General features: G+C 38.4%; 2 protein-coding genes across 3 annotated transcripts; both read left to right on the top strand.

Annotated features, from left to right (window-relative positions):
• Window positions 1-21,388: 21,388 nt before the first annotated feature.
• LOC100541798 (hyaluronidase PH-20) lies at window positions 21,389-26,814 on the top strand. Its single transcript, XM_010706286.4, has 3 exons — window positions 21,389-22,456; window positions 24,868-24,957; window positions 26,025-26,814. Exons 1-3 carry the CDS (start codon window positions 21,488-21,490, stop codon window positions 26,682-26,684), a joined length of 1,719 nt encoding a protein of 572 aa, XP_010704588.3. The 5' UTR covers window positions 21,389-21,487; the 3' UTR covers window positions 26,685-26,814.
• A 9,211-nt stretch (window positions 26,815-36,025) lies between these two features.
• Window positions 36,026-63,299, top strand: LOC100541646 (ADP-ribosylation factor-like protein 8B). Of its 2 annotated transcripts, XM_085218414.1 has the most exons (7): window positions 36,029-36,468; window positions 40,708-40,788; window positions 54,503-54,576; window positions 55,382-55,475; window positions 57,915-57,982; window positions 59,865-59,935; window positions 62,864-63,299. In XM_085218414.1, the coding sequence occupies exons 1-7, from the start codon at window positions 36,280-36,282 to the stop codon at window positions 62,911-62,913; spliced, it is 627 nt and encodes a 208-aa protein (XP_085074540.1). In that variant the 5' UTR covers window positions 36,029-36,279; the 3' UTR covers window positions 62,914-63,299. The 2 variants fall into 2 exon arrangements, with proteins under 2 accessions (XP_085074549.1, XP_085074540.1); XM_085218423.1 differs by lacking the exon at window positions 59,865-59,935 and having other exon boundaries at window positions 36,026-36,468.
• The last annotated feature ends 72,716 nt before the right edge of the window (window positions 63,300-136,015 follow it).

Genomic DNA, 136,015 nt, shown 5'->3' with positions numbered 1-136,015 from the left:
ATTATTCTATGATTCTATGTATGTGTGAACTCCTGAAGCTAGAGGTGTCTGCATTGATTATCTGAGTCACTCCTTACTGAAATTGCTGTGGCTGCTGCTCAGATCCCACTGATGATGGCTATGCCTCACATGTGTTCTTTACTGAATTACCTCATGCAGTGTATTACTGCAGCAAGTTGATAATAATTGCTTATACAATAGGCATCCTTAGAACTAACCTGGTACAAGCAGTGCTTTGATTAAACTGTCTAATGCTGTCTGTATTTTGGAAAAGTAATTAGTATCCATGGTTATTTTCCTTCTTGTAGCTTTTCCCTTCCTAAGTGAGTAATTATTAGAATTTATACAATTTTAATGGAATTTAGGCTACACATCAAGTATTCAGTCATGCTGTATCTTAGAGAAAATGTTGGTGAGCTTTTAAAATTCACAGTTCTGCCACAGTGGGTCCCTAGAACACCTTCAGATCATGCACTAATTCTCAAATTGAGTAACTTTTTTATGATGATATTCACAGCGTCCTTTATTACATCCTGAGTACTGCAATGTAGTGCAGAAAGTGCTTCCATCTCCAAGGGAGAGAAATTACTTTTCATTTTCTCTATGAATAACTGCCTGTTTTGGTTTGAATTCATCTACATACTAAACCTCTCCTGCACTAATTAGAGGCCCATTGTCATTAGGCCTCATCTGCAGCCAATGGAGAGAGACAGGCACTTCTGCAGGGTGATTCCTCCCACATCACCCACTATCTGGGCCTGGAAAAGAAAGTGAGAGGTTCCTGCAGACAGCCTGGGATAGCTGCATTCTTCCAAAAACGCTAAATGCCCAAAGCTACCTGGGTAAACTGCGTAGTATTTAATTCCTGCAATTTTAACCATTTATTTTAACCATTTATGTTAAGTCTGTGGACTTTGCTATGTTTCCATTTTTTATTCAGTCATCAGAGGAAGAAGGGCAAAGATAAATCTACTAGATGATATCATACATAGACGGGATGAATCATGCTCTAGCAGTTTCTGTCCTTTTTTGTCAATGACAAAGAGTTTGGAGTGACCATCTTGAAGCAGTCACCTAACTTTTAGATGCTGACAGAAATCCTTTCATAAGTGATAAAGGAAAGTATCAGTTTGGCTGCTCAAAAGACTGTAGTAATCTTTTATTTTCCGTTAGGATGGAAAAAAACCAGCAGGATACTAACTCCCCTATAAGCTTCTGTGAGCACCATTCAGAGCTACTAGTCTCTGACTTGCCAGAAGATGGGAAAATAGCTCAGTCTTCATTGCCATTAACTTAATTACTTCCATATGTATGGTAAATTTTATGTCAGAGAGATCAATAGTCACTATACTAATTTTTTTTATCAGGTAGCTAAGATATTAACAGGACAGAGTGGAACTGAGCTTTCAACTTTGATGGGATGATGCAATAGAGGAAAAAATAGATTTCACTGTAGAATACTTTGAATCCTTAAAGAGGATTAAATATGAGATGAAGATTACAAGTTTCATGAAGATTTTAAATTTCTCAAGCCTTGATCACCTATTTTTTGTAATAATGCCAGCAATGGATTTTTACTGCTTTTTATGTCTTTGTTTACATGGCATTTAAAGTTCTTTAAAAATCTTTGTGATTTTGTTATCGTATTTCATGCAAGTTTGAGCAGCCGGCTGCTACACTGAGAAATTCCTCACAAGGCTGCACAAACCAGAGTTAGAGAAGTGGCTTAGTGCTGGCTGGTGCAGCCTGGGATGCATTCTGCACTGCAGAAGGAAGATCAAGAGTGAACTTCAAGTTTACTACATTCTGGTGTTACTGGCTGCAGTGTGCAGAAACTCAGTTTGGTTTTGCACAAGGAGGAAATAAATGACGTTAGAGGTGATGTTTTAATCCAGGCAATTGGAAAGAAGAAAAAAAAAAAGGGCCTATTTTTTTAAACATAGTTATTAATTCTGGTTGATGCAGGCAGGTATATACCTCAAGGCAGGTATATAATAACCTTCTTGAGGTTACTGTAAAATTTCTGAATGGCTGAGGCATTGTAAAGAGCTTTTAATGCTTCTAGAAAAAAATATGAGGCACCAGAAAGTGGTGGGCAGCTTTGTAAATGCGGACTTCAGTCCCCGAATGTCCATGCTGACTACCAATGGAAAAAGCATGCAGTCTTTAAAGGCTTTATCCAGCAGATACTCCTGCAGTTTGTCTCATCTCTTCAATTTTTATGTTGTCTGATGTATCTGTAGCCAAAAGGCATTTTGCATCAGTCCATCTACAAAGAAATAATTTTAAGTCAGAGATGTTTAAATACTGCAGAATTCAAAAAATACAGCCCTGAAAGGGCTCCTTGGAGATTGTCTGATTATCCCCTGCTTTACAAAGGTAGGATTAATTACACATTTCTTGAAGGATTTCCCAACTCTTTAAGGCAAGGCATTCTATGGTTTATCTACCCTTACTGTTAAGAAGATTTCTAATATTTAATTTAAGTCTTTGTTAATTTGATTGAAATTCATTAATCCTTGTCTAACTCCTAGTAGACATGGACAACAGGGGCTTTTAAGTACTTCCCCACTATCATGCCTATTGCAACCATTACCACGCTTTCCTAATATTCTCTTCTAAAGACTAAAGAAATGTTCTTCATTCCCTCAATGTGGGGGCTTTATTACATCTCTCTAGTGCCAGTCTGTTTTTCTGATCATTTTCTAGTGTGGAGTTGTGAGGGTTTTTTTGGCAACAAATTACTGCAGTACAATCTTTTTGCTCGTGTCTAATCAGCATGGAAATATTTACAAGCAATAAACAACTGCTCGAGGCCAAAGGAAAGCTGCAAATTAATAATTTCATACTCCAAGTGAGTGGTACATATTGGTTTCAGAACTGTTACTATAGCCCAAAGAGCCTGACATAGGCTCAATTGACAAAAATTGAGTTGGTAGCTCCAGACAGTTTCTTACCAAGTCACACTGAGTTTTGGCTCACCTACCTGTACCACCTGCTGCTGTGGATGAAGTGCTGCATGCTTTAGCATCCACCAAGGAAGCACCTCCTCCTGTGCAAAGCTTCAGTGGGCATTCAAGGCAGACGGAGCATCAAGAGTAAGGTATAAAATAATTAATTGTAAATCCATTCCTGAGGTATCCTGCATTGGGTTATAGATAATTATGAGTTACAAAACTGTTTGAAGTAGTGACTAAATGGTTGACTGCCAAAAATACAGTGAAATGGCTGTGTATATTCTATGGAAATAGAAAGTGATTGACATTTGTGGTACTTCTGATGGAGAAGGGTCTAGAGGAACAACTCAGAATGGGGAGGCAAATGTTTTGGTTACATAAAAACATACCTATAACAGTCTTCATTTTATTGGGCTCAGATGTCTGTGAAATAACTTGAAAATGAACGATTATTTCCCTAATCTTTCCTTGAAAAACTATTACAATAAAGTCCCACTGTAAAGAAACAGGAGCCTTTAATAATCTTTAACATCGAGGTGCTGGAGCAGGTCCAAAGAAGGGCAACAAGGCTTGTGAAGGTCCTGGAGAATATGCCCTATGAGGAGAGACTTGAAGGAACTGGGGTTGCTCAGGCTGGGGAAGAGGAGGCTGAGGGGAGAACTTATTGCACTTTTTAAATACCTGAAATGTGCTTACAGTGAGGGCAGGGTTGGTCTTTTTTCACTGGTGACAGGTGACAGAACGAGGTGAAATGGCCTTAAGTTGTGCCAGGGGAGGTTTAGGTTGGATATCAGGAAAAACTTCTTTACAGAAAGGACTGTTAAGCTCCCGTGAATAGAAGAATAAGATCCCGAGGTTGAGTAACTATCCCTGGATGTGTTTAAAGACCATTTGGAGATGATGCTCGGGGACACGATTTAGGGGAGGGTTGTTAGAGTTAGGGTAGTGTAGTTAGGTTGTGGTTGGACTTGATGATCTTTAAGGTCTTTTCCAACTTCTATGATTCTATGATTCTATAATCTTCTAGTCCATCATCAGGGTCTTCTTTTATCTGGCAACACATGAATTTGGCAATAATGTGACGAGAGAAAAAGATGTACCTCCAAAATACATGCACTGCTGATGTAACACTGCCTTAGTTTCTGCTGGGAGGGAATTGTTTTCTTCACAGTGCCTGGTATAATGCTGTGTTATTGGTTCTAGGAGAAAAAGACTGTTGATAACACACCAATGTTTATAGTTGCTGCTAAGCAGTGTTGTACAGAGCCAAGGCAAAGGGCCAAGGAGCTAGGAGGAAACAGAATTAGGACAGCTGACTGAAACTGGCCAAAGGATATTCCTTACCATATGACATCATGTGGAAGGAGTTTTGAAGGAGGTTGGAGGGCATCTCACTCTCTTCTGCTGCTTGGGGATCTAGCTGGGCATTGGTTGGGGAGTGGCAGGCAATTGCTTGTGCATCACTCATTATAAACATTTATATATAATTTGCCATAATAATTTCATTTTCCTTTATCTTAGTAAATAGTTTTATCTCGATCCACGAATTCTACTTTGTGGTTTTTTTTTTCGATTCTTTCCTCCATCCCACTGGGAAGGCAGGCAGCGAATGAACACAGTGTGGTGCTGAGCCACCTGCTGGGTTAAATCCCAGCAAACGCTGGTGGCGAAATTCCTGCAGTTTGCAAAATCTTCCCTTTTTCAGTAAATTGATCATTTCCTTTATATTCACAGAAACATCTGTCGAAGATTATTTACTCTGTGTTTCATTAACACAGAAAGAAGTAAACAGCAAGAAATCCACCATCTACACAACTCTGCAGATTATTAAGTTTGGAAGCTTTATCTTGCTTTCACATTCTGTTTGTTTCATAATGACTGAATTACAGATGGTTTTGTTAGCAAGTTCAGATCTCTGTAGTTGGGATCTGAAAGACTGAACTGGAATAATGGATTAACTCCATTTTATACAAGTGATTCAGAAGTTCATATATCATCTTTATATAGGTAACAGCAGAGCAAAGTAGAGCATAGAAAAAAAACTGTAATGGTGCTCAAATGACTTGAATAGCAAAAACACACTTCAGAAAATATGTTTTTATATTGCAAAGAATTAAACTATTGGAAAAAGGCATGCAGTCTGGATATGAAAGAGCCATTTCCTAAAGCTATTTCTTCAGGGCCTATAAACTGTGGGCAATGCCATGTCGAACTGTGATGTAATTTTTATATCCTACAACAGTATTTTAGGACTGTGTATGAAAAATAACCCCTGATTGCTGACACTGCTGCCCAAAACCACCATTTCACTTGCCGCGGGTCTTCCTGAATTTGCTTTGGCGCTGGTCTTTATGACACAAAGCAGTCTTTTTATGTCTTTAATATGTAGATAGGTAGCCTGAGAAGACACTTAGTGCTTCTATCCTGCTTTGCAATCCAAATGCACTGCTACCTTTGCATGTTTCAGAAGTCGTTTAAATTCGTTTCACAGGCAGGTGAAAGACTTCAGAGGCATTTTATAATGCAGATTCTCTTTAAGGCCACATTCCAGCTGTGTTTGAAGGTGTGGAAAGTCACTGCTGTTCCAACAGCTTCTGCTAGCTGGTAAGCAACCTCCTGTCCCAGCCGCTGTGAAAAGCCTCGCGGTTCCTTTCCTTCTTTAATTCAAATTCAGGTAGTCATCCAGACGCAGAACATTTATGACCTGCTTTAATTAGCACTTTTCTCAGCAGGCTCAGTAAATTGGACTTTTTTCTTTTTTGAAGGTAACAGACAGCTGGATCTGTTTTCAAGCCTCCTAGTAAATTGAGATTCCTAACAATTGAAATAATTCTTTTTTTTTTTTTTTCCCGAAGTTATTTTACAAGTGCATAAAGACCTAATCAGGCTGAATTTTTAATTTCTTGTGGTATTGTTCTTAATATAGAAATTACAAGGAAAAGATCCCTGGGTCTGATTCCTCTTTCCTGGCAGAAACAAATCAGGAATATCCCCTGGTGAACTTTCGCCAGATAGATCCATTCCATATTAATCCAGTCAGAAATGGATCTGATTTCTGCAGAAGTTAGGTATGAAATAAAACCATAAGAGAGAGAAGCCTGTGAAGCACCTGAACTTCTCTTAAAGCGGGGCAAATATTAATTAGGATCTCTTAGTATCTACGTCTCAGAACTCCTGCATGAATAGTTATGGCAAAGCTTTAATGAGTTTTTACTCTCCTTAACTTCACAGGCAGGGTGGAAAAAAAGCAGACTCAGCAGGGAAGTTCTGAATGCTCAGGAGAAAGAGCTAATTTAACTGCAGGAAACTCTCAGAAGAAAATCCTTGAGATCAAACTCCTAATCAAGTTCAATCCATACAAATGTGAAGAGAACAAAAACCTATCAGTCAAACACACTGTATAGCACTGCTGAATGGGAATTGTTTGATGATTTTTTTAAAGAATATTTCAGTCTGTTCAAAAAATAAACCGTAAGCATAGATTTCTCAAAGAAATTTATGCATGTGCACATTACCTAGGCAAATGTTCTCACAACTTGAAATATGCCATCGAAGCACTTACGTGCCTCTTTCTGGCTGCTGCAGCCCATGGGCCTGCCGTGTTATGGTGAGATGGTGCTGGCAGTGATTTTGGCTGAGGAATGCTACCCACATCTGCGTTGCCCATCTGCTGATTTCTTTGCCTGGGGCAGTGAAGTCACTGTGTTTGGGGTGGAGGTCAGTATTACTCAACAAAGATGGTTTGTTCCTGGCCAGGATCACGGGTGATACATTCTACTCAATGGTGTTCTCAGTAACTATTGCATGGTTACCAAGAACATTGATATTTTAGAAAGATGAGAATAGAGAATATTAATTTGGATTTTGCACGATTTCCACATAAATGATTTTCAGGTGGGTTGTATTTTTATAACAGGGGAAACGTTCTGGCCTGCAAGATGTGTGTTAGTACCAAAAAGTAAAGTCTGGCAAGTGATAGTGAAAAGTGGGATTTACTGGGATGCAGTGATGTGTGTATCCCAAATGGCAAGGATCTAGGAACATAGGGAAGACTATAAAATGCTCTTTTGTACTCTTCATTCTTTTCAATTGAAAGGATCCATAGGAGTTTATTTCATTTTCTCTGCAAGGGTAATGAGGATGTCTGCTTCTCTTTCTTTCCACATATGCTTTGAGCCAGTCTGTATGCAAAGGATCACTTCCTGCATGCTCATGCTAATGTGCAGGCCAGTGAGTTTATTCATGCTAAAGACACAATCCCAAGCACCCTTTATACTGATGAGTGTTGGCACACTGACATCAATTCTCATAGGTGCATGAGAGCTATGTGCACTGCAGTGAATTTCAACAGTGAGAATGTGGGACTGGATACACTTCAGAAGGATGTTGTGCTGATGCTGTTGGTGTAAGTTGCAGCTGAGTTTCCTAACCCTTTTTGCAGTTGGGATGGAAAGGGAAGGGTGTCAATGTCTACTATTCTTTATTAAAACTGCAGCCTTTAGTATGTACACAGGGTACATGGGAATATATATTTCTTGACATAAAACCATTTCATTTAGATTGCTTTTAGCTTCCACATCTGAAGATATAACTTGAAAGTTGCTTGGCATAGAATGACATAAAAGACAATGAGACATGAAAGGCAATCAGGTAAATAAGAAAATTCTTATTTACTAATTTTTATTGTCATGGCAGCTTTGCAAGGGTTTAGAAAGATGTAAATTAGAAATGTCATTCTGAAAGGAAAATTAGTTATAATGCAAGACTGAGAAAAAGAAGCAAAATAGCCTTCTCTACAGCTTTCAAAAGGCTGTACATCTGAGTCCAGGAAGACACTGAGGCAAACCACTGGCGGAGCGCTGTGTTGCCCATTCGGCCTGCACAGAGGAACACGAGGCAGACTGGCTGTGCAAACCTACCAGCCCCAGAACAGGAAAAACCCAAACTGTGGAAGTGTGGTGCTGTTCCCAAATAAAAGTTCTATGGAGGCAGCAACAGTATAGCTGCCCTGCAGCGCTGAGCGTGGGACAACGATCTGCCAGTTCAGTCATGGGGCCTTGTAGGATCAGGAGGTGCAGTGCTGAACTGTCGTATGTAGGGAGCTGCTCAGGCCCTAAACATACACCAGACAAATTAAAACATATCTGTACCAAATAGAACAGTGCTACACGTGAAAAGGTGAGATGTGTGGATCTGCTCTGCTGCTTTCAGGACCCTTGCTCATGTGTCTGCACTGGATTGTGCTGTGTAGGGAAGCTGTCTCATTTGGAGATAACAGAAGAAAATCTTCCCTGGGCTGCATTACATAATGCAGACAGACAAATGGTGGGAGTCTTCAAAATGACTATAACTGCTGTAATACAATAGAGGGCTCTGTGCTTAGACAACCTGACTTGCCAGCATTCAAGAGGCATTTCCACCTGGACATTTTATGCATGCATAGGAAGGAAAATATTGCCTCAGTTTAAATCACAGTAAGTTCTCAACATTCCTGCTTTTATTATATGTGTCACCTACAACCTGGGGCAGAGTATGGAAGTGCACTGCTTGCCATGGCTCTTCCCCAGTGCCCTGGTTTCTGTCACAGGGAAACCTGTGACAAAGGCTGGAAAGAGACCATATGAACTCGGGACAAATCTCTAACCTGGATGCTCAGAAAGTGAGATTTCAGGATGTTCATATTATACACTTGCTGATCAGATCTCATGCAGTTCACACCCCTAGGTCCTAGAAAATTTAAAAACTATAATTTCCCTAGAACTTGCAGTGGTTTTATTGAGCAGCAGAGAAGGCGGGTGGCAGTAGCTATGATGGATGGCCCAGCTCAGTGAGCAGCTACATACGTGCTGGGGGCCTGGGCAACAAGCACAGTTCTCCAAAAAGCAGTGGCCTTCCAAGCTGTAAGTGCACACTGCTGGCTATATACAGCTTTTTGTCCTGTGGTTTGTTCTTAAGGCAGCAGAGTTCAGTTTTGCTTACACTGTTTAAAAGCTTTGGGCCACTTTTGCCTTTGCACACTACATGTCTGGACTTCTGCAAGGCCTTTGACATGGACATCCTTTATTTCTAAGTTTGAGAGAAATTTTTACTGAGAGTGTGGTGAGGCTTTAGCACAGGTTGCCCAGAAAATCTGTGGATGCCCTATTCCTGTGTTCAAGGCCAGGCTGAATGGGGCCCTGGGCAGCCTGATGCAGCATGTGGCAACGCTGAGCACAGCAGGGGGTTGGAACTAGGTGGTCTTTAGGGTGCCTTCCAGCCCAAGTCATTCTATGCTTCTGTAATTCTATGATATCCCATTATTTTATTTGTAGCATTCAATGATACAGACTGTGTGGTAGATTTTTATATCTTTACCAGTTTTTCTTCCCATCTGCTTCAGACATCTCTACCCTTATTAGTTACCAGCTGTTGCTTTTCTGCTTTTTATTCTTTCTCCACTGTCCGTCAGCCAGCACATACACCTTCCAATCTGTGTCATATCCAAATGAAATCAAGAGCCACCTAACAGCCGCACTCTTATAATTTGGAGGGCACAGAGACATTTACCACCAGATTATTGGGTTGAATCCAACTCATTCAGTAGCAACTGGAAATTTTGAGTGTCTGCATACTGGCCGGCAGCTGTGGGGCGTGACACTGGTGGCTCTTCTCCAGTTGCTAATGGACAGATGTTCGCATTATATTACACAAACAGCATTAGCACTTCTTCTGGCAGCCTCAGCAGGGGGGCTGATACATTCAGCGGCCGTGGGGCTGTTTGTAACACCCAGAAGTGGCCACAGAGAAGCCTTGCAGTACTGCAGAAAATAATGTGCTGACCCCTGTAGGTGATGGGAACCTTCTATATTGGCAGCTGAGCCTCTTGCTTTGGAAGTGTTTGATGCTAAAAGCCAGAGAGGATGCAAGTGAATGTCTTAAAAACAAACTGGTAAGTTAATGAGGCGTGAAGAATGGTTTGGTCAAGGTTCCCTGCAGCTCTTCCTTAACTTTTGTTTCCCATAGTCCTGCAGAACCATTTCCATGTCTCTTCAGCTTCCTCAATTTTCATTCTATTCCATAAGACCACTTCCACCATGCATACCAATGCTTCCTTCCCATTTTAGGAACTGCCTGGTATTTCACTTCTTTATTTAAAACTTCCGCCAGCAAAAGCACTGTTCTGGGAGCAAATTCTTGTTTGGATCCTGTACCGAAAAAATGAAGTGTTAGAGGAGAGAAAAACACTGCTACAGGTGAAGTGGCAGAGCCTTGCAATCTATAGCTTGTGCTGAAATAGCAGCAGCTACCATGAGTTTCTCAATAGTAAATCGACCTACGAGGTCTCATTATTGGGTATCTCTATTTTCCTTGTTCATCTCACACATCAAGCTGGCTTGATATTTTCCATGAAGAAGGAAGTATTTGCTTTTACAGAATTCAACCCAGACAAGAACAATTTTTAGAATAACACTGAAAAATCTAAAACTCTTGATTTTTTTTCAAGGCTTTTACCAATTAATATTGTTTTAAAATTCTTATCTAATGTACAGAAGCATATTAGTAAGGAGAGGTAAAACGAATGTATACATATATATATATAAATTCTATTCCAACTTGTTCCTTCACCACAGAAAACTCTTTGCTTTAAAATATTTTTTAGCATAATTTTAGAATGATATTAAAAACTATCATTTTCTAAATCATAATTTCTAAATTATTCTTCTATACATTTATTTAAAATCAGTGTAAAAATATAAGTACTAAATAGTGGCTGATTCTAATGATTGTATAAAATAAGGACTATTTTGACTCTATCATTTTGGGATTTATCATTAGATCTATTTACTCATACATTTATGAAGGATGTGTCATGTAGTACAGAAAGCCGTAAAAGATAGTACACGAAGAAACCAGTATGTGTGATGTTTGAAAGGTTTTAATATTGTAACAAAAATCTTGACACTAAAATCAACTCCAAAGACAAAGCTGGTTTTCTGCTGGGGGAGAAATGTATCCATTAATGAACTTCCACATTACAAGGATAAGTGAAGGTCTGCAGCTCAAAATGGCTTTAACCCATGGCTACCTGCCACCCCACTGTTGTGAGAAGCCCTTAGTCTAAAGGGCTATGCAAGTGTCATCACAGTGAGGAGTTTAATGACATAGTGGGAGGTTGTTTCAGTACCTCCATATGGCTGGTAACATCCTTTGCATCAGCATCCACCAGAAATGCTCCAGTGCTCCTGCCTGAATCTCTGTGAGAACAATCAGAGGGCACTGTGCTGCTCAGTTGGGCAATCCCCAACCTAGCAACCTCGGTCTCTGCTCCCCAGTGGCTAATTCCCCCTGCTGCCTTGTTTGGCTCCTGTTGGCTCTTTATGCTTGAGCACCAGAGAAGGCAGTTCTCTTCCCCACCTCATTTCTGCATAGCAAACCCATGAAAAACATGTTGCCTCCACTGGTCAATCCAAAAAGTAAAAGTTGAAATATAAAGTACTTCTTACTTTAGGAAAAAAAAAAGTTTCAATTTGTTTTTGGAAATTTTATATCACAAAACTAGTTGTAAGACCTTTGACGGATAATGTTTTGTCACAGTAATTACTGTGATCAGCTAAGACAGAAGACACCTTTAATCAACTACCCTGTAATTATGCTAAGGTTTACACCAAATGACAAATCCCAATTGGCTGGGCCAGAGCCCTGCCTTTCCAGACACGGCTAATTATATTGTCATCTCACTTGTTCATTCATTCCAGCAAGTCCTGACCTGCGGTACCATGTAGGTGAGTATTTACTGTTTATTTCTATGTTGTTTGGTTTTTACTATTTTGAAATTTAAATCTCCATAAAGGAAAGGTAAATTTCAGCAGTAATTTCCAGCAGGATTGTGAATACTCATTGACACATAGCAACATATCTGCTGTGATGAACCATGTGTTGAACTTCTGCGGTGTGATACTATCAGTTTCTTCTCTCTCACCGTCTTCTGATTTTTTTTTTTCATTCCAAGTGATTCCTTGACTACTACATACACAAAAGATTACTTACAAGCAGTAAATATACAATTGTCACAGTTAAATCTATGTGTACATATCAACAAAACTGCTAAAACCATCTCACTTTAAATTTCAAACGCTTTAGGTTACTGCTAGTCTGGGTGATTTTTTGGGGTGGTGGTGGGAATAGATTTCCTTTACAGCTGGGGTATGCTAACAGGGAATGTTGAGTCAACTGGAATAAATTGACATTTGGGGAAGTTTAGTAAGGATCTATTTGTCCATAGTGAATGTTTCTACTTAGAGGTAAAAGAGATGAGACCTTAATGTGTTTAACCACTCAACTCAGGTAAATGATACACTGCAGTGTAATAGTTTATTTTTTATATGCAGCTACAGGAGGGTGAAGCAAACCACAAAATATCAGAGGCAACAGGTTTGAGTCAGAGCTGCTTAAGGACAATAGAGCCAGTGCTGGGCAGCTCCTGCACAAGTTGTCTTGAGTTTTCCTGAAGCCACCAGAGAGGAGAAAGCCCAGAGAGGGAGGTGTGGATGTGAGGGCATCTCCACACTGAGAGCAAAGCCTGCATGACCTGTGCCATCGAGGGCATAGCGCCTGTAGCAAGTGGTCCAAGTTGACTTTCTCAGCATGTGAGACGTTAGGTCTTTCATCATAAAAGCAGTGACATTGTCTCTCAAATTGTCCGCTTAGCCAGGATTTTAAGAGTTTGCAGGTTATTTCAGCTAGAAGAAAAGCTGATGCTGAGGTCAGGTACCCTAGCTGTTTGGTTCCAAGAATCACACAAGTTTTAACCTCCCTAGCACTGGCAGATCAACAAATTGCTGTCTATGGAGAGCTGCAAGCCTCTGCTTTCCAGCTCCCTTACTGTAAATCCCTCTTCTTAGGCTTTCTTTAAGGCTTATGCTAATGTGCTTGCTCAGGCAGGTCCGGCTGCCTTCTCTTTCTTTTCAGATAAAATTGTTAATTCTTTGCATAACCATTTCCCCAAACAGTGCTCGATAATGCTAATTTCTCCTTTATAAAATCACCGGTGTTCTGCATAGCTTTGTACTCACCTTTGTTTTGAGACTTTGACATCTGCTTACCATCTCTCTCACTTATCTCCAGGGATGGGTGGCAATTACGCTGGCTGTTTGGTATTAGGAGGTTTATCAAAATAACAAAAGACCAAGAGGACTGGAAAGAAACAAAGTCAATAGAGACACAGTACGAAACAGCAGGAAAGAAATTATTCTTGTGGGAAGGTTCATTTCTTTACTGCAGTTTCACCTTTTCCTTATATATAGTCATATGGAATAAAAGAATACAGAATGAATTACAGTCCCAGAAGAGGAAGTTTTAAAAGAGAGAACGTTTAGGTATAGCACAAAAGATCTTGAAATCACATACTGTGAAGACAGATACTAATATATAAACTGGTGCTGAAGTTTATATACATATTTATTTCCAAGGCTAATTCCCACTTGAGGACCCCCTTACCTCTCCCTCGTGGCTCTAGTTATAAAGCATTGTTACTAAAAGCTGGGAACAATTTCATCCATTCAGGTAGGGTTCACTCCAGTAGTAAATCTGCTCCCCTGCTTTCAAAAAAGAATGCCGCTATTGTCTCTCCTGTAGCATCCTCTCCTTTAGAAAGGAGGGCATGATTTTGTGACTGAAACTGCTTTGCATTCTGAATGTGTTAATTTTAATTCTTCTGCTGTGTTAATTTTAATACTGCATTACTTAACATGGACTAAATGAAAGCCTATTCTGTCTCTTCCTGAGATGTCTACAACAGTATATTTCACCTACAAACACCTATTTCAAAGGCACAGCTACTTTTGTACAGTGCAGATTTGACTATTTTGTATTAATTACTAGGACAGAGTAATGATTTGCTAGGGGGGGTGAAATGCCATCTGCTTTCACCAAAAGTGTACTGTAGTTATATTTCCATGCTGCATGGAACACTTAAGAGGAAAGAATATCATGTGTTTTTCTGCTCAGTTCAGATGTCTGGTTTTCAAAATAATACCTCTATGAGAGATGATAAACATACATGTTTATTAATGGCATATTATAATCTTCTAGATTGTTGTCTCCCTCTGAGACTAGCCATGAACTTGCAGACAAAATGTTGTCTTGTTTGGAAGAGCTCACCTGCAAGATCCAGTAAGCTGCCTTGAAAGCCTGTTTTTGAACTGCACTTCCAAGTACATGGACAGCTCTCTTGTAAAGACTGCTGTCCAAACGAATTTAAAATAATAGTGGAATACGAACAGGATTCAGCTGCAAAGCAAAAGATATTACACATCTTAGGTGGAATTGCAAAGCATTATTTTGATGAAAGTATTCAAAGATTATTTGATTTACTCAGTTGTGTCCCCATGGGATAGGAGGAAAATCGATGAAAATTACACATACAACCTTGTCATGTTCTTAGAGGGAAGAACAGGTTGGATATGTGAACTAAAGCAGAGAAAATGTGTTGACCTTTTATTCTGAAGGCTTCTAATTAGAGTTATTAGTAGGGTTCAGTGGGATGTGGGATGCAGCAAAGAATATTTAACTAAAAATAGGCCAAATATAACAACTTGTTGCATTTTGAAATGGAGCTGTGACTTGCCCAATATTCTATATATTTTTTTCATGCGATACTGACTAGTATTGCACATTTTTAATTATTTTAAAGTCTGCTACAGGGTTCTCCACAAAGTGACAAGTGACAGATTCTTATTTTGTCTTTGATTTCCCTGCAGTAGATACTGTCATTACAGAATCTGAGTTCTGCCAAATCTAATTATATACTGTACAGCAAACAAAATGTTCCAACTAGTCTTGAAAATGTGTTCAGGCAGCTTATTCGGCTACCTCACTAAACAAACTCAACAAATCAGAACATCAGTAAAAAAAAAGCTGCTAGGATATTACAGAACTTTACAGAGTTGGAAATTAGAACTTTCAAGAGAAAAAACTGAGAAATTAAGAGGATAAAAGAGTTTTCCTAACATTTCAAATTAGTTAGGGAACACAGGAGCAGTCATAATAAGACTCTGAAAACCAATTGGAAAGATTAGCAAAAACATATAGTGGAATCACAGATAAATAATCAAATATTAGTTTGACTAAGACTTTTGTATGCACATTTTTAAGGCAGACTATCTAGAGCTTGGATGCTCAGCTACTGACCTTTAACAATATCGACATATTTTGATTTCTTCCACGGGCAAACTAAATTCCTCTCAGTTGGGAATGTCTGTATAGAAATTTGTCTGGAGGTTTTCTCAGGCTACAGGTCCTCATGCAACCATTGCCCTGTACTCAGAAGAACTTAAGAATGAGAGTAAGCAATCACGTAAGAGCTGGTTTGTCAGTCATTGCTGATAAGGACAGCTCCAGCACTGGGGCGTAGTCTGACAAGAACTTCTTAAATCATTGGTGCTGGCTAAACTAGCCAGTTTTGCTGGTTTGTGTACTTAGGAAAAAAACAAACCTTCCTCTCTTCACTTTTGGCTGAGGCATTTTTAACCTCAACGACTCATTGCGTGGCCCCACACATAGTTGCAGTAGTTCAAATGAGAAGATTATATGGAAGCGAGGGTGGAGTTTTAGAAACTATTATGAAAATAAATGCTTACCAAATTCTGACTTTACAAACAAGTGTATCTTAATACCTTTCTAACAAGGCTAAATTCTACTATGCAAAGGCTTCATGCTTAATGTCTGATCTCGTTCAATTTCCCATCAGCTGTGCAGCATGTATAGTTCATGTTTGCACCTTCTTTCTGAGAGGCTACCTGATTCTCACAAGTGTTATTCTCACAGCTCCTACATGTATGTGTTAATTGAGTATCACTGTCTTGGATTTTAGAAATGCCAAAATGACTCACCTTGGGGTGCAGTGCAGCTGCAGGGTTATTCTTCCCTTTCTTCTGTGGCTGTTGTATGTCTCTATGTATGCCTGTGATACTATGGCCTAGTATTAGATATGGAGGTTGGTGGCCCTGCATGTGGCAAGGGGGGTTGGAACGTGATGATCTTTGAGGTCCCTTCAACCATTCTATGATAAGCAAACAGCCTCCTGCCCAGGTTCCTTCCCTTTAAAAGTGTTTAAATCATCTCTAGATCACAGTTCCAGCAGAGCAGGTGCTTTCATACACATCAGTAGCACTTTTCACTTCTTTCAGACTCCTCCAGACTAGAGAATAAGACAATGGGGCCATTTTTCACATCACTACCTGAGGCAGCCAAGAACAGAGCAGAAGGAATTTCAAATACACTCAGTATTTTCTGTTGATCCCTCAAAAATAGAGGTGTCCAACAGTGTGAACTGCTAACAGTATGAACTGCTTTGATCCTATTTGGGGAACCATGAGTCAATGGACTGCACTGGTATTGCTGATACTTTCTGGTTTGTCAAAAACAAAAAAACAAAAAAAAACCATAACAAAGTCCTTTGTACTCTACTTCAGGTTCTGAGTTTAAATACATTAACATACAATTAAACATATTCTTAGCACTTCTTAGTTCCTCTGCTACTCGGGAATCATGGAAATTTCCTTCTACTTAAGTGTTACTCAGTGGTGCTGTCTTTCCTGAAGATGAGTCTTTAGACAACTTCATATTTTCCCAGTGTTGAGATAAGGGAAGATGCAAAGCAAATTGTCCCAGGCACTTAGAAAGCTACGGTGTCAAGAACTCTATCTTCTCTATACTGTTGGGAGTCATCTTCACATTATTTTAAGTAGTTCTTATAATGCAAATGAAAGAATAGGAACTAAGTATACAATACTCCGGTCTCATTTGTGTATTTGACCACATTTTTTCCACCACAGCTTCACAGTGATTTAAAGACAAGCACTGCTCTATCAGGAGCAATCAGATCCATGTGCAGACTTCTATCTGTATTTTCCTCAGCACAGTGAAAATACTGATTTTCATTATCAATTTGTTATTATTTTATATCATTAAGAAGTATGAATAATATACATGTTTGCAAGGCAAGAAACAGATAATAAGCTCTTGAAAACTATTATAATTAAATTGATGATCTCAGGCTTACTCTTACACGCTGTTATTGAAGTGTGGATATTGTATTCCTCTTATTTTCTAACTGTCTTTGGCCAAGTGGGGCATTTTTAAAGAGGACCGTGTAGTTTGGCCCAAATCTATGACAGTGCAGCTACCAAAATGCGGGAGCACACTTGTATTTTCAACAATGTGTGTTTCTGCAGTCCAGTTTATGCTGTGGAAAAAAAATGATAATATAATTAAACCAAAAAAATTCCCGTGATATGTAACCTTTACAAATGCCAAATTCAGGAAAATCTAAAGCAGAAATTATTTCCCTAGACTACGGACATTTAGCTCCATCAGTATGTACTTCTAGTACATAGCTCTAGCCCCAGAGCAATTAGTGTTAATATATGGTAAAGATATTGACTTTTTGACAAAGACAAGAGCAGCTTTATTACTCAGCTCACTTAGACTGATATTCAAGGAGACTGAAAAGAGTAACATTTATTAGAGCTGTCATCGTTAGGCTGGACCAAAGACAATCCTTTTAACTGGAAGCCATCACATAAACTAATCTATCAGTTTATACTCAGCAGAGTACATTACACCAGGATTTGGAGAACTATTTCCCAACAATGTTAAATCAAACTTTGTAAGATGAGTCAGTAATAAATGATTTCCAGCTGAACCAGTAAATACAGTATTCAAAGTGATAATTTCCTCTTTATCCACTCATGAAAAAGCTTTCAGTCCTGTAGTTCTGACTTCTGTGGAGTCAAGAAAACTTTCATAAGCAAAATAGAGGCATACTGAAAACTTAAACTACACCCTACAACTCCTTTATTTAGATGACCCCATGTTGTTATGACAGCAACTGTTACATGAAGGATCCACTGTCTTGGCAAATGCCAATGTATATCAGCTTCTGTGTGTGATCATTCCATTAAGTTGTATTTGCATAAGTGGAAAATACTTTTTTTAAGTGTTTCTCCATGGAATTATTTTATTTTGTCCTGGAAGTCTCAGTTTGTACCATATCAGGAAACATAACATCATTTGGATAATGTAAGAATCAGCAATGAGAGACAATGTTGGATATAGTTACAAACAAGGAAGGTGAAGGCTGGGGGTTGCAGCCACTACAGAGGGACTGGCTGCAGTGACCATGAGATGATAGAATTTAGAATCCTGAAAAGCAGGAACAAAGCAAATGGCAGGACTGACTTCAGGATCACTAACTTCAGGACAGCAAACTTACACTTTATAAGAGACTGGCTTGGAAATTTTCATTTGAGACTACCTTAGATGGAAGACAGATCCAGGACAGCTATTTAATCTTTAAGAATCACCTTCTCATGAATGGTCCATCCCAACACACAGAAAAACAAGCTAAGAGACACCCTGTATGAATAAACAGGGAACTTCACAAAGCTAAATCCCCAAAGGAAGCACACCTGAGGGAAATGCAGAGATAGAATCATAGAATTTTAGAATCACAAGGTTGGAAAGGACCTACAAGATCAAGTAGTCCAACCATCCTCCCATCACCATTATTACCACAAGCTACTAAACCATATCTCGTAGCTTCTCATCCAGATGCTTCTTGAACACTGCCAGGGATGGTGACTTCATCACCTCCCTGGGCAGGCCATTCCAGTGCCTGACCATTCTCTGAGAGAAAAAGTTTTTCTTCATGTCTAACCTAAACCTCCTCTGGTACAATTTGTGGCTGTTTCCTTGGGTCCTGTTTGTTGCCTGGGAGAAGAGGCCAAACCCCTCCTCACCACAGCCTCCCTTCAGGAGGTTGTAGAGTGCAGCGAGGTCTCCCCTGAGGCTCCTCTTCTCCAGACTAAACAATCCCAGCTCCCCCACTCCTGTACTCCATAAGGTTTGTGCTCCAGACCCCTCACCAGTTTTGTCGCTCTTCTCTGGACACGCTCCAGGGCCTCAATGTCTTTTTTGTAGTGAGGGGCCCAAAACTGAACACAATACTCGAGGTGCGGCCTCACCAGTGCTGAGTACAGGGAGATGATCACCTCCCTGCTCCTGCTGGCCACACTATTTCTAATGCAGGCCAGGATGCTGCTGGCCCTCTTGGCCACCTGGGCACACTGTGGGCTCATGTTCTGCTGAGCATCAACCAACACCACCAGGTCTCTTTCTTCTTCACATCATCCAGCCACTCATCCCCAAGCCTGTAGTGCTGCATGGTGTAATTGTGGCCAAAGTGCAGAATACTGTCACTCAGATACTGTCTGAGTGTGTAAGGATGGCACTTTGAAAATGAAAAACCCACCCAGACTTGAATCTGGCAAGAGATGTGAAGAGCAACAGAAGAAAATACAAGAAAAACAATATAAAAACCAAGCAGTGAGGCAGGAGATCTGGCAGCAAAAGAAGTGGAAAAGGTCAAAATACTCAATGCCTTCTCCACTTCATTTTCTATTTCTAGGATCCCAGGCTCCTTACATTCATAGGAAAGACTGCATGGAAGGGTCATCCTTAGTGGAGGAAGATCAGGTTACGGAACATTTAAACAAACCAGACAAGTCTAAAAACAAACCCAAAACAAATCTAAGTCTATGGGTTACAGTAGCATGTGCCCAAGAGTGTTGAAGGATCTGGTTGATGTCATTGCAAGGCCACACTTGATAATCTTTAAAAGGTAATGACAACAGGGGGAGGGTTCAGAGAACTGGAAGAAAGTAAATGTCACTCATCATCAGGAAGGGCAAAAAACAGTGACCCAAGGAATGACACACTTGTCAGCGCAGTCTCACCTTGATCCCTAGGAATTAGGCAGAGCAAATATTTCTGGACAATGCTTTAAAACATTAAGGACAAGAAGGTGACTGAAAGGAGTCAGCACGAATTTACAAAGAGGAAATCACGCTTGGCCAACCCGATTGCCTTTTATAATAAGACGACTGGCTTAGTGGACAAATGGAGAGTAGTGGATATTGCTGATCTTGATTTTAGCAAGGCTTTCAACATTGTCTCCCATAGCTTTTTCATGAAATACAGGCAAGTTATATGGAAAATTAAGCTGAAAACTGCCTGAACTACTAAGCTCAAAGGGTTGTGATCAGTGCCAGAATGTCCAGCTGGAGACCTCACTCTGGCAATATACGCAGAAGTTTTAGTCAGCATCCAGTACTATTTAACATCTTCATTAATTATCTGGATGATGTGCCCACTTCATGGTGCCTCCTGTATTTTCCTCCATGCTCTCATATGCTTTAAATATTCTATGGCCTAATGATGAGGCTGCTGCCATAGCCAACTCTCCACCAGTTTTATAATTCCGTATGATGCCATATAGTATGGAAAATCCCTTTGGCTGGATCCCAGGTTGGGTCAGCTGTTTTGGTACTGTCCCCTCCCAGCTCCTTGCATACCTCCAGTCCCCTCACTTGCAGGACAGTGAAAAGCTAAAACATTCTTCTCTCTGTGCAGCGCCACTCAACAACAACTAAAACATTGGTGTGTTATTAACACTGTTTTTCTCCTAAAGCCAAAACATAGCATCATACCAGATACTATGAAGAAATCAAATCTATCCCAGCTGAAACCAAGACAACCACCACCGCTATCATTATGTTCTTGACTAAAAGTAAGTGTGACTGCTCACTGCGTATGCATGCGTGACCTCAGGTTTCCTAATGCATTGTGTTCCTGGGCACACTTGGCCTTTTGGACACTTAATCTGTAAATGTGAACCAGCCTCAGCAAAAATATAGATAGCCATATGCCAAGATGATACACAGCTTTTGAATCTGTTTAAGAACTTCTGGACAGAAGATAGAGTGCCTTTCATATTTCAGATACCTCACTGAATTAAATGAGTTTATATGGATTGTTTTCTTTGATGTGTGCCAACGTTCTGGTTCCAATTTTGTGTTATCTTGGATCTTCCTTTAAGAGTTCTGCAAAATTAATCAATTAGGACCTAAAACTTAATTTTGAGACAGGTGAGAAGTATTACTTATAAGTTATTGTTGATTAAAAGAAGACATTGTGAGAACACTCATGTTTACAGATATCAGTCACGGCCACAATCAGAACTACTATTGAGCATACTCATTCCAATCCATGACACATTGGATACCACTTCACAGACAATTTTGTATCTGTTCTTATGAAGTTTATTTCTTCTATGATTGTACATTGTGCTTTTCCTTCAAGAGAGTTTTACTCAAAGATAACAATAAATTCAAAACCAAAAATAGTGTTTGTTTCACAGTTAGAAAAGAAAGATTTATCACCTCTTATTTATCTACTTTTTTTTTTTTTCTCTTTTTTTTCTGCATTAGGTCTTAGAAATTGTTGAGAAGTTTCCTGCAGTCAGAAATGGTAGAAAGAGTCACATAAAGGACACGTCCATTCTGCACCTCAGGCATATTGCTTAATTGCTTTAACCTGAAAAACCTTATTGTATGGTACAGCTTCTAACAAGCTACCAAACTTCTCAGCAACCCAGAGAGCATTCAATTTTTGTCTGATCACAATCATCTAATGCCACTGCACATGCTACAATGGAAACTCTAAGACAAATACAAAATTTTGGTATCTGTGTTACTTGTACATATCCCATAGCCTCTGGCATGGTGTTCACCATTCTTCTAGTTTCTTGCTGCTCATCTCTGAACATACGAGCTCGTCCACTTCTTTCTAATTCACCTTTCCTTTCCATCTGGAATGCTCCTACAGAACTTTGTACTGAAAGGACTGGAGTGCAGCTGGACATGTCATTCTTTTCTTTCATTGGAAGCACACTGAAGACATCCATTGGGCAAAACATCACTCTATTCTATCCAGACAGGCTTGGTTACTATCCATACAAAAATGAAGTCACAGGAGAAGCATTCAATGGAGGACTCCCTCAACTCGCGCTGCTGGAAAATCATTTAAAAAAAGCCAGAGAGGATATCCAGTTCTATATTCCTTCAGATGAACAGTTTGGATTAGCTGTCATTGACTGGGAAAATTGGAGACCTGTGTGGATAAGGAATTGGGGATCAAAAGACATTTACAGGCAGGAATCTATTGAACTGGTTCAGCAGAGAGACATAAGTCTATCAGAAGCCGAAGCCAGGACTATAGCTAAAAAGGAATTTGAAGCTGCAGCAAGATCTCTTATGTTGGAATCTTTAAAACTGGGCATAGCAATGAAACCAAATCGTCTTTGGGGATACTACCTTTACCCAGACTGTTATAACTATGATTACAAACAAAATCCACGTAATTATACAGGAACCTGTTTAGATATTGAAATAGCAAGAAATAATGAGCTTAACTGGTTGTGGGAGAAGAGCACAGCACTTTATCCATCTGTCTATCTAGAAACAGCCTTAAGATCTTCCAGAAATGCCCAGCTCTTTGTTCGCAACAGAGTTCAAGAAGCCATCAGAGTTTCGTATGTCTCTAATTCTACTCATCCTCTTCCAGTTTTTGTATATACACGACCAGTATTCACAGATCTCTATGAGGAATACCTCTCTCAGGTGAGTGGAGCTACACCTTAAGTATTTCAAACTTATAATGGAAACAAATTATCACAGGATGCTTATTTAGAAAAGATATGAATTTGTATCAGAAGAATATATATATAAAAAAAAAGCTACCAAGTACATTTGAGCAAACTGAACAGAAAGAAGTCTATTTTCAATCCTACCTTATGATATTTATCAACTTATGTTTTACTCTCTGAGCAGTCCCTACCTGCAGCAAATTATTAGCATCTAGAGAGCATATTACAGTACATTAATTCAGAAGAAAGAATAACCTTTTCCAAAGAGAATTAATAAAACTGGGCTGGCCTAACATCTACTTCTTAAGAGGAAAAACAATAAAAGAAAGTTTTTCTTTTTGTCTTACAATAAGTGTTTCCTTCTCCTCGCTTTTCTCTTCAATAAATATGAGGTGTATCTCTCCTGATTTTGTTAGAGGAGGTGGAGGTACCTATGGGTGACTATGGTAAGATCTTATACTTTCCTACCTCTCCCATTCCTCAGCCTCCAGTTGAAAAATGAGAGGTTATTCAACCATCACTTCTTTGTCCAAAATGTTCACTTTTTTCTTCTTTTGGAATTCTGTAGTACATATTAAACTAAATAATTTCTGTTGCAGAAATTCTTAAATGGTAAATTACCATTTTTCCACTCCCAGGTATCTGATTTTTATGATGATATAATCTAATTAGTTTCCAGAATTGAAGAATTTTCTTGCCTGTTTAGGATTTGAAATCCTGATGCAAAAAAATCAGTTTGTAAAAACCAAAACAAGGACAAAAGACTGCTTTGAATTCTTTCTTTGGTTGATAGGTTTTAAGGATAGTGAAGAAATTCTGTCCTTAGGTACACTATGCTAGCTTCCTAAATGGCATTTCAGCAAATCACGGGTTTGCCAAGGTTAGGATCTAAGTTCTAATCATCTTATTACACTTCTGGCTACTTTTTTTCTGAACATTCTTCACTTACCTGTACTATCTTACATACCACCAAATTGATGAATCTCCTCCAGGCCACAGGGAGGGGGAGGTTAGAGACTGTGGTCTTGGTGACTGTCTTGTGTCTAGTACCCTCCCAAATCCTGGACAGAGCACTACTGAGCATTGCTCCCACCTCTGTGCATACCTGTGAGGAGCAGGAGATTCTGTCAGCAGTTCTGCTGGGTTCCTGGTTACTCTCTTTAAATCCTCCAACACTCACATACTGCCTTTTCATGTTGTGCCTCTCACAAAGATTTTTTTTCCCCTTGTTTTTTTTTCTGTCTATAGCCCTCTACCATTCCAGATGGGCTTAAATGCTTTATTAGGACTGGGCTAATAGCTGACCCTTAGAAAAAGAAGTGAACAGAAACAAATTTCCCAGATCAATCTCTGTAAAAGGTCAGAGGCATTCTCCTGAGAAAAGAGATTCCTGCTGGTGAAAGCTCTGCTCTTGCTACTTTTCTGCTCCAGCACTTTCTGAGAACTGAAATTAAATTAAATTTAAAAAGATCATACATCTGTGCTTTCTAGCTTGCGCTTCAGGCAGCATTACTGAAATTGGTTACCATCAGCTCTGAGCAGTCAGAAAACAATACATAGGAATAAAAAATAAAAATGGTTGGTGGAATACATGGGCTTTCTAACCATATATATAGGTTGCTCCAAAAGTAATGCCTCCTGTTTATTTCCATGGAAACTACAACAGCTGTAAAGAGTACAATAACACTATTTGGTAGAGCAAATTCTACAAAACATTATTTTTCAACATAATCACCACCAGTAGTTACGTATTTACTCCAGCAATGAATAAGAGCCTGCATGCTGAGCTCATAAATACATGCACCAGCAGAGGTGACCCACTGTCACTGTTGTCACTGCTGAAACACACCACCACTGCCTCACTGTGCTCACATCCACTATTCGGTCTCCATAAATGCTCAGCAAGCATCAGTGAACGTCAGTGGGTGCAATTTTTTCTGCATGGAGAAATTCAGTGACACACCTTTGCTTCACTTCTGCACTTCAACGTCAGAAAGCATTTTGTCAGACTGCCCGTCTGCTACCATCTGTCACACAGCAACAACATGTAATGGAATATTGCTGGGAAGGTTCAAGCTCTGCTGCCATCCTACCAACATCTGCCTCTGATATCATGGGCCAACATAATAAAATAAGAGGCATTACTTTCAGAGCAGTCCTTGTATAAACTGAAAACAGTTGTCAGTATTTTCCAGTATCACCTGCTCAACTCCATCTCAGAACAAAACAGTGTTATTTGTGAGCAGAATGTTTGCATAGCGTATAATCACTTGCTGTCTTCATAGTAGTTATTTTGGCTATGTAATTTACTACATGGATTTTATCTTCAGCCTGTATGTTATGGTTTACATACCCTGGTATGATTCTTTCCTCATTTATTCTCAGGATGACCTGGTAAATACCATTGGCGAGTCTGCTGCACTGGGTGCTTCTGGAATTGTGATTTGGGGTGATATGAATTTAACACAAAGTAAGGTATGCCAGGTTAATTATTATGTGATATTTTTAAAGAGCAATAAAGTGAAAAGGATAAAGAAAATGATTACAATTATTTACATCATATCTTCTACTTTAAAAGCGATGACTTCATATTGTCAGCAGATCTACTGTCTTCACTGACCAAAAACCAAGCCCATCTAAGGCTAATGAAAATTGCCACTGACTACTCAGAATAAGGCTTCAAATTTTTGAACTTTTGGTGTTGGCTGTGAACAACTGCACAAGCTACCATAGTAACTGTAAGCAACTGCACAAACTGCATCAAGCAAAATTTTCTAGGGAGGTTTTTCATCTAAAAGAAAAACAAACAACTGCATATACCTCAGATTCACTGAGATGATGTCCATCGGTGTAAATATTAGCTTTATCTGTCTACTGATGTGTGGTATATTAGGCAAATGCCCTAACAGCATACAGCTTCAGAAACAAAGAATGCTCCAAACCTCTGGTTTGACAAGCATATACAGCATACATGCCAGCTTCATGGTCAATTAGATGTTCTCTTAGCATACATTTAATTTGACCATACTCCCAAAATCCTTTCCATTCAAAAATGCTGTGAGAGCTCCCCATTCCTGCAGTCCAGCTATTCAGAAGAAAACTGAAGATTATCACAAGGTGAATTAACAGAAAAATTATTTGCTTAGGCTGAAGGACTGTTTTGTAAGGTGGTTTTATTGTTTATTTTTCCCCTCAAGATACCTTCAAAATATTCAAAACACATAAAAAGGAACATTAATCATTCATACAGCTTTTTAAAATGCATCTGATTCGAAAGGCTACAGGGAATCTCACACAGGTAAAATGAAAGCTTAAAGTCATCTACTATCTTCTAGAAGTGCTTTTAGTAAAATCTCCATTTACTGTGATCCTTGGATTATACAGCAACTTCTCTGATAAATCTGCTTCCAAAAACCAGTTACAACTGTTGTTAAAACCTCAGGAAAAACATTTATAGATATCCACTACAGTACTCTTTCTATAAAGACAGCATTCTAATAGTTCCTGTACTAAACTTTTCAGATATGATACTCTTTTTACAGAACACCTGTAGGACTCTGGACAACTACCTTAGGAAGACTTTGACTCCTTACCTCATCAACGTCACAATGGCAGCCAAAATCTGCAGCCAGGTAGTATGCCAAGACTCTGGTGCCTGTGCACGGAAAAAATGGAATTCCAATGACTATCTTCACTTGAACCCGGAGAATATTGTCATTCAAATGACAAAGGATGGAAAATACACTCTGCAAGGGCAACCAGCATTTCAGGATCTGCAGACATTCATAGAAAAATTTGACTGCCACTGTTATGCAGGGCACAGGTGTGAACCCAGGGTTGATATCAATGACATCCATTACCTTCGTGCTTGTATCTCAGAAGAAATTTGCATTCAGATATCCTCAAATTCATTTTCTAATATAGACGCTTCTAAAGAAAAGAACCTGTCTAACAGAACCGTATTTCCACTTGCCTCTCAGACTAAGGTGACATTATCTACACATCCTGAAATAGGTGATTTCCAACCTGCCACTGGAAGTAGTATACTGCATTTAACAACTGCAGAATATAACACTGTCACAGCAGCCACTAGATATGATGTAGAAGCAAATGAGACTTGTAGTTTTGGTAGTTCTACATCCTATAAGATAAATATATTTAATCTTTTTTTTTTAATACTAATTCTGAGAACCTTAATATAAATGACTCAAAGAAATGTGAATATTTTTTTCTTGGCTGTGTTTAATTTGCACAGAAAAATAATTCCTAGAAGGTGTAAAATAGCTGCAGCTCTGCAGTCTTATCTGTATCAGGTAACTCTTCTACTCCTTGTGTAACACTTCAGTTTGAATGTAATTCTTCAGTTTAGTTCTATAAACTGCTATTTGTGCCAAAAATATACTGGTCTGTATACACTGATTATACCTGCTGAAATGATAACTCAGCATGAGGAACACTTTTTTTGGTTTTTTAATAGTTGACATTTTTAACAGTTGCATTTGAAGAACACATTTGTGAATAGTACCACTTTGTATACTTCAAATTAAGTCGTCTAAATCCATCTTAATCTGGATTTCATTCTCAAGAGTTAATGCTCTGTGTTCATTCCATCTGAACACTAGCTATTAAAAATATTTGGCTTAACTTTATATTGTGGATCTTTGCAACATAATGTTTCTATGATGAAGGTATCCCTCCCACCCCCCTTTAAAAAAAAAAAAAAAACTTTTTTACAATATCTACACTGTGGTTCTTCTTTTAATTGAATATACTCCTAACTCTTCAAAAGTTAATGTAAATATTGACTTCTAACTAATACAACTTCATTATGTAAAATTGGAGCTGTAGCAGTTAATCTTTCCTTCTTTCTTCTCCTCTTCTTCTCTCAAGCTCTCTGCTTTTTTTTCTTATTGGCTCTCAGTTGTTTTGTCTGGCCAATACTCAAAACTCATCAGATCTACTTCCTCAGTCCCTAATGGCACAGGTTATTAGACCTGGTTTCTTTGGTCAGCAAGCCTTGGAAAGTGCATGTGACTGCCTCTGTGCCATGTGGACAGCAGCCTGAGCGCATAGGACATTTTCTACACTGATTTATTTCCTATTCAGTCTATTTCATGGAAAATAGTTTGCTTCTTATGAAAACTGAATAGTGGCAGATGTGATGCTGGGGATCAGGGACTCTCATTATTCACGTCCAGTGTCTACGATCAATCATGTCAGATTTTTTATCCATTCTGTTCGCAAAACCCCAAACTACCTCCCCTGGCACATAGAAAGTTTTGTGCCCCAAATGCTCTCTTGGCGAGAGCAGTCAATGTGTGCCATCACCTGGGAAGAAAAGCAGACTGCAGTTGACAGGAAAGATAGTAATAGAGGAAATACACCTATCTGGAGAAGAGGCCAGAAAGCACATCATCCAGGACACTATAGTGAAGACCACGGTGTGAAACCACTTTCAATTCTGAGCAGAAATAGCAAACACATGAGAACTATGGGTTGCAATTTATGATTTCACTGCAGATGTTCAACTGTCATGCAGAGGCTAGGCAGCTTATATTTTCCTCAAGAGACAGGAAGGAACTTGGTATATTCACAAGGAATTCAGAGAAAATCAGCTATTCAAGCCTATGATCTGCCAAAAGCCACTCCGTGTAGCTACGATAGCATCTGTGTAGCTACAATAAGATTATTTACTTAATATTATTTTATTGAAATCACATATAAACCTCAGAAGAAAATCACTCTCAGTTTCACATCAAGAGTCCAGTTATGATTTCCGTATAGCCAGTTGAAGCATTCAGAAGCAACTAACTGCAGTTAATTTGATAAAATAATATTTCCAAATTATTAAGTCAGATGCTTAATAGAAGGCTTGACTTCTAATGGGTAAAGAGTGGCTGCTGGCACTGATAGATTAAAGATGTCTCCATAGAGCTAGGCATGATCTGCATAAATAAATCATCATCTCACATAGATACAACATAACAGAATGATCTGTCATTTCAATATAGCAGCCCTTTACTTGGAAAAACCTAATGCCTAAATCTAGCAGAAAATATATATTAGATCTAATGCCTTCAAATGTTCGTGTTGTCAGTCATAATGTGCAGAAAAATAGATGAAGACTTTAGATTTAAGAAGAAATAATGTTTAATGGCTTTTGGACAGCAAGTTATCAGGAGGAAGTAATGATTTTCTCACTGCACTTACACTGTTGAGCCCACGAGTCAAAGTTACTCCTGCCATCAATCTCACAAGTAGACTAAGAAGTAAAAAATGTATTTGTAGCAAACTGTCCAGAACAAAAGAAGCCAGCAGGTTTTTAATCACTTCTGTAAAAATGTAGTTTTGTCACTCCAGCTTTTAATGGATGTTTGACCTTGGGTAAACAAAAGCCATGGTGCTCGTCTGCATTATTGCCACATCTGAAGTCCCTCTGCTTCATGCTGAGCTTGAGATAATTATCAAAGAATTTCTAAAACCTGGAAACTTCACTGATAATGTCTTAGCATGTATGACTTATACAAAATATTTTTTTGGTTTGTTTTAGCAGAATCCTTTAACATGGCTAACACTTTCCGCTAGCATATAGAGTTTTAGTTCAAAGGCTGCACTGCATTGTTGAATCATGTACTGAAAAGTTTCTTGAGGTCAGGCTTCTTTGTAAATATCTAGCTCACTTCAGGACACTGAATTTGTATTACTTTGTGATAAGTAAGCTTGCAGCATCACAAAATCTACAAGTCTTGCCAAAAATATTACCTACTATCAGCCAAGTAATAGCAAGCAGAGCATTTGTTATGAAATCCCAAGGGAAGAAGTAGGAAAGAGAAGATAAATAAGAGTTAGGACAAAGCACCTAAACTTCCCAGTGGGTGAAGAGGAAGTGAACTGCAGAAATGAAAGAGTACATCAGAAGGGAATATGGACAGCCTTTCTGAAAAGATAAAAGAACACAGTAACTGATATGTTAGATTAGATACATCTATCTGATCTCACCTAATTTTTTTTTGAGAGCAGCTGGAATAACAAAAGTATAAGACAAGTGAGAGGAAAGCAAACCATCGCAAAAACTCTCCGAAGAAATGTATCTTCCTAGGCTCCATCATAAGCAATTATCTTGTGCTCCGAAGGATAATGCTTTACCAAGCATTTTGAATCTATGTGTTACTCAAACGTACCTGAAATTCATGCTTACATCCTACAAACTTCTTACAATAGAGAGATTTGTGTAAACTGACATGTATAATTAGAGTATTTTCGAAGCACATTATTGAGTTCTGCATTATGTTTGTCTTTCCTCTTTCTATGTCAAAGAGTCACCACGGAGTCAGCAAGAGTTTTCATGGAATAAGGACAGAGAAAAGAAACAAAAAGGAGAGCTACTCCTTCTATTGCTGGGGATTACTTTACGTTCAAAGCCAAACTTGTGTTCTCCTACAGCAAACAAACAAAAAAACCGATCACTTTCCATTAATTGCATTTCCTGTAATCACCGTTGTCTCTGTAGCCTTATAGTTTCAGTTTCTTATGTTCTTGTGTTTTTAAAAAGATTAAATACTAGATGAGCATTTGTTCACTTTGATTACCATTCATCATTTTGTTCCTCTTCCTTCCAGGCATAACTCAGGCTGGTAATACTCAAGGAATTGGGAATAGGGAATTCTAAACTGGGTTTGATGAAAAATTCTAAAAATGAAAGATGTTCAACCACCTTCAGTGCCCTTCTTCAATGTGTACAAATTTTGCTAGTATTTTCATTAAAATTATGTTTCTCTGGATCTGGCTTATTGTATTGCTCTTTGTGGGACAGTCAAAGATACTGGCACTTTCACAGGAGACGACTGTTGGGTTTCACAGAATCTGAACACAAGTGAGACCACAGACTAGTCCCTGCCTTACAGTTCCTTGCTTCTCTGTTTGAAAACTAAGAATGTGCAGAGATTCTGAGAGACAGGCCAGTAGGACCACTCTGCAAGCAGCCTAGGATGTGATAGTATCCCAAGCATCCAGGAAATTTTGTTAATCCTTGAAACATACTGGAATGTACTGCTGTATATATATAAGAAAGGAATTGTGTCAGAGATTTCAAGCCAGTACAATGCACACTATACAACTCCTAGACACTCCTAGACTCCTACTACGTGTGTACCAGTATCTTTATCCATCACAGTATTAATACAAGCAACAAGACAGCAGACAGTCACATAATTTTGAAATATATTCAGTTACAAAGCACCAATGAGCAACTAAATTCTTTCCTTCAGGCATACAGAATACAAATATTTGACCTGAGATTTCAGGGCAGAATCATGAGTTTGTTTAATTCCAAAATAGTATTGTATACATTTAAAAATGTGCAACTTTATTAAACTATGGCTTCATTTTTCTTAAAGAAAAAATAATCTCATTATTACTATCCTTTTGTTGTAGGTGTGTTTTTTTTGTTTTTTTTTTTTTGTAAATCTTACTCAAAAGCAGTGTACAGGTGGCTAGAATTCAAAAGGTTAACTGATCTAACTTCATGCCTTACCACATCTAAGTATTTTCTGCCATGTGGCTATAGCAAGTCCTTCTATTTTGCTGGAAATACTTCACTGAAATGATATTTTTCTTTAGGAAAAATTATGTAAACATGAAGAATTCAAGACAATCCTCAGCTTTTGTGTCTGTCAGTCAAGGATCTAGGTCTTTAGAGAACAGTTATTTTCTGTAGGTGTTTTGAGCAGCTACTTTTCTTCTTCATTGTCAGTAGTACTCAGAACTGCAAAAACTTCCTGCATCTGTTTTCCTCTCATCACATATGAGAAAGAAAAGGGCAGGGAAGTAAAGGGCACCCATCAATATTAGCATGCTTAAGGGATTAACTTTGGATATCATTATGTTCACTAATGTGTTTCTACTATCACTATTTATTGATTATAGTTCTTCTTTGCCAGTAGTAATTAGATAACATTTTTCAGTGTATGCTTGTATATCCCTTAATTTATAACTGATAAGGTATTTATTGATTAGTAATCAGACACAAACAGACAGTATGAAGATTAATGTGAACCACTGCTTTGAATACTGAGTATTTTGTTTCTGCTCCACAGTTGGACATCAAACAATACGTAGTCACCTTTCTCTGACTTTGTTTCTATCTCAGAAAATATATTTATGCAACAGAACTTCAAGACCTGCAGAAGAAATATGCCATATGTTGGCAATCTCCTTCTGGAGCAAGCTGCTCCCCCAGGCTACTAACAGGTTGAGACAAGATGACAGCTTGCCAGTATATAGTGATGATTTCCTGAGGCAGGCACCTTACAACCACCCATTTAAAGGGAGGCTAAGGGCTGTCTGCATTCACATAACAACAATATTAATGCCACAACAAAATACGAAGCACCTTAGTGGGTTCAACAAGTTCTTAAAGGCACTGGACTAATAATGTACAGACTTAGGGTGCCTGTCTGTAAATCCATTGCACTGTTTCAGTTATCATGCTAAATATACCAAAGATAGGTATCCAAAACATAGAGTTCTTCAGTTAAAAATCTCAATCCGCCCTACTCTGCTAGTGTAACAACCCATACCTAAATCCTTTTTTACGTTTCTCTTCCCTGGAGTGAGAAAAACTATAAAGAGGCACACTAATCTCTGAGGCTGCAGCCAGCAGAGGGCACAACTAATGCCCATGGACACCAACGGGCGCTACAATGCTTTTACAGAGACCTTCAATACAGCCTCTCTCTCATCAGCAAAGCAACTGCTTGACTCTGGCTTACAAAGGGAAGACCAGCATCTTGTCAATGCAGTGCCTCGGTAGCGGAAAAGATAGTTTATTCTACTTCCCCCCCTCACCCCCCCAAAGAGCTGGTTTATCAGGACAAACTTGAAAAAACGAGAGTGAGACACCACTTCATTCTCTCCTCCCTAAACATTTCATTCAGCTGAAGGCTTCTTTTCATTAAGATCTACAGCTGTCACTAAAAACCAGGCTTAAGCTACAGACAATCTGATCTCTTTGGTAATATTCAGAACTAGACATGTGGGTCCCCATCATCTTGTACTGATCGAATGTTTGTATCTGATGTATTCATTCAGGTCAAATTTTTCTGTATCATCACCACCATCCAAAACGTAGTATCACTTATTATCATTTTTATAACACAAGCAAGTCTCCACAATAAAATAAGCTGCTTTATTATCACTACACAGAGAACTTGAAAAACTCAATATAGCACATGCTATGTATTGCCATAACATAGCTAAACCGGTCCCAAAGTGTGTAAATCTCAATAGGGAAGACAGAAAAATGAAATATTTTATCAGCAGTTAAATGTTTCCTGGAGAGATTAAGTGGCCTGCCTACAGTCACAGGGGATAATGAATGGTGGCCTTCTGTGTCTTGGGTCAGGCTTTCAACAGCAAGAGCAAATATGCTTGGAGATGCTAACTGTAACAAGGTAGTAATACTTTCACATACAATATTCTCATGCAATATTCTATCATCAAGCAGCCTGTAAACTAAAGAACTGCTTCTCATAGTCCCATAGTTTGTCACAAAAATAGGGGCGTTAAAGAAGATTTCAGAACTTTGAAGTTGGGCAAACACACCAAGAATTTTTAATATATTATATTTTGATGCCCTAAACACCGTGAAAGACTTCAGTTAGTGTGTAACCGAATTAGTCTGAAAATTTATCTGCTTCTCCTCTGCTCTTTTATGAGGATACTTTTTTCCAGAATACGCTACTGTATCTGTAACATATTGCTTATATAAGCTTAACTGTGAGATTTAAGCACTATTCCAGAATTTAGAGTTCCTGAAAAATATTGACTGATTTATTTTATGTGCATTTTTCCCCTGATGCAGTAATCAGAACCACGTCACTCTCAGAAAGTACTTGTACAAATGGCCTGTCTTTATTCCACACATTGTCAGCTGAGTGATACGTAGATATGGGAGAAATCCTTACGTTTTCAGTTTTGATGCTGCCAGAAACATTTAATCAAGTCATTCAAAAAATCAATAATTGCTTTGGCTGAAACAAGTTTTTAAAATAACAAAATACGTGGCAGAAAAGCAAAGAAGAGTTGTTTGCCTATGAAATATTTCCTGAAATACTTTTACCCATCCAACCAGAATAAGAATAATCTATTTCCTACTCCAGCTTTTTCACTCATGCCTCCAGTGATCCCCACTGAATGGCCAATTGGCTGCTACCAAGAAGCAAGCAAAATAGCTGACTTCTGCTAACCTCTTCTCTAATGCAAGACTTGATCAAACGCCTCCCTTTCTATCATGCCACCAATTTTCAGGATCTGTACCATGCCCAGAAATTGCCTGAAGACACAATCACCGTTTCAGTTTTAAGCTGCAATTCTACCTTTAATCAAAAACACCAAAGCTTTTCATCTTTTTCAGTTCACCACTTTATAACTTACTTCTTTACCTAAGAAAAAAAGAGTCATGAAATTTTTTTTGTCTTCTGATTTTGTCTTGCCATCCACTTTCACAGTGTTTTTAAAACCTTAGGGGAATTTCAATTAGCACAGGCTGAAGCTTTCACCTATTCAGTTTCTACAGACTTAAGAGGAGGTAGTGGCTCAAGAAGAGGGAGGAACATGAATTAGATCCCCACTGAGGGAACAACAAGCCACTATATTGAGCCAACTACTTGGGCATCATGCATTCAACTTGCTGAAGGCGGTTTGCCTCGGGTGCATGTATAGCTCTGGATCAGGAAGTTAACACAGGGACATAAAGAGGAAAATAGGGGTTACTGCAGAAGAGAAGCAAAATTTAGGGTTCTTAGCTAGTTATGAAACTAAATTCACTAGTTGTTTTGCTTAGAACATAACTCCATTTAAGAAAAATAATTAAAGTTATATATTTGTTGGTTGTTGCAGTTCAACTTTGCTTCTATTCTGTAAACTTCTTTTATGACTTCCATATTGTTCATTTGAATTTATGAATCTTTAAGGCTAACGCTCTACCATTTTACCTTGATCTTTTATCTAGCATAAAAGATTTAGACCATAAGAAAAAGAAATAGAAATAATTAGCGCAACTGCCAAATCTCTAATAAAAACTCCACAATTCAGGAAAACACTAAATTACACAACCCTTAGCTAGATTCAGTCTTAAGTATGAGCAAACAATTGCTCCAGTTGCTGAAACAAATCTCCTGTTTGATAATTTAGTTCATAAATATGCAAAGCAATGAAAATATCATTAAAATAAGCATTAGAAATAGCAAGATTGTAGCAGATTCAATGATCACTCTTCCTAGCCCAGCACCTTGCCCCCAAAATGGCTGTTCAACAGAAACTGGGGGATAGCTTTGAAACAAAGAGATTACCTGTATCAAGGGCAGCAACTTAGGTTAGTTGGAGGAAAAAAAAAAAAAAAAAAAGCCACTAGTTCTTTGTTTGGGACTCGTCACTTAATAAATGTCTGCACTCCTCCAGACTTTTAATAAAAAGAAGCAATGAAAAACAACTCCCTAGCATCAGCGCTGGGAGGCAAGGCCAGTTCTCCATTACATTTTCTTTTTCAGATGTTTAATTAAATTTACAAGGGTAAATAAGTATCTCCAAAAAAAAAAGAAAAAAAAAAAGAAAAAAAAACAAAACAAAACAACACAGAAATACATTATGAGTCATTTTGGCTGTATATACAACCAGGGCATGAAAAAGCATAAAAATCTGTCACCTTTATAGATAGCCCAGACCAGTTGCTCTTGACAGTAATGCCACAAGAGCTTCAAATTTTTGTGGTTGGGCAGATGTAACCAGTGAGCTTCGTCACACATTGCATTTTCTAAAATGATGAAATCTGCCTCTACAAGGAGCATGGAAAAAAAAAATCTGAACTGTTTGATGAAAACACTAGGTTTCAAAATAGAAATATCCATATTAAATTTGTAAGTGCATAGTTTATATATGCATGAACCCGGAACTGGAACCTCCTCAAGCGTCATGCAGAATTTAAATGACAACTTCTGAACTTGGCAGAGGGATGCAGGCTAAGTGTTAGCTCTGTATTTTTGGGGAAAACAAACCTGTGTGTGTTAGATATCACTTATTCAGCACAGGCAAAAGACAATTCCCTGCAATGCTGCACATCCTGGCATTGACAACTACACAGAGCAACCAACCAAACATCTCCTGTTGAAGCAAGGAAGCGCGCGAGGGAGCTGACAGAGAAGAACCCCAACAAAGACGCGGTAAGCCTTGGAACTTAAAAGTCTGTCCCAATACAAAGGACAAGGATCAGACTTTCACAGGAAGAGTGGAAGTACTGAGGCTGCGAGAACTGTCATCCTAAGAGGCGGACCTACAACATAGAACCTGTGAGGAGATGAGCCCACCAGCTCTCATGACGTGCCCTCAGATGGTCCCGGGCAGACAACCCGCAGCCTGCGGTAGCCCATCGGCCCGCCCCTCCGTTGAACCCATCGCCCGACACCCTCGCAGCCAACCCCGCACCTTCACCCTCCCAGGGCCCGGCCCGGCCCCGCCGCCATCTCGCGGCACAGCCCCGCCCCCGCCGCGGGCGGGATCCGTCACACCACGCCGCAGACGCTTCCCCGGCCGCCGGCCCGACCGCCGCTGCCGCCTCCTCCCCGCCGACCCCCCTGGGTCCAAACCCCTCCCACGTCTGCAGAGAGTGGCAGCGGCAGAAGGGCGGTGGCTCCGCCATCACGTGAGACCCCTCCGAGCGTTCCGTGCCCGCGCCGCTTCGTCCGCCGCCGGCCCCGGCCCCTCCCGTCCCGCCGCCAGCCCGCGGCCTCGCCCCGCGCCGCCATGCCCAGCAGCGAGGCGGTGCCGCTGGGGCTGGGCGCCTGCCGCAGGTCGGGGGCGCTGGCCGGGATGCTGGCGCTCGTGGCGCGGGTGCTGGAGTGGCTGCGCTCGCTTTTCTGGAAGGAGGAGATGGAGCTCACGCTGGTTGGGCTGCAGTACTCGGGGAAGACCACGCTGCTCACCGTGCTGGCGGTACGCTCCACGCCGCCGCCGGGCAGGGACTGGGGCGGCGGCAGGGGCAGGGGCAGGGGCAGGGGCAGGGGCTGGGGCGGGCGGGCGCTGCGGGCAGCGGCCGGGGGCGGTGGGCTGCGGCGGCGCCCTGAGGGCCGCAGCGGGCGGAGGTCTGACCGCACGGCCGGACTCGGTCGGCCCCTTCGCTCCGTTTTCTCCAGCAACAAGTGCGGGCTGCGCCTCCGCGGCGGAGCCGTCTGCTGTCGTGAGATCCCCGCAGCCGTGCGCGGCACAGCGGGACGGGTGGGGCCGTCAGGGATCGCGCGCCTTCTGCAGCCTCGAGCGTCTCCGCCGGGCTCGGATGGGGGTGGCATTTTACACAGGAGAGGAAGAAGATGCCTCGTGTGTCGCGACCACACAACGTGACCGTCGCAAATCAGATTCCCAAATTCTCACCCGTCAGAGCTGACCGTTCACGTCAGTGTATTCCAAATTAATTAGTAATACATTGTGCATTCTCCAGGGCCTTAACTTTCCCTTTACTGGTTTCTCCTGCCAGCTGCATCACATCCCACAGTTCCTTGATGGCCAGCCCTTCCCTCGCATTCAAGTTCAGCACACCATTCCCTTCCCACTGTAACAATGGATGGCCTTGCTGCCTTGTTCAGTGTCTGCACTGACATCTACCATGACATTTTCCATTCTGTCTCCATGCTGAAATACTCTCTCATCCTTGGTTGATGTGCTGCCCACCCTTCTGGTGCACCTTTCTATCTGCCCCAAAGCTTTCCATCAGAAGGTTGCAAACAAATGCATGTTACGTAGGGTTCGTGCTGATCATGAAGCTTGTCAATGGTGCCGTTTTCTCCGAGGTCATCAGCTCTTCACTGTATTGCAGCTTCACCTGTCACAAGATGGGAGCATCCAGATGTTGGACAAAAGCAGGAGTAGGGCCTGTAGTCATGGATAGGGAGACAGTGATCAACACGAGCATAGGGCATTTGTTGTTTCCTTCATTTGCATGTAGGGAATAAAAGAAGATGGTGAATTAGTGCGAGTGAAGAAGTTGAGAGAAAGGATAAAAAGGAATGGAGTGGGGAAAGTGCAGCTAGCAATGATAGTGTGCTTTGAGGCACATCTGTCAGTAAACAGAAAATAGATTAAATTCACATTTTTGTTAGTTTCAGGTGGTCATAATAACATAGGCCTCTGTACTCTTGTAATTCATTGGAAGCGTGCATCCTGCAGCAGGCTTCGCTGAAAGAGGAGACATAATAGATTGTATTGTTTCTTGAATTGATTTAATAAAGGGGAGAACAGAGCATTTCAGAGACCTCAGTGCTCTAACATTAGTGTGCATTGTCAGACTTTATGCTTGTGAATGCCCACTCGTTCAGACTACACCTGTAGAATGACATATATATTTGTCTTTCTCATGCTAACCCAAATGTGATAACACTCCCTTTTTCTGCAGGTCTAATTTTGTCAGCATCTCTTTAAAGAGTATTCTACAAGGCATCCGTGTTTCCTGATCTGAGAAATGTCACAGATTACAGTTTTTGTAGCTTTTGAATTTTTTAATCTGGAGATCACGTGCCCTGATAAACACCAAAGAAGTGTGGCTGAAGAATTCTGGAGTAAATGATTTAGGATAAGGCAGTAGGTGTCAATTGATAAGAGGATGGCAAACAGACTGATGATGGGCGTTTGTTTGTTAAGTGTGGTTAGCATGCAACAGGGGGAAACTAACCATTACAAAATAGCGAATACTTGAACTCATTGCATACTTCAGTGGATCATAAAAACAAATGATAGGAAATAATTATTTTTCTCACTATGCAGTAGTATTCTGAGTTCCTATTACTTCCAATAAACATGCTTTAGAACAGTCTCTTCCCTGATAGAGCCTTATTGAGTTCTTGGTTACCAGTGGAAACCTTGGGTAAGTTCACCGCCTCTTACTGTGGATGCACACTGATGGATTGAAGTGAATCTGCCCCATTGTTTTTGATTGTGTAAGGTGTAATGACTGTATTCATTGTCAGTTCGATATTCATCAGCATTTAGAAAGGACATTACAATCTTCTTGGCATTCATTATTTTCATTTCTGTTAAGATACAATCTCTTTTACTGAAGTTTAACAATGAAATTGTACATCTTGAATGTTCAGGAAAATAGTTCATTTTTCATGTAAGACTTTGCTAGGAAGTAAAACTGAATTTTTTACTTTATGGTGCTAACAGTAATTGAAACAACACACTAATCAGAGTTTTTGTGCTAATATGGGTGAAAGATTAAAAATACACATTTCCTTTTTTCATTTTGTGGGAAAATAAAAAACTGTAAACATAATACATAGTTTTTAGCTGGATCCACTCAGTGAGAACTGAAAATTTTAGAAGATTAAAACTGTTGAAAGAGAAGACATTAATATGTTGCATTCTGTCCTCCAAACTGGATTGTTTTCTGTTTTTATCTTCCAGTTTAGTGCATTGAATGTGGTGTATGTTTTGTGATCAAAATGGAATCCGGACTTTGCCTAAACAGTAACTTTCTGAGTTGGGTATCTGTTTTGTCCAGGCTTTTCTATTCCTAAATAATGATGTTACATATTACATAAACAATGGTTTATGTGCTAGGAAGTGTGTATATGTCCACAGAAATTTTGTCCTCCACAAGTACGTATGCTATATATTGTAGCAAAATAGGCCAGAATCCATTGCAGCAGGTTGGTAGTGATTGGCTTTGTCTTACTGCATCCTATTAAAAACTTCTGTCACTGCTGGGTGCATGGATCTGTAGGAGACTGCTGGAGCATTTGTCTTCACTGCTGCTGCTGACAAGTCACTGAAGCAAGGAAGGAGAAGCAAAAGAGACTTCCAGCAACAGAAGATGGGGATGATGTGTAGTACAGAATTTCTCTGTGCTAAGATCAAACAAGTAATTGATGGAATTTGGTTCTTGCCTAAGAGATCAAATTCCAAACCCCCGCATCATTGAGAAGAGCACATAGCTGACAAAGGCTGTGTAGGTTTTTAATCCCAAATTAAAAGTACTAGTTTAATGGACACAAACCAGAGGTGTGGTGTGTTCTCAATCTGCCATGAGTGAGGAAAGCAGTTGCAGAAAGCATGTAATGATCAGCAGTAGCACTAAGGATAGCTGGTGGCACTATGGGGCTGTGAGCTGCTGCTGTGCTGCACCTTGCAGCTCTGATCTTCTGCTTCACGAATGGGAGGGCCCTGCTGGAGGGGTGTTTGCTTCCCTCATTTGTATACCCGTATGCTGAAAAAATAAAGGTTACAAAGGATGATGAGGTGAATGAAGGGAGTGTGGGAAGATAGAAACAAAAGGGCAGTGGCAATTCCAGGAAGCACCATGGTCCTCGTCTCTGGGTGACTGGAAAACCAGGACTACTGTGTGTGTTGCAGACAGCAGGGCCTGGACCTCTGTGTAGAAAGAGTTATTAAGTAACCTTAGTTATATGTTAATACACCACTGGTGTTGAGGTTCAGTCCCTTATAAGTCATGCATTTTGAATGAGTTTCACCTTTCTCATCAAAAGTTATCTTCTGCACTGAGTAAATTTTTGTAAGGCTTCATTGTTGTACTGATGAGTATCTATCTTGTAAAAGTACTAGTCTTTGCTGTGGGTTGGAGGTAGGCATTCAGCATTTTGTTGTGGTTTATGATATACTGAGTTAGTTCATTGAATTTTTCTGTCTCAGTGACATTCTTTCAGGTTCCACAGCAGGACTTCCCTGCTTCACCTATTCAGAAGCTCAGAGCGCTCTTTAAATGAGTACTTCTTCACCATTTGTTACATCTGATGTTAAACCTTTGGCAATAGTGGTGAAAATCACAGAATCACAGAATTGTAGGGGTTGGAAGGGATCTTCAGAGATCATCGAGTCCAACCCCCAAAATGATGGAGAAAAATTCTAGTATAATCAGTTTTGACAATCCTGCTTTCTGGTTTGCTCAAGAATCAGATGAGGAATTATCTGAAGTCTCGTGGTTTCTGGGGTGATCTTTGTCACTGAGGAGAATAAAAGATCATTTAAAGGGACTGAAATGAACAGTCTTCCTTGGCGTGACAATGCATTAATTGAAGTGCTGGCCAATGCTTTCTTTTGGAAAATTAATATGGTGTTTTATTTTTACTGTGTTTTAAAATAAAAAATTTATTTTGAAAATGAGAAATTCATCTGCTTTTATCAATTATTTTATAATATGTATAATTTTTTTTTGCATTCCAGTCAGGGCAGTTCACAGAAGATATGATTCCTACAGTAGGCTTCAATATGAGAAAAATAACAAAAGGAAACGTTACCATAAAGGTAGGTGTGCATGATTGCATTAATATAGAATGTATAATTAAAAGAGAGAGTGATAAAAATTTGTAATGAAACTGTATGCAAAGTTGTTTTTTTCAGATGATAAAGGACCACCTATCTGTTTTTGTAATTCAGAAATTCTTTTAAAAGCATATAGTTATACATTTCTGTGTTACATTAATATATATTATTTCATGATATCCATGCCAGGTGGAACCTGGCACTCCTTTGGATTAGAAAGGTCATAAAACTCAGAGATACTTGGGGAGCAGCGAACAACCTGGAGGTGCCTCTCTCTTGTACTCCCTCCTCCTTTCTCACAAATCTGGAGCAACTTTTGCAACTTGGTGGAGAGTGCATTTTAGCTCACATTGTGTTAGCTATCAAGAAATAGCACATCTAATCTAAGTCAGTTATCTCTGCACCATCTCTTAGTGCCCCTTTTCTCTCTAGATATGGAGAGATACAGATGCTGCCAGTTTGGTTGTAATTCGTAATGTAGGCATCAAAATACAGAAATCATTAGCATTTAGGCTCTCTCTGATAATAAAGGGAGTCAGATTGATTAGTCTAGCTCAAATTCATAATTTTTGTCTGAAATTAGGTGTAGATTTTTGCTTTTACCTTGACTTTCCCCTTCTTTTCCTTCATTTTCTCTCCTTTCTTGCTCAGTTCTGAAGGTGTTCTTATTCCTTTGGGTTGGCATGACTCTAGTACCTAGAAATGATTTTCTAAAAGCACCTGTAATGTGAAAATAAGCAGTTGTAAGTTATCTATCCGCTCATTTTAAACAGTGAGCAAGTACAGGCTGACAAAAGGGATAACTGACTTCTGTTGCTTGGGAGATGTTAAAGCTGAAGTATAATCATCATCCAAAACCTAAAATGACTGTAGGGATATAGATACTGTGACTGCCTGTCTGTTTCTGGTGTTACTCTCTTGGTATGCTTTTTCAAAATCTCTCATGACTGTAGGGAGTTTCAGCTGAACATTTAAATTGAGTATCTGCTTCTATGTTAAACGGATGTAAGATAATCACTAGATGCACTACAACCACCTGTATATTATAGTGCCTAATAAAGCCAGACTTTTGAAATATATTGAAAAAGATCTAATGTTAGATCCGGTTATTTTCTTGCAGCACTCCAACCCTCTTTCCAGTATGCCCTCTTTGAGATTCACATCAGGGTTGGATGAAGTAACAACTCAATACTATTCATGATTTAACTTGATTTTAATTTCACAGGAAATTTTGGCGGAATATAAAAAATAAATGATGGTGAATATCTAAAAACTGGGTCCACAGTAAAGGCTGTTATGGCTTAAAAATGATGTGGAGTTAAATGTAAAATAAAATAAAATGTGAAATGGAGGAGAATCATTATTGCTGTGATGACCTAAGTTCTATGTCTTCGTAAACAATCAGTATGGTACATGAATACAGCCTGCTTTGAGGGAGAATCTGACCATACTCTTATTACAGAGTAGGTAGAACAGGAAGACAAAGTAGAATTATAGAAGTATTTTTAAGTCTGACATTTCCTGAAGGGTAGATGATTGATAGAAGCCTGACTTTTTTTTTTTTTTTTTTCCAGTAAAGTTGGTTTTTGTGTATTTGTGGGCTTAAAAAAACAAATCTATTGTGTGATGAGCACTGCAAAAGTCAGTATTGGCTGGTCAAACCTTTTGAAGAATGTCATCACAGGACACAAAAATATATGATGGCAGTGTCCAATTTAATAAAGTAAATACAAATTATCATACCTTTATCATGTTTTTATTAAAATATATTGTAGCACAAAAAGTAGGAATTACATGAGTAATTTTCTGAAATGTTGATAGAAAACCTTCAAAAGAATTTTTGACTCAAAGAATTTACATAAGTAAGAAATCAGATGTGAGTTGAGAGGTCTAGAAATTGAAGTGTGCAGTGGCTCTCAGTTTTATGGTTTATTCCTAAGGATAAAATTTCTCATTGTTTTTCATGTAGTTCAGTATTAGTCATGTGTGTAGCAAACTCTAATATTTATGTATCTGTGTGTATCCAGGGTTGCCTTTCCCACATGCAGAATCTGGCACTTGCTCTTGTTAAACTTAATGCTGTTGGTGATTATCCAGCTCTCTTAGTTTGTCAAGATCTCTCTTCAAGGCCTCTCTAGCCTCAAGGGAGCCAACAGCTCCTCCCAATTTACTGCTGTCTGCAAACTTACTTAGTATGTATACATTTGAGTCCTACATCCAGATAATTTATGAAAATATTAAAAGAGAACTGGCCCTGAAGTTGAGCCTGCTGAACTCTCTTAGTGATTGGCTTTAAGCTTGATGTAACACCATTTACTGATACCCTTTGGACGTGACCCATCAGCCATTGCGTTATGTTTTTGTCTTGCTGTGTGCTGAATTTTTCTTTTCTGGAAGGATGCTGTGAAAATGAATATCAAAAGTTTTGCTGAAACTCAGAAAGATTACATCAGCTGGTTTCACTTGGTCCACTAGGCTGGTAACCTCATAAAAGGAGATTAAGTTTATTGAACAGGACTTTCCCCTTGTGTTGGCTGTGACCAGTGACTGTGGTGTCTTTCAGGCATTTTTCAGTAACTCCCAGAACAATTTTCCTTCCAAATCTTATCACAATCATTATCTTAGTCAGACATGCTCCCTTTTTTCACTGCCTTGTTTCTTTATGACTTATCCCATTGTGCATACACATGGAAGGTCAGTCTATAAACTCATTCCTCAAAGCAACTGCTCCTGTGAATTCAAGAGAAAGTCGCAGATGTCCAGGAGTGGATGTCAGTGAATGATAGGGAGAAAAAAGAAATACTAGTCTTGAGTGCCTCTGTTAATTAAATGTCTCCCAATAGCCATCTGCTATTGCTGATCAGAGATTTGAACTCTGATGTAGAAAGAACATGCTTAAATGTAATAGCAGCTCGATGCATTCCTGTTTGTCTTCTCTCTAAGGAAAAAGAACACCTTTTAAATCAAAATCAGAGCTTCTAAATAGTTTTTGTTTAGGCTCCAAGTTCTTTCCAAACTGTATTTCTTGTAGAGGGAGGTGAAGTCAGTCCCTTTTCAAAAAATCAAAAAATAACCTTTTATCACACCTACTCTTCTGCCTACTTCTGAACCTGAGAATGATGTTCCTTACAGTGAGGACAAACCAGACTTACTTCTGGGAAAACTAAGAGGGAGTCAGATGAGGGTGGTGGAGGTTAAAGGTCACCTTTTACAATCAGCTTAAGTAGATAATAGTGTGAGGCTTTACATTCTACTTTAAACCTATTCATACGCCCTAGTACTCCTTTCTATCTGCACTAGTGATCTCATGGCAAAGCGATACCAGTGTAACTGAGGTAGTTGGAAGCAACCTCTTCAAAAGAAAAGCTGGGCAACCTTACTAGTTTGCCCCTGGTCAAGTTATTGAAGTAGTATAGACCCAGCTACTTGATTGCCACTGTGATGTGGGAAAGCAGGGTACAGATGTGCATTTTGGGGGCAATCTGGGTAGACTGTATTAGTTGCAGGGCTCCATATTTAGAGACAGAATGTGGAGAGGAATAAAGCAGTTTTTCAGTTGCTGGGAAAAGTTACATTTTCCTTCATCCTTCCACCCTGACAGCTATAAACTCTTAAGTACAGTTAGCACAGACTATGGCTAGAGAGCTGCCAGAATTATGTGTTCAGTTTGCACACGTAGACTGATTGTGAATTTGTATGATTGTCACAATATTTTTTAAAAATAAATGTTGAATGCTATATTGTTAGAATTTATGAACTTTGAATGATTTTAAACTTTTCTAATCCTTGGAATTAATTCGTAATTCATATTAGCTATAAAAGAGAATTTATGAAAAAGTCAATGGCCATCAATACCGAAAGTCTGATTGATGTGCTAATTGTATAGATTTTCTCCTTCATTATTTACTTCTTATACACAAATGAACTTGTGCTAACTATGACAGCAAATAAAGATAATGTATTTGCAACAGCAACATCAGAGGTACTTGCCTGACAAGTGCAGATGCATCCTAAGGCATTCTTAGTCTCTTAACCATCAATGGCCAATGTCTATGAGAACTAGACCAATGACAGAACTATGATTAATACTGTGATTTGAAGCCACAAATGCAGACTCACAAGAGAAAGCTATTCGTTCTAGTTTAGGAAGTCAAACTGTCTTTAAGTTTTCATTTATTCAGACAGGTAATTTTTTCTTACTGTTCTTTCAGGGATGCAGGAATTTTGTCTTCCTACACGAACTTTCCCTTTGTTTCAGAAGACTAAGTACATTTATAGTGAATCGTAGCATTATAGAATTGCTCAGGTTGGAAAAGACCTTAAAGATCATCAAGTCCAACCACAACCTAACCATACTACCCTAACTCTAACAACCCTCCACTAAATCGTGTTCCTGAACACCACATCCAAACAGTTTTTAAACACAGTCAGGGATGGTGACTCAATCACCTCCCTGGGGAGCCTATTGCAGTGCTTAACAGCCCTTTCTGTAGAGAAGATTTTCCTGATATCCAACCTAAACTTACCCTGACACAACTTAAGGCCATTTCACCTTGTTCTGTCACCAGTGAGAAGAGACCAATCCTGCTCTCGCTGTAAGCACCTTTCAGATATTGAAAGAGAGCAGTAAGGTCTCCCCTCAGCCTCCTTTTCCCCGGACTAAACAGCCCAGTTCTTTCAGTCTCTCCTTCTAGGGCATATTCTCCAAGCCTTGTTTCCCCTCTTTGGACCTGCTCCAGCACCTCCATGTCCTTTCTGTACTGAGGTGCCCAAAACTGAACGCAGCACTCGAGGTGAGGCCTCACCAATACTGAGTACAGGGACAGGATTACTTCCCTAGTCCTGCTCACCACACCATTCCTGATACAGCCAGGATGCCATTGGCCTTCTTGGCCACCTGATCACAGTGCTGGCTCTTATTCAGCTAACTGTCCATGAGTACACGAAGGTCCCTTTCTGTCAGGCAGCTTTCAGCCACTCCTCCCCAACCCTGTGAAAAAAAAAAGACTAACGATTTGTGCCAGAATTGATATTCCAAGATGAACATCATGCAAGCATGTGATGTTTGTGAGTTTCTGTGCAACTGTGTCCAATTCCAAAAGTCATACAATAGGTTTTACAGTACAGTTGGTAAGAATAAAAGGATAATGCTAATGTTATTAAAAATTAACTAGATTTGAAAACAGTATTTAGTTTGGAAACCAGTATGCACAGGAAAATAATTTATCCCAACAAGTTCTAATTGTCTCTCAGCAACAGTAGTATATAGTAAAAAGAGGAGGATAGGGCTGTTCCGTATAAAAGCTTACTTCCTTAAAAGTCTGTCAAGAAGTACTTACAAGTCACTATTCCTGTATTTAGATAAATTGTTAAATCTTACTAATTTCTAGATACAATTTCTAAAAAATTATTTTACTGTGAGAAGAATGACATAATTTGTTGATATGTTGATGACTGGAGAATACTGAGGGGGATGCGTCAGCAACAAAGGATGACTTTTTCTCAAGCACCAAAAGGCTATGATAATACAGCCATCAGCTACTATGAAAGTTCTTGGATAAAGCATCATTTTACTAAACTTGTGAAGTTCTTGAAATGTGGCAGGAGCAATGTTCACGGTATGAAGATAGGTTATTGCACTTCACCTTTTTTGAAGGTCTTGGTATGCTGCATAGAAGAAGAAATTAAAGCTAGTATAAGAGTGAGACTGAGAAGCTATCTGTGTCAAAAAGTCATCAAGGGGAAAAAAAAAGGCATTGCGGAAGACTAGGACTGATCGCTTTAGGAAGAGAAAGTTACGCCACCAAAAAGTGGGTGGTAATAATCCTTCATGTGTTTTTTTGCCATATTTTCATTTAGGCCACTAAGAGGGAAGTACTGTGCGAGTGCAGCATCGTTGTCTGTTTTTTTGACTGCAGTTCTGTCTCGAGATTCTGTACTATTCCAGAAGACAAAAAAAAAAAAAAAGCAGTCTGTTTTCTTACTGTTTTGACAGTCTTTTCCAGAAGCCAGTGGATTTACTCTCGTATTTAGTCTGTCATCCTAGAGTGTAAAAGTATGGTGACTGGCATACTTATATATAAGCATTTATCTGAACCACGTGGAAAGAAAAATACTGATTTATGTTGGCCTAAAGAATAGAGATTGCCAATTTTATGTGGTCTGTAATGTGGCTCGTGTGGTTGAGTGATAAAAATCATAAAGCTCTCAGCTCTAACCATGTACTGCCAAACTTTAGTGTGGCCAAATATTTCATAAAACCTCTCACCTTTTATTTCCAAAACAAAACGGGAGGAAAACAGGAAGTGTTTGAGCAGACACCATTTCGAGTGAAGCTTAGTGGATTTTGGTGAAGCTGTATGATTGAAATAATTTGAGGTTTTAATTCCAAAAAATGTTTATCGTTTGCTGAGTGATTTGATTTTGTGGTATTGCTATGTTTTTGGATCAGCACTTTATTGATACTTCTACTCTAGTGTGGTTTACTGTTCAGTAAGCTAGAGAATAGATAGGACGTTTAACATTTTGAGAGACTCAGAAGACACACATTGCTAACTGTTCTCTGAAATGTTTGTGAAACTCAAACTAACCAACCTTTGATTCTAATGAATCTCAGAATGAGTTCTAGAATAAGAAATAAAAAAAGAAATATTATAACAGAAGAAATGTATACAGAAAAAAGCAACTTCAGTTTTCTTGGTGTTTCAGCATGCTTTAAACTTACTGTCTTAAAGTCGTACCACCAGCTGGTTTCTGCATTCCACTGGGTAGTGCAGCCTGGTGAGAATTCGAGCTGAGGAGGTCGGACTGCAGTTACCCCAGCTGCCACCGCTAGAGGCCAGCCTCTTTCCATGGCAGCCTCTTTCCATGGCAGCTGCAGCCTGGGCAAGTGCCTGAGGGCCAAGCCAGGCATCTTGCTGCTTGCTCTTTGCTCTGATGTGATGGAGAAGGATCCCAGCTCAGCGTGTTCCTCTCTTGCTTCCTTCACTGCTGCATTCCTTCCTTCTCTAAATAGTTGTTTTCAAGTTCTGGCAGATATGCATAATCCTCCTGCTTTTTAATGTTTCATCCTACAATTAAAAAACAGCTGCTCCTAGATCATCTCATGTGTTGTGCTGTAATACAACCCTGTGACTGTACTGCTGATACAGCTCCAGCAGATTCTCTGCAAGTACTGGAGTATTCCAGTTTGGGTCCATTTGAAAAGGCCATGCTCTCTCTGGTCCAATGTCAAATCAATCAGGATCACATCACATTAGAAAGTCCAGTCACTAGTCAGTGACTAGAGGGGGTGTTTAACATCTTCATTGATGTCTCACAGGACAGATTGCAGCCTGTGCAAGTTTGCCAGTGCCGCCAAACTGAGCAGAGCAATAGATACACCATGTGGCTGTTCCATCGTGTAAAAGGATCTCAGCAGGGTGGAGAAATGGGTTGACAGGAGCCTGAAGCACTTCAACGAAGGGAAGTCCCGAGTCTGCATCTGGGGAGAAACAACCCCAGGCACCAGGACATGCTGGGGATCAGCCAACTGGAAAGCAGCTTTGTGGAAAAGGACATGGGGGTCCTGTAGTCATCATCTTGACCGTGAATCAGCAGTGTGTCTTCACCACAAAGAAGGCCAGTGGTTCATGAACTACATGAGGAGAAATATTGCCAAGAGGGCGAGGAAGGGGAAACCTTCATCTCCTCTGCATTGGTGAAGCCATGCCTGGACTACAGTGTGTAGTTCTCAGTCAACCAGTACTAGTGGGATGTGAAACTGCTGGAGTCCAGTGAAGAGCAGGGAAAATATTAAATCACCATCCTATCAGAGAATTCTTGGAGGCTGTGTGTGCTCGGTTGTGTACAGAAAGTAATGTGAGTTAGGGTCATGTATTTGGCAGAAAGGTCTTCAGTGGCTGGGTGAATGCATGGGACCAGAAGCCAGAGTCCTCAAATATCTCACTAGCCATTCAAAGTAACTGTTAGGACTCCTAAAAATGAGAACAGTTGATCTCAAGGAGCTGACTCAATTGTCTAAACCAGTCTGGTGCTCTGAGATGAACCAGGCATTTACCCAAATATCTCTAAATAATTGTTTCTTAAAATTTGGTGTTCCACGAAGAGTGTTCTTCAGTATACCTTGTTTTATGCTATGCACTTTCACTCTCAGAGTTAAAAAAAGCTTCTAGAATGATTTGTCATCATCATAGATTGAGCTGCTTTGTTCTTCTGTGTCTGACAGCCATAAAGAACAATACTCATTTTTCTGTTCTTGGGAAACGTTATAATAATCTACGGGATTATCTCCTATTTTGTGTTGGTGTATTTGGTTCCTTCTGCCTGAATATGGCTGTTGAACTTGTGCGTGTTAAATCTCAGCTGCTGTATTTCAGACCATCTCTCAAGCTGGTCCATGTAATTTAGGATTCTGATCTTCTTTTATCCATTCCCAGCTTGAAGTTTTCTGTAACTTATATAAACATATATTCTATTCCAACATACTGTTGGGATGCCTGTGGACCACAAATGCTGCCTCTGATTAGTTCTCTCCTCAGCAGCTTTGCCTCATTGATGCATGCTGAGATTCTGTCATAATTGCTCATTCCAGAGGTAAAAGAGCAAGGGGGAAAGACAGTGGGAGTTCAGTGGAGTTAAAGCTGGCATCGGAGAATGTCCTATTGTTGTCTGGTCTACCAGTGTTAGAGTAAGTTTTCCCAGCATATGCTCTGTTGCACATCCCACTAGTTTTTGCTACTGAGCACGTACTCATTTTGCTTTCATGGTTGTATGTTCCTCAAGAACAAGTAAAATTAATAATTACTGCAGTAGTTATCGATCGGCTGTTAGGGGCTAGCAATGACCTTGTCTCTGATCTCCTTGCTATCGGTCTTCCAAATGCAGGTTCTGCTCATACCTTATGATTTCTGTATGCTGACCTTCACCCGAATCTCTTGGATTTTGATGTCTGGAGTCTGGTTTGTGATCCTGTGAGGATTGTTCATGACCACACACCTTTAATAAAAGCTTTCTGCCTGGCAGAGGACACAATTTTTAGGCCAGGATGGTTTGGCTTCTTGTGTTTAGAAATGTGTTACATCTTCATTAAGGGGGCTGCTGTCTTATTTCTAAACCTAAGCTCCCCGGTGCATTCCTGCCTTAGAACACATGTAAGCAGCACTAAATTCAGTAAATAGTTGCTAAGTACAGACTTTGCTTTCGTGTCCTATTTAAAGTCCATCAGATGTCCTATTTAAAGTCCGTCAGACGTCGTGCCTTGTGTCTCTTCAGCCATTTTGTGCTGCAGGTCTGCTTCTAGTTCTCCGCTGACAATGCAGTGCCATGATTAAAATAATTATGAATGGTGTGAACTGTGCATACAGTACATTTTTTTTCTGCCTGGCATGACTAAAATAAATTACCTAATTGCAAAAATGTTAAAAAGTGGGCATTATCACCAGGGAGGGGTGACCTCAGGGTTCTTTGAAGGACCAAGGCTGTTTTCAGAGAACAGGGTGTTCTGGGAAGTATTGCCTGCAGAAACTGTAGCCGTGTGCCTTTTTTTTTCAGCTGTAAGGCAACTGTTAAGATGTTTGCAAAATACGAAGTAGTAGACAGATGCTAACTACAATTAATGGAACTGTGAGTGTGTTCTCACTTCCATAATGAGCTACATGGTTAGTATTCTACAAGGAAGGCTCTATTCTTTTGTAACCACAAGGCAATTTATTAAAAAGTGTACTTGATTTAGCTCTTTTTATTCTTCCCATTTATTAGACAAAAAAAGGAGAATGTTACTGAGTGAACATTCTGCTCTAGAATAGGTGACTGTTCAGGATTTGTCTCCCCTAACCTTGGCCAGGTGAAAAGGAAGAAGCCAACTGGAGCCATTTGCCTAAACTCAGTAGAAGGCAGTGGGTGCTTTGCAACAATGGTTCACCTGATAGGTGAGGTGGGTAAGACAGATGACATCTTTTTCTGCCTTAGGTGCCCTCAGGGAGCTTCAGATTGTTAGTAACTTGGATGAGATGCCTACATTTTAGGTGGCTGAAATTGCAGAAAATGAATTCCCTGCTTTCCAGTTACTCTTCGCCCTTTCACAGTGAGTTAGCTATGAATGCTGTCACTGTGCTTGCTTTATATGTGTGAGCTCTTTAAGTCACGTGTCAGTATACCTGGATTTGTCTATGTACAACATGTTGCTGAATGTTCATGCTACCTTATTCTGCCCAAATATTTTTCTGTATTTAGATCTTTCTCATCTATATGTTTAGATTAGGTTTTATGGCTGATAGTTTCTGACTACATCCAATCAGAAAAATATATTTCTATGTTCAGGTACTTATAGTGTCAGATTCAGCTTGCAAATTAGGATGGTTCAATGCCATCAACTTCATATCTGCATGAAGATTAAGCTCTTTTAATATTGAAAGAAACTCTAGTCACTACTGGCAAGCCTAGAGTGAAATACTGTCATCCCAAAGAAAACATTGTTTCTGGTCAGTTGAATAGCTGAACAGCTGTCAGCCTACAGTGAGGTCTTAAGTACTGTGCCCATGCATTAACATAAAGACAGAAATGTGTCACTGTACTCATCTCTGTCTGCAAGAGAAATCCCACCCAGCATGTTGGGGAAAAAAAAAAAAACTGTGAAAAACTGGCATTTAGAAAATACTACTTATCCTTTCCTGCAACTTTGTCAATAACTGTCAAATTTTCCCACAATATAAGCTAATTATAAGAAACACAGCTGGAGTGTTAATGAGTCTCCCCATAACAGAAAAACTTTTGAAAACCTTTGAATGTAATCCGTAACTGCATTTTTTCTCAACTGTCGTGATACACCTCTCTGCAAAAGGAAAATATTTGTTCTTAAACATAGCGGATATCTGCAGTCTTAGTGAGGAGCCTTAAAGCTGTATGAACAAGAGAGATACCCAGAGAGTCTCCTGTTCTAAAATAGGCTGACTGAACACGTAATTGTAAGGATTGTGGTAAAAGGCCATTCTGAAGTACAGTGATTAATCTTGTTTACAAATTAAAACGTTTCTTTATGAGAGTATAGACTTGCAAGCATGGTAGGAATTACTGTTCTACAGATGTAGATGGGAACAAAAGAAGTGGTGATTTACAAAATGTTACAGGAATAGGAATACAGAAATACATAGAAATGAGATTTAGCCTAAAGAACAATTTAAGACGTTAATCTGACAATGGCACTGGATATCAGAGAAACTTCTTATCTGTTTTAGACATTCTGTAGGCATTTTGTGCTTAACATCAGCTGATCTGTGCATAAAACTACCTATTATATGTTGTGAAAATTTTATTCCTGAGGGATCAACAAAAACTATGGGAGAATTTGAAGTCCAGTCTCACTGTGTCATCAAGACACAGTGAACTTTTCTTTTTACAGCTAACTTGATATTCTGTTGGTAGGGTGTAGTCTCCTTCCTCTCCCAGAATGTTTTACATGCAAAAATAAGTAACATACAAAGCATACAGAGCTCATGCATGAAAACATCTGTAATGCCAGCACATCTCTTTTTCCTTAATGTAAGAATGCCTCTTATAGTTCTGTCTGTTTGATTTACAGTGAAAATGGTTTAGGGCAGAGATTCAATATAGTAAAGAGTATGAGAAAGTTACTCCTAGCAACATTTTAATTTCATAAATAAGGAGATAATTACTTCATCAGTTTATTTCCATTTTCTGATTAAGGTGATTATAACGTAATGCAATGATAGAAGCTTGGTTTGCACATGCCGTTAAGAGCACCTCATGTCCTTCGTGTTGTACTTTTAATGAATAACTGTAAGGCTTGTGAGGGAAACTAACTGGAAATGACTTATCTTTCTGTTGTTTCAAGGTGACTCTTTCTCCTAATGAGAGTAACACTTGTTCAGCGGTGTGATTTAATACATTATACATACAGTATATCATCAAACAAGGACAGAACCAGTATTTCATTATCTTGTATTTGTTTTGTGATTAGTCCAGGCCGCATCTTCTTCTGGATTTTTCTGGCTACCAGGAATAATGGCAATCAGTCTCCAGAAATCTAATCTTATTACTGGCCTTCCCTATCCTTTTGCCCCCCCTTCTTTTCTCCTCTGATATACCAAGAAAGTAATTTGTTTTTTTTCTCCAGACACACAGATGTCACCAGATGGCTACAGTTAGTTTCAAGGTCCTGAAGAGTTATTGGAGTAATTAGTGTTAATGAGAGGTTTGTCATCTAACTATAATATTGAACAGGGTACTCATCTCTTTCAAGCTTTAAAAATAAAAGGTTTATTTTATTAAGACTTCTGAAACAGCATCTCAGATGTCAGTGCAGATCATAATTGATATCCAGTTCATATTCAGAAGTTCACCCAACTCTCTTTAATGTGTAAAATTCTTAATCTTATAAGAGGGATCAAAGACAATATACATTTATGTGATATACTAATGTTATGCCAAGAGGAGTGGTTAGATTGTCAGTCATGGAATGTGATCTATGGACTGTGGAAGGAAAAATACAGTCCACATTAATTGAAAAAGTCCTTAATCCAAGGGTATATTGTCTTTTTTATATTGTCACAGCAGCTTTAATGTGTTTTGATTTAGAAAGCATAAATGTGAAAGCGACTCCTAAGGAAATTTGGAAGGCATAAACTTTTGCTTCTATGCATATTACTTGCAAATTCAGTATAGGCTGTAATGGAACATATAACTTTGATAGCTAAATCATTTGAAATAAGGGGTAAGTCCTTCGTATAGGAACAAATCCACTCCTTTTATTTTTCAGTATTCATCAATATTTTAATAGGGATGTTGCATGGAATACAACTTAGATGTTGCAGCCGTTAGATGTAGCTGCAGCAGCTGCATCAACATGTAGTCCTTGCATCCACAATTGTTCCTTTCCCTGCAATTTTGATCTTGGATCTCTGAAGCTGTTTATTTGAATCCACCAAAAATACTGATTTTTTTGCAAGCAAAGGAGAAGTAATTCCTGTATAGAAGAATAATGTGCTAGCCCTTTGATGACAAAGAATTCACTGTGATTGTCCAATATTAACAGTAGGCATAAGCATTTGCAGGATTGGAGCTTTATAAAATCCCAAGCAGGATTTAGGTTTCCTTTTCTTAAGATTCATGTATTAATCACTTCAGGCCTACCTTACCGTGCTGTTTGTTTTCTGGTCCTAATCAGCTAATTCCTGTGCCTTTTATGAACACCTAATGAACAAATGGGAGAGCTGAGGTCCTGGAGTTCCCTGTGGTATGCAGTCCTTTACGTGGACTGGCTCTACTCTCTGACCAAGTCTTTATTAGTATCCTTCTTTATCCCACTGAAGGCTTGATGTATTCTTATCTCAGGTCTCCCAAGCCCCATAAAAAATGCACCTCCATAAATGTTTTCATTCAAGTAAACCATTTTTTGTGGATTGTGGACCATGTATTTAAACAATTCAGACATTTTTATTTTTTATTTTTTTTGCTATTAATGGAAAAGTGCAGAAGTGTCCTGGTATACATTGGGAACTGTTTTAGTCACAGGACCGATTTACTCGTTGACTGGAAGGAGCTGAGAATATTATTTTCTTGAGGCAGTGTAAACACAATATGCATGTTGCATGGAAGAGTTCTTTTGTTACACTCTTTTCTGTTAGTGCTGTATAGTTCAAAAAGAGTTTTGGGCTTGGTTTGTTTTTATCTTTTCCAGGTATGGGACATTGGAGGGCAGCCAAGATTTCGAAGCATGTGGGAGCGTTACTGCAGGGGAGTCAATGCAGTTGTGTAAGTTTTTTTTTTTAATATTAAAATACATAATATTTTTAACATTAAAATACAGATATGCTTGCACTCCTGTCCATCTCCATCATTTACCATTTCTTAATTGTGCTGCTGTTCTCTTATGGTCAGATGTTTAACTGAGCTTGGTGATAACACAAAAACAAGAAGGAAGCATAAGATATGCAGCAGCCTTCTTTTTGGAAACTGGCTACTACGTTAGCATAAAGCAGAATTTAAGAAAAAAATACTTGGATTTTACTAGTGAGTTACTTGACTTACTGCATTAGAGTGTCTTGTCTTGACTTCTCTGACATCTGGATGAAAGATACACGTTATGCAGCTGACAGAAAATTATTTCCTATGCTTGTAATATTCTTGTTGATTCCTAGCACTTGATATAGGTACTGATAGAAGTGTATTTAATAGAGTCAGTTCTCTCCATCCATTTATCCATTACTCTTCACTACTTTGCTGATGTTAGATTTTTGAATTGAAAAAAATATTGCTGCTAGAAACAGATGCTTCTAGAAAAGTCTGTAATAGGATGCTTAAGTCTGTCAGACCATTCAGTGAGAGGACCCAACACAATACAAGTAATGTGTTTTATACATCCTGTGTTCCAGATATATAAGAAATTGTATGTTTCAGTTTTGTGTCTTCCAGTATTAAAAAATGCAGGGTTTATACAAATGAGGAGTGGTTTAATGCTGTTGGCATTGTGAACACATTTGTCACATTATACAGAAGTTTTAATGCAGCTTTCTGCAAGTGAAGGACAATACCATAAGTATCTATTTTCCCATTGCAGTTACATGGTGGATGCAGCAGACTTGGAAAAAGTAGAAGCATCAAAGAATGAGCTGCACAGTTTGATAGATAAACCGCAATTGCATGGAATTCCAGTACGTATTTTGATTTTTATTGTCCCTATCGGACCGTAGATGATGTAGTCTTAAATCCTTGTGAATGTGTTCTCTTGAACTCTAGAAAATACTAGCTTAAATGTGATGCAGCCTTGATACAACTTTGTAATATTTTTTCACAGCACTTAGCATCTTATCAGAGCTGCAGTGTGTACATTTCTAGTCTAAAGGTCAGAAGAGATTTGGAACAAATTCATTTTCACATTATCAGAAAATAATTATTTCCAGACAGTCCCCTTGTCAATTGGGTTTAAACCTCTGACCTAAATATGTTTGTGGCAGTATCTTAAGACATGTGAGATTTGTCTTTTGTCAGATGCTAACATAGTCACCTCTGCTTCCAGAGATTGTGAAGAACTTGACTTTTTCTATCTTGACTTCTATTTCCTGACTGTATGGGGCTGCTGAATCACGGCCTGAACCTTTGATTGATCACCTGAGGCGAGCAATGAGTCAGCCATGGGAGCACATGTGAAGGCAATTCACCTGTGCTGCAGGAAGGGGTGGAGCCTGGCTCCACCTCTCCTAGACCCATTTAAGAGCTGACTGCCGGTGGGGAAGGATCTCTCTCTGGAGATCCGCTCCATCAGGAGTTCATCTTGCGAGCCCAGGACAGGGTGAGTGATTTTCTCTTATTTCTCCAATATAAATTCTATTAGCCAAGCTCCTGGATATATATCTATACCATCTGTATATCCATTGATTAAACACCTGACTGTTTGGATTTTCAAAATAAAAATGTTTGAAAAAATGCAAAATTATATTGGTTCTCAAGTATGAGGTGTCAAATCATAATCCTGATGAAATTCTGCTGAGGAATTATGGAGTTAGAGACTAATGTTGTTCAAAAATGAGGTTGAACCCCGTGACAAGGCTTGGAACTACGTAGTCTATAAAGTCCCTTCCAACCCAAGACATTCTGTGATTCTTTTTATTCAGTGATTCATTGAAATGTAATCTGTCATTTGAGACATGATATAAATCAATCTAGCATTGACCTTAGTGCTGACATCACCAAATGAGTTATTACGTTTGATCATAAGAAAGAAACTAATAATACTTAAACATTAGGGAGGACTTACTGACAGCTTAATGGCTTTTGCTTCAACCCTCTTTGCGTGCGTGTGGATGCTCAGCCCAGTAATAACGCTTGAAGTCATCTGAGGAGGAGTGGACAGAAAGTTCACATGAAGTCATTGAGAGAATAAAGTTAGGCAAATGCATTTATATGAGAGTTTTTCAAGTGATTCTTAATCTTTATTATAAAGTTTGCTATTATTCTGTTTTTATGTGTTAGTTAAATATTGAACAAATACTACAGAAATCTACAGTCATGGTGGGTGATATCGTTCTTCTGTACTGTCTGTATGGACTGTTCTAATTTTCACTATCCCTTCCTCGACAGAATAGGTCACTATCAAAACTACCTAATTAAATTCCTTTGCTTTTATATCTTATGATACCACATTTCATTTGCCCAGTTTGGCCAGCATGGTTCAGTAATGTACTTTTTACTTATTTTTATTTCATAGATAGTCACTAGTATTGAACGTTTTCCAGTTTATTTTAACTAGGCTTTGGCATTATAAATTTTAAGATAACTTTATTAATCTGAGAGTGTAAATAATAGGTTTCTTTGTGTTCCAGTTGCATGGGAATTAATGAGACAATCATTTATTTGTCTGGGAATTGAAACACATCTGTAAAACAGTGATGCAACTATAATTAAAAAAACCTTTGTTGCTTACTTTATCTTAGAATGTACTCAAACCATTCATCTGACTTTAACTTGTACTTGAGGCTTTAAGTCTGAGCATCTGTTTAGTAAATTTTCTGCATTTCTCAGACTTCATTTTTTTTAATTATTGCTGTTTGCATTTTTTTATAATGGGTGTTCAAAGGGGAGGGAAAGGAATCAGTCATTTAGCTGGGGTAAGGGTGAGCTGTGGTTTGGTTACCTGATTAGTATACCTACGTTATACCTACATTAAGAACTAGGGAAGCTGAACTGTAGAGAGAATTAAGTGGTTTTGAGGATTCAACATTTACTGCTGGGGTCATACATTTGATCTGGTCCTGTAGATTGTCTACTGGTGGCTTGAGTGCAGTGATACATGCTGTCTTCCAAGTTTGTTTCATGCTAAAGGAGTCCATGTAGGGAACTTCTGATACTGATGCATTCATAAATGATTGAACATATTCAGTTTTCAGAGGATACGTACCTGGCTGAGAAGGATGTTTCCAGGCTGCTCACACAGACATTGGTCAATCTGAATATGTCAGCTATTGCACTGTATGTATATATATATATATATATATTTTGGTTACAAGATCCTAAATATTGGCAATAGGTGACAAAATACAGAAATAAACTGTTATTGCCCATGGATTAATATAAATATGAATTATTTCTTTCAGGTATTAGTCCTTGGAAATAAAAGAGACCTCCCAGGTGCACTGGATGAAAAGCAGTTAATTGAGAAATTGTAAGTAGCTGGTCAGTGTAAAAAGCTAAAACACTATGAAATAAGATATATAAGAGAAAGTCCTTGGTAGTCTGTGGCAATAGTGAGCTGTAAGAGATTCCATTTTGCATTCTCAGATACTCCATTTCAGGTGCTCCTGGCAGTTGAAATAGCAATCTAGGCTGATAGCTGACTGCAGGAGATTTGAACCTCTCTTGGTTATTATTTCAGTTGTGCAGAGTTGTTTCAGATAATCTTGTTCTCCCATCGCTGAAGGTAGAACTGCTAGAGATAGTAATAGGATCACTTCCCAAAGTACTTTGTAGTGGCAGTTTAGTGCTCAAATGGCACTACAACAGAATCTTTTCAAACTATTGTCTATAATGTGAGCAATTTGGATATTTTTGACATGTATCCTAAGCATATATTCATGTATAACTGAAATTGACTTAAACTGTTGCATTGCAAAGGTAATTTTAAATGAACTACACAATTTTGTAAAAATGGATGGTATAGCAATAATTTTGTAGAATACATTTTTGTATCTCAGATCACCTAATTTTAATCAGTAGGAAGTGAAGCAAAGCTTTCTGTTTAGAAGGAGTCCAAAGGCTGAGCAATGGAGAATTAGGGAACAGGATCACAAAATATTTGAAAGAAATCACTGGAGATCATCTAGTTGAGGTCCTCTACTCAAATTGGGCCTCTAAGAGCTCATTATGAGGACCATTTCCACGTAATGCTTTGAATATCTCCAAGAAGGAGGAGTACACAACCTTTCTGAGCAACCTGTTCCAGTGCTCAGTTACCCTTAGAATAAAATGGTTTCCAGATGTTCAGATGGAATGTCTTGTGCTTCTATTTGTGCCTGTTGCCTCTTGTCCCGTCACTCAATCCCACTGAAAAGAACCTGGCTTCATATTGTTTACAACCTCCTTTCAGTTATTTGTACACATTGATAAGATTCCCTGCCCTCCCTAAGCCTTATGTTCCTCAGGCTGAACAGCCTTGACTTTCTCAGCTTTTCCTCATAGGAGAGATGCTCCAGTTAATAATTTTGTAGTCTGTTTTTTGGAGTCTCTCCAGTGGCTCTATGTCTTTCTCCTACTTGCAGCACCAGAGCCAAACACAGGGCTCCAGATTTGACCTCATCAGTGTATAATAGAGGGAAACGGTCACCTCCCTTGACCTATTCGCAACACTACACCTAACATAGTCCAGGGTATCGTTGGCTTTCTTTGTGTAAGGGTGCATTGCTGATTCCTGTTCAGCTTGAACTTCCCAGTGCTTTTCTGCAAAACTTTAGACTCTTCTCAGTGCTTCTACTTGCCATCTGTTCCATGAGCATCATCTGTTTCCTGCATGTTCCTCTCACTTGTGTGAGGATAAACAAATGAAAAAATAGAGAGGTGTTTGGAAATGCTGAGGAGGAATAGGGAGATTCCCATAATGAAACTGAAGTAAATTAAGAAACAGTATCTTCCTAACTGTAGAGGCGACCTTTTGGTAGGAATCAGATCTATTACCTTTGTGTATGATGTAATAAGCTTTCTGAAGAATAATGCTGAATACTGTTGCTTGATTGTGAGTGTTAATAGAGCTAAAAGTTTTGAACAAGGTGAACACTAAAACAAGTACTGTTATTCAGCGCAGACTGTTACTGTCAGCTCATTGAATTCTGCTTTTTTATTATTCATTATTACATTAACTTAATGAGAAACTTAAATGTTTGAAATCACTTTATAACCTTAATGTCTTTATAATTAAAAAAATAATAATTTAATGTGCTATGGCATATTTTAAAAATTTAATGTATGAGGGTAGAATTAAACCCAGTGAATAAAATGCAGGAAAATTCTGTTGCCCTTTTTTGTGATGTTAAAATGTTTTTTTTGTTCTGTAGAAACCTTTCAGCTATTCAAGACAGAGAAATCTGTTGCTATTCTATTTCCTGTAAAGAGAAGGATAACATCGGTAAGCTTCTTCTTCTTTTAGCCTCATCTTGTATACTTTGGATCAGATGTTGAGAAACATTAATGAGATTTGAATATTTAGCACCCACATGTGCTTGAAAATATCAAATTACTTTGAAAGACTTTGTTGGAAAACCACCTTCAGTGGTGTATCTTTTAATATATAATGATATGTAATTTAAAAATCACTTGTAGGGTGATTCACTTCCTAAGAAGTTGAGAAATAAATTTGGCAAGGGTCTTGGAAAAGTGGGTTTAAAAATGAAATGGACTCAACCCCTCAGAAAGACTGTGCTACTTTTGAAAGAAATAGTAACTGTGTATGAAGGCCTTCCAATTATTAGGTGGTACTTAATAAATTTTAATAAGTGTTTCTCTCCATATGTGATCTTTCTTTTAAAGCAGACCTTATATGCACATGACTATAGGCTGTTCCTCAAATAGAGTGACGACTGCTTTTGTCCTACTGAAGACATGCTAAAATTTACTCCTAAGTCTGTTGGGAACCTGTAAAAGCCACATGAAATTGTCTCATATTTAGCCTTTGCTTTTTGCCCTTCTCAGTCTTTCTTCTTTTCTTCACTTACCTCTTCCTGTCTTCTGTCATGTTCTCCCCTTTCCTCTCTGTCCTGTGGAGACAGTTGAGCTCACTTGGCCACTGCAGTGAGCAGGAGGGAAGGTACGGTAGGCCAGCCCTGGCTGCCATCTTCCTTGTGCAGTGCTGAGATATGTGGTGCTCACTGGGACACGTACAACCTGGTAGATACTTCTAGCTGCTTCTTGAGGAAAGCAGGCTCGTTGGAAGAGCTGGTCAGCTCTGTAGGACTCAGCTGAGTGAGACAGTGGGAGTGAAAATTGGAGAATTTTCAGGAGGGAAAATTTTCTCTTTGGGCAGGGAGAACCAGGTAGTGGAGGTAGTGAGGTGACTATGCTATCATACCTGATCTTCAGAGAGTAAGGGAGATTTCAGCCAACTGCAGGAATGTATTAGGCAATGTCAGGCAGACCACTCATCTGTTCCCTTGGATGTGGTGTGTTGGCTTTGGGTGCACTGGTTTGAAGGGGACCAGACCTGGTTTTGCTCCAGCTTGGGTTGTAACCATTATTTCTTAGTAAGGGGAATGCACAGAATGTATTGTTAAACTTGGGAAGAGTTGGCTTAGGGAATCTGCAGAAGTGAAGGACAGACTGAGTTGGAGGCAGGCCTAAATTAGCAACAAAGTGAAGAAAGTAAAATACAGCATAGGCAAGAAAAAACTGAGAGTGGAGGACACCAGAAACTGGATGGCTCCAGAAATTACATGGCTCCCAGTTAAGTAAGCACGGGTTTGTTCAAAACTCGCAATATATTCCCCGGTTCACCTCAATACCATCTTCGCCTTCAAGTTTTATAAATGTGGTGTCTAATCCTCATCAAATCATTAAGGCTTCAGTGGGGGATCTCAAAGTGATAATGTATCTGGAAACTGTATCAGGCAGCATTATTTCTGGAAGCATTCTGGAGAAAATAGGTTTTAATCTTAGTTCATTTATGTGAATGGCTGTGAGGAAATAAGCATGCGAAAAAAATTATGCTCAAATTTGCAAATGGGAAACTAATGAAAAGAATGATCGCTTACTTGTGAGAGTCCTGAAAGTAGAGATAGGAAAAAAAAAAAAAAAAAAGCAAAAAAATCCAAGTCCTGGGTTGAGAATCAGTCAAGTATCTTCCAGTGTAACATTGTGCCTAGGAAAGCTGATTTGGTTTCTGAATATTTGCAGAGGAAAATTTAAAAAAAAAAAAAAGTGGATGGTGTATATCATGTGCATTTGGAATTGCATGAGCATTACTGGAACACAGTGTTCATTCTGTGCCATTTTTTGAGGAAGACCTGGGAAACTGAAAAGAGGTTGAGCAATAACCTGGAGAGATCAAAGAACTAGCAGATATCATTTATGATGAAAAACTGTAATGAAAACGTATTTAGCTTATTAAAATGATGAAAATACAATTCTGTTAAGAAGAAGAGTGGGAGCTGTCCTTTTGCTCCACATTTATGATTGATGTCAATGCAGTTGAATGAGAGTCATTTTTCAGTGCAAACTGTAACCTAACTAACGAGCCTCATCAAGGGGTGTCTGTTTGAGGCTGTCAATTTCTGTGTCCTCAGAGATTGGTGAAGATTAGTACATAGTTATTAGCTTTGGATGCTCTGGGATGCTTTTGTCTGCCTCAGTGCCTAAGCTGATCTTCCTGGAGTGCCATTTAGAATTTAGCACAAATAGGGCGAAAAATTTAAAATTGAGGGCTATGGTTGTTCCCGCCTCCTGGCATCCTTCCTACCACCCTAATAGATGTTACTGCCTTGAGGCAAAAACAACTGATCTGCTCATGAATCAGTTTGTAAACTGCTGCGGTCTTCAGCCCAGTGCATAAGTTAGTATCAGGAGGGGGATCAATTTCAGCTGTCAAATTTTGCTCCAGTGTTCCATGTCTTTCAGAGACCTTGGGCTCCTAGAGTCTACTTAAATGGCTTCTTAATGCCTTGTCAGATGCCTGCCCTTCTCTTTTCTTTTGGTCATGTTTTTCTGCCTTTGTTCTCATACTGCATTTCATTCCAGTCTGGATTTTAGAGTACCTTCTATGGTCATTTTAGATCTTTGCTTTTCCAACAGTTCTTTATCTGTAATACAGAAAATTTGATGCCAATCATCGTATTTTTAGAAATATAAAAATGCACATAATTTAGAAACAAAAGCAACAGAAGAACTCTGCAGTCTTGAGTGCTCAGTGTTTAATTAGGTACGAATGAAGGCCTGTGATTACTGAGTTTTCTTTATTTGCTGTTTTTTTTTTTTAATTTGTATTAACCTGCTTGTGCTGTGCTGTCCCTCTAAGCTCTGCAGACAGACTGTTGAGTTTTTCATTTTGTTTTGTCTATCCTGGCAGACATAACGTTGCAATGGCTTATTCAGCACTCCAAATCAAGACACTGTTGAAGAAAACTTGCTGAAGATAACTCTTCTTTCCCAATCACTCTGACTCCTATCAGCTATATACAACTGAAAAGATAAAAGAATACAGCTGCATACTACCAGGACTCACTTTGATCATATTTGTTAATAGAAATAAAACTAAACTATAGCTTGTCTCTCCATTCCGTTTCTGTTTTTTTTTGTTTGTTTTTGTTATTTGTTTTTTTTAATAAATACAGATATTTGTTTGCCTAGATGAAATTCCTGAACGCCTTAATACAGGATGGAAAGAAATGGTGCTTTTGGGGGCTGAGATGTTTGAGTTTATGCATGTGAATTGTCAAACAGTGTTTTTTGTTCGGTTATTTTTTTCTAATTTTAAAATGAATAAACTGCACAGTGGAAACAGATATGACTTTTTTGTTTTGTTTTTTTTTTGAAGGTGTCATTTAATTATTCAAACAGAATGTTTCTCCTATTAACACCTGTAGTTAAATAATCAATTAGAACCGTATTTAAAAGCTGCTTAGTTGTCAAAATGCTGTTAATCAGAGCACTTTCAAATACTGTGATGGGTGAGAAGTTATTTCCAAAGTTATGTATCTGTAGTTATCTAGTATTTCCAGTCACAAAAATGATCCATCTGAATATTCCTTGGGAAGTGAAAAACAAAATAAATTCCAGGCAATCTTATATTCTCTTGGGAAGAGAAAGATTCAAGGGGTTCAGTGGAAGTTTTTGCTTCTCAGAGAGGGAAGAGTGCATACAGCAGGTGAGAGTATGCAGTGTTTTTCTTTATGGACCAACTGATGTTATTGCTCCCAAACTTATTTTATTTCCAAGCATTTGTACTGTGCTTGAATTGATTACTGCTTCCATTCCCGAATCTAGCAGAATTTACCAGTGTATCTGGATGCTGAAGTAGGATTAGTTCTCTTAAACAGATTAAAGGAGCAATTCACTTTTTAAATTTTGCATTGCTCACATCTTACAAATACCTTCACTTACAAGCACTGTTGAGAATTCTGCGAGTCTGAAAACTCTGTTAAATATGGAACGTTCATGTCAACAAATAACAGATAGACTTAAAGTCACACAGGATGGGTGCTCATTACCAGATGTTTCAAGGACATTTGAAGATGTGGGAGGGCAAAGTTCGGAGATACTGATCTGAAGATCTGATAGATGAATGAACTGCTATAAGCATTAAAAGTTAGAGGTAGCTTATGCTGTTTTTTGTAGTTAAAAACATGAAATACAAACCTTGTAACATGTTTTGTCGAGTCTGAAGATGCTTTTTGTATAGGTGACTCTGATAAGCTGCTTAAAAACAGAACAGCTTTGATAAAATCCTTCTTGAGTGTTGACAGGGTTGTGGTACTGAAAGCATAATAGGCAGGGCATAGCAGTTATTTGTAAATGTTTGCCTTACTGCAGAAGTGTGGACAGAAGGCCTATTTTTTCTCTATCACTGGTCTCAGTGTCCTGAGTTGTGATTTTTGACAATAGTTTAATCCATTCACCTTACTAACATGACATACAAGGTCCTTTCTGGCATAGAGAAGCTTGGTCTTTGCTGGTTGGTTGGAACGAGCACTGGTGATAAAAGCAGTGGTGGCTCCTGTGCTTCCCTTGCTTTGCTTCAAGTAGTGTTTCTGTGTGAGAGGACCAAAGAAGTTAACTTCCTATGTGTGGTATACACGTTACCTGAACCAGTGGAAACTCAAGGTAGCCCATGGAGATCGGAGGTTACCTTTAGGCTGATTGAATGTATCTCTGAATATGAAGTGAGAATGAATTATTTTGTTATTAAAATCATCCCATTATGCAGCATATGCGGATTCTTCTTTTGTTTTCTCCTACTGTGTGACCTTGTATCTGAACCTAAGGCAAATGAGCACAGTCGCTGGCCTCGCTGTTTGCATTTGAAACAGCCTGTGTGTTTTTCAGTGACTTGCCTTCAAATCATCTTTCAAATTGGGCTTAACTCAAGATGAGTTTACTGTCACAGTCAATAGCTGTGCAGGAAGGATGAACTGTCAACTCTGACATCCTATTTCTGAAATTGCATATGGTCATAAAATGTTACAGCACTCTAGATTACTGGAGGCAGTATTGCAGAAAATCTGCACAGAAGGTCACAAGTCTCAGAGGGGTCTCAGTGCCCGCTTGCAAGTCCACTTGCTCTGAATGCAGTGTATGACATAGTGCTTTCTATAGGTCCCATATGAGGTGTATTTCAGAAGGGAAGATGTGGCATGACCACACTGGGATTACTTTCTTCTTAGTACTCCTGAGAAGCTGCCTGCAAGATGAAGCAGTAGAGGCTGCTGCTGTGTTCTGGCTTTGCTGCGGGGTGGTGAGCAGCATGGTGTGCTGTACTCAGCTGTCCTGACCCCAGGCACATGAGATGGCTGTAATCTGACCTACACAGACAGCGTCCTCCAGGCCATGGGAGCAGTGCTGGGGTGCGTAGGCAACATTGAAATGAGAACTTACGTTTGGTTTAGACATATCTAATAGCTCCAGACCCCACAATGTCAGGAGCCCTAAATTTGTATGTGCAACACTGACACAGATGTGTTTTCCTTCCTTCCTGTATAGGAATAATGTAACTGTCACCCAGGGCTATGCAGAGCCAGGTGCCATCCATCTGTTCTACATTCAGCTCTTTATTTATTAATTATTTTTCTTGCTAGAGATCTAATTTTTCCCATGTTTCTTTTACATTTGCATTTATTGTAGAGAGCAATTGTGAACATAACATTTTAGCTAAGTGATATTAAAAGAAAAATAAAAATCAAGTTGGTGGGTTTTTTTTTTTTTTTGTCTGTTTTATGAAATACACTATGAAAATATCTACATTTATTGCAGAGGTCAGTGACACTCATATAATTTGTTCCTCAATAAGCCATTTTGTGAAACATTGGTACTGCACTCACCTGAGTAACACACTAAACTGAGTACCTTTTTTCTGTGTGTTGGGACAGAGAGGCTGTCAAACAAGTTTTGTGCAGGCCCATGGAACAAATACTAGAACTGAGTATAATGACCTAAAGCATTTTGAAGCTTATGATATAGAACAAGTTGTACCCTTGGTGGCATCTCCATCCAGGCTCTCCCGCCTCCTGCTATGATGCAGACCAGTCAGTAGCACACACAGATCCTGCAAGGCCCTACAGAACAAACTTTGCCTCTCTCAGGCCATAACCTCACAGCTTAAAAGCACACATGGGAGGTGATATATAGGTGAGGGGCGTATTCTGGTGATTAGTTTTCTACTCCATAGTGTCAAGGCCAGTCCATGCCTTGAGTCTATATACGGCAGTCCATACAGCATGCAGATCTTTCTATAGGCTTGTCATACTCAAATGTCTTCAGAGAGCAGGACACATTTGTATTTTTCCCTTCCAGACTTCTAGGGTACGTTGGTGGGAGGCTAGAGGCTCTGGTAGCTGCTGAGTAAATTTCTGTTTGCAGGCACACGTTGCTGGCATAGTAGCATGCTCCAGCTGCTGAAGGAGGGATCTGGGATCACTGTTGTTGAGATTTACAGGACGGCTTTTAAGAGGGTGGACATCCAACCCTGTGCTATTCCATGAGCAGAAGAATAGCATCAAGAATGATTAGTCACATCTGTCCAGATTTTCCTAATGGCTCTCCAAGGCCATGACAGTGAAGACAAGGTATGGCACTTGGTAGTCATTCAAATATTCCTTTGTGCACCTAGTCCCTCAGTTAAGGAAGATTCTGCTTCTTATGGGATGTGTTATAGTGTCCAGCATGTGCTATGGTGGAGCTGGAGGCCTACCTTCATCAGCTGAAGAAAGGGGTAGGTGATTTTTTTGTCATCTCTGAATACATAATCTGCCAGAGACAACTCAATCCTGGGGCTCACAGATTTACCTTTAGAAAATACTTTTTTTTTTTTTTACAATGAGTGAACTAGATTGTACCCAGAGCACAAAATTTTACAAAATGGTCCCTAGGGAGGGTAGCTCATCTGCCTTCCAGTTTCAAAAATTGAAGCATTATGATACATCTATGTAGGTAGTACACTTCTTCAAGAATAGGGTATTTACAGTTAAGTGCACTTTAAGTAAGTGGATTTGTTAAGCAGCATTGCCTGACTCTTTGCTCATTGTTACCTGTAAATTGTGCGGTAAGTGTTTTCAGTGAAGTGGAAAACAAGTCAATACATTTCCCTAATATATCCTTCAATGTAAAAGCAGCCACGTGCACTGCTGGTATTTAAAGATGTTTATCAATTAAAGAACAAAGAATGCAAGTTTGTGGCTTGTCACCTGTTTTGGCGACTGCACAGTACAGCCATATTGGACCAAGAACAGAGCCCTAGTATAAAAGCACTTCCATGTTTTGAATCAGTGTCCCTTCTAGCACGAATAGCATTGCAAAGAACTCCTAATGAAAGCTCTCCTCTCCCTGCATATTATGGAGAAGCTGTCCTGCAATTTGAAAAAGACAGAGTAGATACAGTGCCTGGCAACTCTGCCCATGGCAGCAGATTGAAACCAGATGATCTTTAAGGTCCTGTTCAACGTAAGCCATGCTACGATTCTATGACCACAAAGCAGTCATGATATGTAAGCATCACCTTGCACATTACTTTAGCTGGTTTTGTTTTTCTTTATGGCACTCAAACTTAAATGCAGTGTTTTAAAGAGTTCATACAAATACTGTTGAGCTGTATTTTGGTTTTGACCGGTGATTAAGCCTACTGAGGGGATATAATGTCTCTGTTTTTCTTCCCCTTTCTACTCACATAGGGACACAGAAATCCTAGTGTTAAGTAGATTTCACATAGGATAAAGAGCTGCTTCTGCACCCAGAAACTCAACTTTTTGGATAATTGAAAGATGATCTTATGCCTTTTCAGCTCAAAAACCAGCATAGGAAGTTATATACAAGCGTATGATATGGCACAAAAAAGATTCTTTGATATCTGTTGGTCAATATGTGAGTGTATTCTTCAAAACATAGCTTAAATGAGATTCACTTTCAGTCTCCAGAGAGGAGTGAACTGATTTTGAATATTTTATTTTTAAATCCTTAACTTAAATCCACCCACTAAGTTTCAGTCCATGTACAACTCCAAATGCGCATGCATCACATGCATCTAGTTTGGATGCACAACAGTACATCCATGTACATTGTGTTCAGTTGTACATGCAGATGTCTAGCTGGCTATCTCCTTATTTGAATAAGGTCAAAATTAATCTGACTTGTAAAAGAACAGGTCATCAGCCACAAGCAAAAAAGAACACATCTCTTCTGTGGAGATTAATGCAGATTACCTGTATTTTTGCTGTACTCATGCCATATGGAGGTCTGTTAGTGCTCCATATCAAATGATCAAGATGGCGCAGGAACATTTCAATATTTATTATATACTGTGCCAAAAAATTAAGCTTCCATGTCAGATTAGTTAAGAACCTGTGATACCACTCCACATCGAACAGCTTTCAGTATGTGCCAACTCTGATCAATGTCCCATTCCTGGACGTGCCAAAGGTCAGCTCCCAAACCATCACCCTACGCATTCCTTGGTACACAGAAAATTGAGGATGCATTGGTCATCTAGAGGCTAAGCATTAATCTGAAGGGTGGATGAAGTGCAACATTAAGATATTTGCATGTTTCTACAACCTCACCTTCTGTACAGAGAGAAAGGAAATGGTGTTATCGTGCACCTGCTTATCAGGCAATTTACTCCTTTGTATCAGACAGAAAACTCTACCAGTTTGCTGGTTGACATCCTAAGCAGTGGAGTCTTGGTCAGCAGGTACGATTTCCTAGCTGTACAAAATTGGTTCATCTTTGAAAGCAGTGAATTACTGGCACAGTAAAGCAAGTCTGCTCTAAAATGAAATGAAGAAAGTACATTTTGGTTCCTTAGATGTGAAATATTCAGGAATTTGGTCTTCTAACTCCAGGGTCTGAGAGTTTGATTCTGTTAATTTTGCTTGTAAGGAAGTCTGGTATTTCAGACAATGAACTTTTCATTTAACCTTTTTATTACCTTAAGTCTCACTTCTGACTCTAGCAGGCTACCCTGCTCTCATATTTTCTTAGTGCTTACAGCCTAATCTGTATTGAATATCTGAGACCTTAAAATCTGTGAGTTTCAGCCTTAGTGTCTGGTGGCTGTCTGCCTCTCATGTAAATACAATAAATGAAAAAGAAATGGATATAACATCACATCTCTGTGTTTGGGGATACTTTTCTGTTAAAACAGCTATTTTTAAATGTGTGCCTAACACTCAGAAGTGCTTTGTGTTTTGTCCACAACCATTAACAAATTAACAAATGCATACGGCCTGTTCAGATATCATCCATGTAGATGCTATTATCTCAGGTCTTCCAAAAAAGGTATCTTATCTACCAGAAGGTGAGCTTAGCATATCCATTCAGGCTTGGAAGTAGACAAGACAAACATTTTGTGCATTGGAAGAATGAAATCCACTGACACGATTCTCAAATTCTCTTCATTCTCATCTCTCCTATAACTAGAATGTCCTAAAGCAATTTTTCATGCAGTTGACAAAGTACTATTACATGCTTCATTTGCATCAATTACACAAAAATCAGATCTGAATGGCCTATAAGTGCAGGTAGAATTGTATTTTCAGTGCTTCAGGAAAGCAGTATTTAACAAAGTATCCACAGAAAGATCTATATTGCAAGAACCAACTAAGAACATGAAATACATTTATAGCTTACATTTTGAAGAAACTGCTAAATAGATCTAGCAATTAATTGTATACATATCTGCAATTTCTTTGCTTAAAATGTGTCTTTTGTTTGATGTCAAATTATAGTAAAATCATTAAAGCCCTTTTGCCCTTATATGATCATTACAGAATACAAGTGGATTATATATCTCTATGAAAAAGAAGAACTAAAGGATTTGTGGAATGAGGAAGGTTTTATTGAAGGGAGGTATTATCATCCAGAAGAACCTTATTTTTCTAAGATTTTTCTTACTGATGTATATTAATTGGTTTTCATTGACAATAAAGTCAAAGCTGTCACACAGTCTTACATGTGCCAAAACAAAGTTCAAAGATGTAGCTCAGCCTATGCTGAACTTAGCATAAAACAGAGAAATGCTAACAAAATAATAATGCAGTATTTGAAATCTTGGAAAACTTATTTCTAATTAAATATATCGACTGTCAAAATAGCTCTGTGGTACATTTGAGAAATGAGGCTCAAAGTCAGATGTAAGATGGTAGTAATTGACAGCTTGCTCTCTCAAAAATAACAACCCTGAAAATTCTTATGATGCACAAAGGGGTGAAGATTAATGTGGCTGTTGCCCCCATCCCTTTCATCTGGCTTCCTTTTTTTCTTTTCTTGTGCTGTTCGCTAATGATGCTCATTTGTCTGCTTCAATTCCTGCTATCTGCCCTTCTCCTGTGCTCTCATGTGTGCAGAGATCCACTCATGGCTCATGGGGTTGCCCTTTCCCAGCCTCTCACTCCTGGTCAGTGCTGATGGGTTTTTGGTTGCTGCTGCCTCTGAAGAAACATTTTGCTCCTCGCTCCACCTCTCTGCCAGAATCTATCTCCTCAGAGGTGGGGGAGATGTGGTACCCTGTATCGCGGCCTGGTGTCGTGTTTGACAGGGATGGGTGGCAACCAAAGTTCGTGCACCAGGGATCTAAAATGAGATTCAAACTTCTCAGAACAGTCCCTGCCATTTCATTTAGAGCACAAGATATTAGCCTTTTTGAATACTGCACGATGATAGATTTGTCACAGCAAATGTGTTTTCCACACTTAACTGGAGAGTAATTAATCTTGGAGATTTTTGCTTCCTTCTGGGAATGGTGCTATCAGCTGCTTCCCAAGAATGGCAGGCAATTGGCAACAGGCAGCCTACTTGAAGTGAGGTGGGTGTCTCTGAACGTATTGATACTGAATAGGGTCTGTTTGAGAAAAAGAACTACTCAGAAGGGGAGAAAGGGAGAAGAACTAGGGAAAGCCAGGCCTTCATCTCCTCTGCTTTCAAAGACAAGGTTTACGGACAGCTCACCCCAAACATTATTGTTACAAAATGATTGGTTACTGTCCTATATGCTGTCTGTCTAAAGCAGCAGACTTGGGTCTATATATACATATATAAAAATGCATGCAAACACATATCAAATATGGTAGTGGATGTATCTTTTATTTATATGTAAGATACAATGTATTAATTAGATTCAACATGAATTTTGAGCATTTCACAGCAGGATCTGAAGGGCTGTTGTGGGGAAAAACAGATAATTCGCTAAATTGCTTACTCAAGGGTAACTTACACATTCATGCTCATTTCATTTCTGCATGTTCATGGATTTGTATTTTGCAAACAACATTGTCTGTTTTGCATATAGCAAGTAAACAGTTTCTATTTGTTCTCATCTTAGCCAGTCCTGTGATAAAGCTTCCTTAAGGTCACTTTCAAATGTCAAGTCATTCCTTCCCTGCATATATTACCACCTTCTGAAGTGGGAGGTTGGGAAACTTAACAAGTTCTTGACCCCCTGTGCATTGCTCCAGGGTGGGAGTGCTGACATGATGCACTTGTTTTCATATAGGCTGGCTTGAAAATCACTGGTGTGGGAGTGAGAAATAGACGTGTCTTCCTGTGACCACCAGCATGCCAGGAACTTGCTTACTCACATTAGGGTGTGAGGTATGCATGTAATGTGTGAGAATTTTCAAGGTGAGATGTTCTGGCAGTCACACTATTGCATTTTCAAGAAGATTTGTGAAATCCATTGCTGAATAAGCTTCATATTTTGTTTACAATAGATTCAGGAATGTGAAAAATAATGTAAGCATATATTGCCGTAGTCTACACTAAGACCTCCAGACTCTTCCATGGAACTGCATATGATCTCTTTGTAAAGACTTCTGTTAAAATGGAACAGATGAGAAAAAAATCAACCTACCAATCCACAGGAAAAAATCTTCAATATGAATCTCTCATGAACAATGGGCATTTATACTAAATATGGAAATTCCAAAAATCTATGTCCAGAATAGCATTACGTGGGTCCTTGCCAGGCCTACCTTGAAGAAAAAGGCTGCAGAATCTGCAGAGTACAAAACCAAAATGTGCATAACTTGCTCATTTTTTTTTGTAATCAGATAAACATTTTGTTTTGAAAGTTTCAACAACCCAGCATAAGCTCTTATTTATACCCTTGGTATTGTTATCTGACATCCTGTGGATATTATCCACTTGATTCAGTCTCTTTTTCAACAAGTGATGGTCCTTTTAATGTACATATAGTGCAGAGCTGATATAGCCAGGCAGTACTCTTTTCTATCTGTTGGAAAAACTTATTTTCATTGGTACCTGGAGACATTCATCCTGCTGTGTTTATTAAACTGCTGGCCTGGATATTACTGAAATAGATAGTTTTGGGGTAGCTAGGGGGATATGTACCAAAGACATCTTTTACCATTAATTTGCTCTAGCTGGGGTTGCACTTAGAGACAGAGGATCAAAGAAAACTCAGCAGATGTGGTTTCGCAATCACAGTGAAATGAAATTTGCTTTGTGAATCAATGAACTGCCAGTTTTATTGCTTGTTAAAATCATTTTCTTTTCAACTGTCTATTAGAGGCTGAATGTTTCAAAACATATGCAGCAAAACTTAATCTGAAGAAATTCTCCAGATAAAAGCACCGTACCAAACCCAGTAAGCACTGTTATTTGTGTGTTGTTCTCCTTTCAGGAAGAGAAAAATAAACCAAGATATTTAGATATATTCGTACCTGCCCAGATCCAGTAGTTGTGTAAAACAGACTTCATCCTGCTCTTGATAATGCAATCAGCTTTGGGGTTAGATCCTACAGCTATATATTTGCAAGCTAGAAGGGTGGAGTGACAGAAAGATGAATTGGTTTTCCAGAATCATTCACTTGTTCTGTTTGCCACCAGCTGATGTACCTTCATCACTCTCCTCTGAAATTAATAGTGAGATTTGCCACTGCCTTTGTGCTTGTGAAAGAAGCTGAGCTGAATTTCAGGTATAGCAACGAGATAAATTTATTTGAAATAGCAAAATCTCTGTTAAGATGTGGGGGTACTTTTTTTTTTTTTCTCCTTTTTTTCTTCTTTTTTTTTTTTTTTTTTTTTTTCCTGCAGGCTTTACTGGGCTCTGCTTGACAGTGTGTTGGAGTACACACCACGTCCTCTGTCATCCTGTGACTATTGGATAGAGCAGAAGTTTGCAGACTTGCTGCCTCTTCCATGAAAAGAACAGGAATCAATACTCCATGGCCTTATATATAACATTTGGGAGAAACACAGAAGCAGTTGAATTCCTCATACTCTACTATGTAAAGTCTGTTCCTACCTGAGTTGGATAATAACAATGAAAATGGGACTTCTAGTTCTTCACAGTTCTTTGAAAATGTAAGATTATTTTACACATAAAATCATATTTACAGTCTGACTTGATGATCTTGGAGATCTTTTCCAACATAAATAATTCTATGATAATTGTAGAATGGTTTCTTCAAACAAATATACTTTAAAACGCAAGCTTTTTCTTCTTGCAGTATTGTGCAATACCAAAGAAAGGGAAAAGGAGCAGCTTTCAATAGAACTGGCTTTTTTTGCAGTGTGTTAGTTGTACTCCAAGTTTGGCATAGGATTTAATTGATGGTCAGAGACTCTGCACAACAGATAGCAGACAGAACCTGCTGGTGCTTTAGGCATAGTGGAATGAAAGCCCACAGGTTTAGGATGGATCAGCACTATCTTTGCATGTACTGTTTCAGACAAAACACTTCATCACTTATTTAGTGATGTGCAGCACATTTTTGATAAACACAAATATGAAATGTAGGGCATCTGCTTTACTGCCATTCTGAGACTATGATCATTGATGTATTCAAGCTAACACTTCTTCCTTCCACTATATCATGCTGAACTTGATATCTTTTAATTGGAAAAAATTTTAACAATGATTCATTTTTCTGTTAAATTCCATTATCTTTCTTTTTTCTTGAGTTTCAACATTTTACTTCAGAATCTCACTTTTTTTTTTTCTTTTTTTTTTTTTTCCTTGACTATTCAAAGACAGCTATAAATTACCTGTCAGAACTACAGTCAGGACTTTGCAGGCCTCAGGGACAATACATTTGGAGGAGTCTCCATCATGGCAGACAGGTACCAAGATGTGCACAGGTACTGCATGCACACTGAAGTTCAGTCAGAATCTCTGAATGTATGGTGTAGCAACAAGTGCCCTGCTGTACAGATGGGCCAAATGGGTGATGTGCAGTAGTCTTTACTGAGCATGGGCACAGAAATACATGTGAGGTTTTAGCTGGGATGAGTAGTCACTCTGGTGCTGAGTAATGTGTGCTGGTGACCATTCCACACAGCCATTCAGCTTTATACTGTAAGATCACCTTAGCACTCTGTTTTCTGCATGTATAGTATCTCACATAATAGGACCCTGAGTCAGGTTCGCAGATGTTAACATGAAGGAGATAACTACTAACTTGTACTCAGGCAGTCTTGTAGTCATGAGGGCCTGCCCTCTGTGTCCCTATCTATGAGTCATCTCCTTGGGAAAACTGCTGTGTTAAGAAGCTGAGGAAGGAGGGAACTCAGCTATCTTAGCAGAACTTTCGTTTTGACCAAGTGTTTTCCACTTGCCTCTGCTTGGCAGTCTCTCCTACAGGCCAAGAGTTTTTGTATTCCCTTAGGTTTTTTGTCTGTTTGCTTTTAATCAGAACAGAAATAAAAATATATATTATCAGGAATAATAATGACAACTATGTCATTATTACAATTTGGGAGACCAGTACATATGTATTTCCAATGTATTACAAGAAATCAATGGCAAATAATAAGCCTCAGAGTGTTAAGAAAGAACAGTGGGGATATAGGTTAAAAAAATAATAATTGTAGATTTGAGTTCCAGTATGTTTCCAATTGCTTATATTCTTCCCCAGTGCTCACATGCAATGAAACCCAGCAGAACCCAGCGTTGTACTGTAATTGATTGACTGTGTAACTGTCAGTGACTTCCATAAGTTCCACGAAAACTGGTAATGTAAACTCCACAAATGGTGTGTTGTGGAAGGGCCCTTAAAAGCCTGAATCTCTCTCTCTTTCTGCTACAGGGAACTTTAATTCAAAAGCTAAGCTTCTGCATGGTCCAAAAACTAGGCTATTGAATAGTGAGCAGATTTATCTCTGATAGGAGAAATGAATGTGTTTAATTTTACTCTAAAGCTCTGGGCGTTACAGGCAGCCAGGTAATATCCTGACATTGCTCAAATCAATGGCAAAATGCCTGCTGACTTCAATACAGCCAGGATTTCTTCCAAAATTCCTCCAAATAATCTCTGTCAAAATGAGATCAATTCTTTGCTGTGGGTGGGAAGATGTGGAATTGTTCGAAAATGGAAAATGGAGAAGTTGCCAATAACTAAGAGGCATCACAGAATTTGGGAAGTTTCCATCTGGGAAACATCTTCAGTTTTTCTTTCATATATATTAGAAAATATCTTTCCTATTTTCTGAAGCTAATTAACTGGGGAAAAAAATTCTTCATGGGGGTAAAACAAGTGAACAGGCTACGAGATAAAATCAGTACCAGAAATATTACTAGAAGTATCCTCTTGTCCCCTTTTTTTGTGAATCTGTGTACCAGACTGTGCACTTGGAAATGGAACGTCTTGTTTAAATGTTACTTAGAATTAATTCACAAAATCTAACAATAAGGAAGGATATTTCAGAGAATTTTAGAAAAAAGGGCTTGTTTCTTCCTGTTTTTCCAGTTACTTAAAATCCAATCCAGTAAATAGAGTACACACAACTTTTTTTCTTGTTCTGTTTCTTTTTTTTTTTTTCCCGAATCTAGGTCATTTCCGTTACCCTTCACTTTGAAACCAAGAAAGGAAGACATAAATACAAAATACAAAGCAACCCTTTCTGAACTCCAAAATATCAACTTGCCATTTATTAAATTTTTAAATAATAAATGGTTATAAAACACAGTCTTTATTTTATTGTTTCCAATCAGCCCAGGGCCAATGGTGACTGAGGATAGTAACTGATCAGCTCAGGCCCACGAATTTGTGTCTGCTGATGGCTGGGACCATGCATCCTTCCTTAACAGGGAAGCAAGCAGGGACACCACTTAGCCACAAACTGAGACAAAGATTACAACAAAAAACACTGGTCCAAGTGAGCAGGTAGCAAAGTACCAGCAAACATAATAGAATATCTTTAAGTCTCGTGAGTGAGAAATTAACTTTCCTCTCTTCTCTGAGACGTCTGTGACACTAAGTTAATGCTTCAAAACTGAACAAATCTCATTTCAGGGAATGACTAAGTCACAGCCTGAACCAATGACTGAGCACCTGGTGAAGGGAAACAGCCAACCCTGGGAGCACAGATGAAAGCAATTCACCTGTGCAACCAGAACCAGGCTGCACTCCTCCCTAAGCCTCATTTAAAGGCTGGCAGTCACAAGGGAAGAGTCTCTACCTAGAGATCCTGGAGTGTTTGGTGAGCTCTTACCCTTGGGACAGGTGAGCAAATCTTTATTTAGCTGGTTTGTGGCTATCACACTTTTTTGCGTAATTTGGAATTGGTTATCTGCTATTGCCTTTGCCTACAGAAAAAAAGAAAAATCAGTTTTGCCATTAATTGAACTATGAGACCAATTGAAATTCTCCAGTCTTATCACTTAAATCAAATAGCTAGTAAGTTGTTATGTATGTTTTTTTTGTTTGTTTTTATCTCAACAGAGAAATCAGGTAGGCTCTCTGTAGGCTTTTATATATACATAGGTTGCTCTGTAAGTAATGCCTCCTATTTATTTTTGTGGAAACTACAACTGATACAACTAGTGTAATAATGCTATTTGATAGAACTAGTTCTCAGCTGCTATGTGTCACAAATGTAGTGCAAGAATTAAATATAATGGAGTGTTATTGGAAAGATTCAACCTGAATGTCAACGTTCAGTATTGTGCTCTGGGCCAACATTATGAAACAGGAGGCAGTACCTTCAGAGAAGCCTTTGTATATTAACAACGAAGATAAAAACATACCAACTTTGTTATGCAAAGTAACCAAACTCCATTTCAGACGGAGTTCAGGCTTTGCCCAGGAAGTTATACTTCATAGCTTTACATTTGATAGTGACTGAGCATCCATCTGTTCTCTTTGGCAGTTGTCAGAACTGGTTGGGTTTTTTTTTTCTGTTTAATGTTAGTGTTCATAAGGCAGTAACTGTTTACTTTATCAAAGTGGCTTTCTTCTCAACTCTCTCTGCAGTGCAGTTTGTAACAAGCCAGGTCAGATATTGTTGCATGAAAGGCATGTTTCTTGAGAGATATTACATCTGTAGGTTAAAAGGAGTGCATCCTTTGCTAATAGCAAACTGCATTCCTTCTGCTGCAATACAGAATATGAAAAAGAAAATAAAACCAATATAAGCTCTGAAAGAGCTTTGTTCCTCTCTTCTCTGAAGAGAAGGGAAGAAGGCAATGCTATGGAAGTCTGCAAAGAAAGAATGGAAGCTATTTATGAGTAACACCTTTAGTAGGAAAACTAAACCTAGCAGGAAAAGCAGAGTTTTTATCCATTGGTTTTAGAAGCGCTGCCAATATAGTAAAACTTGCATCATGCAAGCTAAGGCTTTTACCTGATCATTGATGGACTGTTTCTTATTTCTTACAGAGCCAAAGCTTCTCTGCCATCCGATCATTGTGTTGTTGCTGGTTGTGCTGCACTACAACAGAGACCTATTATCATTCACTGACTGGATTCAGTTTTCTGGAAATTGCATCTTTCCTGTTGGTTCTAGGTCAAACTTTGCAGTCAGCAGAGCAGACTGGGATGGAAAAATGCCCCTGAGGTCTATGGAATTTTGTATATAGAAGACTGTAGGGGAGCTTTTATTTTTAAAAGCTGAAAAGAATAAGGGAAAGAAGCAATTACACTCTTAGGTTCATGTTGCAAGGACTTCAATATTATGCATGCAGTTGAGATTAAATTGATCTGAGAAACACCATTATTCTAGTAGTGAAAAGAATTAAACAATTGCTCAAGTTAAACTTCTAAATAACCTAATTAACTTTTTGAAGTGGGTTCTTTTAGTCTCTTCAAAATTAGCACTTCAACATCTATGAAACTGTCTTAAAAAGATTTTGACTACTTACAGGATATGAGACATCCTATTTCAGATATGAATTAGTTCTAAGTAGTTAATTTTACTACATCTTACTTTTGCATTGTCAATGTTAATTTTTATAATTTGATATATCTTAGTCTCTGAAGGAACTTATTAAAGATGTTAGAGATCTTATTTACAGTCTCAAACCCTGCTACTTCAAGTATGCAACCACTGAAATATTGTAATGTGTCAAGGAAAGTCATTTTTCAAATGATCAGGCAGAACTAACCAGATGTATGAGGTAGCCTCACACTTATGTTTGCAGGTCTGAGTCATAACTACACGAATGTTTATGAATGTTAAATTGGTAGGACAAAAGCAGAAATAACTCAAGGAGTACAAGATATTGCATGACTTTGCCATCACCTAGCGAGAAAGTAACCCTCTAGATAAAAGCCAGACTATCGAGCTGCCATTCTCCCCACACAAACCTGATGCTCACCATTTTTCTGATGGTCCAAACCAAGCAAGGAGGTGTGGAAGTGTTCACACCAGGAATGCCTTGTCTTGTGATAGATGGGTAGAAACCCCAGGTTGGGGGACTCAGGAAGGTACTTGTCTTGGCTACAGGCAGCATGGATTCAGGCTGCTTTTGCTCAGCAAGGGTTCCTTGATGGGAGGCAGCCATACAGGATGATGGGCCACAGCCCTGCTATGGTTTGTGGCCAGCGAATGGCTGCAGGATGCTTGGTGCCTGCAGCTGACTGCCTCTGTCATTGCCTGCTTAGCCTTGTGGGGACAAGTAGTACTACTTTTCTTTGTACACGGCGAGAAGTTGGGAGACATAGGCTTCTAGCTTATGCTCTCTAAATTGCTCTTGGTAAGTGTTCAGAGCAGTCCTCTTCTCTGCACTGTACATTTGAGGGAGGTGGGCATGTTTTCTGCATAGCTTGAGCTACAGTTAAAAGGACAGTTGTTTGACTGTAGGGAGGATTTAGTTTGGACATAAACTCAGGGTGGGGTATAATCCAATTATGACTGCTGTGCTTATGTTCTCCACATGTGAAATGGAAGTGGCAGTGCCTTGCACAGAACTTGTGTAGTTTTCTAAACATTAAGGAACCAAGATCACTCCTATATCATATTCGTGTCTCCATCCAAGACCGAACCTCCTCAGATTCCTAGCTCAGTGAGGCTTTCTATTTCTCTACTCATCCCAGGGCCTGGAGCACTTTTGTCCAACTTCCTTATGCCTGTACCTTAATGAAACAGGAGTATGATTTCAAATCTATGGTTACTGGTGAAATGTAAAATTTGTGGAAAATAACTTCTCTATTGAAACTCTATTTGCTGTAATACTTTGCTGTAATACTCATGAAAAATATTACACATGCCATTTATCAGTCCTTAATGGGAACCAGGAACCTAATTGGCAGCTCACCAGATGAATAAAGAATACAGAAAGATACCAGCTTCCCAGGGATGTGCCTAGATAACTGGATATAGAATACACATTCTGTGGCTCAGTTCTCATAAATACTGCCTTTGTAGTTGAATTCAGTAGTTTTATGTGGTCAGGAACTCTGTAATGCAGGGTCCAAGTAGTAATGTCTCTCAAAGTTACAGCACATACTCCTGCATTTTACTCTAGCATTAAGTTACACTGCGAGGATGGACACAGCATAACTACGCATAGCAACCTTGAGTAGCATTACATGAGCATGGGTATATTTTTGCTTTTTTCTACTTCTTAAAGAATATGCTCTTTCTGAGCCACAGAAATCAGTTGAAAGTACTTCAGATTCAAGGTAATGTTATGGGTACTTTGCTACACTTCTGATGGATAATAAAAGCCTACTAAAGGGCTAAGAGTCAATCATTATAACTGTTAAGAAATGATCTTAATGAAAAGAGATTAAAATCTGTGGGATTACTTTATTTTTCTCCTGACACTGATGACAGAATGAGATCTTCCATCCCTGCTTCTCTGGCATTTATAATCTGTACATGCTTCTGAAAACATACAGCAGTCTTTTCAAGGCTTGGATGTATGGCATATATGGCAAATGTTTCCTTTGTTTCTGTTTTTGTTTTGTTAGGAAAGACAGTCAAAGAATTTGGGAACATGAGGAAAGTCCCAAAGTATTTAAGAGAGAGTGATTATTAAGAAGTGAAAGCACTGATAAATAAACTCACTGTCTTCACCCAGGGAGAATGGAACTGATGAAAGGTTCAGAAAGAACCTTGCTTGTCTTAATGAGAAGAGGAATACAGTGGTGAATCTGGGCAACTCCCCCTTAGAATTTGTGTAATGTGTAACAGCTGGTGTACCTAATAAATAGCTCTCTTCTGGAAAACGCATAACTCCTGCCTGTGTCACTTAGAATTAATTAAATACACCCACCAAATGGTGCAGTTTTATTGTTGAAGTAATCTTGAAAACCCTTGTATCACTGTTTATTGCTCACTGCTTTATGAACAAAACTGCCAGATCCCTGCTTGGCCCACATTTATTTATTTATTTTTTTCCCCTCTCTTATATCCATGCAGATATGGTGAGTGCTACTGCTTCAGTACAGCTCGGCTCAGAGGTCTTGGTCTGCAAGACCTGCTGGTGTAATATGCACTGTAGATCAAACCAGGTACTGAGGGGAACAGCTACAGCTTTGTGCTTAACAATGAATGACCTGCAGTGTTTGATATTAGATGTTTGAGAGAATTCCAAGCAGTCAGACAAAAAAAATATTATTGCATGGAAGAATGATAAAAAAAAAAAAAACACAACATAAAAAATAGGTTGTTTTTGGCACAACTTAAAACACCCCCATCATGCATGGCAGGTGGCTGTGTGTGCACAGTGTGGCAGTCAGTGCTGGTACTGGAACACAGCCACTGGAACACAGTGTGCCATCTCTTCATGTGTTCACATTTATTATTCAGAATGATCCTGTTCTTTAACAGGTGTCCATGATATGAAAATGCAAGCAGAACCACACCAGATGGACACCTTATTTTACTGTTGATATCTATCTGCCTCTTCTTTAATTAACCATGTCTAGCACATGATGAATGGAAGATAGGCTCCTGCCTCAGCTTGTAGATGCTGATGGATGAATTCTCTGATATCCTGTGTTTATACCTACCTGAGATTTGTTACCAGAATGCTGTGCAGTCAGCCTGACTGTATGATTAGAGATTCTGTTCTTCTGTGCAACCTGGGGAAATATGGGACCGTACAGATCCCTTCAGTTAGCGAGGTAATGTTCTTCTTGTCTTCACGTGGGAATGAGCTGAAGCTTCCTTGAGCTGCTTTAGCTGACAAGGCACCATCTCTTCCAGATGCTGTTTGCTGACAGATTGTATTTGCAACAAGATGTGTCATCTCAGTATTCTATTTATGAATACATTTAATTAAAATCCATTCATGCAGATGTAAAAGCATTTACCATTTAAGTATGCTATGACAAGGACAGAGAGAGGACTTCTATTTCTGTAGCTTCTTTGCCCTTTACTTTGGTCTTTTCAGTCCCTATTTGAGTTTTCCAGCATATTCTTGGATTACCTGTTTAACTAAAGTGGCTTCCAAATATAGATGCTTCCAGTGAAGATACAACAGATGAACCATTGAATAATCAAAGTCCTTCATTTCCAAGCTCTCAGCTATCTGCTTTTTGAAATGCTGCCTGACAAGTTCTTTATGCTTAAATGCTAAGATTAAAATTAATGCTAAAAAGCTAAAATACTGACCTCACTAAAGATACAAAAAAAATCTGAGAGGCCTCATCTAAATTAGATCTAAGTATATGAAATCCTGTAGTAGTATTAAACTACAAACTAAGTACTCTGAAGTGGACAGTGTCAAAAATACCTCTGCACTCACAGGTTTTTTTTTTTTTTTTTTAGGTATATTCAGTCTTTACTTACACAAGCACATATTATATTTAGGGGAGCTGGGAATGGCCTGGGATGGCTTGGACTCCCATTGTCCTCATGCCAGGCAATGGCTCTGATATCATTAAGAGTACAGTGTCAGGAGGATGGAAAGGAATATCTTCACAGTGTTTGTGGAGAGCTACAAGTCATCCTCCAGTGCTGCCAAAGCTGTCTCAGTGTCTTGCCCTGCCTGCGTTGCGGACCAGGACAAACATAGACATGGGTTACTAGATTTCAATAGGGAGGTATTGGTACCTTTAAGTAATTATTTAGAAGTGGAACGAGTGATACAAAGGATATAGATGATAATTAGCATCAGGGTAAATAGAGGACTTTCTTGAGGCTTGTGGCCTCAGGAATATATGGATCATTTCAGGGAGAAGGGAAAGCTTCCTGTCTTGTGCTTGGCAGATTAAATGGTGTTTTTTTTTTTTTTTTTGCTTGGTTTTCTACCTTGGGATAGTTCAATACAATTCTTTTTATCAAAATAAGAGTATAAAAGAATCTTTTGAATATTTTGATAAAATTTTTTTGAAATTGTGAACTGGTTCATCCTTCAGAGGTCTGTCTCACACTGTAGCACAGCTTTGATGCAAGTTACTCTCTTGCTGAGACTCATGCACCTTAATGAGTAGTGCTTGGAATTTATATACCGGAGACATGCAGGTGGGCTACTTGATGGGCTGCAAAGGAGTGCTATATCTTCAGTAAATTAGGAGAATTCTGGAACTGCAAGACATTTTAGTGACTCAGAATTAATGTAAAAGTTTTCCATGCCAACTAGCTTTTCTTTTTGGTGTAGAATGGCTTCAATGGGTGGTGACAAAGAGATATTTTTAATACATATAATACAATTTAAGACTTTAGTAGTTATCTTGAAGGAAACATAGATTAAAAAACAAAGAAACACAACTGTCTGACCCTATGAAAATGCCCGAATGTGCAGAGTAGGTATGTTCAATTTATTTATTTTTACTTATTTCAGAATGCCTACAAAGTGAGAGGAAAAAGCTGATGTATTTTAAAGTGAAAGAAAGAGACTGCATCTGGGTATTCTGCTGCCACAGTTGCAAAAACACAGAAATGTCAAAGAAGGTCAAAGAAATCCTTGGAACCAAGATGAACAGCACTTAGTATTCTGGTAGCAAAACAGATAATGGCATTAAAGAATTGTAAAACCATCCAGAATAAAAGCAATTTGCTGCCATTGCTGTTGAGTAAACACAACAGATTCTTCTGCTTCTGACAGTTCTACCATTAGCACAAGAGAATCATTCATACCACAGCACTGAAGAAAACACAGATTTGTACTTAATTTGCAGCAAAACCCTGATACAGCAGCCTCAAGAAGATTAGGACAAAGAGCCTTGACAATACCCTGCACAGGCTGCACCTACTTTATGAGAAGAATGCATGTGTGATCAGAAAATCAATGAAACAGTGTGCATCTGCAGGAAATATCTAGGCTGGAAGCAAACTGTTAAACTGACCATCAGGAGAAGTGGAAAAGCTTGTTGGCTGCTAAGTGAGCCCTTGGTACATTTAGAGCAGAGGGGTAAAGCACTCTTAGGACTGAGGGTAAACAGCAGAAATCACAAACTGGCCTGGGTTGCGAATGACTGTAACAATCATCTGCTTTCAACCCCCCTGCTATGTTGCCAACAGCCAGAATAGGCTGCCCTGAGCCACATCCAGCCTGGCCTTGAGTGCCTTCAGGAATGGGGCATTCACAACCTCCTTGGGCAAGAAATAGGACTTGTTACACAGTATGGAGGTAGAATAATCTGAAGAATTATCAGAGGAAATCAGATTGAAGGGGACCTAGAGGGGTCACAAAATCCACATATGCACCAATCAAGGTATCTTCCCACTGTCTTCCAGGCAGGCAAATCCAACACTGTGGTCTGTGTAAGGATTCTGAAATTCAGATGAAATACAGGCTCTTTCATTCATCTGACTATAATTGTTTAGCATTACTGTGGAGCTACTGTGGGGCTACTTGGTATTTCAAAATGCTACTGCTGCAATTTCTCTTTTTATTGAGATCTTTCACTTTGTAAATTATCAGTTCAACTCCAGCCCCATGTCAGACAAAATAACTGCTCATCAGATATCCTTTTCTAGTTTGGGCATGTCCCTGAGCGCAGCCACCACATGACTGGCATAAGCTCGCCTCTTCTATCAGAGGACCTTGCAAATGGTCAGAGGACAAATCCTGCATCTAGGTTAAGCTCTCCTCTGGTCTGCAAAGTAGGCTGAGAAGTGCAGGGAAAACAGCCTGTGTCCTGTTGCTTTCTGGTCAAATAGGATTTTAGGCACCAAAGCTGTCAAGTTGGCACTTCTGACAACCACTGGAATTCATCTGTGAAGATGTAAGGTATCAGTGACACAACTGATGTCAGTGCTGTTGGGGCTGTCTTTCCTAATGGATTAACTAGTTGCTAATGAACACTGCATATTTTGCATCTTGTCTGGGATTAACTGCTAAATCTACAGCTGCCCTGGCAGTCCTGTCAATAACAAAAACCTGTCAAAAACAGTGAATACAAAGGCTGCCTGCTGGAAATGGCTACAAAGTGCTGAGGGAAGCTGGGCTTCGAGATGGAAGATGATGAAAGCTCAATAAATGGCTCTTCCACCTTTCAAAAAACAAAGTTCTTTTGTTACCAGAAATGAGTAATGGCAGTGATTTTTACCTGAATAAATCTAGGTAGTGAATCATTTTATTTTTAAAAAAGTGTTTCTAATCACATTGCTGCTGACTAGAAGTGTCTAATAAAGAGCAATAAATTAACCATTTCACTCCAAACAAAATGCGGGAGTTACAATGAAAATTCAATTTCTTGAAAAATCCTTTGACAGTAAATAAGATTTTATAGTACATGTTAAATAACAGTTCAAGTGACTCAATTTAGCAGAGACAAAAGCTGTCTTCAATGCAGAGTAATTGTTGAAATTGCCCCTTTCACAAAAAATAGCAGTTTAAATGAGCCAATTTATGTAGCATTGACAAGAATTGTTTTCAACTGTAAGCGCTCTGTTAAAGCTGTTTAAGTATTAGAGAGTTGCCAAATTAACGCATTTACTTATTCATCATTAAATGAGTTTTAAAACTATAAACGCATCTGCTAACAATATTAAATTGAGGCAATTAGCCAACAGGAATTTTAACCTCCATGTAGCCACCAGGAATCTATTTGGACACGAGAACTACTTTCTACGTGTCTTATGCTTCACAATGGTAATTAAGGAGAGGAATTACTTGGAGACAGATCACCAACAGGAGCTTTCCAGGGTGTGCCTTTCTGTAGCTGACATGAAGCCATGTACTGGGGATGCTGCATTCTCGTCATGTGTGAACTACGCTGATATTATTCACCAATATGTTTCGTGTCTATATGTTTGCTTGTTGGTCAGTACGCCATATAAAGAAGCCAACCAGAAAGCAATTGTACATGGTGAAGCCTGTGAGATTCTCCTTCCTCCTTTGCTGGAGGAAACCTTGGTGCCACATGGACTAGGACCTTCCATGCCATAGGCAGCCCCTTACATCTGCACTCTGATTTGGAGGACCTATCACCTGTTTGTGATAGCTCTTACAGTGTCCCTAAAAGAACAATCTGATATTAACAAAGTCAGTTAGGATGGGGCACTGCTGCTAATCTTATAACACGCACCTCAAATTCTTCAGGTAGTGCTGTGTGGTCTCAGGCTAGTCACACAGGCCTGGAAAATGTCAAATTACGTAAGTGCTATTGGCACTAAAATAAAGTTCTTTAAGACTCAATGTTAATCTAAGAGTGTGAGCTGTGAAACATTTAGGTTTTCACATCTTGGAAATGTGGGTTTTAATTATGAAGTTTCCCAGTCCCACACAGTCCTGGGGATCTGTATGGCACCTGGTCATCTCAAACGATGTTGGTTAAGGGGAGCATCAAATCTGCATCTCCCTCTTAGCTATAGGATGGGATGATCTCTTGGTGAGAGAGCTTTGGATATGAACTTCTGTTCTGGCATAGATATTTTGTCTTGAAGAGATTTGAGTTCTTGCCCTGAGACTGGAATTGGATATTGTATGGGGCTGCTGAATCACGGCCTGAACCTCTGATTAATCACCTGAGGTGAGCAATGAGTCAGCCACAGGAGCACAGGTGAAGACAATTCACCTGTACTGCAGGAAGGGGTGGAGCCTGGCTCCACCTCTCCTAGACCCATTTAAGAGCTGACTGCCAGTGGGGAGGGATTTCTCTCTGGAGATTTGCTCCACTGGAGTCTATTTCGCGAGCCCAGGATAGGGTGAGTGTCCTTCTTTTCTTACTCCAATATAACAGTTACATCAGCTAAGCTTCTGGATATATTATACTATTTGTATATCCATTGATTATACAGATATCTAGACTCTAGAAAGAGTTTATGCAAACCTTTCTCTTTTGCATTTCCTAACAGCTATCTTAGGCAGCTCTCTTATTCATTATAATAGTTCCTGTCAATCCTCTTTGGAGATGCTTGATATTCCCTGTACACTGTTTAGGCACTTGCAGCTTTCAGCATTGTAACACCTAAGCCCATTTGCAGATAGGCATTTCAGTTCCCATCTGTTACTGGGAACAGCAGTACTGTCTTAGAAAAGTAGAGTCAGATGGATAGAAAAGGAATTCTTGCTGTCAGATTGTGTAGCAAAAGAAGCCATATGAAGGAGATGGAAGAACATGTGAGTAGGACTCATTAGTCTGAATCCTGTTCTGTCTGGTTCAGACATGCTCTCCCACAGGGGGATCAAAAGCCTCACACAGGAAAATATGCTCAAAAAAAGTTATCTGAGTTGCATTCTTCTGTGTGCCTTTCCCATGTGCCATGATAAAATTTTGAATTTCAAAATTCTGCCATTTTGAGTGGACTGTGAGATTTGCTAGCACAAGGGTGCACAGTAGTGTTGAACTTTAGGATTTATGATAAGTATTTCCTTCTGGGACCGTGTTACTTCCAGTCAGGCCTTTTGTGTCAGTCCACCACCCTCCAGTTTGCCGAACTGGACAGAGGGACTTCCTTACGAGTTCAGGAGTCAGGTAAGGGTAGTGGCTAAGCTGATATCATTCTCTCCCAAAAAGCAGTTCCTAGTGCATGGATTTATTACCACCCTCTATGTTACCTGCGAGAATTGTACCCCATGGTGCAGGGGGGAGGTCTGTTAGAACAATAACAGCAGAGCCAGTGGATAAAAACTCTTAAAAACTCATTCCCAGCCAAGCTGTGCCCACTAGAGAGAATAATTAATCAAATAAATGTGGCTATCATATATATAGGGTGAAAATGCATAAAAGAATACACTGATTCAGTGGCATTTTATTTTTAACTGTAATGCAAGTAAGACACCCTAGAGATGTAAAACAAGAATTACAGAAGATCAATATGAATAACAACAGGTGTTCCTTTGTAGAACTTTCTTTACATCTACATAAATACTAGGCTATTATCCTTCTCACACTATCTGTTCAATAATTCTTCCTTTCGTGGTTATTCTCTGATAACTTATCTAAAATAAGATGATTTAGGCCATCAGGGAGCATTTATCAATAGTTATCTGTCAGACTGAGTAGAGTCCCATAAAGATCTGTCTTGAGTTCACCCAATATTTTCATTTTGGAAGTAGGAACTGAGAATTTTCTAATGAAATCTGCAGACAACTTGAGGCTGGGAGAGGCTGAAGGCACTCTGTCTGAGAAGTCTAGAATTGAAATGATCTCATCAAATTGGAAAAATGTTCTTAAAGAGGAGGAGTCTATTCAGTAAGGAAAAGTGGAAAATATTAGATGAGTGAGAAATAATAGCACAAAATGAAAATAGGGAAAGGTTCGTAGTCCTACTGGAAACAAAAAGATTTTAGTAGGCTATATAAATATGAAGTATACTGTAGAACACCATATTGCTTTTATTCCAAGCAGTAAATAACAGCTCAACTCAAGTATTGCGTCCATTTGGTGCACTGCATGCCAAGGGAACATGGAGGTTTTGGATTAAATTTCAGAGAAAATCCTAAGAAAAATACAGAAAAACACAATTTGTAGATAAGGAACGAAGGAGATAAGTCTGTTTGATAAATAGAAGAGACCAGCTTGAGAGATACAACTACAGTATGACAATATTTAAAGTTTTTTTTTGTAAAGCAGGAGAAAGTAAGATCTTCACATATACGCTGGAGATAGGGCAAGACTTGAGAAGTTTAAAGTGGAGGAAATAAAATTTAACATACATATTAATATTTTCTATCAGGCAAAAGAGTTAAGAATTCAATAGGCTGCCTGTATCAGAAGGGCATGAAATCAACGTTTGTTGAGGGTTTTAAGAACAGATTAAGCCAATCTCTCTGAGGACTATATGTTGTGAACCATGCTTGGGGCTATGACAAGGAAAATGAAATGGCTGCCTAAGGTCCCTTACAGCATCGTTTTCTGCAATTCTTCACTGAAGCATCCTCAGCATAAACTTTGTGTGAGAAGTCTTTCAGTCTCACTACATAGGCTGTTCAGATTGAACCTCCTCCTCCACTTTCAAAATAAACTTGACTTTGCTAAATATCTATTTTATTTGCTACGATCTTATTATTGATCAGTTATTCTTGTCTTTATATTTTAATTGCTCTTGTAATTTGATTATTGTATAGGATGAGGAGTACCAATTCAGCAAAAGACACAAAAATCTACAGGGAAAAATACATCTGTGGTTCATAAACATTCAGTTCACAGGGACACGTTCTCACCAGTGGGCAGTTTGCAAGAAAGACTCTTCTCTGTCAACTTTTGCTTCTTAATATTTTCCAAGTTTCAGTTCTTGCAGTATCACAGTTCAATGCATTTTTGATGAAGGTTTATTCTGGCTTCTTATCTCCAGACACTTTTCCTGCGTTCTTCAGGCAGGCAAGCTAAGCCTCTAGGATTTCACAACATAATGTTCTGCCTATTCCTTCTCCTCTTCAGAGAAAAAAGCTTGTGTTTCATTTTCTGTGTATTTATTTTGTTGTTGTACTTGATCAGTTTGAGGAGGTCATTACGTGAGACAACAGTGTGTTAACCTGTATGTAATTCATCAGTGTCAGTGTCTATTTAAACAATCTGTTTTTTGCCAAAAGTGTTTGACAGATATTTATTTGACTGCTCTTCAGTGGACTCTTTATAAGTGGTCTGTGGCTTTCTTGTCCCCAGAAATACTGCACTCCTCACTGGATAGAGTGCTCCAGCTTCGGTGACTTATCTTTTTTTAAAGGATCACATTATGTAGTATGGTATGGTTTGTTACTTTTTTTTTTTTTTCAAATGTAGTTCATAAACTTTCAATTTTTAGAGCTCTTAATGAGGCCACTTCTAACCATTGACATTTTTTTCTGACTCTGGAAATCAAAATCAAAACTTCTGCTGCTCACTGGGTCACAGAAGAATTCAGAAGTTGAATTTCCTTTAAGTTCATGCTGCCTAAATTCCTAAAATTCTTTGTTAATTCATTTTGCCAGGCTGATTGAATTGCACTTCAGAAAAATTTTTTTCTTTTTTTTTTTTCCCCTTTTCTCCCCTTTCCCCTAGTTCCCCCCTTTTCCCCTTTCTCCTTTTTTTTCTCCTTTCTTTTTAGAATTATCTCTTTATACTGTAAACTCTGAAGTAAAATGATTGTCTTCTCTGTCGGTGCTATTCCTAGCACAGTGGGATTAAGCTCTATTTCAAGCCCTGAAAACTTATTGTACTACAGATAATAAAAGAGAACAGATCACGCAAGTTCCATGACCCAGATGCGACATAAAAAATAGCCATTAGAAATGACAACAGCTCTTTCTTGAGGTCTCAATTTTCTGCTACTGTGCAAGAAAACCTCTTATTCATGAGGATTTTGAAGGAACAATGAGATTCTACTACTGTTGTTTTCAGTCATAGAATGGATTGATCTGAAAAGACCCCAAAGGTGGGTGAAGTGGTCAGAGTAACACTTCCTGGAAATGTCAGGAAACACAGTTTTTCTGAAAAGCAGTGGAGACTGCAGCTTACTTGTATTACCTGGGGCTACCCTAAATTGGTGGTGTTGAGTGGGGTTACGTGGTCCGTTGTGCACAAATGTCACTGTGACTACAGTCTATTGTATGCAAATGTCTGTGAATCTCTAGAATGTTTCAGTGTTATTTTTCTGCTAGTGATTAAAATTTTGGACTGGTGCCTGTCATTCACTATTCATTATTCATCATGGTCACAGGCAGAAAGCAAGAACAATACCAAGAGGCTTCATAGCATAATGTATAATTAAAATGATTAATTTCAGTCAACAAATTAAAAATCTAGTCCCTTAGTAATGCTTCCAAATACGCCATAGGTGCTGAGAAGAGGTGGCATTGTGAATTTTTAGCAGTTGAAAACAGATGAAATAAAACTTGACATTATTTACGAACTAGGTAACTTAACCATCTGGTTCTCCATTGGCCTTAACTCTTAACCATACATTACCAAAGCCAGTGCAGGTTTTTTAACAACTGGAAACATTGTATTTGCTTTTCCAGTGCCTATATTTGACCATATAAATTAATATTAACTCACTAATTACACAACAGTCTGACAATTTTTGCAGAGGTAGTTAAACTTGTCATTTGAAACCTCTTTGATGAAGAGGTAGTATCGTTCAAGAACTTGCCTTAAGAGGAAAAAAGATATAAAACAGATGTGATCCTTCCAACTCCAAACTTTTAGAAAACATATTAGCTAAAACTGGAGTTTCTGTTGGGAAACTTGAATGAAGAACGAGCTTACTGGTACCAAATCCCATGAGATCAAATATTAATTTCCTATCTTTTCTTGATAAAGTCAATACTAGAATTCCAAAAATGTAGCCTGGGATGTGCTACTTCTTTAAGTCATAAAACTGTCACTTAGAGGATGTCTTTCTATATTGACCTACTTTTACACTCTTTTACCCAGAAGCGTCCCTTACTTTAAGCATACTAATGTCTTAAGCAGAATGCAGCAGATGACATGATCTGAGTAAGTTTGATAAAAACAAACTGACATTTGTCGTCTTTGAATCTTTCCTGAACGCAAACTAAACAAAGCAAAAATCAACTTGTCTGAACTGCTTCAAACAAATTTTGGAGTTTTTATGGTCCCAGTTATGTGCAGAAGTTCACAAATTAGAAATTCAGAGTACATACATCATATAAAACAAAGGTAGATGGAGTGAAGACCAAAGATTTTGTCATTAACTGGAAAAGATCTACAATGAATCTGAGCAATAATTGTATGAACAAGGCAATGCTGTCTATTTGTCATACTGAACGAACAAAAATAAAATCTGTGTTATAAGCTTTCTAACTCACAACACAAGCAGAGTGTTGTAGAAACCTCTTTCCTGTCTTTATTTCTGTTCAAATATTTTTTTAGACCTCTGAAAACAGCATTTTAGTCCCCCAAGCCTCCCAGACAAGAACTAACTTTTTACTTATGTCTTACTATGGCTAGCAAGAATGGGATATGTAATTGTTAGAGGACTTCAATTAGGGCAGATGAATCCCATCCAAAGTTTTCTGTTTAACTGTAGAACAAATCAGAGACTTCAGCTCTGCAGGAGAACTGTCAACAGCAGTTTTCCTTGCTAACTGTTCGTGTGTATACACAGTAGTCCACTAGGTTTTGCCTTGCGTCATATTGCTGAGGTCTTTCCTCCGAGTAATGTTCCTCTGAAGAGAATGACTCCTGGAGTAAAATGCCACATAATTTGTGTAAGGGGAGAAAACTATGAAATGACAGTAGCATTTTTAGGCAGAATTCATGAAGTAAACATCTTGATTTTCCTCCATCTAGAAACATCATATTTTTTAGGCAACCGGTTCCTTTCCACTTTTATTTATAAATGTGTATGTAAAAGTCCAAATGTATCATATGACTTCCTCTAGCTCTGCCTCCTTTCCCTAAATAGCTTAAAGTATTTGTAGAATTCACAAGTTTCATATTTTATACTTCACAGAAAGAAAATCTGCATTTTTAACTGTGTGGAATTTCCAATTACTGGTGAAATCTTGAGGGATATGCTGGGGAGTAGGAAAGGCAGAAGCACAAAAAGTTGTGTGGTTACAGCTCTGGACTGCACTTTGACTTGATGGTCAAAACAAAAATCCAGAAAAGTGACTGGAATCCAAGACTTAACTTCAGTTTTAGATGCTCTGTTTTTTTTTTTTTTTTTTTTTTTTTTAAGAAATTAAATGGCAGCAGATGCCAATCTCAGTGTTTTGAAGTCGAATTTTCTCCCTGATTTTCATGAGAAATATTTTCTGATTCAATCCTAGTCCATTAGTGACTTCAATTTCTGGTTTGTTTTGTTTTTAATCTTTTTAAACACATTATCACTTGAAGAATTATGGCCCAGACTTCTTTCAGAAGACACAAATAAAGTTATTTACCATTTCAGCCTTTAAAATCAGGTAAATTGTATAAGCTTAGGACCTGAACTTGGATCTTTCTTTGCCTAGTCTGAATGTCATTTAAATGATATCCGTGTGACTTCTCAAAGCTGGAATCAAAGCATCCATGTAGTAAGAATTGCAGGGCTATGTATGGCCTTATCGGTTTGATACATCCTAGAGATCTTTCCTTGTGACTGCGTTACTCAGCAGTTGCATTCAGGTTCCTGAATACATAAGGAATACAATTGTGTGAACACTTACATTAAATCTCATGTGACTTTGTTCTTCTTTGGACATTGATAGCTGTATGAGGTATATGGAGCAAGCACTAGCTTGTTGGTATTTTGCACTAATTTACATCAATGTATTTGTTTGCAGGGATTCAAGATAACAGGAAATCCAAATAGGAATAGAAGCACTGAATAAGAAGAGCAGAACACTGGACACTTCACATTGACCTTAAAGTGGAGAACAGACACTTTAAAAAGTGCTGAAGTATTATATTTTATATTTTTATGTTATTTATATTATTTTTTATATTATTATTAATATGTAAAAATATAGAACACTCCACAAGGATAGTGTTTAAGCATCTGAGCTGATACTTTTTTCGTGTTAGTTAACCTTTCCCAACTAGAAATTACTGCAGAAAGGAATCGTCTGATCTCATGCACAATGATTCAAACATTTTTTTTTTTTTTTTTAATTGAGAAAATTTAGAAAGTGTTAGATGAATATTGCTAACCCATCAGAAAATTTGACTTTGCTCAGAGAGGCTCTTTTAGCTCAAGTGCTCTATTCATAATATTCAAATCTTGTTCTGAATTCAGTCTTTGGTTAGCAATTATGTTTCACTTCATATTTAGGTTAGGATGACTATCTTATGATGTCTCAAATTTGAAGCCAATATATGGCTTAACACATTCAGTGTCCTCTTTGACTTCACTAGAATAAGAGACTTGCAAAGGATGTCCTTTAAATTTGGCTTGCCAAGGTTATTCTGCTGAAGGCATTACTTGTCAGCACATCCTTACTTATCTTCAGTCATGAACACATTCTACTTCAGGAAAACTCCTCGTATCAGTAGTGCTGCCTTTAGCTGATGATTGAAAATCAGGACCAATATTAATACACAACTGCGGTGCACAAATTCCCGACAGAATTTAATGAATATATTGTCTCTGAATCTTTTACCTTGACTTTGTATTGCTTCCCACAACTTCTTGAAATAGCTCAGGAAAGACAGTGAAGAATAATATCTTTCTTTTAATTTTTTTCTTCTGTGACGCTTGAGGCATTATTTATTTTAATGTTATTTCACTGTAGAGAGAAATTTGGCATTCACATTAAGTGTATGAATGAAGGCAAGCTAATTGCTCCAGGAAGTACGTTCAGTTGCTCCCTTTTAACGCTAGAGGGAAGTGTATGTAAAGACACTAAAGACTGTATAGTCTGCGCTTTGGAAATTTGGTGCACGCATAGCATTTCATTTTAAATGGATGAGCTGCTGGTAGCACTGATAACAGAAGGCAGGATAGTATAATGGATCGGGCAGTGGTGTAGGGTTGGGGCAACCTGAGTCCTGTCATCAGCCTTCTGGGTGATTTCTGGCCAGGCGCTTATTTTGTATTTATTGTTCAGACAGCCCATTGTTTCAGGGCAGTAATTCTGACCAGTTTCAAATTTGATAGAGAGAAACGTCCGCTTGCAGATGCAAAAGCCTGCCACATTCATGTGAGTAAGGAACAATTTGAAAACATGAAAGAACAGAAACACTTGTGGCTTATTACATGTAGTTTCCATAGCTGTCAGCCTGTGGCAGGATGGCTGGCTTATATACTTGTGCTGCGACCAGCCCATCAGTCAGCTCTAGAGCCTTTTCAGCAGCACTGACCACTTGTCTAATTTTCCAACTCTACTTTGGTGTAGGGACACAGAAGAAACTTTGGAATACATGGGAAAGATTGTCAGCGAAGGGGGTTGTAAGAATGTGTGCTCCATAGTGTTCTTGATGAATTAGCTGCATCCTCACTACCAATAATAAATGCAAGTGAGTCTATAACCTCCTTTGCAGGGTGCTATGCTTTACTTTTTTTACTTCCAATTACTCAGTTCTGTTTGCAGATCATAAGGTAGGAGTCTGAATTTAAGTAAAGGTGTTTTTATTTTGACCCATGTTACTCCTGATCTGATGGTCACTTCAGATAAAGTGGGGGTGCCATGACTTCACTGAGTTTTAAATGTGTAGTGATATACATAATTATGCTGATCAATTGTCAGATAAAGCTAAAGAATGAAAGGCAATCGGAAAAAGAAAGAAGAATTGTAATCAGAGAGAGAAGATGAGATGAGAATGATTTTTCTAGCATCTGTCATCAGTGTGATCATCTGTCTCATATCAATATTTCAGTAGAAGCATTCTCTCTAAAAATTTCACATGGCAGTAACATGAGAGTCAATAGATAGGTATGGCTTGTGTGGTACCTGATTAAACAGTGCTGCTTCAGAATAAGTTCATATAATTTGTTATGGCTGATAAAATAAATGTACTTATAAGGCATGTTTTAAAGAAATAACTTGTCTTTTATGTTAAAGAAGTAATCAGTAATATATAGCATGAGGAAAGTAGTCATTTGTTATAGCTAAAGTGTTTATTAAGATATGTCTCCACACATTTTAAAAATATTAAAATGAATGACCAGGCTATTCTAACACAACACATGAAAATCTATAACAAGTTACTTCAAACCACTTAGAAGTTGTTGGTCCTAGTTCTTCCTCACCTGTGCACTGCTTTGGGTGACTGCTCTTTTTTCAGATCCCATGTTGTTTTTGGCCTTGCTCAAACCATGAGGAATTTGTACAGCCCTACAATACCTCAGTCCTATGCCACCCGCATTCAGCTTCTTCAGGTCCTCACTGACTGTATTCCTCTAAATGCTCTTATATTGTAATCCACTGATTCTATACCTCACTGGTGATTCTAAGCCCTCTGTAATATTTTTTTAATTCAATTATATTAAATCCATAGTACCATCCGGTAAGATTTATCTAATTAATCTTTTGATTTGAAATGGAGAAAAGAAAGCAAAAACTTCAGTTCTAATTGAAATGAGATTCTTCTTTTTGTCTTTGCAAAAGACACAGAAATATAGTAGTTCCCTATTTCATATTGGATGATGTGCTCTATTCAGTCCAAAAAATCCTTATTTCTGAGCATTTCTCACATAAGCAACGCAGTCTAAACTGGATTTATCAATACTGAGGAAATGTGGCTACAAAGCTCCTTAATATGTTAAATATCTCTCTTGCTTAAACTTATTATTCAGGGTAGAATAGTAACCCAGAAATATAAAATGAGTGTATAAACATAAGCTGAGTGATGTGATTAAAAAAGTTATGAGTCTAATAAGACATTTGTTGATGGGAATATCATGGAGAAAGAAGTATGGCAGGTATCAGTTCACTTTTAAGAGTAAAAAATGACATGATCACAGGATGTGGACAATTCCAGGGCTACAAATATTGCAGTAAAACTGTTCCTGAATGAACTTGTGCTTAACAAAATGTTTTAACCGCACTGCCATAAGTGTTGCAGCCTCATCTTCTTGCATGACAGCAGAACCATGGTCTGCAGCTCAGGGGCAGCTGGTATTTAAATACAGTTCTCTGTTGTCCTCTCATGACAACCATGAAGCTCAAAAGCCTCTTGTATGAGAAGTACTTTTTAGTTCTTCTGAAGAACGTTTGGCCTATTTATTTATTTATTTATTTATTTATTCACTATAAAAATAGTTTTTCTCTAGTTGTTGTCTGCCTGCGGGTCTCCTTAACACCGAAGTGATAAATACCTGTACTAGGATACCAGGAAACCTGAGTGGGTGATAATTTCAGCTACACAAATGGGAAAGAAAAGTTAATACCATTGTAATGAAACTAGTTTTCAGCTCTTTATTGTGGGCACTAAATACTTTTACAAATTTAAAGGGTTATTACATTAAGTGTTCATGACTTGTAGTTTAGCCAAAAAATGTGAAGTGCAATAATTTCCCACTCTCTAAGTTGTAAAGTTGTAAAAGACTAGATATCAGAGCAAATTTTGTTACCAGGAGATACAGTAACCATAAAAATATTCATCTCAAGGAATTAGGGTGGAAAATACAAAACAATCAAAACATGGGCCTGAATTTAGAAATGAAATGTATGCAACTGCCTGTGTGCCTGGTTAAAGAGATGAGGACCTTACTAAAAGAAATAAGGGTCTTCCCCTTATCTTTTTTTCTAGAGATACCAGAACTATTGTGGAGGAAACCATTAACAACTCCTTGCCTCTGAGATAGACTTGATATACCATGGGCACTCTTAGATCTTCTTGCAATTTCTCTGAGAGCTGTCCTTTCTGGGAAGGTTTTATGTGCTCAAGTTTCTCTTTCCTATCCCTAATGTGGTTTTATCACTGTGTGCCCAAGATCATATCAGTGCCAGAACACAGGGAGATCAGATGATAGGTATGTCAGTGTTAGTTTGGTACCCAATCAGGAAGAGTAATGTGAATTTTCCTCCCTTTTCCCAAGTGTACTCCTCCTTCTGTTTTTATTTATAACCATTACCGACAACATCAACAAATCACAATTATATAGGGTCTCACAATCGTATAGATTTCTCCAAGGAAGATATCTGGCTCCATCTTTCCTTCCAACTCTGTTTCCATGATGTGTGATCCTCCCTGCCTGATGGCACTGATGATGCAGACAAAATTTCTCTCACATGGTGTATTCCAAACCTTGGAGGTAAAGATACTCACATAAAACTGGAGTTACGTGGACGCTGTTCTCTAAAAAGCTTCTTTTTCTTGTCGGCTTTCCAGCAGCATGAATTTCATGCCCTACCATCTTCTGTTTTAGTCTTTTAGTGAAAAAGAGCCTTCTGAACAGGGTGCTGGGTAGGTAAGAGTTCCTACATTTCTATCTGTCACCCACAATTCCAATGGGGGGTAGTAATTGGCAAACCTATAAAAGGACTTGTCTCCTTCAGTCATGCTACTTGTTGGAGAATAGGTACCCCTTTCAAGGCAAATTGGATCTTCTGCAGCTCCATTATTCTTCCATCAACTGATCAAGAATTTAGAATGTTATTTAAGGGGTGTTGGATACTAGCTTCTCTGCTTCCCCTCATCCAGACCAACAGGCTGAAAGTAGAGGCATGAAATGTTCAAATGAAATCCTAACCCTATTATTTTTTTCCTGAGTAAAATCTAAGCCAGAAGAGACATCGTAGGCAAAAGAGTCAACTTCTACTTTTTCTACCTGGTCATAACATACTACTTGAGACTATGTCCCAGTGGTAAGGATTTGCTGCACCACCTCACCTATAGAAGAACAGATAAGGTGGATGTGTTGCATGAACTGTGTCATGATTTCACAGATTAAAAAAAAAAGTTTTTCCAGGAACACTAGAAAAATATTACTGTATGGATTGGTCCAGATATCTGTTGGTATAGTGTTAGGGAAAGTTCTTTAATCCAAGGAGATCCAAGAAACTTCTTTTAACTGGGCTTGATAAAGCAAAAAACTAAAACAAGCAAAAAATTAAAAATCACTTCCTACCTTCTTCTACTAGTAGTATGCAGTTACAACCTTATTCAGCACAGATGGTAGTATTTTTTCCAGCCAGAATAATGCAACTATCTGAGCGCTGAGCACTCAGATTTCAATACATAGCTTTCATTGCAGCGCTGTTCAAGCAGTGAGATAGCTCCTGGGAAACACATGCAATTTTACATCAGAAAGAACATCTGTAGATGATCCTTTCCAGTAAAAACTTGGTTTTCAGCTACATTAATAATCAAATATATACATGAAATATATCTATATATGTATATGAATTTTACATTACATAAAACCTATATAAGCTGTTTAACTGTCTGCTAGATGTGTTGTCGTGATGAATTGGTGCCACAGCTGATACGGCTATGTAAGCTTAGCGGTTGCTAGATTTAAGATTTGTCATGAAGAAAATACCTCGGAGACAAAGCAAAAATTGTATGAAGCCCGGAGCAGTGAAGAGAGTCTGTCAACATTTCTTTCCTTCCTTTGTGTTCTATATTTTTTACCCTAGTACCTTATAAATAATGTAGTGACTGGAAGTAATATTGAATTCTGAAGAATCTTTCTAAGTATTGATTTATTTTAGGATATGAGTTCCTGCCCTGCCAATTATTGATACAAACAGATAAAGTTTAGTCATCCAAACTTTTATCTTTGCTGTAACATGCTTGATCAGAATTTACATTAGGGTACAACAGCTGATGAACTTAAAGAGTGAGGAAGAACAGGCAAATAGATGAGTTTCATGCTTTGAATATTGATTAAAATTAGGATAATGAACCATAGTAAATTGAAAAAGTCAATCCTTAAGATGGCATTTCTCCACTCTATTTGGAATGCAGTAATCATCTATGATTCCTCAGTGTCCAAGCTGTGATATATCATTCTGATATAAATGTTTAAACCAACCAAAATTTAAAAAGCTGATTTAGGAAAAATTTATTTGGACAAGCTTTCTGTTTTCTTGCATTATTCTCAGAGCAAGCCTGAATTTTGATTTTGTTTTTCAGAACCTTTACTGGGGTTGTATCTGTAGACGAGGTCTGCAAATCACCTACATACAACATTTTTTTTTTTTTTTTAATCTCTATCTTCCCCATTTACCAAAGAAGAAATAGAGTAATTAGATAAAAATTGGGAAAACTGAATTTTAAAAAAATATGATCTTTTCTAATTTTTTTTTATCTAAAAACAATAAGAAAAGTTGCAGGATTGGTTTTCTGCAAAGATGGGGTCTGGAAAGGGTAGTGTGTAAGGGGGGAACTGATCACCAAGCTGAACAGAGCTTTTGGTGATGCGAAGTGGCTACCCATGTCATCTTTTTCTTACAAGTTAACGTTGGTGAAGAACAAAATCACTAAGATGAAAATGGAAATGTAGAGAGTATGAGTGAAAAAGAGCAAGGCAAAACTTCAGAAGGATGAGGCAAAAGGGTGAAAGACCTAAAGGTAAAGTCAAGAGAAGTGATACTGCTGATTCCAAGACCACAGGCAAGAGGACTCTTGATGAGTACAAGATGAGAGAAAGCTCAAAAATATTAATCATTGTGACAGTTTGAATTATGTTTTCAGATCATGTTTCTGCACTTTCTTGCAGGCTGATTTCTTTTTCAGCTGTCTTTCCTCTTCTCTCTTTCTCTCAAATAAACTCAGTTGGAACAACTGAGAATAAAGAGTCACCGAGATGAAACAGAAAGAACTGTGAAGTTATAGATGGTAAAAATACAAATAAAAAACGATATGCCAGCATAGTATATATAATTTCCTCACAGAAATTGTCCATTAATACAGAAACATCAGCATCTGCAGAACAGTTTTCTGCACATCTATCTCAATTCTTTATTACTGTTTTTTATTCTGCTGCTAAGGAGAAATGAATCTGAGTAATGGCAACTTTTGCTGTGGAAGGGATTTTGAATAGTCAGTCCTTGAAAAGGGAAAATAGTACTGACAAGGAGTGGGCCTTAGTTATTGTGATTCATGCCAGGACTGACTTCCTTAATACTTCAGAGTATTAAGCAGTTCAGCAAAACTTTTAACAGGTCTTTGCACCATCTTGTTTGTCATAGTATTCTCTTCTGCAAGAAGCCTTACATTGAGGCCCTGGAGGGTGTCCAGAGAAGGACAGTGAAGTTGGTGAGGGGACTGGAGCACAAGTGTAATGAGGAGCGGATGAGGGAGCTGGGATTGTTCAGTCTGGAGAAGAGGTGGCTCAGGGGAGACCTCATTGCTCTCTACAACTTCCTGAAGGGAGGTTGTGGTGAAGTGGGAGTCAACTTCTTCTCCCAGGTAACTAGTGATGGGACTAGAGGGAATGGCCTCAAGTTGCACCAGGGGATATTCAGGTTGGATGTTAGGAAATGCTTCAAGAGAGGGATCAGGCACTGGAATGGGTTGCCAGGGAGCAGGCGGAGTCACCGTCCCTGATGCTGTTCAAGAAACATTTAGATGTACTGAGGCACATGGTTTAGTGGGAAAATATTGCTGGTAGGTGGATGATTGGACTGGATGATCTTAGAGGTCTTTTCCAACCTTAATAATTCTATGATTCTAAGAAGATAAGAAGCTGATTATATGTCACTGAAACTTCTAATCCAAAATGGCCTTTAATCTGTTTTTATCTTTTGACAGATTTTATTTACTTACTTTATAAGGTGTTGACTTAATTACACAACATAGAATTGACAATAAAGATTTTTCTAGTGTAGAAGAATTAAACATTCTGGAGTTCATTCTATAGCATATAGCATAGAGTAATCCACTGGATAAAAAGAGAATGTTGTGATACTTGAAATTATTTGAAATATTATTTTCCATATAATCAAAAGTTTTCCATATGATATCATGAATTTAAAATACAGTCATGTCTAGTACTAGTTAAATATTTTCATGATCATACAGAAAATATAAAAATAGTCAGATCACGAAGCATGAAAGATAGTAGTGACTTCCAAACCTTAATACTTATTAGAGATAGTGTTTGAATGAATTCAGCCTATGTGTAATTCAGCTCGAGTAGAATCAGTTATTTAAGGTTTAAGCAAATCACCTAGATCTTCTTTAAAATTATTGTCAAGACTAAGTGCCCAAGTGAAAAGACTTTCTTTTTAACTGTGATTCTCCCTCACAGATTCTCTCTCACAGCATTGGGAACAGTAAAACTAGCTGGGATTAAATTAATTCACAGTAGGTCCAAATACTATATGATCTTAAGAAAAATGAACATATCAAATACTTACTAGAAATCAGCTTAAGATACATTTGGATATATTATTCCCAGACACTGAGAGTATATTGGAAATAGAGATGTATGATTTGTAATGACTTTTTAAGGATTGTAAAAGTTTGGAATTTAAGCAAAACTGGTCATTCTGAATTCAGTACAATTCACATAGAGAAGGTGCTGGATTAACTTGAGATGTTTTCAGCCTAATTTAGAGCAGAATGACATGAAATAAGACTCAAAGAAAAATTGGGTACTGTTTTTACCTTGCAGTACATAGCTGCTTTAGAATTAGCAGATATCACTTTTCTTTGTAGGTTTAGGAGTACCTTCAGCCTTCCCATATTCTGTTGACTTGTGACAAAATGGCAAGAGGCACAAACTCTCTAGAATCTAACTTTGGAAAACATTTTCTCTCTCTGTCTCCTGGCCCTCAAAATAGGTGACACTGGGTAACTTCTTTTTATAGATTACACTATCTTGTTCCAAAAATCAACTATTCAACAAACCACTCAGCCAGCAAACTTGCTTTTACAAAATAAAGCTTTCAACAAGCAAATTCTGAGATACTGTCAAATGTTCCCTCTACTGATATTGGGAAATGTAGTGCTCTTACATATTCTTCTTGCATCTGAAGGCAACTAGAATTAAGCTCTAAAATGAAATATATGTTTTGAGTATCATTTTATACCAGTAGGAAAAAACTCCAGTCAATTTTCCTTTACCCTAAAAAAGAAAATGAGGAAAATAGGCACTAAATAGAACTTTGCAGAGTAATAGCTGTAGGGAACAGAGATTGATTGCCCTCACAGTAATTAAAATCACATAATAAGCTTTCAGTCACCACCAATGCAGTTATTCAGATGTCAGCAAATGCACATTAAAGGCTTGATAAAGTTTTTAGGGGACAATTGAACACAGTGCTAAGATATTTTACCCCTAAAATGAATGCAGTTAGAGATCCCATAGTAATTATTTTCTGTTCACTAGCTGAAAAAAAAAAAAAGATGAAAATTCACTCAGTAGAAAATAGTTCATATATTTGGTTTGTTTTTTTTTTTTCCATATGAAACCAGAAAAGAAATGAAATAATAGTCGTATGTTTACAGAAGCAATACATCAAAAATGAACAGGCTATTTGATTTTCAGACGTTTTAGGATAGGCAATGATAACAAAGAGCTACAATTGATAATGATTTAATCATTGATTCTCTTCTATCCAATTTCTAGGGGTTAGAAAAGTCCTCAGGAAGGCTAAAGACTCACGTTAATTTCTGTTTTCTGCTTGAGAAGATCTGAACAAATATATCTCAGAAAGCTTCCCTAAATACATACCATGCTGGTGTAAATACCAGGTGTCTCTGTTGCTCCTGTTGGTTGTATACTGTTTCATATTAATATTAAAAGGCTCACTGGAGCAGAGACTAGAATGAAAACGTCCACATCCTATGATAGTGTCCAACAGATCCAGCTAGGTAGTGAAATAATTCACTCCTTCACACGATGGTTCAATGAATTTTAAATAGCTTAAGCTTAGCACAGCAGCTATAACAGACTGATAGTACTTTATTGGTGTGTGTGGCAGATGTGAGTTCAGATCCCTTCAGGCAGAAAGGCGTGATCCCTGGTCTATCGTGCAGTGAGTAAGTGACTAAACTAGTGGATAAAAAGGAATTGTAAAGCACTATTCCCTCACACACGTGTATTTGGCTAAAATATTTGGAGAAACTGGACCAAGTTCATAATGAATTTCTAGTTGAAAGAAAAAAAAAAATAGATGCAAAAGGCTGCTAGTTTGTTCCATAAAATTTAAAAGCAAACCAAAAACACATTGCATACAGGATCTCTAATTTTTCCCATATTAAAAAATATTTAATTTTGAGAGTATGTCTTGTAAAATGATTCAGGTCATTTGGGAGTCTTCTTTTCTTCGTAATTAAAGATTATGCCCTTAATGCAGCAATACACTGTATCAGCAATTGTTTTCTGGATAGCTCCAGATCTGTGATAAAAATACTGAACCGTGCAGGACCAATTACTGTCCCCTACAGAACCCCTGAGATCCATAATTCTCTGACAAAAAGCCTTCTGCGAACAGCTCACAGCAGCATCCCTTTATATCCCTGTGTCTGGACATTGTTGAACAACTCAGTGGAGGCTGAGCCTAAGAGCTGTCTCCAAGAGGGTGGGTTTCCATGAGATAATTCCGTTTCACTGGGAACTGATGAGCAGGGCTTGGTGGACTTCTAAGAGCAGAGGGAAAAGACAGAATACACTCAGCTGTGCAAGAGAAGTATTTCCTACATCTCTTCTATGAATCATCTGGATGAAATAGCAGGAGAGAGGCTTCTGTTGAATCTTTTTTCCCTTCTGTCTCCATAGTTGTCACTTTGGTATCGCTTGCAATGGAATTATGAAGAGAAGGAATAGGGATCAAAACCAGATACACACGTTATTAAAATGAGTTAAATCTTTTGTTGTTAATAGGCAAGAGCGAGACAGAAACCAATTTAATCATTTGTTCTGGAACATGTGCAGGCTGCCTCACCATCACTTACTTCACTGTAACGGGACTTTGCTGGAGCTGGTCAGAGGACAGCTCATCCAAAGTCTGACAGGTCTACATGGCGTCACTGAAAAATCAAAAATCTTATGCAAGACATAAGGTTGTTAGGAGTCATGGACACAATGCAATTTCTCTGGATTCTGTTTTCTTCTCCCCTCCTCCCCAACTTTTCTTTTTCCAAGGGATATTCAGTATAAAAGTAAAATCTCAGAGACTCAGAAGACCTGCGAGAATTTTTTCCCAATTGAAAGGAGAGAAAGCATTGCCCTCTGGGATTTGCTCCCTTAGTCACACAAAGCACAATGCATATTATGGGTAAACAAGAGAGAACTTTTCAATTTTAAATTGGCTGGTAGGACCAGTGGGAATATTCACCATGCTCAGATGGGCAACAAGAAGAAAGTTATCTGGTTGCTTCAGGAGCTACCCTGTTTGATAAAAAAGCAGAGAACTTGGCTACGAAGAAGGAAATTACTCTGGAAGAGAGAAAAACTCATTTCAACTAACTTTCTACATCACATTCACTGAATGACAATGAAGGATAGAGCATGGTGTGTGCTGAGTGTCTGTCCAAAGTACAGTACCACATGTTCCATATGGTTTTCTGAGATTACTGTGGCAAGTTTTTATTTCTGATAGTTTTAATGATCTTTAGTTGCTAGTAGTCAAAGAAAAAAACATTTGCAGGGAAGACTTTCTCCTGCAGGAAGATTCATTTTTGCAGCTAATTTCCACAAATCACAGAAGATGACACTTCTCATTGTTTAAGGCACAGACATCAATATAAGAAATTGAAAAGGAAAATATGTTTATGCTGATTGTAACCACTTTTGACAAGCCCATCCTTAATGATTAGATCCCCAGGGATGTATATTCCTTGCTCATCCTTTTCAGTCTCTGAAATGGCAGGTAAGATATTCTGGATATTGCTGTCTCCTTTTTATATCTGGATTGCATTCTGTTCCCACTGTTCTCTGCAGATACTTGATCCACAGCATAGCAGAAAGGAATGCTCCTACCCTCCTGTCAGCATCCTCTGTGCTGGCTGCCTACAGATGTCGGCCATCTGTCTGTCACATGCGTACAGTGAATTGGGGGCTGCAGCCACAGTGCCCTGAATTTGGCAGCCCTGCTGCTGCCAGCAGAAATTTGCAAGCAGTGAGAACGTGGAGAGCTCCAAGCCCCAAAACTGGTCACAAAAAGTTTTCACGTTAGACAAAATATTTGATGCAGAGAAACATAAGGAATGGTTTGGGATATTACCTCTGGTGGGAACAATTGGAGATAAGGGACTCTCCTGTCTGCCCCCATCCTGCTGCATTCTTTCCTGTGCTTGGTACCAATACTCACAAAGACAGCTCTCCTGCCCTGGAAACTGTCCCCTCACACAGCCCACACCTCAATGTAAAATGGTGGCAAAACCACTGCCAAAACATGGGGCAAACCCTGTATGCTCAAAGCAAGCTGCTGAACTTCCCGAGCACACCATATGCACGAGCAGTGAGAACTGTGTCTCCTGTGTATTGCATTTACCTTCTGGCACTGAGGAAGGAGTATTAAAAACCATATTGCTTTTTCCCAAGATTTTCACTTTACTATTTCTGCTTGTCATCAACCTGTTTGCCCTATATCCTATTTCATGCTCACGCCACTAGGCCAATGAATTTGACTCTAAATTGTAAAGTGAAATAATACACGTAGAAGGGAAGCATTCTAATATTGGTTAAAAAAGAGAGGAGAGGAGAGGAGAGGAGAGGAGAGGAGAGGAGAGGAGAGGAGAGGAGAGGAGAGGAGAGGAGAGGAGAGGAGAGGAGAGGAGAGGAGAGGAGAGGAGAGGAGAGGAGAGGAGAAGAGAGGAGAGGAGAGGAAAGGAGAGGAGAGGAGAGGAGAGGAGAGGAGAGGAGAGGAGAGGAGAGGAGAGGAGAGGAGAGGAGAGGAGACACTTTTAGTGAGTTTCAAATGAGCGCATGCTTAGGATTTTGAAAAGCCATAATATTATCTCATTCTATCTCTCTTTATATTATCTATAAGATTTATTAATTTATTTTCCAGGTTTCTTGGTAGAACGAAACTGAAAAACAATATTTGTCATTGGTAAGAGCTATTGACCAAGATGTAACTGGTCACTGAAATTTTCATATGATAGCTTGGCCAGGTTTCAAGGTGTTGTTATGTGGTGCTCTCTGCATAAGACATGCTGTTGTACATTGCAAAAAATGTCCAGTACATGGTGATAGTACTCACTACTAGTTTATAAAGAAAAGATAGATTAACATAATATTTTGAAACACAAGTATAACAATTTCTAATCTATCATTTAAAAAATATGTTTCCTAGAATATAATAATATGCTGTAAATATGTTATCTCCTAAAAATAGCAAGGTTATTGTTTAGATCATTACAAAATCAGAAAAAATCAGATGTTCACAGAACTGTAAGCATTATTGTTTCATGTGAGATAAATTCTGGATAATAACTTCCAGTTTTTATACAGTATTTTGAAAATGCCATAAATGTGAATATGTTGAAAGCAGAGAATTTTAAAGTACTGTTGCATACCTAAATGAAAAACAATTGTGGCAAACCTGCCAAGGTCCAGCACTTCAGAATAGCTGGATAACTGAGCAAAGCAGAAGTAATAAAGCCAAATGCTTCAAACTTTATATGCATTTATGTCAAGACGCATAGAACAGCACTCCATACACAGTAATGGATTTAGATAAAACAAGCATTTGGGAAAGCTATACTGGATGCAAGTGATGCTTTAAAAACAGTCATTAAAAAGAAACAAAACAAAACCCGAAGCAAATTCTATCTGCTCATGGAGACAGAAAAGATTACATCATTTATGGAATTACAAAATTAATAGGTAATTCTATATTTTTTTTATTTTACTTTTGCTTTCTTTTACTATATTGCTGTCCTTTGCTATTAGCAAGGCAATCAGGCTTGGAAGAATCATAAGGATCTGAGCTGGACTGCAAAAGTAGACTGTCAGTTTGCATTGTTGGTTCTTTCCTACCCCAGTGAGCTGGAGAAAGATAGTAATTTTCGCTAGTTTCACAAAAAGTGGTATTTCTTTCCTCTGACATACCTTACAGATGAGAAACCTTTTTTTTCATTTAAAAAAAAAGGTTTACCCTCCATCCAATTCAGGGAGGTGAAATCTCCAAAGCCAGGCATTGGCAATGGTGATGGCATGATGCAGCATTATCTCAAGTCTCAGTTCAGTAGTAGCTAGGGGATGGAAAGTAATATTAATTGGGCCAAATAGCTGATGACAGGCAGCTGAGTTTGGCTGTCCAACTGCTGGCAAGTTCTTTGGCAGCCTGCTGATCCAGTTGTCTCAGCTTAGGTAACATACCATGATTTGAGCGGGCAGCAAAAAATTGGATGGTGCACTTGCTTAGGACTGATCAACCCCACAGAGTGAGCACATGTTTATCTTACATGATCAACTGGCTGAAGACAGCCTTCAGGACATGTGTCCTTGAAAGGATTTCAGATGAGTTTACAGACAATCTCAAGTACTTTGCTAGGCAAGGTTCATTTTGAAAGACCTTACAGAAAATATTATGGAACCTGTGTAAGAAATAGTATATGTAGGCAGGACCCTACATCATTAGTGCTATGACAGCCTGATCACTAATTGTCTATTTCATGGCCTTATTGTGGAGCACAAGAGGGCATGTGGATCTTCTAGCTCCTAGTCTGTACCCACTCTGTCTGTTGCCCATCGCAGTCTTCAGCAAGCTGCGACTATTTTCTTATGTTCTCTGTCAATTGGCAATAACTATATTTGCTCTCTCACCCACTGGATATTATGAAGATTAATGAACATCTGTACAGTCCTTTCAACATGTAAATCTGTTATGAGTTATTACCATTGACCATTATGAATATCTTTCATGTTATACAATGTCTTATACCTCCCTCTCCCTGTTGGCCACATCTCTTTTGATGTAGCCCAGGATAGAGTTGACCTCCTGGGCAGCAAAAGTACACAGCTGGTATGTGTCATGTCTAGCTTTATGTCCCCCCGTACCTCTGAGTCCTTCTTTTGTGAGGTTGTTCTTCCAGTATATACTTACCTCAGAGTACAGGCCCACTTCTCAAATGTGTCCAGGTTCCTTTGGATGGCACTTGTTTCTTCTGTCATGTCAAATGTACAATTCTGCTTTGTGTCATCTCCTGAACTACTGAGAGTGCATTCGGTCCCACTGTCCGGGCTGATAAGGATGTTAAACTACTGAATCATTGTATTGATGGAAGTGGTTAGAAAAAAGAACATAGAGACTTAACCTTGTTTTTCTGTTACGCAAATAATGATCTTCAGCATAGTGCTCAGCTGCTTGGTATACCTTAGTATCTGGATATTTTTAAAGTGACTTCTAAGAGTAGTTATTTCTTTTCAAACTTACACAAGAAAGACATTTTAAACAGAATTTTCCTGCCCCACTAGAGGCTCCTGGCAACTGCAATTAAGAAGAATGATTTCATTGATTTGCTATTAGTATGCAAATTAGTGAATCCAAAGCAGAAGGGACATTAAAGCAGCTCTTGGGATTGCATAGGTGATTGTGGTCGTTTCGATTTTCTGTTTGACAGGGATCACCCTTGGAAGAGTCTGTGCCACTGAATTCTCCCTTTTTTATATGTAAAAATATGTGATGCTTCATTTGACTTTTAATATAAGAAAGGATCAGAAGAGTGGCTCTGAGGAATGAGAGCAACAATCGGTGTCTTTTTTCTCACAATAGCTAAAAGGAGATGAATAGGGAGGAATAAAAAAAAGAAAGGCAAACTGTAATGCCTTTCAGGAGCACCTCCAAGATCCAGGGACCTGTGCTAGTACAGAAGTCTTAACACTGTACAGTACAGTTGACAGTAGCTGTCAACTGAAGCCAAGTGCCATGTAGGGTAACCCCTGATTTCACTGCATAAGTCTCAACTTATCACTAAGATCAGTTCTTCACCCAGTTGTCTTCTACATTACGTCATTCACTTATTAATTCTGTAAAAATACTGCTTTGAAAACTTAGATCAAAGACAATATTGGTAAACAAAAAGTTCAAAAGTGTTGGCCTTCTATTCTGTGTCCCCATAACCCTCCCAGATCTTTGGTCTCTATAGTGTAATTGAAATAAACATTCAGAAGTTCATATTAACAGTAAAAGATTGATTTTCTCTTCTACTTTGCATATTAATCTCTTCATGAAATATTCACTTCTGTTTCTACTGCAGCAAACAGCAGGATTGGTACCAAAAGATTTCATCTACTTTTTCTCCCTTTGTTATTTATTTATTTTTGATTCAAATACAATGCTGAAGATGGATCTACTGAAGAAAACAATATTAGATTTTAGATAGATTTATTCTCCATCCAGCTCATGTAAATCTAAACTGCCAAGAATAAGTAAATTGTAAACAACCTGTGTTCTAGGTAATGGACATAAAACGCTATTTATCAGTCTCTGAAATGCCAGAATGAGGTGCTGTGCCAAAAATTGTGTAAATATTGCCATTTGCAGTGCCATTAAAATGGAAATAAAGGAATCCGTCATGGTTTGTTGTGAAATTTATAATTTAGGTGAACCTTGTAGTAATATATGATGCTGTAGACTCAGATTTGACAGTCCAAAGGTGATAACACACCATTTTTTGTCAAATATTGTTAGACTATGATGTTGTAAATAGAAAATACAAGCTATATTTTAAAGTGTTCTGAAATTCACACATGCCCTAGATGCTCATTAATCTCTTATTTAGACATTTAATAACAGTCTAAATAACAGTGGCCGTTCTGAATAGTTTATCTTACATCTCCATCTTTAGAATATTCAGGACTTTCTAGAAACTGATTAAGTGACAACCATCTATTCCATGTGGTTCATTCTCTTCCTCAGCCTCTCGTGCATGTAGTGTTCAGCATTAATTTTTGATAGGCATTTGTTTTTGAAGCTTTCAGCTAACTGTCTATGCCAGACAAAATACAGTTGAAGCATGTGCCTGGCCTTTGGAAAACATGTCATGGTGGTCAAGAACATGAGAATGAAGTGTCAAAATACAGAATTTTATAACTACTCTGTTATTAGACTGATGCATAACAGGCTTGATCAGAATGGAAGAAATGTTGGGCTTCTTACTGAAATAAGACCACCTGGGAAAACATCTGAGAAACGAGAGGTATGAAATTTTAATTATCATTTTCTTCCAAATCACAATTTTGTTGTTTACACAGTCTTTTCATTTGGCATTTTTCTTCACTAATGCTGTTATTTTTGAGGAAAAACAAAACAAAACAGCAAACCAAAACAACAGAAGAACACATTTTTTGCTATCCTCAAACTTTCAGGTAGATATAATTTAGCACCTGCAGAATAATTCTATGTTATCTCCTACAGTCAGACTATTTACTGGATAACAAATTCAATTTTTTGCTCTTACTGTTAGGAACATTCTAATTTCCATAAAGATGTTAGTGGGAGCATCATAGATATAACTCACTTCTGATTTGAACTTATCTCTTAGATAAAGATTTTTATTTCAGCACTTATAATTTACTTACCTGCAGAAAGCAATAAATTGCCCTCTCAGGCTTCAGTTTGCCATGTTTACTTACATTATTCTTGCAAAGTATAGAAGCTCAGACTTACAGCTTGTCTCTACATCTTTACTAGTTTAACTTCAGCTTTCACTGACACAAGGGATTAAGCAAGTTTTAGGTTTTGTAGGCAATGACTTAGCAAGGCCTTGTACATTGGAACAAGTATCAGCAGTTCCACTGTTCTACTAGAAATCTCTAATTTAAAACATTGTAGAATCCTCTTAGCCTTTATTCTGGCCACATCACATGGGTGAGTGAGTTATTCTTGAGTTAAAAAGCACTCACATTAGCCTTCTGTTTCCACAAACAAAACTCCCATCTTTCTGTTGTTTTTCCTACTGATATTGCCAGGTAATTTTACACTATTTCATTATATTTCCTACTCCTTTAATCATGTTTTTCTCCTTGTACAATACTTCAACATTCTGTCTTGATGCTACTTTGGATGTTATGCTATGAATGGATTTTATGAACATGGACTGCAGTGTATTATAGCCACTAAAAACTGTGGCTCTTGCTGAACTCCAAATGTTACCTCTTTCTTCCCCAAACATTCCTCACTTCAGCCATATCCACTTTCATTTCCTGTTTATTCTGTTCTCTTTCTCAACAAGACAAGATCTTGAGGCATTCATTTTCAACGCTGTTGTCAAACTTGGATGCTAACTACAGTATGTTTATCTTTGGACCACAACAACATTATCTCACTCTTTACCTCTTTGTCATTCTTCTGTGCTTGTTCTATATTAATTTATATGGTTGGGTGAATTTTCTAATTCCTTTCAGAAGACTGCTTTTTGGTCACTATTGCAGCAATTTTTTTTTTGCCTTCTTTGATGTTCAGTGCATAGATGTGCTTTCTCTTATTCTTAGTACCCTTTATCTCAGATGTCTTTAGCCCTAATTACACCAGGTTTTCTTTCATTGTGGAACAGAGATTCCTGATCATGTTAGCTTTTTTGAAATGAAAATAGTCAGTTCTTAAGATTTTCTGTGTGCCTCTCCCCAGCAGATTTTACTGTCTTTTTTTAACTTTTCAGTATTTTGTCAGTCATGTAAAACAGACTTAAGTATGGCTCTCTACTATTATATTTCTATTTAATTTGAACATAAATAATCCATCTTTTCTTAATCCAAGATTCTTTTCTATAACAAGCTTCTGGATAAAACTTGGAAAAACAACTCTAAATAGCGTTCTTTTGCTTCTTTCAGTGACTATGCAATGAAGAAATCTGTTGAGTATCATATCTAGGAAAGTGTTTTCCAGGCTGTTTTTACTACCATCCTCTGTGGAATATTTCTGGGTAATAATTCTTTCTCTGATAATATTACAGGTTTCCTATCCATATCCAAAACACATCCAGACTGCTGACATCAATACAGGAGGAGCTGTTCTATCATCCTTATTTTATGCCTTGCAAAAATCTACCTCAAGTGATAAAAGAAGAAATAAATTTATTCCCCCTTAAGGAAATTTTTCCTGAGTGGAGTTCACAACTCAGTTTTGGGACAGGATATGGATATCTGAATAATATGGGCTCTGCTTTCCAGGGAAAAAATGATTAATTTTAACTCTTACATAAGAATTTAATATCTGAAGTAGACTTCTATGGTGGAAGTGCCATTCATGATCTAGATGATAAGGGAGAGTGTACTCTCAACAAATTTGCAGATGGCACAAAGGTAGGAGAAGTGGCTTATTTACTAAAGAGCTGTGCTGATATCCAGAAAGACCTTGACAGTCTGGAGAAGTGGCTGACAGGAACCTCATGAAGTTCAGTGAGTGAGCATATGAAGTCTTGCACCTGGGAAGAATGGGATCACTCTGTCCAAATGTAACTCAGCAGAAAAGGACCAGGGAGTCCTGCAGTGCTGTGTCCAGGTCTCGACTCCTCAGTACAAGAGATGTAGAGCTACTGGAAAGAGTCCAGAGAAGGGCCACAGAGATGATTAAGGGACTGGAGCAAAGAGTGAGATGTCTGGGCACAGAAGAAAATCTCTCCTATGAGCAAAGGCAGAGACACAACTCTTCAAATTAGAGAAGAAAAGACTTGGGGGAATCTTAATTTCTGTAAATATCTAAAGAGATGGTGCATAGAGTATGGAGCCAGGCTGTTTTTTGTTAGTTACCAGTAACAGGACTAGCAATGGGCACAAACTAAAACACAGGAGGTGTTCTCTAAATATCTGGAGAAATGTTTTTGTTTGTTCGTTTCCCTGAACAAATGGCTCTAGGGATCCCTACGTGAGTGGGAAGGTTGGACCAGAGGACCTGTAAAGGTGTCTTCCAACCTCAGCTGTTCCATGATTCAGTGATTCTCTGATGCAGCCAGAGGATAAAGATGGGCAGATACCCTTTTTTTTTCTCTGATACAACTGGAGTAATAGGCAAACTTGTGATTTAATGCAACGATGATAAATAACAATACTGAAGGTTATCCTGCAATCGCAATTTGGTTGAAAGATTTTGGATCATGTTTGAATGAGGAATAGATGCAGAATCTGTCTTCACATTTTAATAATCTGAAAACAATTATGTACATGACTATTTAATGAGTAGGAAGACCAGAATGCACTTGAAACTGAGGGGGTGGGAAATCAATTGTAAATAACATTGAAATTTATATTGCTGACATCCTGGTATTGAAACCCTAACGTATATATTTGACTCTCATCTAGTTAAAGATGAATAAAAACAAAAGAATATTTTGAAAATCATCTGAAAACATTCATTTTACACACAACTGTTCTCTTTTAGATAGGAGGTTTGCTGTTAATCTGCTATGCAGTCAAGTTATACTTGGTGAGGCTGCACCTCGAGTACTGTGTTTAGTTTTTGGCACCTCACTACAAGAAAAACATTGAGGTCCTGGAGTGCGTCCAGAGGAGGGCAGTGAAGCTGGTGAGGGGACTGGAGCACAAGTGTAATGAGGAGTGGATGAGGGAGCTGGGATTGTTCAGTCTGGAGAAGAGGTGGCTCAGGAGAGAGCTTATTGCTCTCTACAACTACCTGAAGGGAGGTTGTGGTGAAGTGGGAGTCAACCTCTTCTCCCAGGCAACTAGTGATGGGACTAGAAGGAATGGCCTCAAGTTGCACCAGGGGATATTCAGGTTGGATGTTAGGAAATCCTTCATCAAGAGAGGGATCAGGCACTGGAATGGGCTGCCCAGAGAGCAGGTGGAGACACCGTCCCTGGAGGTGTTCCAGGAGTGTTGTACTAAGGGACATAATTTAGTGGGGAAATATTACTTGTAGGTGGACAATTGGACTGGATGATTTTAGAGGTCTTTTCCAACCTTTGTGATTCTATGATTCTCTGATTCCATACTATAAATTTGATCTAAGTTTACACACCTGCCAAAAGTATGATCCCTGCTCATACCTGCTAAAATCCAGTTGCACTGGATCAGCTCTTATGACTTCATTAGTGCCCATGCAATTTGGGAAGAATATTGTTCACTCAGAAAGTTATGTTTACTTCTCAGGTCTTGACCCACTTGGATGCTACAGCCTGCAGCTCTCAGCTTGCACCTGGGAATAGGTGGATCTTCTCCTTTCAAATGCCATTGTAGGTGTGGATTAGTTTTAGCTGATCATGAACAGACCGTTCAGAAAAGAACTGCATGAAAATGGGATATCTCTATTTCTGCTGTTGACCTATGCTTAGCAATTAAGTCCTGTCTAATATTAAATATATGTAAATGCAGTGCGTGGAAAAGGTTATATTTTCCTAACTGTGTCTGCGCTCTTTTATAAAAAGGTTCCCTCAAATTTGTTGACAGGTAGACAGTTTACATACTATCACATCTGTGACGTGGAGATTGTACACGTCAGTTTTGCAAAAAAATAAACCCTCAACTAAACATTTTAGAAAGGATATTCTGAGTTGGTTTTATCCTGGTGACATTTTATGCGATCTTAAAGCAGGTTCACAGACCAAAACATTCTGAGGTGTGTAATCATCACTTCCTGCTAAAATATATGTTTATGCTCCCTGCACCAGGAAAGAATTCAAATATGAAATACAGGCAGTTTTATATAAGCTCTGGGCATCTTGCTTTGACTTTTGTTGCGAAACAAGGAGACTGCAGGCAAGAATTTGTCTTCTGGCCTCTATAAGGAGCATTGCAAATTTAGCATGGGTTTCTGAAATTGGTTTTGGTTGTGCTTTCCTTGAACTCTTCAGGTTTTTCATATCAAGTACTTTCTCTGTCTGCCAGATACTAGGAAGAAGAATGACTGCAGAGACAGAGACAGTTTTCTTTCCTGACTTGTTCTGCTTAGAAGAGCTTTCCTGTTGCAAAGGGAGGAGGAGATTTAGGAGTCAGACATTACAATATAAAGGACAAAATAAATCTAGATCCTATACAAGCTATTTTTATTTGTATGGGAATATTTAACACCTAGGGTAGTTTGTTTCTTGCCATAGTTCTCCCACCTTTAAGCACAGCTATATTTTGCTGGGGATGGTTGCTCTCACTTGAAGTAGATATGGAAGAACAAGGTCATGCAACCTCTAAAGGAGGTAAAGGATTTTCCCTTTTCTGCTGCCATGAATTAGATTTAGCACTGTCTATATGTGCAAGTGTCTACTATGACCAGTACTTGTACTTGAATAACTTCATGTCTGTCCTTTCTGTTTATTGGCCTGGTTAGGGTCCTTTCCTAAGAAGGTTTATAAACTCTCTGTCAAGTAGAGCAGTTGTTTAGTATTCATGCACTACAGATTTTGATAAAGCTATAGAATTACACTGTAAATAGGCATGCAGGCATCATCAAGGATTTGTGCAGTGGTTGGTATCACGTGGTGCCACTGGGTCCTCTTGCATAGCTTTGTAAGCAGCCATCACAGCTAGAAAAAGGACTTTTCCCTTATTGCTCTCTATATTCCTTTAGATAGGTGTGGCTGGCAAAGATTATTTCTTTGCGGCCAGGATACTGAACTAAGGCATCATAGAAATTTGATTTAGAGAGAGATATACCTATGAGAAAATTTCATTTTTATGAGCACTTTGTGTGAGTGTCGTGCAAAAGTGAAAATGAGCTGATGCCCTTATGTGAGTGTGGGAAGTCTCGACACTGTGAAAACTGGGGCAGATCTGAACAAATAATTCTATCCTTGAACTGTTTTCAGTTCCCTTTGGAAGTAAGCAGGCTTCTGTTTGAAAGGCATTTTCCAATAATACATTTAGAACTATAAAAAAGTGTCTGAAAAGCTCCTTCTGGAATTTTTGATGCTTGAAATGCAGGGAGGGGAATGTCTTCCTGTAATTGCAAAAATAATGAACAGGCATTATTATCAGTATCTGTCAGTTCTCAGTTAATTACTGCCAAAGAAGATGTGCAGATCAATAAAGCAGAGTTTTTGTTCAAACCAAACCATCTGTTCTTTTTTTTTTTTTTTTTTTTTTTTTTTTTTTTTTTTTTTTAACCTGCATAAGCAAACCAGGAATAAGCACTGTCTCATTATCCCAGCTGAACCAGTCACCACCACAATATAACACCTGAGAGACGTGGGGTTGCTCAAGCCTTGAGAATTTGTCATACTGAGAGCTGTTTTGGTTTGGTGGGTCTGGAAGTTCCCCCTGCCTGACCCTACAAGCAGTGAGGACATGGAAAGAGAAATGAACTAAAGATTTACTGTTGTGCTAGAAAGCCAAAGCTACAATGAAAAATAATGCAGAAAGGGTAGCTGGGAAGGCCTGATAACTCATCCAGATTCATGGGGGAAGCTGAAGCCAATGAATTTAGTCTCTAGGTTTGTGGGTTATGAGGAGCCTGCCAGGACAGCATACAATGTCATGCAATGTGGCAAGAGAAGAAGAATATTAATCTGAAAGCAGTTTTTATTTCTGAAAATAGGCTTGCCCTCCCCCCACAACCTCCTTAATTTTTTTTTTACAGGGCTTACATTTTACAAATGTCCAAGCATGTTGAAGATTATGTTACTGTGCTCCATTGGCCATATCTAAATGCACAAATTCAGTCTGGGTGGGTTAGGATCATTTAATAAGCTATGCTGTCACATTGTTCTCTTTCTGTATATCTCTGTATTTTGTCTGCGAGTTGGAAGCATTGTCTTCAGTCATTCACTCTAACACATGCGTACACAAAGACTGCAGAAATCCAAGCTGATTCATTTGGAGAACGGGAGAAAGCAAACTGCTGTCACTCTTTAATTTGTAATCAGTAAATTTTCTGCTCTCCTTCCAAGAAGAAGGTCAGGTGAAAGGTAGCCTCCAGGCATGAGGGGAAGGATAAAACTCCAGGCTGCCAAGATTCAAATGTGCAATGTCATTCTGAGTGTATACAGATGCTCAGAGAAGGCATGTGCCTTCTGTAAATTTTTAAGGAATTTAACTCAACTCTATCTCTTTTCTTGCACCCAGAAGCCCAAAGTCACCAGCCCCAAGGGCAAGAGTTATGGTAAGGACTCTACAGGATTTGCAGTGGTTAAAAAATCTCAAGAGACGGTGGCAAGGGTGAGTTGAGTGAACACAGCCTGACAGGTTTATTGACCTTCAATGCAATGCCAACACTAGGCTGACAAGGAGCAATGATGTAACTTTTATATCTAGGAAGAGGGTTGTTGTAAAGCACTTAGACAGGTAGTCCAAAAAGGCCATAGGTATTGTGTTTTTGAACTTGGAGTTGCAGGAGAGAGCCTGATGTTTCTGCTGGGAATCCAAAACAAGCCTTGAATAAGCAACACCTAAGTGGGTTTGTGTGTGAAGAAGCATGCTACCAACCAGGGCTTGACATTCTGAACGCTTTTCCTTGCCAAGGACTGTCAGGAGTATTTATTACTTATTACCTGTTACCAGGTCACTTTACATGTTTTGGAGGTAACAGTGTAAAGTCATTACATTAAATGATGTTTCTCAATCTCTGACTTGATGGTGAAGAAGATGGAAGCCACCGCTCCAGCCCATGCTGAAACTGAGACTGCAGACAGGTCCTTCAAAACATGTAATGAGATAAACTGTTGAGGGGACTTAGGTAGAAAGTCATTTGGATTTTGCCTTCTCAGTGTGAAGAAAGTGCTTAGGTCCCCAATTGTATCCAAACAGAGACATTCCTTGATCTGCAAAACGTGTCTTACTCACTGTGGAGTCCTGCAGATGTTCAGAAGTCATTTCCAGACCATAACTCATTCAAAATATTTTGGACATCTCCTGTGGATATCTGTCTCTGAGATATAAAATTCCCATCTGAAGTGTTTGGCTTGTTTCTAGACAGGACTCCTTAAATATAACTTTACACAATGGTCTTAAGAACTGAAACTAGGGATGTAAGGATAAAAATGTGACAAATTCTGTTGCACACTAAGGATGAAACGGAACATTTTGCATCAGAAGTATCCCTGTAATCTAATCATCTGAGACTTCAAAAAACTTGAAACATTTAGTGTAAAATGTATCATCGTTCAAAAAAATATTTTAAATTCTGAACAGAACAATTCTTAACTAAAATTCAAGACAGCATTGACAAAAACACAAAGGTGATTTTCTCCCTCCTCCTGCCCTGGCCAAAGAAGCAAATCCTCTTTCTAAATTTCCCATTATGGGGTAGATTCTGCCACTCAGTTCTATGGGCTCCTCACTGCTGGGATAGAAGTAGGCTATGTTTAGCCTTCAGATGTAGAGTTAAGTCAGAGTCCATATCAAAGGCATGGTCAAAACCTCCTCTTGTTTACCTTCACACAAGTCTCCCCTTTCACAGAAGAAATGATTTTTATTGCTTTGTGGGCTGTTCCAGACTGTGTGCATTATTGTTCTGGGGATTTTAAACTTTACAGTAGGTTACAGGATAAGAAATCATAAATATTCATTCTTTAGCAACGTTCTCTGAGAAGCTTGCTCACCGCTGCTATATGAGGTCTGCCCATAATTGCATGCTGTTCGTCTCCCTGCCCTTTGTCCCTTTGCTCAATCAGGACAGGAAATAAGGGAAAATAATGAAGCAGAGGTTTTTAAATGTTGATTTTGGTGCACGGGGCAACGATGTGGTATTGCCTTCAGGAAAAAAAGCTCTGATAGAGGTGTTTTCAGCTGATGAAATGTCATAGGTAAGCTATGGAAAAGCTATTGCTTGCTGTGGATTCCTAGACCAAAGGATGTACTGAAACACACTATGGCACACTGATGGTAGAAACACAGAATATGTAATTGCTCTGTACGAGAAGAACTTTCTCCAAAAGAATTTAAAGATGAATCACTGATAGAATGCAGCAATTAACCTCTGGCCATGCTTTGTATTCAAATGTGAATAGAATGGTCTGAGGAACAAGGAGATGGTATTTGAACATACAGAGAAGAATCTTATTGATCCTCTAACCTCTGGGGGACATATATCCCTGAGAAAGTTGCTCTAGGAAGAGAACAAAAACCTCTTGGCTATAGCAAAAGCCTTTTGAAATTGCTTTGTCAAAGCCATTCCTTCTGTTTAGACATGGGGTTTAACTGTTCATCATATACAAAAGGAGGGCTGTAAAATGCATATCTCATTTACAACATATAACTCTGAAATATTCCTGGAGGTGCTGCATACTAATCATAAATCCCACTCCTCTCTGCTGTTTGCAACATTTTGGTTGTTGTAGGCTTGATTGTTTAAGGCATTTTGCTTACTGTGTCCTGAGTTAGTCTCTGCATAACTTGTAAAATGAGGGACAGTCACTATTTGAGTTGCTGTGGAGTTGCAGAAGGAAAAGGAGAAAGGAAAAAAGCAAGAACTCTACAAAACCAGAACTACCTAAAGTTTCTCTGAAATCAGAGAACTTGAGGACATTGTTTCTGCCCTTTGAAAAGTGAATTGTGCTATGTCATGTACAGAAAGGGAACCCCAAAGTCTTCTTTTGTGTGGGACTTCTACATAGAATGGCTTTCAAATGAAAAGGGTCTCTCCATTTGATGCGCTGTGAGCTATCTGCAAATGCTCTTTGCCCTTTTCAACTTTTGTCAATGTTGACTGACCGTTAAGTCCTTTTCTGTTTTGAGCTGTGAAAGTATCCCTTTAACACTGTCTTCTCCAACGTAGTGCATACATAATTATAATTCTGATGAGTCTCATTTTATCCAAATGCAATAGATCTCTTTCTGTTCCTCATTTCTTTCTCAGGATTTTATTTTACTGTATTTTTTAAATACAGTTTATAGGTTTGTTTTTTGCTTTGTTTTTGTTTTTAATACAGTTCCTAAATATGAGAGCATTTGAATTGACTTCTGGGATTTCAGTCTTGATACCAAAACAATATTTTTCCTGAGCCACATTTCAATCAAATGAAGTTTCACACATTCCTCTGGACTCCAGTGACAAGTGACAAGTCACACACCTGCACACTCCATGGCTGTGTCTCATGCCAAAGACGTGTAGGATATGGCCCTTTAAGAGAAGTTATCAGTTTCCAAATACTCATACTGAGTCATGATGTCTGCTGTTCTGAAAAAATCATACTTCAATAAATTGTAATGCAAAGACAAAGAAGTCACATGGCTAAGAAGAAATCACCAAGTAACATGTTTTCTGACAGATTATAATACAACAAATTGTGAAGCCATATTATTGCAAGAATAATCCCTGTGAGCACAGTCTCCTTGGATTCAGTGTGATGACTCACATGAGAAGGTGTTTGCAGAACAAGGCATTTGCTAGAATTATTGCTTGATTCATAATTTCCAAGTATTTTTTCTGTTACCTTTGTGTGCAAAATCACATTGCAGACACACTTTAAACTGACTATACACACTAGGAAATAGAAATACATATTTAATTAATAATGAATTATGTTACCCCTTTAAGTTGTCTTCTATTTGAGATCCTAAAGGAATGCACGAGCTTTCTGAATTTGTTAGCAGTGTTTGATACACAACAACCCTCACTGCTCAGCTATCGTTGTGTAGACCCTCAATGGGAAATTGACATTGCTGTATTAACAGTGCAACAGAAATTAGGGATGCTGCACACCTGCTTGTTTATCTTGGCAATTGTAAAACACCAGTCTTAGGAAGCACTGGCAGATTGATTAGGATCCCTATCTGCAGTGCTTTGCTGTTAAATCCTTGCTTTGAAGATAAAAGATGATCCCTGCTTTTTACATATTTTATTTTTTTAATTACGTGTGCGTGTTAATGAGGCCCTGCTTTCCAGACTGACGTCAAAAGTAAATGCCAGCAACAAGACTGTGCCCTGGAAAAGTTTCAAAAGTTGATGCTTCCATTTGGCCACAGCTTCTTCTTGGTTCAGCATCCACAGCCTTCCTCACCTGTGTGCTGAACTTGCTGTATTTTAACATTCAACATACCAGGCAATTTCTTCATCTAATCAGTTGTCATGAATGTGTATTACAAGAAACCACTTTTAAGGCCTTTCTTATGCTGCTACAGGCATTGACAATTTCTCTGCAGCACACCTAAGTTGTTTGTCGGCCATTGCCTCAGGACTACATATTCTCTAATTAGTACCCTATCCCAGGTCTTTATCTCTCTCTGTAGCCTCAAGGACATGTAGAGTTTCAGAGCAGTACACTGCAGAATGTCTTATTTCAGTACGCCTACAATTCCCTTTCTCCTTTGAAAGTAATAATAATAGCAGTAAAGCAACAGTGATATAATTTATAAATGAGAGACTATTTATGAGACTAATTGCTTCACTTAGAGAATGCCTATCATCACAAAAAACCTTTCAGACTAATTTTGAGGAAGGAAACAAAACTGTGATATGTCTACAAAAATGTGTATTTAAATTTTTAGAAAAATGAAATGTGGAAATGATTTCTCTCAGTAATGAGAGAGTGCTGGGGTAAATTAAGAAAAAAAAAGATTGCACATCAAAATCAGCAATGAATAAACTGCTTTAATCTGTAGAAAACATTTACTTGATATACACATAAGAAAGTGCCAGATCACTGTAGAAGTGCACAAAGCTCATTTCAGTGGATTTTGGTTTTTAAAATCCTGGTCTAGACTGATTAGGGTGAGAACTTATGTACAAAATCTATGGGAATATTTGGCTGTGTAAGTTTTCTGATTTATTTTCATATAGATCATTCTTAAAATCCTTTTCCTGCTTCAGTAAGTGTAGGATGAGGACTATCATGGGCAAAATAAAAGTAATTATTATAAAAAGATTGTGTGGGCTCAGTCTCTATGTTATTGATATCGTTGAAAATGAAACTATGCTGAAAAGAAGCTCTAGCACTGCCAGGTACAACACGTGCTGATACAACAAGCTGGTCCATGTGTAGCAAAAAGGAGCATAAGAAGGCACAGTAAGCTAGCTTCAATACAAAACTTATCTTAGTACTGTTTATTCTGTTCTCACACACAGTTTTGGTGTATCAGATCTGCTCTACTGCATTCTTCATTGAACTTTTCTGTAGAACTGTGTAAAAAATCAGCTCTGATTAAAGGAACCAACCCTCAGTTTTGGCAATGAAAATTCTGGTCTACATCAAATGAATGTTGACAATGTTAAAACGCTTGGATTTGCAAAGTCTCAGAGAAAAGTCAAGAAAGCATTACATGATACTTTTGAAATAAATCCTTTCTTTACTTGTTTTTATACTGGCAATCCATATATTCAAAGGAAAATGAAAAACAGATAATGGAGAATGAGAAGAAATATAATTCCTTCTACTGACTTTTTTATTTTATTTTTATTTTTAATTTTCACATCTCCTGGACAAAATGTTGAGATTCATCTCAACAGACATAGATATAGCTGTCTATCGCTAAGCTAATTATGCCAAAATTCCTATATAGACTTTAGCTCCACTGAGAAAGAGAATCATTTTGTGATGAAATGAATCTCCTCAAAGTGGGTGTCCTGTCTGGGTCAGATGAATCACTCATTTTGTCAATACAAACAACACCAAAGGCTCTTACAATTTCAGCAGCAGACTGTTTGTCTTTCGTTACGTTTTTACTAAGAGAATTCAAAATGTTGGTTTAGTCATTCTCTCTCTGAGAAATTCACTAATGACACCATAGATAATTTACACACTCAGGAAAAAGTAAATGTCTTGTTAAACTCACTGGGACATGTGTAACCATGGTTTTTGTTACCAGTGCAAACTTTTCACCGTTGCTAGTGTAGCAATCTGATGGTGGCTTCTGAAAACTGGAAAAAAGGCCAGAGCAGTGGAGGATTCCAAAATTATGTAAGAGGGATTTCTCAACGGCTATAGACTTCTACCACTTTGTATTATAAAAGGCTATGAAAAGTCACAGGTGCATTATCACCGTTACAAATATGTGCTTCAATGATTTGCAAACCAATTGTCAAAGCAACAGAATTATGTGACTGAAAGGATCATCCTGCCATGGCTGCCTTCCTAACTGGCTTTTTCATCCTAACACAAGCCACCTCTACCCTATCCAGTCCCATACTGTGTGGTTACACTTTGGCTGTGGCAGATTAATGGAAAGGAACAATTGAAATTGCCAAGAGTCATTTACAGAAAGAAGAGCATTCAATGGCATCATGTAAAGAATTGAATTTTTGCTGTCAATACATACCATTTTACTAAGTACAAGTTTTAGCAAATACCCAATAAGAAAAGCATACACTTTCCAAAGAGATGCTAGTGAGGTTTTTTTTTTCCCTTCAATATAAAACCCAGCAACACTTTTTTTTTTTTTTTTTTTTTTTAAGTATCTGTGAAAGCAAGTCAATTTTGTCAGTACAAACCTAGCAAAGAGCCATCTCTATATAATGAATACTCCCAACTGCCACTAGCACTGCTTTAACTTCAAATACACCTGAAATTCACTGCATGGTGTTGTCAATGTCAAAAAAAAAAAAAATGTATAGTATATATAAAATGCATTTGGAAGTGCATAAAATGCTCTAGAAAAGCTCTCACATTGCAAGACAGGAGTTCTTTGTCCATGTTTCTGAATAAGTGGCAACATTTTTCCAGCCCAATAAACATCAGAAAATATTGCTCTAATGATAACAGGGCTCTTAGCCCCTTTTGGTAGCTGCTTTGCTGTTTGGTCATTTGAATCAAGGACACGTCCATCCATATTAGGATTGCTTTCAAAATGTGTAAATTCAGTCACGGCTCTCTCAAAGGTGCTTCTCCATGCAGACTGCCAATCTTGGAGGCCACATGAAATAGGGTGCATACATTCGCCCCAAATCTTCATTCATTAATGAATTATTTCAATGAAGAATCACTGAATTTCAGTGAAATAAAAGCAAGTTGTTTGGATAAAGGTACTATGTGTTATTCAGTATGAAGAGATCAGATGAGTCTTTTCAGTTAATACTATTCTGTTCTTGTGCCTATTTCTCTCCACATTTTTATTGCATAGACAAGCCCTATCTCTGAATATTAGGAATATTTTTGTAATAGCAAGGCCTTAATTAGCTCTCAAAATGCACCTGAGGATGTTAACACTAATACTAGTTATAGTTAAATAATCCCTAATGTCAGTGTGTACACTACGTTTACCACCAACTAATGAGGGAAATATATCCTCCTTTCTTGGCAGAGGTCAGTGAATTCATGCAATACCTTGTTACTGTTAGCAGACACAAATAGCCTGAATATTTTTGAAAAGTAACTACAGTGGTTCTCATTCTTTCTAGCTCACCTTGGGTAACATCTGAGGTCCAGGAGTTTTTCCTTTTTGTTTCTGTTTCTTCCTTTGACCATGCCACCGAAAGTAACTGATGATGCATTCAAGTTGCTCATATTACATTTCAAGAAGTTTTTCCTTTCCTGAATTTTATGTGAAATATTTGGTTCAGGCAATTTACTTATTCAATTCCAATCTAAAAAATGTAATCTTAAATTCTTCCATACTGTTGCCATCCTGTAAGAACATTTTGTCCCTTCACTATAAGTTTAGATCAGTTTGGAATGGTGCAAAAATTTATCCATGTATTTATATTATGGTTGAGAAATTAACACTAGGATTGTCCTCGAGGGAACCTGTTGTCCCATGAACTCTAGGTAGTCCTAATTCTGCTTGACATTTCCTGTGCTAAGCGCATACTTCTTTCATGATATGCATGCAGCCTACTTGAGGAGGGAAAGACTTCTCATTCTTGCCCTATTTGTATTGAATTCGCTCCTGAGACTCCTGACTGCTAGTAATGACATATGAGAGCACATAGACTTGAAAGACAACTCTGCCTGAAGATCGCAGTTCTGGAGCTTTAAAAATCTGCTTAAATCCCTTTCATTTCTAGTATAATTTCATTTAGTTCTAAAGAATATGTACAGATGCTTTCTTTCTGTATCCAGGTCTCAATGCATTGTGTAATGTCTGTTTTAGTCCCTCCGTATAGTCCTTGAAAATAATGTTCATTTGTGTCAGAATTTCTGGTATATATATGTTCTTATATTTCAGCTTATTCATTTCCTAAACCACATTGAGACAGTATGCATACGAGATAAAATTTTTAGAAGGGGAAGTGTTTGAGCAACAGAAGTGCTGCATGTGGTCTATGCTGCCTTTCCACACTCAAAGGAGAATGCTAAAACACAGCCCTGACTCTTATTTACCTCAAAAAGCTTGAGGATAACAAGTCCCAATTAAGCAAAGTTCAACACAGCTTCATCCTGGGGAACTGCGGAGCAATTTTCCACATTATGTTTAGACAAATTCATGGTGAGAAAATCCACAATGGGAACAATCACAAAATTAGCATTTTCATTCAGGAGTTTCCTTAGCCACAAATCACTGGATGGAGGGGAAAGACTCTGAAGAGGAGTGAGTATATTTTTATTGTATTCTTGTATTTCTTTTTTGGAGTCTACTATTGCCACCAGGGAGATGAGGTAAGGTATTTTTTATGAAGGGTATTTTAACATAGGGTGAACCTAAGAGTTCTGTCTTGATTTTGGGTGATGTCTTAGCTTCTGTTGAACTGGACATTTTGTAGGTAATTCAGTAAATCTGACAGCCTCAGTGAAGCATCAGCTCCTATGTCATTGGTTCTGTTGAGCTCAGCGTGAATCAGATGCCTTACATTATCTACAAATATTTTATTTCTAATTTTGGAATGAATAATCCTTGAAATATTTCCATCTTTCCCTTGCAAAATAATATTTCTGGTCCTTCATTGTAATTCCTTCTGCATTGCTTTGGATCAATTTCATAGTAAAGTAGGTATTTTTTGTGCCGTGACAGCTGGTGGCCCAGCTAGTCTTGTGTACCAGCCCTTACCAGTGGTGTGCCATAGAGGAATTTAAAAGAAACCCATCAGCAGACAGAATGACATACTCTGGGAAAGCATCTCCCTAGCTTCTCTTTGTTTTCACTATGGCTCTCCCTGAAATAGGAGTATTTGATCCCCCTTCAAAATAGTTGTTTCTGTTTTATTGCTTTGATTGTAAGCTGTGCATCTCTGTTAACTATGTATTCAGACCAGCTTTCAGATTTTACTGAGAGCTTATATTTCTATTGTTTTCTCTTCCCTTCCTGTCTCTTTTAATCTCTTCTGGAATGTTTACTTTTCTTCTGTTGAATGGCAATATTTATCTCATTCTTTTTCTTTTTCATTTGCCTCATCCCTTTCAAGAAAGTGCTTACGTTAACAAAGTAGAGATAGCTGATATTAGAAATGATGCTTAAGGGAAAATCTTTCAAGTGAAGAAGTATACCACCATTAACCCCAAATTGTCCTCAAGTGGAGAACCATAGGAACAGCCTGAACCAGGCAATATTATTCAAGGAAAAGACATTTTTCCAACTTCTGTGGAATATTTGCTTAAAAAATAAGAAGCTGCTTGTAATAAGAGTTCTACATTAGTTAGATATTTTATATGGTGAGTTGAAAACAAAATTTTATTTCATTTTGTTATAAAATATTTCTAAGACTAAAGAGCTTTCTTTTTGCACAATATTTTTTCTCTATTTATTAAACAGAAATCAATCTGAACAGGCTTTCAGATACATTTTTTTTTAATAGTGACATCATTTCACACAATGTGTAACTCACATTAGAATTCATAGGTATTATCCATGCAAATGCTCACTGCAGGGGGAAGAGACTATGGCATATTGATCCTATTTTTCTTTCCTGAAAAAAAAATAAAAAAGGACTAGATGGAAGAGTTAGAAATAGTTATTCATTGGTCAGTGCCACTACATCTCAAATTACAAAAGCTAGAGGGCAGATCAGAGAGGTAATAAATTTATTCATACTGCTGAAGCTTTTGAGAAAGCATAAAATGGGAAGAAATCAGGCACAGAGCTTGATTTGCTCAGAAAAAGGATCAAAGTTATACCGTATTAACTTAATAATACACTTGCTAAGAATGTGCTCAAGGAACAGAAAGAGACAGGAATGTGCAGACATGGGATTCACTCGTTAGGACGATGAAGATAAGGGAAAATGAAAATGAGAAAATGCTCAGAATGAACCCAAAGGAGAAAAGTCCATTGATGAGTTTATAAGTGATCAAAGCATGTGTTCAGAAACACTGAAAAATGCATTCTCTCTAAAAGAGAACTCATTCCACTCCTCAATGCCATCAACTGTCCTAAACATTGTAACTATTTTATTATGCATATGAATAACATAATCTTCCAGTTGGGTGATTATGTCTTAAAATCAAAATGTGAGTTAGTGTAGATGTTGACTGTGGCTTATAAATCGCTTTGCTCCACGCATCACAATCATCGACTCTTCTAAATATAGCAAACATAGATTTTATTATGCAATGGAATAACATTTCCTAGCTGGGTGCTTATGTCTTAAAATTGAAATCTGCATTTTCACATTTGAAGGTTGACAGCTGCAGAGGCTGTAGGAACTCTTAGACTTGTACCCTTGATACGGAGGCTTTGCAGTATACGCTGCTACTGACAGGCTCTCGTGTTTGTGCTCTATCTATAATTCTGTCAGTTCAGTCAGCTGTTGTCGCAAAGCAGAAGCAGCAGTCTGCTGCAAAGCTTTTTTTAAAACCACTCCAGATTCCTGTGGTGAAGATGAGGGGGTGGAAGGAAAATGCTGCGTGTGTGTATGTATAATATATACATATATACATATATGTAGTAAATAGCGGGCAATTTTGAAAGAACCTTGCTGAACAGCTGGTGTAAACTTTGTGTGATCTGCTTCTGTAGAACTGATGCAGTTGAAAATCTTCAAGGAAAAGAGTTTAATGAAACAACACATAATTCCATCCTCAATTTGCAGCAGAAATAAACTGGTTCCAGGGACGCGAAGCACCATCCTCAACTAAATGCCTGTCTCTGCAGCTCTGATGGGTCAGAATTTGAGAATGCAAGGAGAAATAATATCTTATTTGATTTAAGGAGTTAGGAGGCCCTGTAAGAGCCCTCCTGTAAGATCAGGATGCAACAGTGCCTGGGACATTCTGGTCTGAACTTCTTGTTGTTTTCCAATTTGCCCAGCAGCCTGCTGAGAGAGAAAGAAACAGCCCCCCACCTTCTGCATTAGCCTTCTCCCACCATGTTCATTAATTTACATTTGTCATGAAGACTCGTGCTAGCTCTAGCTCTGGCTTCTTCTACATCACTACCAAGGAGCTCTGAAAGACCTGGCTGGTTTCTTGGTGTCATACTGTTATTTCTATAAATGTACTTAGTATTTGTCCTTAGAAGGCAGATCCCATGTGCAAATCAGGTTAGGTTTCACCAATTAATTGTAAGCTATTCCTTGTGGGTTTCCTTTGAGAATCCTGGAGTCTGCTAATTGGATTGTTTAAACAGTAATATAGTAATTGTTTGTCCTGCTAGTTTGAAGAGCTGATAACTCTATAAAGGACATTGTTCAGAATATCATTCTTGTTTAACACACTTTTCTGCATTAGCAGTGAATTTGAGGCAGCTAGAAAAGGGCTGGCTGACTAACTGATACCTGCAGCAAGATTCTTAAGCCCTAATAGAAAGGGACTTCCAACTGAAAAAGCACTTTTGCTTCTATTTCCCATAAATCTTTCTTTTCAATAACATTTTCATGCATTGATTTTTATGCTTTTATTTTTTCTCAACTTTCATCTTTATTATTGTCTCTTTAACTTCCCTCCAGGTACGTTACTCATGACAACATTCTCCTGACAGCACATTTCACAAGTTCCAAGTCTGACTCGTGTGATTTCTCACCCAAATTCTTTTTGTAAGGCATTCTGTCATTCAGATTCACTAGTTCTGCACTGTTTCTTTTTTTCATTCACTTTTTTTGTTCGATCTGACCTAAACCAGTGAAATGCTAAGTGATACTTTAAAAGTCAGTCAGCTGTGATCTTCTGAACAAATTTTTGTACTGTCACATATTTGGTAACATATTTTCAAGTAATGAGGAGCTATTTCACTAAAATTCTCCTAGGAAACCACTAGGGATCTTAAGTAAACAGAGCACTGTTACTGGAAACACACTTACTCCAAATAGATTGTCTAAATTTGGGCCACTTTGAATAACTGGAGTTGGGCAGACATTTGGATTTTGCAATATGATTTCCATATAAATTTCTGCACTGAAAAAAAAAAATCATTCTGTGATTTATTGTGTGCGAACAAGCCTTGAGCAACAGAAGTGTTTGTCACATGCACTGTCTTATCACCTGACATAAATATCCATGACAACTAAGTTCATGCTTTCATTATGTTTTCCAAAGCTAGGGTGGATGCAGCGTCTGTGGAGGCTGTTGGTCTGTTTTGCAGAGTTCTGAACTTTCTGGCTTGATGGAGTAGTTATTCTGTAATTCACTGCTCTCCCTGACTGAAGATTTTCAGAGCCATCGATTTCCATCTTCCATCAGGACTAATTTACTCTGAAAGAAACCTTTGAGACTTCATCCTCATCCTCATTTTTTGCATTCAGTGTGCTTGTGTTGATCTCATGAGGAGCTCTGTTCATTCTGCATGCAGCTCCATGGACTGGGCATTCCTCTGTAGTGCTGTTCACAGTAGAGATTTCTTTGTTGCAAAGTAGTTATTCTGGAGCAGGAGACATCATACTGTCATATCCCTGTGGCTGCCAATACATTTTTCTTTTTATTGATGTCTCCAATGGATTGAATTCTGTGTCTTCCCAAGCACTTGAACAGCATACCATAATAATATTAAAATAAATAAATAAATAAATAAATAAATTTGAAAAAAATCATCCTGGAGTCTTTAGAAAATGGGTCTGGAAGGCATTTAAATATTAAGCAAATCACCCAGTCCGTGATCTCTGTTCAAGGAGACTGGCTAAGTCTAAGTGTGGAAAATGTGTATCTAATTTATCCTTAAGATCATCCTTTGGAATTTAAATTTGAGTTATATGGTGAGCACAAAAATAGGAAGTGCAGAATCATCAACTTTACTGATAGCCTTCTGTACTGACATTTGTTGTTGCCAGGATCTCTGTCCTCATAAAAGGAATCTGAGAAGTAGTACTGACTCTCCCTTAACATCTTTTTCCTTTGTGGTTTCAATTAACCATACTTGAGTCATAGCTCCTCTTCTTCTTTTGCATAAAAACAGTAGTCAGCTACATATAATTAAAAGACCAAGTTTTCCAAAGCTTATAAGCCCAAAACCTATCCAAACCAAGCTTCAATGCTTGACTTTGCTATAAGCTGCGTATTATTAATTTGAATAAAGACTACAGGTGCACTGATGGCATACAGGAAATAAACATATGTCTTGACAAAGACCAGTCAGAATGTCAGGAGCAGAGATAATAACTGGCATCTTTGACATGGTAGAGCATTAGTGTTGTATATACATGTATATACATGGTTCTATAAGCGTCTGACTGAAATCTTCAATATTACTCATTTCTTTTTTTTCACTTAATTCACTGTAACAAATGTTTGGCTTTAATCAACCATAGACATTGGGCATTATTTGTTTTTTAATAGCAACTACATTTCTCAAAGAAACTTCTGTTTGGTTTTTCAAATTCCCTCTCTCAGTCAGTGTCTTTGCAGGTTTCCTTTTCTTTTTTTGGCTGCCAACTTCCTCTGTTCTGCTCTGATTTCAAGTCATTAAAGAAATTCGCTGTTACCAAATGAACTCTTCTAATTGGAATTTGTAAATATTTGTTGAGATGCATTTCTTGGATATTGTACATGTGTACAAACGATCTTAGAAACTGGCTACGTGTGCTTAAAAAATTGCAAAGCAGATCCAAATACTTCATTTCAAGGAGTCTTTCTGTCTGCCCCTGTGTGGCATTCAACCAACCAATATCAGCAGATAGTTCCTCCATTACTGAGATGTAAAATCTACTTTGTGCTGTTCTACTTCTAGGTCAAAAAGGACTGGAAATAATCCAAAAGAACTAGGGATATCTAGGGAAAATGTAATGTATGAAGAAAAGTTATTAAATGATGTTAAGAAATACCTGATTTCACTTTCTGTGTTCCCTTCAAAAAGTGCTTTTGTCAGAGTTTCATACTTGTTATTTTTGAGGGATTAAAATATTTTTATTAGGATGTTTCATTCTGAGACTTTTCCTCACTAGGATGAGACCTTTGAGGCATTGCACTGAGATATTGATCAGACTTTTATTACCATTCTGTGTTATTTGCATCATCTAGGGAGAGAAAACTTTGCTGAAAGGAAAGATAAAATTAAAAATGAATTTGGTTCAGTGATGAGCTGTGTGTGTTCTGCATTAAAATGGAAGAAGTCCCAGACAGGTTCCCCAAATGTTTCTGGTATTAGCATTAGACAGTAGCACCTACTTGGATTATAAAAGAAAAGAAATATAAAATTCTTAAAATATAATTACAAAAATGAGATAATAATAATAATAATAAATAATGACAAAATATGACATTTGTTTAAAAATATTACTGCTGATTAAAATTGAACAAACAGAAGGAGATTCAAACTGTGATTTTCATGGCTGTGTTAAACTGTTTCTTATTCTGAAATCTCACTAATTACATATTATTTCATTTATATTATAAAAGAGATGTGGTTGTTCTGTCACTCCAGCTAGATGTTTATTTTTAACAAATCTCAACGAACTCAACAAAAGTTAAATCAGGAAGCACATCAGGGGATTACTCCTGCAAATTCAGTGCCAGCTGTGATACACTTTCTCTTTGATATTGTGAAAACAACATGATTTATCACTTTTAGTGGCTTATTATTTTAGAAGATCTGCGTTTTTCATTAATCAGTGTTAGGGCAAGACACTAATCACAGAGCATCTGAGACTAATATAAGAAAAATGGAAATAAGTATCTCTGTGTTAAAGACCTCAAAATGTCTTGGGATGCAGACGAAACAAATATTAGAAGAATCTGCATAATCTCCTGAAAGTATTATCCAGGCAGAGAAATCCAACTGTTCTCACACACCCTGACATGATGAGTTTTGAAACTGTTTAAGAGAATAGCTGGACGTTTAAAAAATTGGGTTCCAGAAACTACAGATAATTGTGCTTATTTTATATCAGTGTTTGTCAAGTGTCTGAATGAAAAGATCATTACCTTCATTAGAAGAAACTCGAAATTTAATTAACAGGAAAAATTGCTCTGCATATTAGAGGAAAAGCTGTTGTCAGAACCACCACCATCTGGACTTGAAAAATCAAACCAGGGCCCTACAATGGACACAGGGAGTAAAAATCTCAAACAACCACTAGCGTTAGGCAATATCAGAAATAATACTTTCTTAAGCCTCTCTTCATTTGTCATTAGTCTTGTGAAAAGTCTAAAACTCTGGTGCTTTTCACCTACATTTAAACGCTCTTTATTTGAATTAGTATGGTAAGCAGAGAGACAGGATTTATCCAGGAACAAGTGGCCTGATGTGGAGGTGCCTATTACTTTCTGTGGGCTACAGCTCACACTCAACTCCTGGTACCACTGACATAATGTCTGTCTTCTCAGAACTTATTTCACTCAGAGTTAGATGCAGAGAAATTGTGCATACTAAAATGTAAGAGTATGGAAATGTAAGAGTATGGAAGATACAGAGTAATGAGTTTTTATTTTATTCTGTTTGAGTTTTGTCCTAGAATGGTACCGCTTATGCCTAATTATATGTTCCTCAAATTTGGCAAAGTTAGGTCAACTGTTACCCAAAGGTAATTGTAACCCAAAGATCACTTCATAAAATCAACCATGTCGTATATGCAAATAAAAGAGAGCAAAGCAATACATTTGGTTTCACAGAAATGCTTCAAATGTTAAATAGCCCCTGATAGCAAAAGAACAAAGGTTGCTCCCCTGTGCAGCCTTCCACAGCATAGTTTCTGAGTAATTTCCTCTCATAATATTTTGCTGTCTGCCTAACTCTGAATTTTCATTCCTAATCCTACTGCTTCTCTTTTGCTTGCTCTCAAAACCTCTGTAAACTCAGTGTCATCATATTCAATATGGCTGAATATTCTTACTTCATTCTTTAGCATGACATATAGTCTTGGTTCTTCCCTTGGCTTATAAATTCACCTAATATCCAGACATTGCACTGGAAGGACTTTGGGTTTCTCCCATTCTTTATGCTTCCACTTCCTAGCTTTAGATTTGGTTGTACTCTGTCTTCAACTTAGTTAGGACTGTGGCACTACTGCCCCGGTCCAGTCCAAACTCTGAGACACACTAACCATGGTTAACATCCATACGACTGGCCTTACACTGAAAGGTATTAGTTGTTGTCACATTGAATCTAAGATAGTTTAAGGAGCTGCTTTGTCTTAGAGAATCTTAAATTCTTTCATTTGAAATTACTATCTGTTTGTAGCAGCTTGTATTGAAGTCTAATATGGCAGTGTGAATGAAACTTCGGTGTGCTAAAGGGCATTTTTACCTGCACAGACCTAACAAGACATCAATGCAGAAATAACCAAATGTATGTGAAGAAACTGCTGAAATTCAATAAGGAATTACCTTTTAATCATATTTTGAGCTACAAAACAACTCCTTGCCTTTACAGCTGAAAAATAATAATAGCATCTTAAATTAAAAGCATTACATACATTTGTTTGTTTTTAAATTATTAGGCTCTGCCTTAAATAGTTCAATACTATTAATAAGGCAAAGTAATCCTCCACACCAAGCAACACTACATTCTTGTTAGAAAAGCTTGGTTTTGCAATTTTTTCGATTCTCGAAGTACCAGACAGAAGAGCATAATTTACAATAATGGAAAAGTAAAACAATCACTCTTTAGTTGAAAGCTTCAGCAATCCTTTCTATCCATGTAGAGAGAGAGATACCAAGGGCACCAATAGCAGTTTTGTCAGGATTTTCTGAAAATGCGAGTTTTGTAGGAGAGCCTACTATCAGCTTTGTCCAGATTTTCATCAGGATCTTTATCCAGGCTCACAAAGCTTCAAGCTGATTGAATTACTTGTACACTAATGATTCAGTCCTAAGATGCAATTTCAGCATGAAGGTAAGTGAAGAATAGCTGGGGTTGTTATATGGCTGGAAGAAGTCCAAAGAAAACTGCCGATCCTCAGGAGCCAGTGTCTGGCATTCAGTACTCTCTGGGCCTTTCCTGAACAAACAGTCTGTTGAAGTGGCAGGTAAAGACACACTTCTGGTGGCAACTCTTTCCGAGCACATGCTGAAATCAGGGATGTGGAGTAACTGCTACTTAAAAATCCTGTTACAATCCTCCTAGCAATGAAATGCTCATTTCCATATTCTGGCTATCTAAATCTTCCTATGTCATATTTTGGTTTTCTAAAAACATTGGATCAACTGCCTATAAAACTTGTTCATTAACTTGATAATAAATCTTATTGCTGTTTTAGTGTTCTGCTACATTTCAAGTGGTTTATGAAAGGTTTTAAAGAAAGAATATATAAATTACTACCAAAGAAAATCAGATTTTTTTTAATGAGATGGAGCTGGATTTGTGCTTTCATTTCAGTCAGAATATTAACTGACTGAGTAACCAGCACTGACAATAACTTTTTGGTTCAGGTATTGGACAGAATGACCAGAGGTGAAGTGTTACCTGGAAGACGTCGAGCTTTTTGAGAGCATCCAGAGGAGGGCTGTTAAGATGATCCAAGGGCTAAAATATTTCTCTTATGAAGACAAACTAAAGGAGATGGGCTTGCTCAGTCTGGAAAAGAGAAAGCTGTAGGGAAACCTCATTATGGCCTTTGAGTATTTAAAGGAAGATTATAAACAGGAGGGAAATCGAATTTTTACATGAGCAGACTGTGATAGGACAAGGGGGAATGGTTTTAAACTAAAGGAGGAAAGATTTAGGTTAGATGTCAGGGGGAAGATTCTCACTGAGAAGGCAATGAGGTGCTGGAGCTTGTGATTGTGGATGCCCCATCCCTGGAGCTATCCAAGGCCACGTTGGATGGGGGCCTGGGCAATCTGATCTAGTACTTGATCCAGCAGCTGGCAGCCCTATCTATGGCGGGGGGTTGGAACCCAAAGATCCTTGAGGTCCTTTCCAGTCCAAGCCATTGTTTGATTCTGTGACTGCTATTGCTTTTTACCACTGCACAGAAGCCAGTTACATGTCTGCAAGCATCCATGATCCAGGGGCCAGTAACCATGAGGAAAAGAATGTGGATATGTGTAAAGGGATTGTGGTAGCAAAGGGAGGAGTTGCAAAACTGAGGTAAACTGCTCAGGATGTGCAGACTGAGACTAGAAGGGGGAAAGGACCGTAAAACAGGATGGTGAATTAGGGAGGGAAGATGGCTGAGGAAGAATAGGTTGAGAGGACTGCAGAAGAGATCTCTGCTGGCATAGGCACAGAGGAGTCTGTGGTTGTGCACATGGTCTACCAGAGCCTGGGAGGGATCTGCCCCTCCACAAGTTCTCCCATGGTCTGTGTATGCCAGTGGAGTCTTTCTTCCTTTCTACCCCAACTCCTGTTTGTTTTTATATTTTATTTTTAAGAAAATTACAAGCAAACACACATATAAAAACACACAGAAAAAAAAATCTGAAGTCACTGTAAAAGAGCATCAAGTTTAAGTGCTTGGACTTTGGGAGATGCCCTTGGGGGCATCTCTGCAACAATCCCTAGGTGTACATGAAATATGGTTACAGAGGGTTGGTAATTTTCCAGGAAATAATTAATGAGATAACATCAAAAACTGCTGATCCTTCAAAACTGAAATGGTTTGTAGAACACTCCAAGACTGAATGAAATGCAGTCAAAATACAGTCAGAAAGTTTTCCTGCCTTCTTCACTGACAAATCACGAGGAGCTTAAATTTAAATATCTGAAACATCTGTGACCGTGGATGTTGTCTCAGTGCCTATGTGCCCATATCTCCTGTCTGTCATTTCCTGCTTCCTTCATGCCATATTCAGGGGACCTGTGTATCTCCCCAGGGAGCCCTGAGCCCCACTCTGACAAAAGCTTTGTTTTAAACTGCGATGTGAAGGAGAATGTCTGCAATGCAAAGTGGAGCCCAACAGTTCCAGCTCCCAATGTGTCCGCAGGTCACTTTGGGGCATCTCTTGGGAACAGTGTATTTCCAAATGTCTTTAAAGTTGTAACATTAAATGCTCTGCTTGCTTCTTAGATTTTCTCATCCAATTGAACTTTGAAAACACATATATTCTAAAAAGAAACAGTCATTTTCAGGATTCTGAAATTTCTTGCTCATCATCAGCTTCAACTATGATAATTACCCAATCCTTTCCTACATTTTTCAGCCTTATTTTCTTCACAGGATAGA

Source organism: Meleagris gallopavo, chromosome 1, assembly GCF_905368555.1.
Source record: "Meleagris gallopavo chromosome 1, MGAL_WU_HG_1.1, whole genome shotgun sequence".
Classification (NCBI taxonomy): Eukaryota; Metazoa; Chordata; class Aves; order Galliformes; family Phasianidae; genus Meleagris; species Meleagris gallopavo.
Note: the sequence above shows the minus strand (reverse complement) of the source record. Positions and strands in the feature narration are given on the sequence as shown.

Coding starts and splice junctions, on each gene's coding strand:
- LOC100541798 (XM_010706286.4), top strand. CDS start 21,488: ATGGAAACTCTAAGACAAATACAAAATTTTGGTATCTGTGTTACTTGT. Junction 22,457..24,867: donor ATGAGGAATACCTCTCTCAG/GTGAGTGGAGCT, acceptor ATTTATTCTCAG/GATGACCTGGTAAATACCAT. Junction 24,958..26,024: donor TGAATTTAACACAAAGTAAG/GTATGCCAGGTT, acceptor CTCTTTTTACAG/AACACCTGTAGGACTCTGGA.
- LOC100541646 (XM_085218414.1), top strand. CDS start 36,280: ATGCCCAGCAGCGAGGCGGTGCCGCTGGGGCTGGGCGCCTGCCGCAGG. Junction 36,469..40,707: donor CGCTGCTCACCGTGCTGGCG/GTACGCTCCACG, acceptor TTTGCATTCCAG/TCAGGGCAGTTCACAGAAGA. Junction 54,577..55,381: donor AGGGGAGTCAATGCAGTTGT/GTAAGTTTTTTT, acceptor TTCCCATTGCAG/TTACATGGTGGATGCAGCAG.